Below are 144,179 nucleotides of genomic sequence, written 5' to 3'. Positions count from 1 at the left end.
TTGAGTACAAAGATTCTGACTTTGCATCATAAATCCCCAGCATGTGGCACATTAAATGTCATGTTTTTGGATAAAGAAAATGAATAACTTCTGTTCTGTCTCTGGTGGATTTTAGAAATCCATACTTGTTTTGGGGGACTGGACATTTCTCCTCAGGGATAAATAGCATGTAATGGGCCTTGAGAGCTAAAGCTGTCATGATATGCCCATGCTCTCTCATTACCCACACCTGGTGCTGTGCTCTCAGATTTTCCGGAAACCCCCTTGACTCTATTATGTAGGCTCCCCATGCTTCCCTTATCCCTCACCTTCACTCCTTTCCTGGGTACTTGGCAATAATCCCATTCAAACCTTTCCTTTGCTTTCCTGTAGAGTTTGTGCCCTCCAGGAACAGAGAAAATTCCTGCTGAAACACTTTCCATTAGGGCCTTTGAAAGCTGATCAAGTTTAGCCTGGCAGTATTTGACAGATGCCTCTTCATTCTGCAGCAAGAAACCCTCCTTTCTGTTCCTTATGATTTCCTGCAAGGGAAATGTAGAGGGATGTCACCAGAAGCAAGGAACAGAGGAGATAGATTTCCAAGGAATCTGGTAGAAAGATTGGTCCAACTGTGGTCCTCATGAGAAAAGCATTCTAGTGGAGAAACACAAGCAATGTAGCCAGAATACAGAGATTTACTCCCAACCCTGAAATCTCTGCAAGACTATGGAAAACTTTCTTAACGTCCCTGGGCCTCAGGTTCTTCATGCATGAAATGCTGAGGTTGAATTATCTATTCTCTATCGTTCTTAGTAACTGTAGCATCCTGTGGCTCTATCTTCATTAAAACAATAAGACAACTAAAGAAGAAAGTAAATATAAAGAAGGATCTTGATTCTTCCAATCCAAGAACATGGTATATCTCTCCATCTATTTGTATCATCTTTAATTTCTTTCATCAATGTCTTATAATTTTCTGCATACAGTTCTTTTGTCTCCTTAGGGAGGTTTATTCCTAGATATTTTATTCTTTTTGTTGCAATGGTAAATGGGAGTGTTTTTCTTAATTTCACTTTCAGATTTTTCATCATTAGTATATAGGAATGCAAGAGATTTCTGTGCATTACTTTTGTATCCTGCTACTTTACCAAATTCATTGATTAGCTCTAGTAGTTTTCTGGTAGCATCTTTAGGATTCTCTATGTATAGTATCATGTCATCTGCAAATAGTGACAGCTTTACTTCTTCTTTTCCGATTTGGATTCCTTTTATTTCTTTTTCTTCTCTGATTGCTGTGGCTAACACTTCCAAAAGTATGTTGAATAATAGTGGTGAGAGTGGGCAACCTTGTCTTGTTCCTGATCTTAGTGGAAATGGTTTCAGTTTTTCACCATTGAGGATGATGTTGCCTGTGGGTTTGTCATATATGGCCTTTATTATGTTGAGGAAAGTTCCCTTTATGCCTATTTCCTGCAGGGCTTTTATCATAAATGGGTGTTGAATTTTGTCAAAAGCTTTCTCTGCATCGATTGAGATGATCATATGGTTTTTCTCCTTCAGTTTGTTAATATGGTGTATCACATTGATTGATTTGCGTATATTGAAAAATCCTTGCATTCCTGGGATAAACCCCACTTGATCATGGTGTATGATCCTTTTAATGTGCTGTTGGATTCTGTTTGCTGGTATTTTGTTGAGGATTTTTGCATCTATGTTCTTCAGTGATATTGGCCTGTAGTTTTCTTTCTTTGTGACATCTTTGTCTAGTTTTGGTATCAGGGTGATGGTGGCCTCATAGAATGAGTTTGGGAGTGTTCCTCCCACCGCAATGTTTTGGAAGAGGTTGAGAAGGATAGGTGTTAGTTCTTTTCTAAATGTTTGATAGAAATTGCCTGTGAATCCATCTGCTCCTGGGCTTTTGTTTACTGGAAGATTTTTAATCACAGTTTCAATTTCAGTGCTTGTGATTTGTCCGTTTATATTTTCTATTTCTTCCTGGTTCAGTCTTGGAAGGTTGTGCTTTTCTAAGAATTTGTCCATTTCTTCCAGATTTGCCATTTAATTGGCATAGAGTTGCTTGTAGTAATCTCTCATGATCCTTTGTATTTCTGCAGTGTCAGTTGTTACTTTTCCTTTTTCATTTCTAATTCTGTTGAGTTGAGTCTTCTCCTTTTTTTTCTTGATGAGTCTGGCTAATGGCTTATCAATTTGGTTTGTCTTCTCAAAGAGCCAGCTTTCAGTTTTATTGATCTTTGCTCTCGTTTCCTTCATTTCTTTTTCATTTATTTCTGATCTGATCTTCATGATTTGTTCCCTTCTGTTAACTTTGGGTGTTGTTTGTTCTTCTTTCTCTAATTGCTTTAGGTGTAAGGTTAGTTTGTTTATTTGAGATGTTTCTTGTTTCTTGAGGTAGGATTGTATTGCTATAAACTTCCCTCTTAGAACTGCTTTTGCTGCATCCCATAGGTTTTGGGCTGTCATGTTTTCATTGTCATTTGTTTCTAGGTATATTTTGATTTCCTCTTTGATTTCTTCAGTGATCTTTTAGTTATTTAGTAGCATACTGTTTAGCCTTCATGCGTGTATCACCTCACACCAGTTAGAATGGGCATCATTAGAAAATCTACAAACAAGAAATGCTGGAGAGGGTGCGGAGAAAAGGGAACCCTCTTGCACTGTTGGTGGGAATGTTAATTGATACAGCTACTATGGAGAGTAGTATGGCAGTTCCTTAAAAAACTAAAAATAGAACTACCATACAACTCAGCAATCCCACTACCGGGCACATACCCTGAGAAAACCATCATTCAGAAAGCGCCATGTACCACAATGTTCATTGCAGCTCTGTTTACAATAGCCAGGACATGGAAGCAACCTAAGTGTCCATCGACAAATGAATGGATAAAGAAGGTGTGGCACATATATACAGTGGAATATTACTCAGCCATAAAAAGAAATGAAATTGAGTTATTTGTAGTAAGTTGGATGGAACTAGAGACTGTCATACAGAGTGAAGTAAGTCAGAAAGAGAAAAACAAATACCGTATGCTAACACACATATATGGCATCTAAAAAAAAATAGTGGTTCTGACGAACCTAGGGGCAGGACAGGAATAAAGATGCAGACGTAGAGAATGGACTTGAGGACATGGGGAGGGGAAAGGGTAAGCTGGAATGAAGTGAGAGAGTGGCATGGACATATATTCACTGCCAAACGTAAAATAGATAGCTAGTGGGAAGAAGCCGCATAGCACAGGGAGATGAGCTCAGTGCTTTGTGTCCATCTAGAGGGGTGGGATAAGGAGGTTGGGAGGAAGACGCAAGCGTCAGGAGATATGGGGATGTATGTATATGTATAGCTGATTCACTTTGTTATACAGCAGAAACTAACACACCATTGAAAAGCAATTATACTCCAATAAAGATGTTAAAAATATATATATGTGGTATATACATAAAATGGAATATTACTCAGCCTTAAAAAGGAACGAAATTGTGTCATTTGCAGATACGTGGATGGACATAGAGACTGTCATAGAGAGTGAAGTAAGTCAGAAAGAGAAAAACATATAAATGAAATATTATAGGAGTAACAAAGAAAGAGAAAAACAAGTATCATATATTAACATATATATGTGGAATCTAGAAAAATGGTATAGATGATCTTATCTGCAAAGTAGAAATAGAAACACGGACATAGAGAAAAATCATATGGATACCAAGTGGGAAAGGGGGGTGGTGGGATGATTTGGGAGACTGGAATTGACATATATACACTACTATGGATAAAACAGATAACTAATGAGTACCTACTGTATAGCACAGGGAACTCTACTTAGTGCTCTGTGGTGACCTAAATGGGAAGGAAATCCAAAAAAGAGGGGATATATGTATATGTATAGCTGATTCACATTGCTGTACAGCAGATACTAACAGAACATTGTAAAGCACCTATAATGCAATAAAAATTAATTTGAAAAAAGCCTACAATAAAATAATACTAGCTTTTAGGCTCATTTTTTAATGAATTGATCTCTTAAATATAATTGAAAACAAGAAGTATAGTTGCAAAATGTTGTTATAGTAATACTGGCTTTTATACTTGGCCATATATTTACCTTTAATTAGGTCTTTATTTATTTCACTGGTGCTTCTGCCATGAAGAAAATGTGTATAGAAGGGCCCTGAGAAGATCTGAGTTATTCCAAGCTCTTAATACTGACTTTTTCCCTGCCCACCTTCATGTGCACAGTGCAGGGAACCTTAGGACCAGAGACATGCCTGCTGTCCAAGCCACAGACTGAGAAAATAAGGTTTTCACTAAAACAAACCTTGTTAACCATAAATACTTGACCCTTTCCCTTCTAACGTCCATCAATGCCTTGATAGCATCTGAGGTCCACCTACTCAATAGCCTACATTCTGCTCCTGGTGGAAACTCCATTCCTTAATTATACTTCAGGGAAACTGGGAGAAAAAAAACACAAAATTAGCAACCAAAAGGAAACACTGAAATACAAGAGCTCTTTCTGGTGGTCCCTAACCATCAATCCAACACTAACAGGGATAATCATCACCTTGTGCCTCTGGAAATAGGGTCTTCGTATCTAGGCTGCACTTCAGAGTCTCTGAGTTTAGTCATTCTTTCTTACTGTGTTCCTGACACAGTATGCATAGGTTAAGGCCTACAATTAAAAATTCATCTATTTTTGGTTACGTCTTTGCAATGAATATCTAAGATGGCTAAAGTGCTCCCAGTGCTGTGAGGATCTCAGATTGGATGTTATTGCTGGCATAGGGCAGCCATATCCTATGATGCAGTACAGTGGCTCTACCCAAAGCCAGGGAGGTTGTGGGTGGTGGAGGGTGACCGTCATTATATTGAGAAGCAAAGTCATCACCTTATCTAACCATCCTCTCCCCAGATCTAAGGCTTAAGCAGATGCTAAGAGAAAAATGATCAGTGAAGCCAATGCTGAGGGAAGACCTGGGACTAGGATGACCTTGGGAACACAAGACATGAAATGTTAAGACACAGATTTCATGCATCTCTTCTGTCTCTTGGTCTTAGTTGTTGAGAACAGCTATAGAACTAGTGATGAGGATACCAAGTATTCATCAAAATCTGAGTTTTTAAATTGACAATTCCAGTTTGATATATGACAAATCAATGAAATGTAATATATAGAGAACCATTTATAACATTCAAGGGACTGAAGGAGTTTGGGGTTCCAAAGGAAAACAACTTTGGATTTTTCTCCTTTTTTAGAAGTCATCAAAATCGTTTTGGCCACACAGTTTAAGAATCACCCTCTGTGCAGGGAAATTGAGTCATCATTGGGAAATTGATTTTTTTTTAAAAATAGAAATGTGCATCAACTTCAAAAAAAGGATGTATAAGTCAATAAAATGTCTATTTCAATTAAAATCAGTGAAGAATAATAAGAAGACCAATTTCTGCACTTTTCATGTAACTGTTCAAAAATATTCATGTGAAAAGACTCAGAACCAAACTCTGCCCTCAGGTGGCTTGCATAACTCCTGGACATGTCTACCACAGGACTTCATTAAGGAAGAAGAAAGAATTACTTATTTCCCAGGAAGTGCTGAGTTGGTTCTTCCCAATTTTCAGAATATACCCATAAAGAAGCTGCTCCATGGGGTGTCAGAGGCAAGCTTGGACCTGAGCAATGACTTACAGCCAGGAGACAACATGCTTGTGTCCCAAATTTTAAGGGTGAGACTGGGGGTAGAAGTAAGGCTGTCCATTTGTTTTTGAATCTCATTTTTTTTAGCCATTGAATAAATAAAGGCAGTCAGAGCTCTCTGAGCCAAGTATGGTCACTCAAAAAAAAAAAAAAAATGTGTAGGAAATCAATCCAATGTGGAGCCCTGGTTGAGAATAAGCAATGAGTATTTCCTAATGTATATACAGTGAGGAAACTTTAGGTCATGGATGAAGAAAATGCCTCCCAACCCTGCCCCCTCCAAAGAGCCAGGAGGAGACCCTAATCTCTCATCTCTCCAGGCAGAGTTCTTTCCACTCCACCTGCTGCTGTCCTGGTTATGTGACACAGTGTGAGGCTGTCACCTCGTACCTACCACTGGTCCAAATGGAAAAGCTGAGCTCTCTCAGAAATAAAGCCAGCATCTGAACCCTGCAGTATAGACTATCAGGCTACATTCTCCCTGACCTCTTCATTCCTCACATACCATTTTGAATCAGAAATTGGGAGTTTTGAGCTCAAGACTTTCTTTTGCATGCCAAAGAAAGTTGACAAATCACCATTTCTGCTCCACAGCTCTTCAGATCAGTGAGTTCCAGGAAAAGCTCCCAGTTGTTTCCCACTCATCCTTGCTCTCTGTCTTCCTCCCCATTTTTTGTTGTTATTTTATAGAAGTTGAAAGGAAACTGAGCAATATTTTTTCATTCTCACAAAGGAAAAAGAGCAAACAACTGAAACTGAAAATAATACTCATTTATGGTTTTCTTTTTTTGTTTTGTTTTGTTTTTGTAGGGACCACATATTTGGAAACAACGAAGCATAGAAGTAGGCCTTACAGTCATTTTTAAGAGTTGATTGGTAAGAGTGAGAATGAATTATTTCATATAAATACAGCTTTGCAGAAACAAAGCAAAACACTGAAACTGAAAATAACAGTAAGTTATGGGTGGTTTTTTGTTTGGTTGGTTGGGTTTTTTTTTTTGTTTGTTTGTTTGTTTGTTTGGTAGGGGCTATAATTTGGAAACAACAAAGCATAAAAATACAGGCTTAGACCTTATAATTATTTTCTGAGTTGATTAGAAAGACTGAGAATGAATTATTTCATATAAATACAGCTTTGTAGAATCTCTGTAATATTAATATGGTTAATATAAGAAAGAATTTTTTTAAATATTTAATTTGTATGTCAAGGATCATCATTTCTGTTTTTCCAGTACCCAGAGAGGCGCAATCAGGATGTGTCTGAGGAGGGAAGGAGGGGACAGAAGGGAGCAACTCCACACAGTGCCTCTGCGAGGGAACAGGGGTTTGGTCCCTAAGTCCTAGAAAGGACGTCAGCTCCCTTTCTGCGGATGACATCGGCTGCACTCCTCCTTCACCCAAGCAGGCCTCTTCGCTTCAGCCCTGCGAGGCTGCTTTAGGAGGAGCAGAGCATCACAGGGACACAACTCACGGCCGCCCCGCATCCAAACAAAGACGCTGAGCTGCGCCAGCAAAGCACCCTGCTTGCAACACACACCCTCGGTCCCACAGTCAGCAGCCTTCCCTCCTGCAGTGTGGGGTCTGGGCTGGGGGGTATATTTTTGTTATTTAACGGAAATGTGCTTGGAAGGTAAAGTTTCGAAGCAAGCTTACTTGGCGCAGGCGCTGCAGCCGGGGGACAAGTTCTCAGCCGCTCTGGCTCTACGCTGGGGTTCCTCTTGCGTCTGGTTCCTCCGGAAACAAACTCTTCTCTTTAGAAGCTGAAAAGCAAGCAAGTTATTATAGCCATCCTGTTATGGGTGAGGTTTATAAGAAACGAAATCGAAAGGACACGCGCTTCTCCTGGGTTTAATTGTTACAGGCTTTTATCTTTTTTAACCGAGGCGAGAGACCCCAGAGTGCGGGCGAAATCCAGGCCAGCCCCTCCTCCACTGCTGGCTTAGGTGTCCTTGACACCACAGTGGGGACAGAGCAGAAGGTGTGAATGTGAGCAAAGTAGCAGTGGGCTGAGATCGTTCAGCAGCCTGTCTCTCAGGGGTACTTCTGGTGGGAGGCAATCAGGATTTTTTTGGTTTCAATTTTTTGCTTTGAATCTCTTTTCATTTCTCTCTATTTTTAAAGTACTCTTGTTATTAACATAAGTACTTTTTCATTAACAATAAGTGTGTGCTTCCATGTCCTGGCTATTGTAAATAGTGCTGCAATGAACATTGTGGTACATGACTCTTTTTGAACTATGGTTTTCTCAGGGTATATGCCCAGTAGTGGGATTGCTGGGTCGTATGGTAGTTCTATTTTTAGCTTTTTAAGGAACCTCCATACTGTTCTCCATAGTGGCTGTATCAATTAACATTCCCACCAACAGTGCAAGAGGGTTCCCTTTTCTCCACGCCCTCTCCAGCATTTATTGTTTGTAGATTTTTTGATGATGGCCATTCTGGCTGGTATGAGGTGATACCTCATTGTAGTTTTGATTTGCATTTCTCTAATGATTAGTGATGTTGAGCATCTTTTCATGTGTTTGTTGGCAATCTGTATATCTTCTTTGTAGAAATGTCTATTTAGGTCTTCTGCCCATTTTTGGATTGGGTTGTTTGTTTCTTTAAGATTGAGCTGCATGAGCTGCTTGTAAGTTTTGGAGATTAATCCTTTGTCAGTTGCTTCATTTGCAAATATTTTCTCCCATTCTGAGGGTTGGCTTTTCGTCTTGTTTATGGTTTCCTTTGCTGTGCAAAAGCTTTTAAGTTTCATTAGGTCCCATTTGTTTATTTTTGTTTTTATTTCCATTTCTCGTGGGTCAAAAAGGATCTTGTGATTTATGTCATAGAGTGTTCTGCCTATGTTTTCCTCTAACAGTTTTATAGGGTGGGAGGGAGACGCAAAAGGGAGGAGATATGGGGATATATGTATATGTATAGCTGATTCACTTTGTTATAAAACAGAAACTAACACACCATCGTAAAGCAATTATACTCCAATAAAGATGTTAAAAAAAAAAGTATATATATGAAACTCCTAATTTTATGCCCAGAAATAATCACTACTATTTTGTAACATACTCTTGCATTTATATTTTTGTGGCGGATCTATGGGGGATTATGGAGGTCTGGAGGTTATATGTCTTGAGTGTTTCAAATAAAATAATATAAAGGTACAAATTCACAAGAGAATGTTTACTCAAAATGAGTAAAGAAATCATAATCATCAACAAATTTTTTTAATTTTTAAAATTTTATTTTATTTATTTTTTTATACAGCAGGTTCTTATTAGTTATTCATTTTATACATATTACTGTATATATGTCAATCCTAACCTCCCAATTCATCACACCACCAGCACCCCCCTACCACCACTTTCCCCACTTGGTGTCCATATGTTTGTTCTCTACATCTGTGTCTTTATTTCTGCCCTGCAAACTGGTTCATCTGTACCATTTTTCTAGGTTCCACATATATGAGTTAATATACGATATTTGTTTTTCTCTTTCTGACTTCACTCTGTATGACAGTCTCTAGATCCATTCACGTCTCTACAAATGACCCAATTTCGTTCCATTTTATGGCTGAGTAATATTCCATTGTATAAATGTACCACATCTTCTTTATCCATTCGTCTGTCAATGGGCATTTAGGTTGCTTCCATGACCTGGCTATTGTAAATAGTGCTGCAATGAACATTGACGTGCATGTGTCTTTTTGAATTATGGTTTTCTCTGGGTATATGCCCAGTAGTGGGATTGCTGAGTCATACAGTAATTCTATTTTTAGTTTTTTAAGGAACATCCATACTGTTCTCCATACTGGCTGTATCAATTTACATTCCCATGAACAGTGCAACAGGGTTTCCTTTTCTCCACACCCTCTCCAGCATTTGTTGTTTATAGATTTTCTGATGATGCCCATTCTTACTGGTGTGAGGTGATATCTCATTGTAGTTTTGATTTGCATTTCTCTAATAATTAGTGATGTTGAGCAGCTTTTCATGTGCTTCTTGGCCACCTGTATGTCTTCTTTGGAGAAATGTCTATTTAGGTCTTCTGCCAAATTTTTGATTTCTTTTTTTCATTTGTTTCATTTTTTTATTGTTTGTTTGTTTTAATATTGAGCTGCATGAGCTGCTTGTAAATTTTGGAGATTAATCCTTTGTCCGCTGATTCGCTTGCAAATATTTTCTCTCATTCTGAGGGTTGTCTTTTCGTCTTGTTTGTAGTTTCCTTTGCTTGAAAAAGCTTTTAAGTCTCATTAGGTCCCATTTGTTAATTTTTGTTTTTATTTCCATTACTCTAGGAGGTGGATCAAAAAATATCTTGCAGTGATTTATGTCACAGAGTGTTCTTCCTATGTTTTCCTGTAAGAGTTTTATAGTGTCCAGTCTTATATTTAGGTCTCTAATCCATTTTGAGTTTATCTTTGTGTATGGTGTTAGAGAGTGTTCTAATTTCATTCTTTTACATATAGCTGTCCAATTTTCCCAGCACCACTTATTGAAGAGACTGTCTTTTCTCCATTGTATATCCTTGCCTCCTTTGTCATAGATTAGTTGACCATAGGTGTGTGAGTTTATCTCTGGGCTTTCTATCCTGTTCCATTGATCTATATTTCTGTTTCTGTGCCAGTACCATATTGTCTTGATTACTGTAGCTTTGTAGTATTGTCTGAAGTCAGGAAGTCTCATTCCTCCAGCTCTGTATTTTTCCCTCAAGACTGCTTTGGCTATTTGAGGTGTTTTGTGTCTCCAGACAAATTTTAAGATTTGTATGTTCTAGTTCTGTAAAAAATGCCATTGGTAATTTGATAGGGATTACATTGAATCTGTAGATTGCTTTGGGTAATATAGTCATTTTCACAATATTGATTCTTCCAATCCAAGAACATGGTATATCTCTCCATCTGTTGGTATCATCTTTAATTTCTTTCATCAATGTCTTATAGTTTTCTGCATACAAGTCTTTTGTCTCCCTGGATAGGTTTGTTCCTAGGTATTTTATTCTTTTTGTTGCAATGGTAAATGGAAGTGTTTGCTTAATTTCTCTTTCAGATTTTTCATCATTAGTGTATAGGAATGCAAGAGACTTCTGTGCATTAATTTTGTATACTGCAACTTTACCAAACTCATTGATTAGCTCTTGTAGTTCTCTGGTGGCATCTTTAGGATTATCTATGTATAGTATCATGTCATCTGCAAACAGTGACAGTTTTACTTCTTCTTTTCCAATTTGTATTCCTTTTATTTCTTTTTCTTCTCTGATTGCCATGGCTAGGACTTCCAAAACGATGTCAAATAATAGTGGTGAGAGTGGACATCGTGTCTTGTTCCTGATCTTAAAGGAAATGCTTTCAGTTTTTCACCATTCAGAATGATGTTTGCTGTGGGTTTGTCATATATGGCCTTTATTATGTTGAGGTAGGTTCCCTCTATGCCCACTTTCTGGAGAGTTTTTATCATAAGTGGGTGTTGAATTTTGTCAAAAGCTTTTTCTGCATCTACTGAGATGATCATATGGTTTTTATTCTTCAATTTGTTAATATGGTGTACCACATTGATTGATTTGTGTATACTGAAGAATCCTTGCATCCCTGGGATAATTCCCACTTGATCATGGTATATGATCCTTTTAATGTGTTGTTGGATTCTGTTTGCTGGTATTTTGTTGAGGATTTTTGCATCTATTTTCTTCAATGATATTGGTCTGTAATTTTCTTTTTTTGTAGTATCTCTATCTTGTTTTGGTATCAGGGTGATGGTGGCCTCATAGAATGAGTTTGGGAGTGTTCCTTCCTCTGCAATATTTTGGAAGAGTTTGAGAAGGATGGGTGTTAGCTCTTCTCTAAATGTTTGATAGAATTCACCTGTGAAGGCATCTGATCCTGGACTTTTGTTTGTTGGAAGATTTTTAATCACAGTTTCAATTTCATTACTTGTGACTGGTCTGTTAATATTTTCTATTTCTTCCTGGTTCAATCTTGGGAGGTTATACTTTTCTAAGAATTTGTCCATTTCTTCCAGGTTGTCCATTTTATTGGCATAGAGTTGCTTGTAGTAGTCTCTTAGGATGCTTTGTATTTCTGCGGTGTCTGTTGTATCTTCTCCTTTTTCATTTCTAATTTTATTGATTTTAGTCCTCTCTCTCTTTTTCTTGATGAGTCTGGCTAATGGTTTATCAATTTTGTTTATCTATTCAAAGAACCATGTTTTCGTTTTATTGATCTTTGCTATTGTTTTCTTTGTTTCTATGTCATTTATTTCTGCTCTGATCTTAATGATTTCTTTCCTTCTGCTAATTTTGGGTTTTGTTTGTTCTTCTTTCTCTAGTTCCTTTAGGTGTAAGGTTAGATTGTTTATTTGAGATTTTTCTTGTTTCTTGAGGTAGGATTGTATTGCTATAAACTTCCTTCTTAGAACTGCTTTTGCTGCATCCCATAAGTATTGGATCATCATTTTTTCATTGTCACTAGTCTCTAGGTATTTTTTTGATTTCCTCTTTGAGTTCTTTAGTGATCTCTTGGTTATTTAGTAATGTATTGTTTAACCTCCATCTGTTTGCGATTTTTACATTTTTTTCCCCCTGTAATTTATTTCTAATCGCATAGCATTGTGGTCAGAAAAGATGCTTGATATGATTTCAATTTTCTTAAATTTACTGAGGCTTGATTTGTGACCCAAGATGTGATCTATCCTGGAGAATGTTCTGTAGGCACTTGAGAAGAAAGTGTAACCTGCTGTTTTTGGATGGAATGTGCTATAAATATCAATTAAATCTATCTGGTCTATTGTGTCATTTAAAGCTTGCATTTCCTTATTAATTTTCTGTCTGTCTGATCTGTCCATTGGTGAAAGTGGGGTGTTAAAGCCCCCCCACTATTATTGTGTTACTGTCTATTTTTTATTTTATAGATGTTAGCATTTGCCTTGTGTTTGAAATGCTCCTATGTTGGGTGCATATATATTTATAACTGTTATTATCTTATTTTTGGAATGAATCCTTAATCATTATGTAGTGTCCTTTCTTGTCTCTTTTAACAGTCTTTATTTTAAAGTCTATTTTATCTGATATGAGTATTGCTACTCCAACTTTCTTTTGATTTCCACTTGCATGGAATGTCTTTTTCTATCCCCTCACTTTCAGTCTGTATGTGTCCCTAGGTCTGAAGTGAGTCTCTTGTAGACAGCATATATATGGGTCTTGTTTTTGTATCCATTCAGTGAGCCTGTGTCTTTTGGTTGGAGCATTTAATCCATTTACATGCAAGGTGATTATCGATATGTATGTTCTTATTACCATTTTGTTAATTGTTATGGCTTTGTTTTCATAGGTCCTTTTCTTCTCTTGTGTTTCCCACTTAGAGAAGTTCCTTTAGCATTTGTTGTAGAGCTGGTTTGCTGGTGCTTAATTCTCTTAGCTTTTGCTTGTCTGTAAAGCTTTTTATTTCTCCGTTGAATCTGAATGAGATCCTTGCCGGGTAGAGTTATCTTGGTTGTAGGTTCTTCCCTTTCATCACTTTAAATATATCGTACCATTCCCTTCTGGCTTGTAGAGTTTCTCCTGAGAAATGAGCTTTTAACCTTATGGGTGTTCCCTTGTATGTTATTTGTCGTTTTTCCCTTGTTGCTTTCAATAATTTTTCTTTGTCTTTACTTTTTGTCAATTTGATTACTATGTGTCTCGGCGTGTTTCTCCTTGGTTCTATCCTGCCTGGTACTCTCTGCGCTTCCTGGATTTGGGTGTCTATTTCCTTTCCCATGTTAGGGAAGTTTTCCACTATGATCTCTTCAAATATTTTCTCGGGTCCTTTCTCTCTCTCTTCTCCTTCTGGGACCCCTATAATGCAAATGTTGTTGTGTATAATGTTGTCCCAGAGGTCTCTTAGGCTGTCTTCATTTCTTTTCATTCTTTTTTCTTTATTCTGTTCTGCAGCAGTGAATTCCACCATTCTGTCTTCCAGGACACTTATCCGTTCTTCTGCCTCAGTTATTCTGCTATTGATTCCTTCCAGTGTATTTTTCATTTCAGTTATTGCATTGTTCATCCCTGTTTGTTTGTTTTTTAATTCTTTTAGGTCTTTGTTAAACATTTCTTACATCTTCTCAATCTTCGCCTCCATTCTTTTTCCGAGGTCCTGGATCATCTTCACTATCATTATTCTGAATTCTTTTTCTGGAAGGTTTCCTATCTCCACTTCCTTTAGCTGTTTTTCTGGGGTTTTATCTTGTTCCTTCATCTGGTACATAGCCTTCTGCCTTTTCATCTTGTCTATTTTTCTGTGAATGTGATTTTTGTTCCACAGGCTGCAGGATTGTAGTTCTTCTTGCTTCTGATGTCTGCCGTCTGGTGGATGAGGCCATCTAAGAGGCTTGTGCAAGTTTCCTGATGGGAGGGACTGGTGGTGGTTAGAGCTGGCTGTTGCTCTGGTGGGCAGAGCTCAGTAAAACTTTAATCCATTTGTCTGGTGATGGGTTGGGCTGGGTTCCCTCCCTGGTGGTTGTTTGGTCTGAGGTGACCCAACACTTGAGCCTACCCAGCTGTTTGGTGGGGCTAATGGCGGACTCTGGGAGGGCTCACACCAAGGAGTACTTCCCAGAAATTCTGCTGCCAGTGTCCTTGTCCTCACAGTGAGCCACCCCCTGCACCCACCTGTGCAGGAGACCCTCCAACACCAACAGGTAGGTCTTGTTCAGTCTCCTACAGGGTCACCACTCCTTCCCCTGGGTCCCGATGCACACATTACTTTGTGTGTGCCCTCCAAGAGTGGAGTCTCTGTTCCCCCCAGTCCTGTTGAAGTACTGCAGTCACATCCCCCTAGCCTTCAAAGTCTGATTCTCTAGGAATTCCTCCTCCCCTTGCCAGACCCCAGGTTGGGAAGCCTGACATGGGGCTCAGAACCTTCACTCCAGTGGGTGGACTTCTGTGGTATAAGTGTTCTCCAGTTTGTGAGTCACCCACCCAGCAGTTATGGGATTTGATTTTATTGTGATTGCACCCCTCCTACCATCTCATTGCAGCTTCACCTTTGTCTTTGGATGTGGGATATCTTTTGTGGTGAGTTCCAGTGTCTTCCCTTCAATGATTGTTCAGCAGTTCAACACATTTTTTAATGCTGGCAAATGCTATACATAATTTCTCTCAGTTTTCTGGTTTTATTGTCTATTAAGTTTCTTCCCCTCATATTTGAATTTTATTATGAAAAATTTTTATTAATTTTCTTTACTTGGTATTTTTTAATACTTGCTATTTCTTCCTCCAATACTTGGTGGTACACTTTACTGCTACATGTAATACAAGTGTGAGGCTCACCCCTATTGCATATTTAAAGATGAACAGAATAAGTTTCTAACCTACATCCAATCTTAACCTTGCAGGAGGCAAATATAAAATAAAGCAAGAAGTGATTGGATGTTAAAACTAATGTTATAAGGGCTTCCTTGGTGGCAGAGTGGTTGAGAGTCTGCCTGCCAATGCAGGGGACACAGGTTCGAGCCCTGGTCTGGGAAGATCCCACATGCCACGGAGCAACTGGGCCTGTGAGCCACAATTACTGAGTCTGCGCGTCTGGAGCCTGTGCTCCGCAACAAGAGAGGCCGCGATAGTGAGAGGCCCGCGCACCACGATGAAGAGTGGCCCCCTCTTGCCACAACTGGAGAAAGCCCTCACACAGAAACGAGGACCCAACACAGCCATAAATAAATAAAATAAATTTAAAACTAATGTTATAAGTACAATGCTTATTTTCTAAGCATTTTAAAAGCAACAGTTTTTAAAAGCAACAGTTAATTATATTTGGACAGTTACACATAGCTTCACCAAGGAGGTATCATGTTTGTTGGAACTTAAACAGTGATTCAGGCTTGAAAAAGGTAATTGGAGGAAATATATTTTAAAGCAAAGGAAGGGAATGAGCAAATTATAGAAGTAGGGGCTAGATGGTGGGAATCAGCCAGGTCCATGTAGCCAGTGTAATAGGCTCACTGAGAATAAATTTGGAAAACTGGCTCATGGACTATATTCCACAGGCAGGTAGAGACTTTGAAGGTTACTAGGCATGCTCTGAGTCATGTTTGAGCTCCCTCTTTCTGATGGAAGGAAGACAGAATAAAGTGAGAACACTGGAGATAGAGATGGCTCAGGAGGTTGGTACTACAGCTTAGAGGACATATTACTATACAGTCCCACTACTCTAGGTTCCACAGAGTCATTCAGAGATTCAGCTTAGTTCCATTTGTTGTTCAGTACCTGCTAAGACATTGTACACATCTGCAAGTTCAAAGGTTAACTACTGCCACATCATCTGGTATCCAGACAGTAAGTTGAACAAGAGTCACTGGTGGAGAACAGGCTCAAAATTCTCTGGCCCAGACCAACAAGTAATGGACATATACTTCTGCTCATCCTCCGTGTGCACATGGTCACACCTAGATGCAAGAGCAGCTAGAAAACTATAATCTTTACCTGGGTAATCCTGAGCTCATCTCATAAAACAGAATCATATTTACAGCTTAAAATTCGGTCATATCTCAAAAGTATATGCTAGAATATCACAGACAGCATTTTTAAAATGCCTTAAATTAAACTTGGTAGTTTCTAGAGTTGAAACTTAATTGGGATAAGGATAGTGACCCTATACTTACTGAGACACAGCAACTGATGTTGTGGGCATGAGAGATGGGCACTGGTCCAAGCCCAAAGAAAGAGTCCTTCCTCACCAACTGAATCAAGGAATCCTGCCTGCCCTCTCTTTCTCTCTCGTTATTTTTTTTATTTTAATTTTTATTTTATAATAACGTATAGTTGATTTATAATGTTGTGTTAGTTTCAGGTATACAGTAAAGTGATTCAGTTATACACAATCCACTCTTTTTCAGATTCTTCTCCCATATAAGTTATTACAGAATATTGAGTAGAGTTCCTTATGCTATACAGTAGGTCCTTGTTGGTTATATACTTTTTTAATTTTTAATTTTATATTGGAGTATAATTGATTAACAATATTGTGTTAGTTTCAGGCGTACGAGTGCTCTCTGAAGGGTCCAGGGTTCCAGGTTGTAGTCGGTTCCGGTTGTCAGATGGGCTGCTTCTGTGTAACTTCAGGTGCTCCACCTTGGAGTTAGGTCACAGTGGCAGAGCTACCGAGGAAATATCCTTCCCAAAGTGTAGGAGAAATGATCAAACCTCAAGAAAGTCATCAAGTCCTTGTAACTGAGGAGAGCTGTAGCCAATTTTTGATAAGATTATATATCCAGTATATTTCTTTCACCAAAGTTTGACAGAATCAGCATACTTGATGCCGTTTTTTCCTGTCTCTTTTCCTTCTTCTGTCTTGTCCTTTTCCTCTTCTCTCTTTTCCATCCATTTTATTCCTCCTGCTTCTTGGGATATTATACACAACCTGGTTAATCAGATTTCTATTTAGAATAAGGTTCATGCCACACATTATTTTTCTAATTGGCATGGCTACATCACATCCGAATGAATATAAACTATATTTGTTACCTGCCACTATAAAGAGGTAGAATCATTAAATATACACAAATTGTTTCAGACTAGTAGTGCTTCTGAAAGGCTATTTTTCTTTTAGGAACCATTGTATGTTTGTTTCAAGATGACTTAAAGTACACTCACGAAAACCATTTGGAATCCTCTTAAGTTAAACTTAAGTGCTCTATGACCTGGCCATTTCACTCGTAAGTACACATCTAGTAAAAATGTGGATACATGTGCATAAAAAATAGAGAGAGAGAATGATCATAGCAGCAATTCGTATAAAAGCTCTGAAGTGAATGTAACACAAATGTCCATCCCAGTAAAATAGCTAATTTGGTGTACAAGTATGGATTGTACACCGATTGATCGGTGTACAATCCATACTTGTACAATGGAATGTCTTATAATAATGAAAATAATGAAAGTATAGTTAAACCCAACAACATGGATTAGCCTCACAGTTATAACGCTGAGGAAAACAAACTGGACACAGTAGAATACATATTGTTTGATTCTGTTTACATAAAGTTCACAAACAGGCAAACATAGCTTCTGATAAGAAAAGTAAGGAGAGTGGGTACCTTTGAGCAGAATGGAGGGGTTATTAAGTGAAAGGAGCATAAGAAAATTTCTGGGTTCTGGAACTCTCCCTTTTATTAGCCTAGGTAACAACACAGGAATGGGTTAATTTTGTGTGTTTCACCTACTGTACACTTTAGAGCTGAGCACTTGTCTGTTTCTATGTTATGCTTTCATTTAAAGCTTTAAAAATTACAGCAGAAGTTCTTATACTAATAAAAAGGCCACTTAGGACATTTAGGTATAAATGCTGTACCACAAAAACAAAGCTAAAACAAAACAAAAAACAGAAAAGAAAAACTGTTGCTTCTTTTATATCACAGTTGGCAAATAGAATTTGGACCCTTTTGTGGAAAATCTGGACAATTTAAAACTTGATCTAAAATTCAGATTCTTATCCAAGCTATCAAGAATATAAGCTCAGATGAGAAAATGACCAGTACGTCAATAGATTTGTGGCTAAATGCAGTGCTCATCTGCAAGAAATTGGGGAAGAACTCTATTTACCTATCTCTCCTCTTGCCCTCTCCAACTTTCTTCTGTCTAATTAATATTTTACAAATCATAAGATCTAAAGTTTTTCCTCACCTTCTTGTGGATGTGAAATTTCTGAGTCAACTTCAGGACAAAATTTGTTACTCAATTTTCTATTAATATAACTGAGAATGAAAGTGTAAGTGGAGCAGGGCTACTTTGAAATCGGTCTAGTGCTCAGAAATCAGATGCTCTTTCTTCTGCCCAATAAAGTCTTTGTGACAGAGAACCAAAAATCATTTCAGAGATGACTGAAAGTTTATGTGAATTTTGTGAACTGAATTTCCTGCCTACCCATCTAACCCCTTCCCAGATAACCCAAAGTGATTTATTGCATGCAGATAAACTTGGAAATGTTGATAAAAATCATTTAATTTGTGGTATGTACAGTATAGATCTAATTAAAAGAAACATAAATCAATAAGGCGAGGATAAAATCCTAGAAGAATAAGCACACTAAAGTCAACAACCTTGGTAATTGCAAGGATTGAAGGGTATTTTTATATTTTTGTGTGTTTTGAAAATTTATTTTCAATGAATATAAATTATTGTTAATTATAAAAGTACACATATATGATGATATTTTCCAATTTGAGAAAGAAAGCTATTTCAAGTAATATTTTCTGAGTATTTTCTATGTAGCAGGTATTGCAATTCAATTGGTCATTTATTTGCTAAAGTATTTAAAATGCACTAACTACATCCAAAACTCTATCAGACATTAGGGCCCAACTGGCCATATTTATGTTGTTTATACTAAGAGAGGTCATAGGAAAGGCTGCTTGGACTGAAAGATTGTCCTGGCCCCCACGGTTTGGACAGAACCTGGGCATTTGATGTAGTTGCATAGACCAAAAAAGGTATTTTATCCTGGTGAGCAAATAAGGAGGCAAAGCTTCATGACGACAACAGATTGGGAGTGGAACAAATTATTACTTCATCCATCTGATGATTTAAATTACGCAGTTTCTGCATCTTTTTTTTTCACTTTATATTAAATCCTAGAGATTTTCTCATATTAGTTAAAATAATATTTCCCTCTTTATTTTAGTGCCTGTAGAGTATTACTTTATGCATATGTCCCATGACTCACATTACAAGTACCTGACTGATGGACTTTGGAGTTGTTTTAATCTTTTGCCATCACAACCATGCTGCAACAAATAGCCTAGGATGTAAGTCATTCTCCACGAGGGCAAATATATTTATAAGACAGATTCCTAATGTAGAGTTGCTGAGTCAAAAGTTTTCATGCATTTAAAATTTTGATAAATAATTGTACCAATTTGCACTGTAACTAACAAATATGAGAGATTCCTGTTTCCCCAAAGCCTTGCCAGCCCAGTGTCTCGACAAATGTGTTATTTCTTGATGATCTGAGAAGTGAAACATGTAACTCATAGTTTTGATTTGCACATCTCCTTGTTATCAGTAAATGTAAACATCCGTTTTTCCTTCTACTATTTTTTGCTCATTATTTTTGTGAAGCCATTGTTCTTTTTCTCACTGATATATGCAGGGCTCCTTATAACAAAGAAATTATCTCCTTGTCTAAGTTGCAAATATTTTTTTCATCTTGCCATTTGTCTAAGTTCTTTGTTCAATTTTTCCCTTTTTCAACTTGATTCATATGGAAACCACTGTAGTAAAAGGTATAAGGGAGTCTCCAATTTTATATTTTTTTCATATGGCTACCTATAATCCAAATACTATTTACTGAATATTCTGTATTCTTTCATTAATGTAAAACACAAATTCCATCAAATACTAAATTTCAGTATGAATTTGAGCCTATTTCTAAACTTTTTGTCTGTTTGATCGCTGCTTGAATATTCCGGTGTCAGTACCAGTGTGCCAATTGTTGGAATGTTTTATCATGTGATTACAGAGAGATCCTCCTCATGTATAATCATTGTTTCAGAATTGCACTGGATAGTCTTGCTATTAGATTTTACATGTCTAATTTAAAATAAGTTTTTCTTCTTTCAAAGAATCTTTTTGCCATATTTATTTGAATCATATTAACTTATAAGCATTAACATTTTCATTTCCATCCATTTTTTAAATTTATTTTTATTTATTTATTATTTATGGCTGTGTTGGGTCTTCGTTTCTGTGCGCGGGCTTTCTCTAATTGTGGCAAGTGGGGGCCACTCTTCATCGTGGTCCGCGGGCCTCTCACTATCGTGGTCTCTCTTATTGCGGAGCACAGGCTCCAGACGCGCAGGCTCAGTAATTGTGGCTCACGGGCCCAGTTGCTCCGCGGCATGTGGGATCTTCCCAGACCAGGGCTCGAACCCGTGTCCCCTGCATTGGCAAGCAGATTCTCAACCACTGCGCTACCAGGGAAGCCCTTCCATCCATTTTTACAGATTTTTGTTTCCTTCAGTAACATTTTAACATTTCTTCAAATGAATATCACATACTTCTTGATAATGTTACTCTAAAGTTTTCAATTTGTTTTGACAATATTATAAATTTAGTCTTTCTTCCATTATATCTTCTAACTTATTTCCCTTTCCTTTAAATTAATTATTTCAATCAACATGCAATATGTTTTCTGTATAACAGGTACTAATATTCTATGGAAATTAGTTTTTTTTTTAATTTTTATAAATGAAAAAAAGCATGACACGTGTACTTCAAAAATGAGCCACAGTATTACAATATTAAAACAAAAGAAGCTTCATTTTATAATTACTTTAACAGGAATTCTAAAATCTATTTCATTTATGGGCTCAGAATTTTTTCCCTACACAAACTAGCATAGCAACAGCAATAATCCGATAATGAACCCATTGCCAGCTTCATCAAGAAACTGTGAAAATCCTGAAATTCCATTGTTTTTAGTTATTTCAATCTCTTTTTTTCAGTTGATTTGTCTCTTAATTTACTCCTCAGATTTCTTTTTAACTCTTTCATTAAGCAGTTCTTCCTGAACTTGTGAAAGAGTCCATTTTTTGAAAATTACAATTATCAGGAGTTGGGATTTTGCATTTAACAAATTCAGCAGTGAAGCATACATGTCTACATCTTTACCACCTTAGGATACACTTTGATGAGGTCATCCAATATTTTCATACTTTTGCACGTAGATATTGAGAGTATCCATGGTTTGGATCTTTCTAATATTCCCTCAGTACAATCTCACTGGGAATGAGGAAACATTGATGATAGGTCAGGCCTGAGATGTGTTCTGGTCCAAATGAGCACTTTGAGAGGAAATGTAGGTTTGATGCTAATGAATTCTCAATTCCAATTGAGGCAACATGGCCACCCATATCTAAAAAATAATGAAATGCTGACCCTGTGCGAAAAATTGATTTTCAAGCTCCATGTTGGGTCAAAGAAAGAATTTTCTTCTGGGCTTGATAGGGTGACACAGGCAGACCTAGAAACAAATGAAACAAATTTTATATCTTTCAGCATCCCATATTTAGTATAAGGTCAAATATGATACTTTCAAATTGTAAGGCTCTATTTCAGATGTCCTTCATGGCTGTAGCAAGAATCCTGTTAAATGGCTATTTAAAGATTATGGATCAAGAAGACTAAGACCCTATTCATTTGGAGCAGTAAGCCATCCTCATCACCACTCCTTCTTCCTTTCCCCAAACCATGCTTTTGCCTTGTTTCAGTGAGTCAGAGTCATTCTAGAAAATCCCATTTTGAGGGCCAACTGGACTCAGGAGTCTCCAAGACCACCCTCTGGTTCAATGATTCAGTAGAAACATACAAAAAACTCAGAAAAATATTATGCTCAAAGTTACAGTTTGTTAGAATGATATAAGTTAAAACCAGAAAAAGCAAAAGGTGCGTAGAATGGATTCCAGGAGAGACCAGGCACAGACTTCTAATTTTCCTCTCCCAGTGGAGTTGTACAGGCAACGTCTAATTCTCCCAGAAACAATGTGTGACAAGATGTATGGGATATTGCCAACCAGGGCAGCTGGCCCAAGCCTTGGCATCCAGTATTATAATTGGAGGTAGTCAAGTGGGCATGGAGTCCTCTTATTTTCTCAGACTCATCTTAGTTACTCAGACTCCAGTCCCTTTAGACGTCAAACTGATGCAGTGAAGCACAAGACACCCATCACACATTACATTGTCAGCATAAACTACCTGGTATGGCCCAACACCTCCACATATATATACAAAACATTTTTATTAGGCAGGATATCTCAAGGACTTAGAGGAGCCAGTCAAGGGCCAGACCTTTCTTTGGAATTTGAAGAAGCCCCAAACCTACTGAGTTGGCATTTACTGGACAGGCTGTAAGAAGGAAGACGTGATGTCATGAGAAAGGTAAAATGAAGGGTTTGGTCATCTGACTGGAGGGTATGTCAGTGTTTTATTCTTGACTTTTTAAAGTATAAATATCATTCCTCCGAAATATGTAACTACCCAGGCAGTAGGAAAATATGCTGTGTGATATATGCTTTTAATTTTAAGTCCTTTTCTTTCATTTTGATTTTTTGCTTAGCAACTTCCAATCTGATTAGCTTCTTTTCTTCTTTTCTGTTAATAGAACTAACAGAGCACTTTTTAAGGAAGACAAGCGTGTGAGCCTTGGGAAGTTATAGCACTGATGGTAACCTGTCCTTTTTTCATGATACAAATTGGTCTAAGATTATATGGTCCAATATTGAGGTTAAATTTCCTTAGTGTGCTTAAACTCTAATCGCTGAAACTCCTCAGGAAATAATAACCCATTAAAAAGTATTCCTAGTCATTTTTCAACAATCAATAATCATCATTAGCCTGGGTCTCCATTCAGTCTCAAATGAAAGTTGACATCAATGCTGAATCCCACATCCTACTGAAAATTCTACCACCCAGGCTATGCTCTGCTACCTGGAATCTTTTTCAAGACATCCACAAGCTATTAATCTTTGGCGATGGGGTGTTTATTTATCTTCAGTTTTATTATGAAATCCCACACAGTCTAAACAAAGCCTAGAGAGAAACTCAAAAACTCAGTGAAATCATCTACTTTGGGGGGTATAGGAAAGGATTTTGCCCTGATTAGCTCTGGTAGTTCAGCCATAGAGACAGGATATTATCTAAGGAAAGAGAAGCACTCTACAAGACAGTTTCCATGTCTCACCCAGAAAAAAATTTTATGAACATTCCCTTTGGCTTTCTATCCCCTTATCTCCAATCTTGATTTTGAGTCACAGGAAAGAGAAACAGTCTTAGTTATCATTTCCTTTAACTAAATAAAACTCGGTGGTTTAGTTCCTGGAAGGATACTGTAGCTGCTTCAGAGGCTGATGGCTGATGGTACTCATGGAGTGGGCAACAGTGCTGCTCAGAAGTACAGTCAAGGCAAAGATCCATGCTCCATTCTTACAGTCAGCCTAGAAAGCATATTGCAGAGAGGGATTTAGGCATCCACTCTTCATTCGATAGCTCATTCACTATTTCTGCTATACTATATATAGCTAAATAGTAGGGCAAAAAAACATAACATTTGAAGACAATCTTAAGTTTAAACCTCAGCTTTGGTGTTTACAGTAAGATCTCTCAGGGCTTTCTTTAGCTATTAAAAGAAGTGAATGATGCTGAGGACTTTTGCATCTATATTCATCAGAGATATTGACCTGTAGTTTTCTCTCTCTCTTTTTTTTTTTTTTTTTTGTACTGTTTTTGTCTGGTTTGGGTACCAAGGTAATAGTGGCTTCATAGAATGAGTTTTGTAGTGTTCCTTCTTTTACACTTTTTTTTGAGTAATTTGAGAATTAGGTTATTAACTCTTCTTTATATGTTTGGTAGAATTCCCCTGTGAAGCCATCTGGTCCTGGAATTTTTTTTGCTGGAAGTTTGTTTTTTTTTTTTAATTACAAATTCAATTTCACTATAAGTGATCAGTCTGTTCAGATTGTCTATTTCTTCCTGACTCAGTCTTGGAAGGTTGTATATCTCTAGAAATTTGTGCACTTCTTCTAGATTGTCCAATTTGTTGCCATCTAACTGTTCATAGTATCCTCTTATGATTGTTTGTATCTCTGTGATATAAGTTGTTATTTCTCCTTTTTTGTTTCTTATTTTACTTGCTTGGGTCCTCTCTTTTTTTCTTGATAAGCCTGGCTAAAAGTTTATAAATTTTGTTTATCTTTTCAAAAAATCAGATCAAAGTTTCATTGATTTTATCTATTTTTTTAACCTCTATTTTATTTACTTCCAATCTGATCTTTATTTTTCTTTCTTTCTACTGACTTTGGACTTTGTTTTTCTTTTTCTAATTCTCTCAGGTAGTAGGTTAGGTTATTTGAGATTTTTCTTGTTTCTTGAGGAAGGCACGTATAGCTATAAACTTCCCTCTTACAATATAAAATGGAGAATAGATAACCTCTTCAATAGTGGTGCTGGAATGAAGCAACTGACAAAGGATTAATCTCCAAAATTTACAAGCAGCTCATGTGGCTCAATATCAAAAAACAAACAACCCAATCCAAAAATGGGCAGAAGACCTAAATAGACATTTCTACAAAGAAGATATACAGATTGCCAACAAACACATGAAAGAATGCTCAACATCATGAATCATTAGAGAAATGCAAATCAAAACTACAATGAGATATCATCTCACACTAGTCAGAATAGCCAGCATCAAAAAACCTACAAAAAATAAATGCTGGAGAGGGTGTGGAGAAAAGGGAACCCTCTTGCACTGCTAGTGGGAATGTAAATTGATACAGCCATTATGGAAAACAGTATGGAGGTTCCTTAAAAAACTAAAACTAGAACTACCATACGACTCAGCAATCCCACTACTGGGCATATACCCTGAGAAAACCATAATTCAAAAAGAGTCATGTACCACAATGTTCATTGCAGCTCTATTTACAATAGCCAGGACATAGAAGCAACCTAAGTGCCCATCAACAGATGAATGGATAAAGAAGATGTGGCACATATATACAATGGAATATTACTCAGCCATAAAAATAAACGAAGTTGAGTTATTTGTAGGGAGATGGATGGACCTAGAGTCTGTCATACAGAGTGAAGTAAGTCAGAAAGAGAAAAACAAATACTGTATGCTAACACATATATATGGAATCTAAAAAAAATGGTCATAAAGAACTTAGGGGCAAGACAGGAATAAAGACGCAGACTTACTAGAGAATGGACTTGAGGACATGGGGAGGGGGAAGGGTAAGCTGGAACAAAGTGAGAGAGTGGCATGGACATATATACACTACCAAATGTAAAATAGATAGCTAGTGGGAAGCAGCCGCATAGCACAGGGATATCAGCTCGGTGCTTTGTGACCACCTAGAGGGGTGGGATAGGGAGGGTGGGAGGGAGGGAGACGCAAGAAGGAAAAAAAAAAATAGTGGTGCTGGGAAAATTGGACAGCTCCATGTAAAAAAATGAGATTAGAACATTCTGTAACACTGTGTACAAAAAATAAAAAAAACTCAAAATGGAATAGACCTAAATGTAAGATTGGAAACTGTAAAACTCCTAGAAGAAGATATGTATGGGGGTACTCTTTTACATAGAGCATAGCAATAGTTTTTTTTGGATCTGTCTCCTAAAGCAACGGAAATAAAAGCAAAGATAAACAAATGATATGACCCATAAGGAGTTAATATCCAAAATACATAAACAGCTCATATAACTCAACATCAAAAAAATAAACAACCTGATTGAAAAATGGGCAGAAGACCTGAATAGACATTTTTCCAAAGAAGATATACAGATGGCCAACAGGTACATGAAAAGATGCTCAGCACCACTAATCATCAGAAAAATGCAACTTAAAACCACAATGAGATATCACCTCGCACCTGTCAAATGGCTATCATTAAAAAGTCTACAAAAAACGTTGGCCAGGGTATGGAGAAAAGGAGATCCTGGTATACTTTTGGTGAAAATGTAAATTGGTGCAGCCACTATGGAAGACAGTATGACAGTTTCTCAAGAAAACAAAAATAGAACTACCATATGATCCAGCTATCCCACTACTAGGTATATATCCAAGAAAATGAAAATATGGATTAGTAAATATACATGCACCCCAGTGTTCATAGCAGCATTATTTACAAAAGCCAAGATATGGAACAACCCAAGTATCCATCAACAGATGAATGGATAAAGAAGATGTGATAGATGATAGATAGATAGATAGATGATAGATAGATAGATAGATAGATAGATAGATAGATAGATAGATAGATAGATAGATAGATACACACACAATGGAATACTACTCAGCCATAGAAAAGAATGAAATTTTGCCATTTGCAACAATGTGGAAGGACCTGAAGGGTATTATGCTTAGTGAAATAACTCAGAGAAAGACAAATAATCTATGTTATCACTTACATGTGGAATCTAAAAAATAAAACAAATGAATGAATATAACAAAACTGAAGCAGCCTCACAGATATAGATAACATACTAGTGAGTACCAGTGGGGAGAGGGAAGGGGGGAAGGAGCAATACAGGGCTAGGTGTTAAGAAATACAAACTACTGTGTATAAAATAAATAAGTTATAGTTCCTCCTGAAGGGGTATAGATAACAGTTGGATATATAGCTCTGAGTTCTTCTACAGAAACTAAGACCCCCCCCACCCAGGTGGAGGATGGTGATTATGTGCTGACCACAAGTTTGTAGACCCCAGACTGGTTGAAACCAGAAGGTTGAGATTCCAGAGATATCACCCTGTTACCTCACTACCAACATATCAGAAGGATGTCACATACCCTGCAAATTTCACATTTAAAAACTCTTCCAGGAAAAGCATCAGAGAGTCCAAGCCTTTTGAGCAGGAGCCACCTGTTCTCCTTGCTTGGCCCTTGCAATAAACTTTCTCTGCTCTAAACTCCAGTGTTTGGTTTGTTTGGCCTGACTGTGTCAGGCACAGTAACTTGAACAACGCTGACACTTACATCCTTGTTTTCTCCCCCTCTGCTCCAGAAGGCATTCAATGAATTTTTACAAACATGCGCATTTCCCCCTCTATCAAGAATTGGGGGTCATATGTTAAAATAATAAACCTTTGTTTTATCTTTTGATAATGTTATCCCAATACATATTTTGCTAGAAGAGGAAAGAGGCTGTGTGGAAAACTCTTAAGAGTTCATATAGTGCCCAGATACTTTAGCTTTGGAAACCCTGTGGCAAAATGTACCACAAGATGACAGAGACATGCAGCTTAAATTGAATTACACATTTTGAATTACACCACTCTGTAATTAGTGAAGTTCCCAGCCAAGCAGCAGTTGCACATTCCTTGGAATTTTTCTGGCCAGTGAAAGACAATGTACCTCAGAGGAAGAGTGTGGTGTCTAAAGAGAATCTGCAGAAGCATTTTGGGAAAGTGATTTAATTATTGCTTGACCACTTTTCAAATTCTGCTATGGATTTAGATTTTCAAAATCAGGCTATTGCTTTGCTCATACAGAAAGACTTCTGATTTCCTAGGAATGAGCTTGTTGTAAAAGGAGCTCTTCCTTGCTTTCAGTTTCAATCTGAATTATGTTTATAGGAAATATCATTTCAAGTGGCCTTGAGTGACATAAGATATTATTTTTCTAGCTGGAAAACTTGTTATGCTAGAACATTTAAAAACTTAATGACTGTTCACCGTAAACTTGCCCAATATTATATGTCAACTATATCTCACTAAAGCTGGGGGGGAAAAGCTATGACTGGAAGCGTGTGCAGTTTGGAGGGAGCAAGGGGAAGAACATTATATCTCAGAGTTCCAGCACCTCTCATTATCACTTTTCAAGAGCAAGTCTATGGCACTTAGCATTCTAACTCTCTTACAAACAGACTGTTAATTTTAGAAAACCCCAGATTGGTCTATCTGTAGGGCTGATGGCATTGCCTGGTATCATTTTTAGCAGTCTCCAATTCATTTTCACCCAGAAGTCATGGCGAGGTTTTTAAAACACAAAGTAAGTCAGGGCACTTTTCTGCACAAAATTCTTAGAAGCATGCATTCTCCATATGGAGGTTACAGGATCCTACATCATCCGGCTCCTGCCTGCCCCTCTCCTCCTCACATGTTGTCTCAGCTTCAGCATATGGACCTTCCTTCAGGTACCAGACACACCCAACTCTTCTCCAATCAGGAATTTTGTACACAAACTCTCCTTCTGTCTAGAATTTACTTCTCTCATTTCTTTCCTAATTGTGTTCTTACTAAAAATTCATCTGAACCCTCATTGTATCAGGGAAGGATTGCTGACTGACTAACCTAAACTGGGTCTCCTTTCGATACTTACTAATGGCACCCTTTGCACTGCTTATCAGAAAGTCAGATATTATATTTGTTTGTATAACTTGTTTTAATGTCTTCTTTATGAACTAAAAAAGTGCATGAGCAGGGACCACAGTTGTTATACTAACCACAGAATGCTCAATGCCGTCCCAATACCTCCCACCGTGCCCAGCACATAGTCAGTGGTCAATACATATTTACTGAGTGACTGAATGCAGTCACATTTAAAAGTGCCCACTTCGATGTCAGTCAGGACTATGTATGACTTTTGCTCTCTGCAGTGTAACCTTGTTAAAAAATATGGAAAATCCATCAGTAATATGCAAAACATAAATTGATGAAGGTGAGTCTTGCAAGTATTTGTTGCTCTTGTCATATCATCATTATCATCGTCCCCATCACTATCTGCATAAGGTTTGCCTTTGATGGTTCTGCGACTCAAAAGAAACCACTTTCTCTAAGAGATAAATGTATTTCTCAAAGCAAGGAACTTTAGGGATTTTACTTAGACTTGTTTTCTACTAATAGTGAGAGTTTCAGATTTTATTCTAGGCCCAGTTATTTACTTAATATCATTCTTAATTTTTAAAAAAAGGACAAGATATTGAAAAAATTTAATAAAATAGGGCACACTTCCTTACCCATTAATAAAGCAACAAAAAACAGAGACCTGAGGAAGTACGGGTTTAGTGAATGGATTGAATCATGTTAGTTTTACATGCTACACAGAGAGTCAGGCAATTTAAACATATTTTAAGGCAAAGAAGACATCTTCTGTAGACATTTTTAAGTGGCCCCTTCCTCCATTCTTTTATTCAGCGTTTATGACCATTCAAACTCTGGAGCACCTATTATGAGATTGGGATGTGTTTGCATGAAGATACTTTTAATTATTCCAGCTCAGTATCTCCCAAAGGTGCTGATTTTGCCCCTGTGTGACATTTGGCAATGTCTGGAGACATATTTGCTTCTCATAACTGGTTAGTCTTCTTCTCAGGAAATTTCCCTTGACTGAACAGGAACTACTTTGCCCAAATTGGATGGCCCACAGACAATGCCTGACATGGGGTGCAGATGCCCAGCCCTTTCCTTCAAGGAGAGATCAACTCTGGTGCTCTTTGTGTTACAGAGATCCCATGGGACCAACTTGAAGCCAGTTTCCACCTGAGACTGCAGCCTTTTTCATTCTTACTTTCTTGCCCTCTCCTGCTTCCCTCAGACCCCTTCTACTGAAAGCACTCCCGCAATAAGTCACTTGCATAAAACTACGTCTCTCAGTCTCTGCTTCTAGGCAATCTGACCTAAGGTTTACAAATCCTGCTTTGTGGTTTAGTATATGTAAACTTCATGAAAAGTTCCAAGTGTGTTTTCAAAGAATGAGTGTTCTACAGTTGTTGGGTGCAGGTGCTACATTAACACATTAAGTCAAGTTTGTTCATCATGTTTTTAAAGCATTTTTAAAATTTACTGACATTTTTGGTGTTTCATTTTTTGAATTACTGAGATCTGTTAAAATCATTTTTATACTCATGATATGGAAATTAAAAGCTTTCTCTGTTCTTTAATTACAAGTGAAAATATTCATACTTAAATTATCAAACTCAAAGTTATTCACTTTTACCCTCCTCCAAAATAATTCAAAGACTTTAGAACACTCGAACTGTATCTGCACCCTTTCTGAATGTTTTAATCTTAATTCTATCTTCTTATTTTTTAATCCCAGCATACAGTATGATGTTTAGTGTAGTCAATATTTATTGATTGTTTCACATATCAACTGCTGTCTTGCATCTTCATTTGCTTTTATACTTCAGGCTTCCTATTTTGGATCTCTATACTTTTGCCAAAAGTAAAATATTACAACTTCCGTTAGAGTTGATCTGCTCCCACCGAAATATATGACAGTTCTAGTTGTTCCACAAACTCACCAATATTGAGCAGTCTTCTCAGTTTTAGCCATTCTGATGGGTATGTAGTGCTGGCTAATTGTGATTTAATTTGAATAAATATGTTGAATGTTTGATCTTGTTCTTATTGGCCATTTATATATCTTCTTTTGTGAAGTGTCTGTTCAAGACTTTTGCCCATGTCTTAAATTAATAGATTTTATTTTTTAGAGCTATTTTAGGTTTTCAGGAAAGTTGAGTAGGAATACAGAGAGTTCCCACATAGCCCCTCCCCCAATGACAAAGAGGCCCTCCTTCAACAAACATTAGTGATGCTCCCTCTGAGTTCTCCTCTCTTCTCAACTAGGACTTGATCTTTGTCCCTGTTCTTGGCTTGCCTAGCCCAACTTTAATAAGAATCCCGCTAGGTTAGTTTATCAAGATTTCCCCACTCCTGATATCTGATCAAACTCCTCATCACCCACTCTTGATGCTATGGACTGAATGCTTGTGTTCCCCCAAGACAGAATTTGGTATCAAGAAGTGAGGTGCTAAAGTTTAGCAAATACCTACAAATGTGGAAGCAGCTTTGGAGCTAGGTAAGGGATAGAGGCTGGAAGAGTTTTGAAGTAGATGCAAGAAAAAGCCAATATTGCCATGAAGAGAACTAGAAAGGTGATTCTGGTGAGAACTCAGACAGAAATGAGGAACATGCTATTCAAATCTGGAGGAAAGATAATCTTTTTTATAAAGTGACAAAGAACCTCCCAAATGTGTTCATTTTCTAATATGTGGTAGAAGGTAGATGAAACAGGATATTTAGCTGAGGGAATTTCTAAGAAAATTCTTGAGAGAGAGGCTTGGTTCCTTCTAACTGCTCATAGTAAAATGTGAGAAGAGAGAAAGTAATGAAGATGCAATTGTTAAGGAAGAGGAACCAGAATGCAAAGATTTGGAAAATTCTCAGGCTGACCATATTACAAAAAATAAGAAAATGTGTTCAGTAGATAATAGTAAGGATGTGGTGGCAGACAGACCATTTGATAAGAAAATCACTGTGTGTGAACCATGAATTTAATTAGCCATCTCAACAAAAGGCAAAGATAGAGATGAGACAATACCCACAGAAAGGCTGCCAGCTGGAACTACAGGAAAAAGAGAAAACGGGATGAAAGGAAGAAAGACTGTTGGACTTCTTAGACTCAAGAGAACTGGACCATAGAGCCATTCTTCTGCTAATATGTGCTATTCTTTAAGACAAGGGAAGAAGAACCCCAAATACAATTCAGAGATCATCAGGGCTGCCACTTCTACCACAAGCACAGAGTGCATGGACATGTTGGGTAGGGGTACGGGGCTGCCTTTATTTTGATTTCAAAGGGTGGGGGAAATGCCCAGCAGAGAAATTTATAGCAACATGACTTCCAACCCACAGAGCCACAGGCACCTGACCCCTACCAGGCAGACCCTCAACCACACAACCCTCACCAGGCAGAATTGTGGAGGTTGGTTAATGCCCCAGTGAGTCCTGGGGCAGGACTCTGCCCCAATAAATATAGAAGGCAGAACATTGAGAAAAAGAGGATTATTCTTGTGCCTTAAGATCTAGTAGAGCTTGCCTTGCTAGGATTTAGGTTTGCTTGGGACATTCTCACCTTCCTTCTTTCTTTCCTATTTTTCCCTTTTGGGATGGAATGTGTATCCGTATGCTATTTGTCCATGCCCCACCATTGTATTTGGGAAATATATAACTTATCTGGTTTAACGGGTTCACAGTTAGAGAATTTTGCCTCAGGATGATTTTTACCTCAAATTCCTACACATATCTGATTTAGATGATACTTTGATAAGACTTTGCACTTTAGATTTTAGAGTTGATGATGGAATGTGTTAAGACTTTTGAGACTGTTGGGATAGAATGAATATACTTTGCCTGTGTAAAGGACATGAATTTGGAGGGGTCAGGGATGGAACGCTCTGGACTTCATGTTTGTGTCCCTCCAGAATTCACATGTTAAAGCCTAAATTCCCAGTGTAATAGTATTTGGAGGTGGGGTTTTTTGGAAGTAATTAGATCATAGGGTGGAATCTTCATGAATGGAATTATGCCCTAATAAAAAGAATGAAACGTGGGATCTCTCTCTACTTTCTGCCACGTAGGGATACAATGAGAAAACAGGTATTTACAAACTACGAATTAGGCTTCCACCAGACACAGGATCTGTCAGCACCTTGATCCTGGACTTCCCAGCCTCCAGACTGTGAGAAAGTAATTTCTGTTGTTTAAGCCACCCAGTCTATAGTATTTTTGTTATAGCACCCCAAACTGACTAAGTTTCTTAGTGTTTAAGTCCTTGGCCTGTCCTAACAAGAATCCTATTAAGCCAGTTTAGCAAGAATTTCCCTACCTTTGTCTTTTAGTAATTTTCCATCTACTGACTCCCTAACTCAGCTTCTCAGCTATATATGCCCAGCTGGCTTTGCTGTATTTGGAACTGAGCTCAATCTTTTTTCTCTATTGCAACAACCTTGACTCCTATTGCAATAATCTTGAATAAAGTCTTTCTTACCATTTTAACAAGTGTTGGTGTAATATTTCTATTACAGTCTTGTGCTGCATCTCATATAAGATCAGATTCATCATTGTACACCCAAAACTATCACCTTGTGCTCCAGGTATAAACCTGTTAATACTATGTCTTCATTCCTGACTGATTGATAGGGGATCCATTAGTGAGTTTGACTCCTGATCCAGTGCTCCAGATGTTAGCACAGTAAGAACAGATTTTTGATTCTTAACCGTCTGTGTATGGTCTTCAAAGTGCATTAGAATCCCAGACTTCTATGATCTAGGACATGAGAGCTTCTCAGTTGACTGAAAACCCCCCTTCTTGAATCCCTGCTGACTACTTATATCTTAGAGAAAGCCTGGAGCAAAAAGGTTCCAAGATCAGTCCTTCAGACCCTGAGACCCTTCTTGGACTTCCCAAAACACAATCCCCTACACCCCATCCTCCAGTGCCTCCATACTCCCCTCTCCACTCTCCATTTTCCTTCCCTTCCCAAAATGCTCTCCTGCTTTTCAGTATACCTCAACAATAAATGTATTGGATTTTCACCTTCTGTAGATGACGCTCAAGTCACTCCCAATCAGGACCAAACTGAGAAGTAACATTTAAACTTTGAGCTTTGATCAGATTCCATGACTAAAGATTTCCCCAAGTCCCAAAATGCAAGAGAGAAATTTACTGAACAATTCATGGGGTGTTGGGTGCTTACTCTCTGAGACTCCCTTAACATATTAAATTATCCACTTATTTGTGGATATGCCTTTCTCTGGTTTATGAAAGCTAAATGGACAATGATCTTGGAAGACCTTAAGGGACTTCAAACCACTGCTGAGTCCAGTCAGAGAGTAAGGGAATTAAAAAAAATTTTAGAAGCCATTCCAAGTTTTATGCTCTTAAAATTGATTGGACATGTATTCAAAATTGTAAACAACTAAAGGATGAAACTGTGCTAAATTATCACCAGCAATTAGACACTACTTGGAAAGAGCAGTGAAAGCTTGAACTTACCATATAGCCTTCGCTTTAGCCACAATTTTCTAAATGTTCCAAGACTTAAGCTTCATGACACTACCAAAAAAAGTCTATGTTTAAAATGCTGAGATGTATGAACTTCAGACAGTATCTCAGCACTGTGAGAGTTATATTTCTAAAAAATAAATAAATAAATAAGAAAAATTTAAACAAAGACAGGACCCCCAAAACCAGCCTCCATTGACCAGGATACTTGCTAGTATTACAAAGAAAAAGTCCATCGGGTTTGGGAATGTCCATTCCTCAGAAAGAAAGAAAAGACCCAAGTAACCTCTTCACAGGAGGAATACTAACTCAGGTCTGAGGAAGCAGACATCCCATACCCTGAATTCCCAATAAACTCACAAGATACTATTACCCTGTGAGTTAAAGGGCGTCCTACCATATTTCTTATCAATATTTCTGTGATACATTTCACCCTGAACACTCCTTCATCCCCCAGCCACTTCAAATTCATCAAACATTGCCAATGGTGGGCTCTGACAATTTGCCTCCCAGTCCCTCATTATCTTTATAGGATCCCTTCAGGCACAACACAATGTTCTTTTTAGACAAACTACCCCAATAATTTCATGAACTGGGGTGTTAAACTTAATTATGACCCTGAAGGGCTTCTTTCACAAGTCCCCTATTCATTTCCCTCACACCTATTTCCTCTAATGGCTTTGCCTGACTTCCCAAAGTTTTTCTGTCCTCTTCAACCTAATACCTATCTTACTGAGGATTTAAGTAAATTAGTGGAAGTATTTCTCCTGTTTGTAGACAAGGAATTCCACTAATATCTGGCATTTATGGGGTGCAGAACCCCATAATAAAGTGCTATAACATGTAGAGGTAGATCTCTACATGCCCCTCCTTAAGATTCCCCAACATAATTTAACATCAGAGGGACCTGAGGGGCTCTGCCCAATAATTCAGGGACTACTAGATAAGGCACTTCTTTTTCCTACTTCTAGCCCATGCAACACTTCCATTCTGGCTGTTAAGAAGCCAAATGGAAAGGGGTACTGGCTATTCCAAGACCTGAGAAGTAACATTTAAACTTTGATAGTATTTCGAGGTGGGGTTTTTTGGAAGTAATTAGATCATAGGGTGGAATCTTCATGAATGGAATTATGCCCTAATACAAAGAATGAAACGTGGGATCTCTCTCTATCTATCTATTAATAGATTCCCCTTCAAATTGTTTCCCTTCCTACATACTTCAACCTTCAATCCACCGTTGTCAGACTTTCCCCTTCCCACTCTAGCCCTTAAACTCTCTACTGTCACTTGACCTTTAGGATTTTTTCCTCCAGCTGGGGCTCTTGAGAAATGCAGGAACCCCAAAAGCAACTAAAAGAGGCTGAAAAGACTAATTGAAATAGAATGGATATTTAAACACCCAGACAGCTTCTTGGTGTCTTCTTAGTCCCTCTTCCAAAATTTAGTTTATGGTCTCCATAAGATTACATATCACAGCAAAAGAAAAAACTTACAAGTGTCCTTCAACAACTTTCACTGCATTTCACAAATTTTGGTAAGTTGGATTTTCATTTCATTTAACACATTTTAAATTTTCTCTTGACACTTGTTTGACCTATGTATAATGTCGAAGTGTGTTGTTTAATATCCAGATATCTTTTCAGATATCTTTCTGTTATTGGATTCTAGTTTAATTCCACTGTGGTTTGAGACATACATTGTAACATTTCTTTTCTTTTAAATTTGTTAAAGCCCATAATGCGGTCTATCTTGGTGAATGTTGCATGTGAGCTTGAGAAGAATGTGTCTTCCAGTGTTTTTTGGTATTCTATAAATGTCAATTACATCCTGTGGGTTCAAAAGATAAAAATCAATCAATGTAATATACCACATTAATAGAATAAAGAAAAAAGTGATCATCCAATTGGTGCACAAAAATCTTTGACAAAATTTATGAACATTTCTAGAAGAAAAAACAACCTAGGAATAGAAGAAAACTTCCTCAATATAATAAAAATTATGTATGAAAAATCCACAGCTACATAAAACTCAGTGGTGAAAGAATGAAACATTTTCCCCTAAGATAAGGAACAAGAAAAGAATGCCCACTTTTGCAAACTCTATTTAACATAGTTTTGAGAGTACTAGCCAGTGCAATAAAACAAGAAGAAAATGGATTCAAAATTGAAAAAAAAAGAAGTAAAATTCATCTGTTAAGAGATGACATAATCTTACTGTAGAAAATCGTTAAGATTTTACCAAAAAAGCATTAGAAAAAATATACAAATTCAGAAAAGTTTGAGGATACAAAATGAACACTCAAAAATTAGTTGCACTTTTACACACTAACATGAAATTCAAAAAAATTAAGAAAGCAATCTCATTTAAAATAGAATCAAAAAGAACAAAGTACTTAAAAATAAATTGAACCAAGAAGGTAAAAAACTTTTCACTGAGAACTACGAACATTGCTCAAAGACATTAAATAAGACATAAATAAATGAAAAGACAGCCATGTTCATCAGCTGGAAGTTTAAATATTGTTAAGAGGTCAGTACTACCCAGCACCATCTACAGATTCCATGCAATCCCTATCAAAATCACAATGATTATGTTTGCAGAAAAAAAAAAAAAAAACTCATCCTAAAATTCATAGGGAATTTTGATTGTCCAAAATAGACAAAGAAAAAAAATCTTGAAAAAGAAGAACAAAATTGAAGAGATCACACTTCCTGATTTAAAATCTTACTACAAAGCCACTGTAATCAAAACAGTTATAGCAACAAGGGAAAAGCAAAAAATAATATACAAAGAAATTCCCATAAGGTTGTCAGCTGATTTTTCAAGGGAAAAACTTCAGACCAGAAGGGAGTAGCACAATATACTTAATGTGATGAAAGGGGAAAACCTACAACAAAGAATACACCACCCAGCAAGGCTCTCATTCAAATTTGATGAAGAAATCAAAAGTTTTACACACAAGCAAAGGGTAAGAGAATTCAGAACCACCAAATCAGCTTTACAACAAATCCTAAAGGAACTTCTCTAGGCAGAAAAGAAAAGGCCACAACTAGAATCAAGAAAATTATGAATGGGAAAGCTCACCAGTAAAGACAAACATAAAGTAAAGGTAGGACTCTCACCACTATTATTCAACATAGTTTTGCAAGTTTTAGCCACAGAAATCAGAGAAGAAAAAGAAATAAAAGATATCCAATTCAGAAAAGAAGAAGTAAAACTGTCACTGTTTGCAGATGACATGATACTACACATAGAGAATCCTAAAGATGCCACCAGAAAACTACTAGAGCTAATCAATGAATTTGGTAAAGTTGCAGGATACAAAATTAATGCACAAAAATCTCTTGCATTTCTATACACTAACAACAAAAGATCAGAAAGAAAAATTAAGGAAACACTCCCATTTACCACTGCAACAAAAAGAATAAAATACCTAGGAATAAACCTACCTAAGGAGATAGAAGACCTGTATGCAGAAAGCTATAAGACACTGATGAAAGACATTAAAGACGATACAAACAGATGGAGAGATATACCGTGTCCTTGGATTGGAAGAATCAATATTGTCAAAATGAATATACTTTCCAAGGCAATCTATAGATTCAGTACAATCCCCATCAAATTACCAATTGCATTTTCACAGAACTAGAACAAAAAAATTTTTGATTTGTATGGAGATACAAAAGACCCCAAATAGCCAGAGCAATCTTGAGAAAGAAGAACAGAGCTGGAAGAATTGGGCTCCCTGACTTCAGACTATACTACGAAGCTACAATAATCAAAACAGTATGGTACTGGTGCAAAAACAGAAATATAGACCAATGGAACAGGATAGAAAGCCCAGAAATAAACTCACACACCGGGGCTTCCCTGGTGGCGCAGTGGTTGAGAATCTGCCTGCCAATGCAGGGGACACGGGTTCAAGCCCTGGTCTGGGAAGATCCCACATGCCGTGGAGCAATTAGGCCCATGAGCCACAATTACTGAGCCTGCGCGTCTGGAGCCTGTGCTCTGCAACAAGAGAGGCCCGATAATGAGAGGCCCGCGCACCGCGATGAAGAGTGGCCCCCACTTGCCGCAACTAGAGAAAGCCCTCACACAGAAGTGAAGACCCAACACAGCCATAAATAAATAAATAAATAAATAAACCCAAAAGTTTAAAAAAACAAAACAAAACAAAAAAAACCAAAAAAACTTAAGCATACAAGCCAGTACTTGTTTAATGTTTTTTAAAAAAAACTCACACACCTATGGTTAATTAATCTATGACAAGAGAGGACAGAACATACAATAGAGAAAAGACAGTCTCTTCAATAAGTGGTGCTGGGAAAACTGAACAGCTATGTGTAAAAGAATGAAATTAGAACATTCTCTAACACCATACACAAAAATAAACTCAAAATGTATCAAAGACCTAAATGTAAAGCTGGGCACTATAAAGCTCTTAGAGGAAAACATAGGCAGAACACTGTTTGACATAAATCACAGCAATATCTTTTTGGATCCGCCTCCTAGAGTAATAAAAATAAAAACAAAAATAAACAAATGAGACCTAATTAAACTTAAAAGCTTTTACACAGCAAAGAAAACCATAAACAAAATGAAAAGACAACCCATAGAATGTGAGAAAATATTTGCAAATGAAGTGACCCATAAGGAATTAATTTCCAAAATATTCTGAGATTAATTTCCAAAATAGCTCATGCAGCTCTATGTCAAAAAAACAAACAACCCAATCAAAAAAAAAAAGGGCAGGAGATCTAAACAGACAGTTCTCCAAAGAAGACATACAAGTGGCCAAAAATCACATGAAAAAGATGCTCAACATCACTAATTATTAGAGAAATGTAAATTAAAACTACAATGAGGTATCACCTCACACCAGTCAGAATGGCCATCATCAAAAACAAACAGTAAATGCTGGAGAGGGTGTGGAGAAAAGGGAACCCTCCTACACTGTTGGTGGGAATGTAAATTTGTACAACCATTGTGGAGAACAGTATGGAGGTTCTTTAACAAACTAAAAATAGAACTACCACATGATCCAGCAATTCCACTTCTGGACATATATCCGCAGAAAACCATAATTCAAAAAGATACATGCACCCCAATGTTCATTACAGCACTGTTTACAATAGCCAAGACATGGAAGCAACCTAAATGTCCATGTACAGAGGAATGGATAAAGATGTGTTACATGCATACAATCAAATATTACTCAGCCATAACAAAGATCGAAATAATGTCATTTGCCGCAGCATGGGTGGATCTTGAGATTATCACACTAAGTGAAGTAAATCAGGCAGAGAAAGACAAATATCACTCATACGGGGAATCTAACTTTTAAAAATGATACAAATGAACTTAGTTACAAAACAGAAACAGACTTACAGATATCGAAAAACAAACTTATGTTTACCAAAGGGGAAACGTGGGGGAGAGGGATAAATCAGGAGCTTGTGATTAACATACACACACTACAATACCTAAGGTAGATAACCAACAAGGACCTACTGTATTGTACAGGGAACTCTACTCAATATTCTATGATAACCTATATGAGAAAAGAATCTGAAAAAAAAATGAATATATGTATATGTATAACTGAATCATTTTGCTGTACACCTGAAACTAACACAGCATTGTAAATCAACTGTACTCCAGTAAAATTTAAAAAACAAATGGATATATGCGGGGCCGAATCAAGACAATGGAACAGAAGGACAAGAGCTTACCTCCTCCCACAAATATTTACATCATAAATATATCTACACGCAGAACAATTCTCACAGAAAACCTGCTGAATGCTGGCAGAATATCTCATAAAACCAAAATTGCAAAACAGATCACCATGTAACCAGGTGGGACAAAAAGGAAAAAAGGAATGGGGACAGGACATGTACCCCTGAGAGGGAGCTGTGAAAGAAGAAAGATTCCCTCACCCTTGGAAGCCTCCTCACCAGCACGGAGATCAACTGGGACAGAAAGGGAGTTTCAGAGGCTCAGAAGAGAGTGCAGCAGCCAATTTGTGGCAGGCAGAATAGATAGAGACCAGCACAGAGGGTCCATGCCACCTCACTGCATTCCCCAGCCCAGATGTGCATCTGTGGGTGTTTGCTGGAGCTGGGTGCTGAAACTTGAGCTTCAGAGGACAAACCCAAGAGAGGACTGCAGTTGACTTTTCAGAGACAGCCTAAAGGGGCCGGAGTGTGTTCCAGGGGGCAACGTGAGGAGCCTGGGTCCACCACTGAAACCCCACTGTTAACATGTGTGCTTGAAGGGAGGGTGTTTCCTGCCACAGCAGCTACCTCATTCTCACCATACTTAGGAAGCAGGGCTAAAATCTGAGCACTCTCCCCAGGGCTGTGCAATCCATGAATTTGTGTATCACCTGCAGCTTTGTAAATTAAGTGCCTTTGGGACATCCAAGTGGTTGCTGGTACTTCCCTGGCTGCAGCGGTTCTGGCTGAAGGCTCTGAGGATGTGTGCACATGGAGGCTGGGCCAGGGCCTGGGCTGACTCACGGCAGGTCCAGGTGCAAGACTACAGCAGTCCCATGCCTGACCTCAGCAGTTCTGCACCAACAGATCTGCTCTAGTGGCTTTGTGAGCACAGCACCTGATGAACACCCAGGCCGATTGTTTGAATATCCACAGTTGAGGTGCAGCCAAGGGTGGTGGCCAAAACAGTGTGCTTTGTGAATCCGAGCAATGGGTGACAGGCAACACCACACAGGGCACTTCTCGCTGGGCAGTTCCTGCAGTATAATACTCAGTGGCTCCTCTCCCAGCAGGAGCACTCCAGTCCCACCTACCTCACACCACAGTTCAGAAATGGATCTGGAGGCATCTATTCCAACAACTGTGGAGCTGACCCTGCTCCCAACAGGGCTGTGACCACCACAGAGCAAAGAGGAGTCACCACTCAACAACCAGTGCAGGCTCTGGTCATCACAACAACAACAGCCCCTATCAAGGGGAGAACAGTCAGCACACATGGAGGAAAGATGTGGCAGGCATCCATACAAAAAAATAGCCCCCGCACCTAAAATATTAGACTCACACAGGCTACACAGGGACACTCCCACATAAAAACAGCACTTCAAGACCACAGTAGGTAACCATTTCTCCTCAACTCATAGAGTCAGAGAAATATAAGTAAAATGAAGAAGGAGAGTCTCATTCCGTCTACCAGATCACAAGCTCAAAAAGGAGGTAATGAAAATACTGAAGGAATGAAGAAAGGCTTTACATAGAAATGCAGTTTACTGTAAAATGGAACTAGGAACTATAAAGAGGAGCCAACAGAAATTAGAAGACTCACTTGCAGAGACAAAACCTGAGCTAAAGACAATAAATAGCAACCTGCGTAATGCGGAAGAATGAATAAGTGATCTGGAAGACAGAATAATGGAAATTACCCAGATTAGAACAGCAGACAGAAAGACAAATGAGGAAAAATGAAAGCAATTATAAGATAATATAAAGGGTTCCAATCTACACATAATAGGGATCTCAGAGGAGAAGAGAGAAGGGGATCAAAAATGTATGTGAAGAAATTACAGCTGAAAACTTCCCAAACCTAAAGAAGGAAACAGATATCCAGGTACAGGAACCACAGAGGGTCCCAAACAAGATGAACCCAAACAGACCTACACAAAGACATATTATAATTAAAATGGCCAAAAGTTAAAGAGAGGACTCTAAAGGCAGCAAGAGAAAAACAAAGAGTTAATTGCAAGGGAACTCCAGTAAGTCTATTAGCTGATTTCTCTACAGAAACCTTGCAGACCAGAAGGGAGTTGAAAGATATATTCAAAGTCCTGAAGGGGAAAAACCTGCAACCTAGGATACTCTACCCAGCAAGATTATCATTTAGAACAGAAGGAAAGATAATTTCTCAGACAAGTGAAAACTAAAAGAATACAGAAATACTAAACCTATCCTAAAAGAAATTGAAAGGTCTTCTCTAAATAGAAAAGAAGTATCTATAGGAAAAAGAACATCACAATTGGAAAGTAAATATCTTAAATAAGTCAGTACACAGATTTTTAAAAAATCAAGAAATTTCTGTGAAAGAAGTGATAACCACAATGAATAGCAAAATGATAAATATGAAGATGTAAAAGAGGACATCAAAGTCATAAAATGTGTGTCTGAGTTTTATGTCACTTAAAAATAAATTTGATGTTCCAAGTTTATTTTATAATTCTCTGACATTCACTGTTTTTATCAAGATTTTTTAATGTTTAAGTCTAAAATCAAGCTGGAATTTTCTTTGTGCAGGATTTGTAAGTGATCTAGTCACCCTCTTATTCTATATGACTGTCCAGTTGGCTGACAACACTTTATATACAGTTTATATTTTCCAACTGATCTGAAATAACACTGTTCACATACAGTTGATTAGGTGTATTTTTGGTTCTATTTTTAGACTATGTAGCATGTCCTTATTCTTTGTTTTCATATTTCTGCCTCAATGATACATTGTTCTATTTATTGCAGTTCTATAAACTTCATTGTACCCCTTCTGAATTGTCATGGCTTTTTAATTTGTTTGATCAGCTCCATTTAAAATTTACAATCAGCCTTTGTGAAATTTTAACTCAAAACACATAAAATTTACAGGTGAAGTAAAAGATAATTGTTTTATATAAGAAATTAGTCCTTTCCTCTCAAGAAATCAGTATACATATTCATTTGTATAATTATTTATATGTGACCTTCAGAAGCATTATTTAATAAGTATATTCTAATGTTGCTTTTTTTTCAAGATATTACAAATTTGACCTTCTTTTTGTCTTCTACTCAATTGTTTCCATTTCCATTTAAATTAACTATCCAGCAACATTAATTCTATACTTTGTGTGCCAGGCATTGATGTCCTATAGTAGATAATTTTGCTATTTTTATATTAAAATTTTGATGAAAAAAGAAAAAGTGCATACATAAATAAAAATAATCCAGATCACAAAGCTGTTATAAAAACTTTTAATATTACCAGAATTTAAACAAGAAAAAAACTGGGTAATTAGTGACCACACATGTTTTATCTTCTCCCAAATCTGAGACCAAAACAAAAGGCCGTGAAGTATTTTCTTTGTCACTGTCTTCCTGTGTCTATGAAGTGCAGTCGTTTTCAGTATTTTGCTCATAACCCTTGTCATTATCATTGCTCCCTGTGACCTAAAAATGTATGATGTGTTAGTACACTGAAAACTTTTCAAAGTTTCAATATTTCAAAAACAAGGTTTTCCATTAACAATTTATAAAATCATCTGTGATTTCTTTTAAAAAGTTCTTTCTGAATAGATCATGAGAAGATATTATTTTCATCAAGAATATCTCCTGGTTTAGGCTCGGAAGGTGAGAGGAAGCATAGCAAAACCTTACTCATACTCACTCATCACTAGGGGTTTCCTAGAGTGCTAACCAGGCATAAGGACAACTGTTATAAGATATTCCAGCCAAATTTATGCTCTTTGGGTGGGAGCCCTCCCTGTGAATGGTACGAATTCTCACCCACATATTAAAAATACCCAGAACTCCTAAGCTAAGTTCCAGGTGGAAGAAGAGAGAACTGCCCCTCTACTGAAGGCTGTTCTGAAGGTCATCCTCACCTGCAGACAACTGCAGCCAGATTAGGAGCTGTCAGTTGCCAATATTTCTAAGTCTGTGCATATTTGACAGTTTTAGGTCAGCAAGGATCTGTCATAGGGTCTTTGGGGGTAGTAGGATTCCTGAAAATTGGCAGGAAGCTTGGTAAACTGAACCAATTCCTGCTTCTATTGATATTAGATACAGTTGGTTAGAAATCCACTTGAAAACCCTGGGAACCCCATTTAATACTGGCCCCATGAGACCATGCAGGAATACCTCAAAACAGCAGCACAAGCCCTGGGAAAGTTATTTATATTCTGTAAATGCTTGGAGGTACCAAGACCCTTCAGAGAAACTCACTGTGAAGAGAACTCAAGTGCCTGGATACAAGCCATTAAAATCTCAGGTCTTCTAGTGAATCTAAAGCAGTGAAAGACCGTGGTGCTTCTCTCTATGACTGCTTTAATTTTCACTCATCCCTTCCTGAGGTTCCAAGGCTTTGTTCCACAGTCACTGCCCAGACCCAGACCAGGTTACCTCCAGCATCTGAATCCTCTCATTCATCTTTCTCAGAAGACTGTCTCTTTCTTTCATCTCCTCTGTCATTTTGACTCTAAATGCCTCAAAGGCTCTTCCTTGGTCCTCAAACTTTTGCTGCAATTCATTAAACTTTTGCTCAGAAAGCTCCTTTCCCCTCTCAGTGGCCTTTCTTTTGGCTTGTTCTGCTCCAGGAAGATTATACACAGGGAAGAAAACAATAGTCAGCCCTGAGAGCTACAACCCTCATCGCCCACCCCTCCACTTTCTCAGTGACCAAACTGTCTTGAAAAAAGCAAATGGACATGTCTGAATTCACCTGTGATCACATATCAAGGGCAGGTGTGAGAGTGTGCTAGGAAAGGCGCTGACTAGCTGGATAGATGTACAACCATAACTGGGCTTGTTTTCACATGTAGCAGAGTGTGTTCAGGGAAGGAGAAGAAGGTCTCTGCTTCTGGAAGTTCCTCCTGTCATAGTTCTCAGAGGACACTGCAGGAAACTTCCTACCCCACTGTGAGCTGAGCCCTCCCAGTACCTGCTGAGGTCTTTTCACTTTCTCTTATCTCCTCTGTCATTTTGGCTCTTAATCCCTCGAAGGCTCTTTCTTGGTCTTCCAAATTTTTCTGCAGCTCTTTAACGTTTTGTTCAAGAGACTCCTTTTCCCTCTCAGCTGCCTCTCTTTTGGCTTGTTCTGCTCCAGGAACATTATACACAGGGAAGAAAACAATAGTCAGCCCTGAGAGCTACAACTCTCATCCCCCACCCCTCCACTTTCTCAGTGACCAAACTGTCTTGAAAAAAGCAAATGGACATGTCTGAATTCACCTGTGATCACATATCAAGGGCAGGTGTGAGAGTGTGCTAGGAAAGGCGCTGACTAGCTGGATAGATAGATGTACAACCATAACTGGGCTTGTTTTCACATGTAGCAGAGTGTGTTCAGGGAAGGAGAAGAAGGTCTCTGCTTCTGGAAGTTCCTCCTGTCATAGTTCTCAGAGTCCATTGCAGGAAACTTCCTACCCCACTGTGAGCTGAGCCCTCCCGGTACCTGCTGAGGTCTTTTCACTTTCTCTTATCTTCTCTGTCATTTTGCCTCTTAATCCCTCGAAGGCTCTTTTTTGGTCTTCCAAATTTTTCTGCAGCTCTTTAACCTTTTGTTCAAGAGACTCTTTTTCCCTCTCAGCTGCCTCTCTTTTGGCCTGCTCTTCTGCTCCAGGGCGATGTTTGAAAGGGAAGGAACCAACAGTCAGATCTGAGAGCTACAACCCCCCCAATTCCCAACCCTCCACGTTCTCCGTGACCAAACTGTCGTGAAGAAGCAGTTGGACATGTCTAAATTCACCTGTGACCACATAACAAGGGCAGGTTTGGAAATGTGCTAGGAAAGGCCCTGACTGGCTAGATGGAGCTACAACCACAACTTTCCTTCTTATTTTCAGATGAAGCAGAGTGAGTTCACAGGAGGAGAGGAGCTTCTGGAAGCTCCTCCTGTCAGAGTTCTCAGAGGGCATTGCAGGAACCTACCCACCCCACTGTGAGCTGAGCCCTCCCGTGTACCTGCTAAGGCCTTTTTCCTTTCATTCAACTCCTCTGTCATTTTGACTCTTACTATCTCGAAGATTCTTTCTTGGTTCTCCAACTTTTGCTGCAATTTTTCAACCTTTTGTCCAAGAGGCTCCTTTTCCCTCTCAGCTGCCTCTCTTTTGGCCTGCTCTTCTGCTTCTGGAAGATTTTAGATAGGGAAGAAAACAACAGTTAGCCCTGAGAGGTGGAGCTCACCATACCCCCAAACTTCCACTCTGTCAGTGACCAAACTGTTGTGAAAAAGGAGATGGACATGTCTAAATACACCTGTGACCACACACAAGGGCAGGTTTGGGAACCTTCTAGGAAAGGCCCTGACTGACTGGCTGGACCTACAACAGCAATTAGCCTTGTTTTTGCAGATGTAGCAGAGTGTGTTCACAGAAGGAGAAGGTCCCTGCTTCTGGAAATTCCTTCTGTCAGAGTCTCAGAGGGCATTGCAGGAACCTACCCACCCCACTGTGAGCTGAGTTCTCCCCTGTACATGCTACATTCATTTCTGCATCACAAGGGAGCTCACCTTTCTTCGTGTAGTGTTCCTCTGGTTTTTCTGGTATCCTAAGTAAGCACTGGAGACCAGAAAGAGGCAAAGACATGTCAGGTAGGTCTGACCTGAACTTCAACTGAAATGTTCTGAGAAATGAACTGTTCTGAATAATGTTCCCTGGTTGCTTCCCACTCTTCAAGTAAATTTACCAGATCCTGCCTGCCTCTCTACCCCTCTAGCCTCCTTGCCAGTTTTGCTTCTACCATCCATGCTAAGTTCCACCAGTCAGAAGAATGTGCAGTTTTACAAATAGGTAACCTTGGGTGCTTTCATATTTTTTTTCATATGCTGTATTTTACTGCTTGTGACTCTTCTGGTAACATCCCACCTTGGATAATATGTAAAAATTTTCAAAATTTACATCACACTCTACACCACATCAACTAATTGAAGAATAAAAATCATATGAGCATCTCAATAGATGCAGAAAAAGCTTTTGACAAAATTCAACACCCACTTATGATAAAAACTCTCCAGAAAGTGGGCATAGAGGGAATCTACCTCAACATAATAAAGGCCATATATGACAAACATACAGCTAGCATCATACTCAACATTGAAAAGCTGAAAGCATTCCCTCTAAGATCAGGAACAAGACAAGGATGCCCACTCTCACCACTTTTATTCAACATAGATTTGGAAGTCCTAGCTACGGCAATCAGAGAAGAAAAAGGAATCTAAATTGGAAATGAAGAAGTTAAACTGTCACTGTTTACAGATGACATGATGCTATACATAGAAAATCCTAAAGACACTGCCAGAAAACTACTAGCGTTCATCAATGAATTTGGTAAAGTTGCAGGTTGCAAAATTAATACACAGAAATCTCTTGCATTTCTATACATTAACAATGCAAGATCAGAAAGAGAAATTCAAGAAACAATCCCATTTACCATTGCATCAAAAAGAATAAAATACCTAGGAATAAACTTACCTAAGGAGACAAAAGACCTATACTCCGAAAACTATAAGACACTGATGAAAAAATCGAAGACACAAACAGATGGAAAGATATACCATGTTCTTGGATTGGAAGAATAAATATTGTCAAAATGACTGTACTACCCAAGGCAATTTATAGATTCAATGCAATTCCTATCAAATTACCAATGGCATTTTTCACAGAACTAGAACAAAAAATCTTAAAATTTGTAGGGAGACACAAAAGACTCCAAATAGCCAAAGCAATCTTGAGATAGAAAAAAAGAGCTAGAGGAATCAGGCTCCCTGACTTCAGACTATACTGAAAAGCTATAGTCATCAAACCAGTATGGTACTGGCACAAAAATAGAACTATAGATCAATGGAACAGGATAGAAAGCCCAGGAATAATCCCACACAACTATGGTCAATTAATCTAGGACAAAGAAGGCAAGACTGTACAATGGTAGAAAGACAGTCTCTTCAACAAATGGTGCTGGGAAAACTGGATAGCTACATGTAAAAAAATGAAATTAGATCATTCTTTAACACCATACACAAAAATAAGCTCCAAATGGATTAAAGACCTAAATGTGAGACCAGACACTATAAAACTCCTAGAAGAAAACATAGTCAGAACACTCTCTGACACAAATTGCAGCAATATCTTTTCCAATCTGGCTCACAGAGTAATGGAAATAAAAACAAAAATAAACAAATGGGAGCTAATTAAACTCAAAAGCTTTTGCACAGCAAAGGAAACCATAACAAAATGAAAAGACAACCCACAGATTTGGAGAAAATATTTGCAAATGATGCGACCAACAACAGATTAGTCTCCAAAATCTACAAACAGCCCATGTGGCTTAATATCATCAAAACAAACAACCCAATAAAGAAATGGGCAGAAGACCTAAATAGACATTTTTCCAAGGAAGACATACAGATGGCCAAGAGGCACATGAAAAGATGTTCAACATCACTAATGATTAGAGAAATGCAAATCAAAACTACAATGAGATACCACCTCACACCAGTCAAAATGGCTATCATCAAAAAATCCAGAAACAGGGCTTCCTTGGTGGCGCAGTGGTTGAGAATCTGCCTGCCAACGCAGGGGACACAGGTTCGAGCCCTGGTCTGGGAAGATCCCACATGCCAAGGAGCAACTGGGCTCGTGAGCCACAATTGCTGAGCCTGCGCGTCTGGAGCCTGTGCTCCACCACAAGAAAGGCTGCGATAGTGAGAGGCCCGTGCACCGCGATGAAGAGCGGCCCCCACTTGCCACAACTGGAGAAAGCCCTCGTACAGAAACGAAGACCCAACGCAGCCATAAATAAATAAAAATTTAAAAAAAAATCCAGAAACAATAAATGCTGGAGAGGGTGTGGTAAGAAGGGAACCCTCCTACACTGTTGGCGGGAATGTAAATTGGTATAGCCACTATCTAGAACAGCATGGAGGTTCCTTAAAATCTAAAAATAGAGCTACCATATGACCCTGCAAGCCCACTCCTGGGCATATATCCAGAGAAAAATATGGTCTTAAAGGATACATGCACCCCAGTGTTCATTGCAGCATTGTTTACAATAGCCAAGACATGGAAGCAACCTAAATGTCCATTGACAGAGGAATGGATAAAGAAGATGTGGTACATATATACAATGGAATATTACTCAGCCATAAAAAAGAATGAAATAATGCCATTTGCAGCAACATGGATGGACCTAGAGATTGTCATAGTGAGTGAAGTAAGTCAGACAGAGAAAGAGAAATATCGTATGATACTGCTTATATGGGGAATCTCAAAAGAAATGATACAAATGAATGTATTTACAAAACAGAAATGGACTCACAGACTTAGAGAATGAACTTATGGTTACCAGGTGGGGAAGGGTGGAGGGAAGGATAGTTAAGGAGTTTGGGACTGACATGTACACACTGCTATATTTAAAAAGAATAACCAACAAGGACCTACTGTATAGCACAGGGAACTCTGCTCAGTCTTATGTGGCAGCCTGGATGGGAGGGGAGTCTGGGGGAGAATGGATACCTGTATATGTAGGCTGAGTCGCTTTGCTGTGCACCTGAAACTATCACAACATTGTTAATTGGCTAAACTCCAATATAAAATAAAAAGTTAAAAAAAAAAGAAACTCTGGATCAGAGAGATACTTAAGACAAGAGTCAAAATTTCAAATGTTCTATTCCATTATGGTTTATCCCCGGATATTGAATATAGTTCCCTGCACTATACAGTAGGACCTTGTAAAAAAAAGAAAAATTTTACACGACACTCCTCTTCCAGGAAGATTCCCTAAAGCACCTTCTCCAAGTGAAATCATTGTACATACTTTGGTCAATTTGTATCAATTATACATTTTAAATGCATGAAATTTGTGGTTTGTGAATTATAACTCAAAAAACTGTTAAAAGAATCTTGAATCACTCCATTTCAGAAAAAATAATGAAATACTCTATTATGGCTGCTAGTAAGTGGCTTAAGTCCCTGAGCTTTCCTTGTGAAATGTTGGGTTTACATTATATAATCTTTATGCTTCCTCACAGCTCTAGCATCCTGAGTTTCTATCTACAGGGTATGATTAACAGTAATACAACTAAAAGCAAAGTAAATATAAAGAAAGACCTGGTAAGAAAATCTTCCCAGAGGAACTTGGGTTGCTATGAATGAGAGAGAGTGCACAGATAAACAACAAGCTCAAAATAACTTAAGTGTGTTCCAAGGACATATGGGAACTTTTCAAGTGTTCAGTCAAGGAGGACATCTGAGTGCCTGTACTATACTGACTTTGCTTCAGAGGTCAGACAGATTTCCAGAAGAAGTGCCTGAGTTTGGAAAAGAAGGAGGTAAAATAGAGTAATATCATCTATTAGAACTCTCTTACTCAGAGGAATCAGGATCTTTCTACTATGAATGGAAATAAATTTGTGGCCAATAAGGTGGCCTTGAGGTAGAGGGGGTAACATGAAGAATCAACTATTAAGACAAATTACATGTAGTGCTTCAGTAACTTCTCCTGCTTATATTAGATACACTCCTTTAGAATATCCACCTGATAACCCTGGGAACCCCATTTAATATTGGCTCCATGAGATCATTCAAGGATCCCTCAAAACAGCAGCAAATAAACCATTAGCCAGACTCATCAAGAAAAAAAGGGAGAAGACTCAAATCAATAGAATTAGAAATGAAAAAGAAGTAACAACTGACACTACAGAAATACAAAGGATCATGAGAGATTACTACAGGCAACTCTATGTCAATAAAATGGACAACCTGGAAGAAATGGACAAATTCTTAGAAATGCACAACCTTCCGAGACTGAACCAGGAAGAAATAGAAAACATGAACAGACAAATCACAAGCACTGAAATTGAAACTGTGATTAAAAATCTCCCAACAAACAAAAGCCCAGGACCAGATAGATTCACAGGCGAATTCTATCAAACATTTAGAGAAGAGCTAACACCTATCCATCTCAAACTCTTCCAAAATATAGCAGAGGGAGGAACACTCCCAAACTCATTCTACGAGGCCACCATCACCCTGATACCAAAACCAGACAAAGATGTCACAAAGAAAGAAAACTACAGGCCAATATCACTGAAGAACATAGATGCAAAAATCCTCAACAAAATACCAGCAAACAGAATCCAACAGCACATTAAAAGGATCATACACCATGATCAAGTGGGGTTTATCCCAGGAATGCAAGGATTCTTCAATATATGCAAATCAATCAATGTGATACACCATATTAACAAATTGAAGGAGAAAAACCATATGATCATCTCAATCGATGCAGAGAAAGCTTTCAACAAAAATCAACACCCATTTATGATAAAAACCCTGCAGAGAGTAGGCATAAAGGGAACTTTCCTCAACATAATAAAGGCCATATATGACAAACCCACAGCCAACATCATCCTCAATGGTGAAAAACTGAAACCATTTCCACTAAGATCAGGAACAAGACAAGGTTGCCCACTCTCACCACTCTTATTCAACATAGTTTTGGAAGTATTAGCCACAGCAATCAGAGAATAAAAAGAAATAAAAGGAATCCAAATCAGAAAAGAAGAAGTAAAGCTGTCACTGTTTGCAGATGACATGATACTACACATAGAGAATCCTAAAGATGCTACTAGAAAACTACTAGAGCTAATCAATGAATTTGGTAAAGTAGCAGGATACAAAATTAATGCACAGAAATCTCTAGCATTCCTATACACTAATGATGAAAAATCTGAAAGTGAAACTAAGGAAACACTCCCATTTACCATTGCAACAAAAAGAATAAAATATCTAGGAATAAACCTACCTAAGGAGGCAAAAGACCTGTATGCAGAAAATTATAAGACACAGATGAAAGAAATTAAAGATGATACAAACAGATGGAGAGATATACCATGTTCTTGGATTGGAAGAATCAATATTGTGAAAATGACTCTACTACTCAAAGCAATCTACAGATTCAGTGCAATCCCTATCAAACTACCAATGGCATTTTTCACAGAACTAGAACAAAAATTTCACAATTTGTATGGAAATGCAAAATACCCTGAATAGCCAAAGCAATCTTGAGAAAGAAAAACAGAGCTGGAGGAATCAGGCTCTCTGGCTTCAGAATATACTGCAAAGCTACAGTAAGCAAGACAGTATGGTACTGGCACAAAAACAGAAATATAGATCAATGGAACAGGATAGAAAGCCCAGAGATAAACCCACGCACATACAGTCACCTTATCTTTGATAAAGGAGGCAAGAATACACAGTGGAGAAAAGACAGCCTCTTCAGTAAGTGGTGCTGGGAAAACTGAACAGCTACATGTAAAAGAATGAAATTAGAACACTCCCTAACACCATACACAAAAACAAACTCAAAATGGATTAAAGACCTAAATGTAAGGCCAGACACTATCAAACTCTTAGAGGAAAACATAGGCAGAACACTCTATGACATAAATCACAGCAAGATCCTTTTTGACCCAGCTCCTAGAGAAATGGAAATAAAAACACAAATAAACAAATGGGACCTAATGAAACTTAAAAGCTTTTGCACAGCAAAGGAAACCATAAACAAGACCAAAAGACAACCCTCAGAATGGGAGAAAATATTTGCAAATGAAGCAACTGACAAAGGATTAATCTCCAAGATTTACAAGCAGCTCATGCAGCTCAATATCAAAAAACAAACAACCCAATCCAAAATGGGCAGAAGACCTAAATAGACATATCTCCAAAGAAGATATACAGATTGCCAACAAACACATGAAAGAATGCTCAACATCATTAATCATTAGAGAAATGCAAATCAAAACTACAATGAGATATCATCTCACACCAGTCAGAATGGCCAGCATCAAAAAATCTAGAAACAATAAATGCTGGAGAGGGTGTGGAGAAAAGGGAACCCTCTTGCACTGTTGGTGGGAATGTAAATTGATACAGCCACTATGGAGAACAGTATGGAGGTTCCTTAAAAAACTAAAAATAGAACTAGCATACGACCCAGCAATCCCACTACTGGGCATATACCCTGAGAAAACCATCATTCAAAAAGAGTCATGTACCACAATGTTCATTGCAGCTCTATTTACAATAGCCAGGACATGGAAGCAACCTAAGTGTCCATCAACAGATGAATGGATAAAGAAGATGTGGCACATATATACAATGGAATATTACTCAGCCATAAAAAGAAATGAAATTGAGTTATTTGTAGTGAGGTGGATGGACCTAGAGTCTGTCATACAGAGTGAAGTAAGTCAGAAAGAGAAAAACAAATACTGTATGCTAACACATATATATGGAATCTAAGAAGAAAAAAAAAAAAGGTCATGAGGAACCTAGAGGCAAGATGGGAATAAAGACACAGACCTACCAGAGAATGGACTTGAAGATATGGGGAGGGGGACGGGTAAGCTGTGACAAAGTGAGAGAGTGGCATGGACATATATACACTACCAAACGTAAAATAGATAGCTAGTGGGAAGCAGCCGCATAGCACAGGGAGATCAGCTCGGTGCTTTGTGATCACCTAGAGGGGTGGGATAGGGAGGGTGGGAGGAAGGGAGATGCAAGAGGGAAGAGATATGGGAACATACGTATATGTATAACTGATTCACTTTGTTATAAAGCCGAAACTAACACACCATTGTAAAGCAATTACACTCCAATAAAGATGTTAAAAAAACAACAACAACAAAAAAAACAGCATCACAAGCCCTGGGAAAGTTATTTATATTCTGTAAATGCTTGGAGATACCAAGGTCCTTACGGACTCTTCAGAAACTCACTGTTTACCAAACTAAAGTGCCTGGATATAAGCCACTAAAAACTCAGGGCTTCTAGTGAATCAAAAGCAGTAAGGGACAATAGTGCTTCTCTCTATGACTTTGATTTAATTTTCACCCATCCCTTCCTGAGGTTCCAGGCTTTGTGTCACAGTCACTGCCCTGACCCAGACCAGACATACTTCCAGCGTCTGAATTCTCTCATTCGTCTCTCTCAAAAGGTTGTCTCTTTCTCTCATCTCATCTGTGATTTTGACTCTAAATCTCTCGAAGGCTCTTTCTTGGTCCTCCAACTTTTGCTGCAATTCTTTAACCTTTTGCTCGAGAAGCTCCTTTTCCCACTTGGCGACCTCTCTTTTGGCCAGATCTTCTGCTCCCAGAAGATTTTAGAGAGAAAAGAAAACAACAGTCAGCACTGAGAGCTACAACTCCCCAACCAACAACCCTTGCTCTCTGAGTCACCTAACCGTCTGGGAAAAGCAGATGGACATGTCTAAATTCACCTGTGACCACACAGAGGGACAGGCGTGAGAATGTGCCAAGAAAGGGTATGACCGGCTACCTGGAGGTACAACCACAACTCTCCTTGTTATTTTCAGATGTAGCAGAGTGTGTTCACAGAGCAAGAAGAAGGTCCCCGTTTCAGGAAGTTCCTCCTGTCAGAGTCTCAGAGGGCATTGCAGGAACCTACATACCGCACTGTGAGCTGAGCCCTCACCTGTACCTGCTGAGGTCTTTTCTCTTTCTCTTATCTCCTCTGTCATTTTGACTCTTAATTCTTCAGAGACTCTTTCTTGGTCCTCCAACTTTTCCTGCAGCTCTTTAACCTTTTGCTCGAGAAGCTCATTTGCCCTCTCAGCTGCCTCCCTCTTGGCACGCTCTTCTGTTCCAGGAAGATGTTAGAGAGGGAAGGAAACAATAGTCAGATCTGAGGGCTGTAACCCTTCACCGCTCCCCATCCTCTAATTTCTTTGTGACCATACTGTCGTGAAAAAGCAGATGGAAATGTCTGAATTCACCAGTGTCCACACACCAAGGGCAGGGTGGAGAATCTCCTAGGAAGATCCCTGATTGGCAGGCTGGACCTACAACCACACCTCACATTGTTCTTTCCCAATGTAATAGAATGTGTTCACAGATGAGAGGAAGCTCCCTGCTTCTGGAAGTTTCTCCCATCAGACTTCTCAAAGGGCATTGCAGGAAACTACCCAGCGCATTGTGTGCTGAGCCCATCCATGTACCTGCCGAGGTCTTTTCTCCTTTTCTTATTTTCTCTGTCATTTTGCCTATGAATCCTTCGAAGCCTTTTTCTTGGTCCTCCAACTTCTGCCACATCTCTTTATACTTTTGCTTTAGAAGCTCCTTTTCCCCCTCTGATGGCTCTCTTTCAGTCCATTCTGCTTGTCCAAGAAGATTTTAGAGAGGGAAGAAAACAACAGTCAGCCCTGAGAGGTACAACCTCCTCCATCCACTAAACCTCTACTTTCTCAGTGACCAAATTGCCGTGAGAAAGGAGATGGCCGAGGCTGTATTCACCTGTGACTACATATCAAGGGCAGGTTTGGGAATGTGCTAGGAAAGACACTGACTGGCTGGCTGGACCTAAAACCACACCTGGCTTTGTTATTTTCAGATGAAGCAGAGTGTGTTCACAGAAGGAGAAGAAGTCCTTGCTTCTGGAAGTTCCTCCTGTCAGAGTTCTCAGAGGGCATTGCAGGAACCTACCCACCCCACTGTGAGCTGAGGCCTCCCCTGTACCTGCTAAGGTCTTTGCTGCATCACGAAGGAGCCCGTCTGTCTTCATGCAGCATCCCTCTAGCTCCTTCTTTATCATCCCTATGCTCTGGAGACACAAAGTGGCAAAGACATGTCAGGCAGGTCAAATCTGAACTTCCATTGATATATTCTGAGAAAAGAACTATTCTGAATAACACTCCCTGGTTGTGTCCAACTGCCTACAAGTAAAGTTTCCAAGATCCTGCCTACATTGTTACCCTTCCAGCCTCCTCTTCCAGTGTTGCTTCCACCATCCATGGAGGTTCCACCAGTCAGAATAATGTGCAGTTTTACAAATACTTAACCTTGGGCAATTTCATATTTTTCATACGCTGTTTTTTCTGCTTCTGGCTCTTCAGGTAACATCCTACCATGGATAATAGGTACTAAATTTTCAAAATTTACATCACACCTCTTCCAGGAAGATTCGCTAAACCACCTTCCCCATGTGAAATCACTGTACATTTACATTCATAAATTTGTATCAATTGTACACTTAAATGTGTGAAATTTATGGCTTGTGAATTACATCTCAATAAAACTGTTTAAATAAACTTGAATGACTGCATCTCAGAGAAAAGTGCTGAAATACTCTCTTTAAGACTACTAGTAAGTGTCTTTATTCCCTGAGCCTTCCAGGTGAAATGTAGGGTTTGCTTTATATAATGTCTATAGTTCCTCACAGCTGTAGATTCCTCAGATTCTATCTAAAGTGTATGATTAACAGTAATACAACTGAAAGAGTAATAAAGATAATGCAAGATCTGGTAAGAGAAGCTCCACAGAGGAACTTGAGTTGCTATGAATGGGAGAGAGTGCACAGGAAAAATAACAATCTCAAAATAACTTGAAGTCTTTTCCAAGCACATAAGGAAATTTTGCAAGTGTTCAGTCAAGGAGGACATCTGAGTGCCTGTACTGACGTTGCTTCAGAGGTCAGACATGTATCCAGAAAAGTGCTTCAGTTTGGAATTGAGTAATATAGTCTATTAGAACTCTCTTACTCAGAGAAATCAGGATCCTTCTACTATGAATAGCAGTAAACCTGTGGCCAATAAGATGGATTTTAGGTAGTGAGGGAAACATGAAGAATCAACTATTAAGACAAATTACCATGTACTGCTTCAGTAACTTCTCCTGCTTATATTAAATATACTCAGAATGTCTACTTGTTAAACCTGGGAACCCCATTTAATATTGATTCCATGAGACCATTCATGAATCTCTCAAAACAGCAGCACAAGCCCTGGGAAAGTTATTTATGTTCTATAAATGCTTAGAGGTCCAAGGTCCTCCTGGGCTCTTCAAAAACTGTGAACTGAATTCAAGTTCTTGGATATAAGCCATTAAAATCTCAGGGCTTCTAGTGAATCAAAAGCAATAAAAGACAATGGTTTTTCTCTCTATGACTTTGCTTTAATTTTCACCCACCCCTTCCTGAGGTTCTAGGGCTTTGTTCCACAGTCACTGCCCTGACCAGACCAGGTTACCTCCAGCATCTGAATCCTTTCGTTCATCTTCCTCAGAAGGTTGTCTCTTTCTCTCATCTCCTCTGTCATTTTGACTCTAAATCCCTTGAAGGCTCTTTCTTGGTCCTCCATCTTTGGCTGCAATTCTTTAACCTTTTGTTTAAGAGGCTCCTTTTCCCTCTCAGCTGCCTCTCCTCTGGCCCACTCTTCAGCTCCAGGAAGAATTTAAAGTAGGAAAAAAACAACAGTCAGATCTGAGAGCTACACCCTCCTGTATCCAACCCTCCACTTTCTCAGTGACCAAACTGTAGGTAAAGCAGGTGGACACATCTAAATTCACCTGTGGCCACACATCAAGGGCAGTTTTGGAAATGTGCTAGGAACGGTCCTGGCTGCCGGGCTGGACCTACACCAGCTTGCCTTGTTGTTTTCACATGTAGTAGAGTGTGTTCAGGGAAGGAGAAGGAGGTCCCTGTCTCAGGAAGTTCCTCCTGTCCCAGTCTCACAGGGCACTGCAGGCAGCTACCCACCCCACTGTGGGCAGAACCCTCCCCTGTACCTGCTGAGGTCTTCTCTCTTTCTCTTATCTCCTCTGTCATTTTGGCTCTTAACCCCTCCAAGAGTCTCCTTTGGTCCTCCAACTTTTGCCACAGCTCTTTAACCTTTTGCTCAGAAGGGTCTTTTTCCCTCTCAGCTGCCTCTCTTTTGGCACACTCTTCTGTTCCAGGAAGATTTAGAGAGGGAAGGAAACAACAGTCAATCCTGAGAGCTGCAACCCCTCATCCCCCAAACCTCGACGTTCTCAGTGACAAAACTGACTGGAAAAAGCAAATGGACAGGTGTGAATTCACCTGTGACCACATATCAGGACACATGTGGGAATGTGCTAGGGAAGGCCACTACTGGCTGCCTGGACCTATAACCACAACTCTCCTTGTTATTTTCAGATGAAGCAGAGTGAGTCCACAAGAGGAGAGGAAGTTCCCTGCTTCTGGGAGTTCCTCATGTGAGAGTCTGAGAGGGCATTGCAGGAACCTACCCACCCCACTGTGAGCTGAGCCCTCCCTTGTACCTGCTGAGGTCTGTTCTGAAACATGAAGGAGCTCACCTTTCTTCATGTAGTGTTCCTCTTGTTCTTCTGTCATTTTTCTTAAGATCTGGAGACACAAATGGGCAAAGACATGTCAGGCAGGTCAAACCTGAACTTCCACTGAAATATTCTGAGAAATCAACTGTTTCAAGTAACATTCCCTGGTTGCTTCCCACTGCCTACAAGCAAAGTTTCCAGGTCTTGCCTATCTCTCTACCCCTGCAGCCTCCTTGCCAGTGTGGCTTCCCCCCAAATGCTAGCTTCCACCAGTCAGAAGGATGTGCAGTTTTACAAATAGGTAATTTGGGGGGTTTTTATATTTTTCATATGCTGTTTTTTCTGCTTGTGGTTCTTCTGATACATCCCACCTTGAATAAGACGTACAAATTTTTCAAAACTTACTTTACATGCCCCTTCCAGGAAGATTTCAGAAAACACCTTCCCCATGTGAAATCATTGTACATTTACATTGGTACATTTGCATCAATTGTATATTTTTAATAAACAAAATTTATATTGATAGTTTTTAAATTATATCTCAATAAAACTGCTTAAAGAAAACTGAATCACTCCATCTCAGAAAAAATATTGCAATACTCTCTTTACGGCTACTAGTAAGTGTCAACTCCCTGAGCCATGCTTATGAGATGTTGGATTTACATTATATAATCTCTATGGTTCACCGCAGCTGTAGCATCCTGAGATTCCATCTACAGGGTATGATTAACAGTAATACAACTAAAAGTAAAATAAAGATAAAGAATGATCTGGTAAGAGAATCTTCTCAGAGGAACTTAGCTTACTGTGAATGGAAAGAAGTACAGAAAAAGCAACAAGCTCAAAATAACCTAAGTGTGTTCCAAGCACATAAGGAAACTTTGGACATGTTCTGTCAAGGAGGACATCTGAGTGCTTTTGCTTTGCTTCAGAGGTTAGACAGATTTCCAGAAAAAGTGCCTGTGTTTGGAAGAGGAGGAGATCACTTGGAGTAATATAGTGATTTAGACTCTTACCCACAGGACTCAGGATCCTACTACTATGAATAGTAGTTAATCTGTGGCCAATAAGGTGGCCTCGAGGTAGATGGGGTAACATGAAAAATCAACTATTAAGACAAATTACATGTACTGCTTCAGTAACTTCTCCTGCTGATATTAGATACTCTCAGACTGACTACTTGATAATCCTGAGAACCCATATAATATTGACTCCGTGAGGTCATCCAGGAATCCCTCAAAAGAGCAGCACAAGCCCTGGAAAAGTTATTTATATTCTATAAATGCTTGGAGGTACAAAGATCCTCCTGAAATCTTCAGAAAACTTGCTGTGATCAGAACTCAAATGCCTGGATATAAGCCATTAAAATCTCAGAGCTTCTAATGAATCAAAAGCAGTGAAGGGCAATGGTGCTTCTCCCTAGGACTTTGTTTTAATTTTCACCCACCCCTTCCTGAGGTTCGAGGACTATTTCCACAGTCACTGCCCAGATCCAGACCAGGTTACCTCCAGCATCTGAATCCTCTCATTCATCTTTCTCAGAAGGTTGTCTCTTTCTCTCATCTCGTCTGTGATTTTGACTCTAAATCCCTTGAAGGCTCTTTCTTGGTCCTCTAACATTTGCAGCAGCTCTTTAAACTTTTGCTCAAGAGGATCCTTTTCCTTCTCAGCTGACTCTCTTTTGGTCTGCTCTGTTGCTCCAGGAAGATGTTAGAGAGGGAAGAAAACAAAAGTCAGCCCTGAGAGCTACAACCCCCATCCCCCAAACCTCCACTTTCTCAGTGACCAAACTGTCTTAAACAAGCAAATGGACATGTCTGAATTCACCTGTGACCATGCATCAAGGGCAGTTTTGGGAATGGACATGTCTGAATTCACCTGTGACCACACATCAAGGGCAGTTCCTTTGCTAGGAAAGGCCCTGACTGGCTGCCTGGACCTATAACCACAACTGTCCTTGTTATTTTGAGATGAAACAGAGTGTGTTCATAGAAGGAGGTCCCTGCTTCTGGAAGTTCCTCCTGTCAGAGTCTCAGAGGGCATTGCAGGAACCTACCCACCCCTGTGTGAGCTGAGTTCTCCCCTGTACCTGCTAAGGTCTTTTCTGTGTCCTGAAGGAGCTCACCTTTATTCATGAAGCATTCCTCTAGTTCCTCTTTTGTCTTCCCTGAGCTCTGGAGACAGAAAGGGGCAAAAACACGTCAGGCAGGTCAAACCTGGAATTCCATTGAAATATTCTGAGAAATCAACTGTTTCAAATAACATTCGCTGGTTGCTTCCCACTGCCTACAAGTAAAGTTTCCAAGATTCTGCCTACCTCGCTCCCACTGCAGCCTCCTTGCCAGTGCTGCCTCCTGCACCCTGCCCCCCACCCCTCCCACCCCATCCCTGCCACATGCTAGCTTCTACCAGTCAGAAGAATGTGCAGTTTTACACATAGGTAACCTTGAACACTTTCATATTTTTCATAATTTTTTTCCCACTTACAGTTCTTCTGGAGACATCCCACCCTGGATAATACGTAAAAATATTTCACAATTTACATACCACACCTCTTCCAGGAAGATTTCCAAATACACCTTCCCCACGTGAAATCATTGGACATTGACCTTGGTACATGTGTATCAACTGTACATTTTAAATGCATTAAATTTGTGGTGTTTGTTTTATAGCTCAATAAAACTAGTTAAAGAAACTTGAATTACTCCCATCTCAGAAAAAAAAAAAAAAAACCTGAAATACTCTCTTTAAGACTACTATACTCTCTTTAAGACTACTAGGAAGTTTCTAAGTTCCCTGAGCCTTCCGTGTGAAATGTTGGGCTTGTACTACATAACTCTATGGTTCCTTGCAGCTGTAGCATCCTGTAGCATTCTATTAACAGGGCATGATTAACAGTAAGACAACTAAAAGCAAAGGTAAAGAAAGATCTGATAAGAGAATCTTCCCAGAGGAACTTGACTTACTATGAATGGGAGAGAGTACACAGTAAAAGCAACAAGCTCAAAATAACTTGTGTGTTTTCAAGTATTCAGTCAAGGAGGACATCTGAGTCTCTTTACTGACTTTGTTTCAGAGGTCAGACAGATTTCCAGAAAAAGTGCCTGAGCTTGGGAGAGGAGGAGATAAATTGGAGTAATATAGTCTATTAGAACTCTCTTACTCAAAAGAATCAGGATCCTTCTACTACGAATGGTAATAAACCTGTGGACAGTAAGGTGGCCTCAAGGTAGCGGAAGTAACATGAAGAATCAACTATTGAGACAAATTACCATGTACTGTTTTAGCGACTCCGATTTGTCATATTTGATGGAGTACTCCATTGCGTCTTGTTTATAGGCCGCCGTTGACAGTACCGGGACAGTTTTGGTGGGAACCTCCTTCTGTATAGCCACTTAATTTCCACACTGGGACAGAAGTTCTCCAAACAAGGAACCTCCCATTGTTGAAGGCATCCAGAAGATCACCACGAGAATCCACAGTCCTGAATAAGGTAGGAAATTTAGGGAAGCAATGATTAATGATCAATAAATCTGAAACTACAAATCTAAAATGATTTTTTAATCCTATGTAGTATGAAAATCTTCATAAACCACATCTCCTCCTACTAAATTAGTGGTTTTTTCTATTAATCTTTACGGTTCTCCAGGTTACTGCACAATCATACAACTCTATAACCAAACAAAATTAAAAAAATAATTCAATTATAAAATGGCCATAGGAATGAAAAAAACGTTTCATATTAGACATCCCAATGGCTCACAGGTATACAAAAAGATGCTCAACATCACTAATCATCAGGGAAATGCAAATCAAAGCCACAATGAATGATCACTTCACACCTGCTAGAATGGTTATTATCAGGAAGACAAGAGACAAGTATTGGTGAGGATGTGAAGGTAAAGGAACGTTTGTGCCCTGCTGGGAGGAATAGAAATTGGTTTAGCCACTATGGGAAACAGTATGAATATTCCTCAAATAATTAAAAGTAGGATTACTATATGATCCAGTACTTCTACTTCTGGGTATATACCCACAGGAAATGGAAACAAGATATTGAAAAGATGTATACACTCCCATGTTTACTGTGGTGTTAGTGACAATAGCCAAGATATGGAAACAACCTAAGTGTCCATCAATGGATGAATGGATTAAAAGTTGTGGTACATCTATATAAGGAAATATAATTTCTCCCTGAGAAAGAAGGAAATGCTGTTATTTATGACAACATGTGTGGAACTTGAGGGCATCATACTAAGTAAGTCAAACAGAGAAAGAAAAATACTGTATGATATCACTTATGTGTGGAGTCTTAAATAGCTGAACTTGTAAAAAACAGAGTAGAATGGTGGCTACAAGAGGATGGGGGTAGGGTGGAGGAGTTGGGGGTATATGGTGTAAGGGTACAAAATTTCAACTAGTAGATAAATAAGTCCCGGAGATCTAATGCACAGCATAGAGATTATAGACAACAATACTGCATTATAAATCTCAAAGTTGCTAAGAGACTAGATCTTAATCCTTCCCACTACAAACAAATACGTTAATAATTAGGTAATGTGAGAGAGATGTTAGTTACAGCTACAGTGATAATCATACTTCAATATATAAATGTATCAAATCAACACCTTGTACACCTTAAACTTATACCATGTTATATATCAATTTTATCTCAGTAACAATAATTTTTTAAAAAATTAAATAGATAAGAGGTAAACAATTAGGGCAGTTATATGAGATTACATTTGTCCCTATTGAAATTCCACCTAACCTTAAGGAACCAATTGTTTGAAATTTAGATTTCTCTGGATTAAAAAATATATATGTTGTTTGTGTTCTCTCTGAGATTAGCACTTATTACATAAGATGTCTCCTTGGAGGCTATGGTAACTTGAAAACCCAAGAGAGTCTCACAGTGCAATATAATCACAGAGTTATTCTCTTGCTTCAGAGTCATCCAAAGCATGTGTATGTCAGCACTTCTGTACTTTTCTATGGCACAAGATGTCGGCTAGTGCTAGACCTACACAGAGTGCTGCCTCATTATTTCCCAAGTCTCTGCTGAAGCCAACGATGAAATACAGGGTATTGTCTCTAGTGTTTTGCTTCTGTAAAATAATAATATTTAAGCATTTATTGACAGTCTAATATTTGCTTACATTCCCCATACATGCCTTACTTACATCCCTTACTATACCCACTTTGCAAATGAGATTAGTGGGGCTCAGAAAATCTAAGGTATTTGCCCAAAGCACATAGTGAATTAGTGGTAGAACCAGGATTTGAAACCTGGATGGTCTGTTTGCATATTCCGCGCTTTGCACCCAAATATCTGACAAAATAACCCTCCTCAAAAACATTGGTTCCTCCACACTCCTTGATCAGTAACTTCCTGGGGCTTTCTGTAGACTCTCCTGTACCAAAAAGATTCTCACTAGTGTCTTCTTGTGACCTGATGGGCTCCTCTTACTTCTGCAGAGTCAGCCCTCACACCACACACCACTCCACAGTTTCCAGACCTGGCTCTTTCCTGGCACAGGTAGTGCTCACCAGGGGCTCTAGTTCACCTCAGGTTTATGAAAGACATTTTTTCATGTTTTTATTCCTTGATATTAGATGAAAATTAACCTGCAAAAACTACAGTGACAAATTAGTCCATTAATGTATTTTAATGCAGTCTATGAACTGTAAATTCCAGAGATATGAGTTGTGAGAATAAATTATTCATTAGAACAAAACAATAATCTGCTGAAAACACACAGTTTCTGTTCACCCTTCCTTTATTAGATTCTTCAGGCTCTGAGGAATAAGTCATATGAAGGTAAAATGTAACCCCTAATCACCGCATTATAATCACTAGATTTGGATTCCCCTTTTCAGGGACAAGATTAAGGGAACCTGCAAAAAATGTGGATTTTACTGCAAAGTCTTTTGTATAAAACTAATCTGTGTTGTCTCAGCTATGAAAGAATCACAAATTTTAGCTTCACATTAACAAAGTAGTGTTGTTCACTCCTGCTCAGAAGATAGGCTACAAGGATGTATTGTACAACATGGGGAATATAGTCAATATTTTGTAATAACTGTAAATGGAGTGTAACATTTAAAAATTACATTAAAAGTAAAAGATTCAAATAAATAAATAAAAATAAATTTTAAAAAAAGAAGTAGTTTTCAAATTTGATGTACACAAGAATCACCCGGAGTGGTTGTAAAACCCAGATTCCCAAGCCCGAGTCTACACGTGTAACAAAAGCCACCACTGAAGTTTCTAAGGGAAACGTCTACAAAAAAACTCAGTTTTGACTAGTTATTTTTATCTGATAAAGTTCTGTTATGTAGGACTAAATTCATTCCTACCTGATGATTTTCAAAGCTCTTACAGCAGTGCTCTATAAATGTGAAACAATCTCTTCCAATGATAATTGTTTGTAGCCTCCTGGATGAAGACTGTATTTGTTCTCTGGATCTACAAACCACCATTTCTGTAAGGGGATGGTATTTGATCAAGGAGGTCCATAAAGAGAATTGAACCTCCCCTTTTGAAAATCGGTTGGAAAATTGTTATAGGAGTGCTTTTTTTTTTCCCATTTCTTTAATTGTGGTAAAATATACATAATGTAATATTTACCATCTTAACCATTTTTAAGTATATAGCCCTGTGGTATTAAGTACATTCATACTGTGTGCAATCACCACCACCATCCACCTCCAGAGCAGTTTTCATCTTATAAAACCGAAACTCTATATTCATTAAACAATAACTCCCCAATCCCCATTTTCCCAGCCCCTGGTAACCACCATTCTATTTTCTGTATCTATGATTTTTACTACTCAAAGTACCTCATGTAACTGGAATAACATGGCATCTGTCTTTCTGTGACTGGCTTATTTCACTCAGCATAATGTCCTCTAGAGTCATTCATGTTGTGCTATATGTCAGAATTTCCTTCATTTCTAAGTAAGGCTAAAAATATTCCATCATATGCATATATCACATTTTGCTTTTCCATTCATCCGCTGATGGACATTTGGGTGACTTCCACATTTTACATATTGTGTATAATGATGCTATGAAAATGCATATACAAATATCTTTTTGAGATGTTGCTTTCAATGCTTTTGAATATATATTCATAAGTAGAATTGCTAGATCATATGGAAATTCAATTTTGCATTTTTGAGGGGAACCATCATACTGTTTCCCACAATGGCTGTATCATTTCACATTCCGATCAACAGCACACAAAGATTGCAATTTCTCCACATCCTCTCTGACACTAGTTATTTTCTATTTTTTGATAGTAGTCATTTTAATGGGTGTGAGGTAGTTTCTCATTTTAGTGTCTATTTGTATTTCCCTAATGATTAGTGTTGTAAAGCATCTTTTCATGTGCTTACTGGTCATCTGTATATCGTCTTTGGGGAAATGTCTATTCAAGTCCTTCGCCCATCTTTGGATACGGTTGTCTCTTTCTGCATTCTTGAGTTTTAGGGGTTCTCTATATATCGTGGATATTAATCCCTAATTAGATATATGACTTACAAACATTTTCTCCCACTATCTGAGTTGCATTTTTATTCTGTTGATAGCATTGTTGAAGAAGTTCAGTTGGTCTGGTAGAATTCACCAGTGAAGCTCTCAGATCTCGGTGGGGGGTGGTTCCAGGAAATTTTTGATTACTGATACAATCTCCTTACTAATTATAGGTCCATAACGATTTTCTTCATGACTTAATCGTGGTAGGTTTTGTCTCTAGGAATTTGTCCATTTCACCTAGGTTATCTAATTTGTTGGTGTACAATTGTTCATAGTTCTCTCTTACAACCATTTCTCTTTCTAAAATATTGGTAGTAATGTTCCCGTTTTCATTTCTAATTTTAGTATTTGTGTCATCTCTTTTTGTTCCTTAGGTAATCTAGATAAAGGTTTGCCAATTTGGTTGATCATTTCAAAGAACAAACTTTTGGTTTTATTGATTTTCTCTATTGTTTCTCTATTCTCTACAGTAGCCCCCTTTATCCACAATTTTGCTTTCCATGGTTTCAGTTACCTGCAGCCAACCTCAGTCTAAAAATATTAAATAGAAAAGTTCAGAAATAAACAATTCATAAACTATAAATTGTGCACCATTCTGAGAAACATAATGAAATATCACACCATCCTGCTCTGTCTCTCCTAGGATATGAATCATGCCTTTGTCCAGCGTATCCACCCTGTATATGTTACCTGATTGTTAATATAGGAAAAACATAGTATATGTAGGGTTTGGCCCTATCTGAGGAGACTACTATATTTCATTTATCTTTACTCTGATCTTTATTATTTACTTGCTTCTGCTAGCTTTGGATTTAGTTCGTTCTTCTTTTGCTAGTTTTTTCAAGTAGTAAAGTTCTATTTTTGATTTGAGGTCTTTCTTCTTTTTTAATATAAGCATTTATACCTATAAATTTCCCTTTTGACACTGCTTTAACTGTTTACCATAAGTTTTGGTATGTTGTGTTATTGTTATCACTCATCTCTAAGTATTTCCAGTTTCTCTTGTGATTTCTTCCTTGATCTACTGATTGTTTAAGAGTGCATTGTTTAATTTCCACAAGTTAGTTAACTTTCCAGTTTTACTTTGGCTATGGATTTCTAACTTCATCCATTGTGGTCATAGAAGATACTTTATATGATATCTACCTTTTAAAATCTATTGAGACTTTATTTGTGGCCTAACATATATTTGGTCTATCCTGGAAAATATTCCAACATGCCCTTGAGGAGAATGTGTATTCAGATGTTGTTTGTAGAGCATTCTGTATATGTCTGTTAGATCTAATCGGTTTACTTTATTTATCAAGTCCTCTTTTTCCTTAATTTTCTTTTGTCTGGTTATTCTATCCATTATTGAGAGTTGGATATTGAAGTCTCCAAATATTATCATAGAACTCTTTATTTTCATTTCAATTCTGTCAATTTTTGCTGTGTATATTTTGAAGGTTCTGTTATTAGGTATACAAATGCTTATGATTCTTAGACCTTCTTTCTATATTGAAATTTTTATTGATGTATAATGTCCTTCTTTGTGTCTTGTAACAGATTTTTTATTTTAAAGTCTATTTTTTTCTGATATCCATATAGCTACCTATGCTCTCCTTTGGTTACTGTTTTCATGAATATCTTCTTCCATCCTTTCACTATCAACCTATTTGTGTCTTTGGCTCCAATGTAAGTCTCCTGCAGACAGTATATAGTTGGATCATTTTTTAAAAATCAATTCTGCCAATCTCAGTCCTTCGATTGCACAGTTTAATCTATTTATATTTAGAGTAATTCCTGTTAAAGAGCGATTATTTCTATCATTTAGCTATTTGTTTTCTATACACCTTATGATTCTTTTGTCCCTCATTTCCTGCATCATTATCTTCTTTTATGTTTAGCTGACTTTTTGTACTAAAATATTTTAATTCCCCAATTATTTCCTTTTGTGTATATTTTATAGCTAATTTCTCTGTGGTTATCATGGGGATTACATTTAATATCCTAAAGCTGTAACACTGTACTTTAAGTTTACCAGCTTAACTTGAATAATATACAAAAACTCTGCTCCTTTACAGTTCTGTTCCCATCTTTTTCAGTTGTTGATGTCACAAATGACACTTTTATATTGTGTGTCCAAAAACATGAACTAATCAGTGTTTTCATTAAAGCGTTAGTCTCTTAAATTATGTAGAAAAAAATGTGCATTTACAAATCAAAGATAAAATGATACTAGATTTTAGGCTAATTTTCTTTAAGAGATTGATCTCTTAAATATAGTTGAGAACAAAAAATAGAGTTACAAAATGTTGTTATAGTAATACTAGCTTTTATACTTGGTCACATATTTACCTTTAATGAGATCTTTATTTATTTCACTGGTGCTTCTGCCATGAAGAAAATGTGCATAGAAGGGCCCTGAAAAAAATCTCAGTCATTCCAAGCTCTTAATACTGACTTCTTCCCTGACCACATTCATGTGCACAGGGCAGGGAACCATAGGACCAAAGATAAGCTTGCTGTCCAAGCCACAGGCTGATAAAATAAGGGAGTCTTCATTAAAACAAGTTTGGTAACTGTAAATGCTTGGCCCTTTCCCTTCAAATATCCATCAATGCCCTGATGGTTTCTGAGGCCAGCCTACATTCTGGTCCTAGTGGAAACTCTATTCCTTAATTATATTTCAGGGAAACTTGGAGGAAAGAGACACAAAATGAGTAACCAAAAGGAAAAGCTGAAAAACAACAACTCTTTCTGGGGTTCCCAAACCACCATTCCAACACCAACAGGGATAATCACCACCTGTGCCTCTCTGGGAAGAAGGTCTTCATATCTAGGCTGCACTTCAGCAGTCTCTGAGTTTAGTCATTCTTTCTTCCTGCATGCCTGACACAGTATGCATAGGCTAAGGCCTACAATTAAAAACTCATCTATTTTTCCGGGCTTCCCTGGTGGCACAGTGGTTAAGAATCCGCCTGCCAATGCAGAGGACATGGGTTTGAGCCCTGATTCAGGAGGATTCCACATGCTGCAGAGCAACTAAGCCCGTGTGCCACAATTACTGAGCCTGAGCTCTAGAACCCATGAGCCACAACTACTGAGCCCATGCGCCACAGCTACTGAAGCCCGTGTGCCTAGAGCCTGTGCTCCGCAACAAGAGAAGCCACCGCAATGAGAAGCCCGCACACCACAGTGAAGAGTAGCCCCCATTCGCCGCAACTAGAGCAAGCCCGCACGCAGCAACGAAGACTCAGCACAGCCATAAATAAATAAATAAATAAATAAATAAATAAATTCATCTATCTTTAATTCTGCCCTTATAATGACTCCACAAGGGTGAAAGTGCTCTTAATACTGTGAGGATCTCAGGTTGGATGTTATTGCTGGCACAGGGCAGTCACATCCTATGATGCAGTACAGTGGCTCTACCCAAAGCCAAGGAGATGGGACGGGGGAGGGGGTGGAGGGCAACCATCATTACTGAGAAGCCGTCATCGCCTCACCTGACCGTCCTCTCCCCAAACCTAAGGCTTAAGCAGATGCTAAGAGAAAACTGATCAGTGAAGACAATGCTGAGGGAAGACCTGGGACTACGATGACCTTGGGAACACAAGCCATGAAATGTTAAAACATGGTTTTCATGCATCTCTTCTGTCCCTTGATCTTAGTTGTTGAGAACAGCTGTAGAACTAGTGATGAGGATAGCAAGTATTCATCAGAATCTGAGCTTTTAAATTGACAATTCCAGTTTGACATATGACAGATCAATGAAACGCAATATCTATAGAACTATTTATACTATTCAAGGGACTGAAGGAGTTTGGGATTCCAAAAGGGAAACAGCTTTTGTTTCTTCTTTTTTAGAAGTCATCAAAATCCTTTTGGCCACACAGTTTAAGAATCATCCTCTGTGCAGGGAAATTGAGTCATTGGGAAATTGATTTTGTTTTTCGAAATACAAATGTGCATCAACATCAAGAAAAAGATGTATGTAATAAGCCAACAAAAAGTGTATCTTAATTAAAAAGTCAATGAAGAATAACAAGAGACCGATTTCTGCACCCTACACGTAACTGTTCAAAAATATCCATGTGAAAAGACTCAGAACCAAACTCTGCCCTCAGGTGGGTCTGCATAACTCCTGGATATGTCTACCACAGGACTTCATTAAGGAAGAAGAAAGAATTACTTATTTCCCAGGAGTGCTGAGTTGGTCCTTCCCAATTTTCAAACTGTACCCAGAAAGAAGCTGCCCTGGGAGGTGTCAAGAGGCAAGCTTGGGCCTGAGCAATGACTTACAGCCAAGACCAGGAGACAACATGCTTGTTTCCCAACTTTTAAGGATGCAACTGGGGGTGAGAGTGAGGCTGCAGTCCTTAGGTAGTCCATTTGTTTTGGGGGGGGTCTCATTTTTTTCCTTATTCAATACATAAAGGCAGGCAGAACTGTCTGAGCCAAGTAGGGTCTTCATTCAAAAAAAAAAAAAAAAAGTGTAGGAGGTGAATGTAGTGTGGAGCCCTGGTTGAGAACCAGCGATAAGTCTCTCTTAATGCATATACACTGAGGAAGCTTGAGGTCATGGATGGAAAAAATGCTTCCCTCCCCTGCTCCCCCCTCCAAAGAGCCAGGAGGAGACCCTAATCTCTCATCTCTCCAGGCAGGGTTCTTTCCACTCCACCTGCTGCTGTCCTGGTTATGTGACACAGTGTGAGGCTGTCACCTCGTACCTACCACTGGTCCAAATGGAAAAGCTGAGCTCTCTCAGAAATAAAGCCAGCATCTGAACCCTGCAGTATAGACTATCAGGCTACATTCCCCGGACCTCTTCATTCCTCACATACCATTTTGAATCAGAAATTGAGAGTTTTGAGCTCAAGACTAATTTGCATGCAAAAGAAAGTTGACAAATCAGCATTTCTGCTCCACAGCTCTTCAGATCAGTGAGTTCCAGAAAAAGCTCCTGGTTGTTTCCCACTCATCCTTCCTCTCTGTCCTCCTTCCACTTTGCTGCTGCTATCTTAAGGAAGTTGATAGCAAACTGAGGAATTTTTTTCATTCTCACAAAGGAAACAGCAAAAAATTGAAACTGAAAATAACAGTAATTTATGGATTGTTTTTGTTTGTTTGTTTGGTAGGGACTACACATTTGGAAGCAACGAAGCATCAGAAAACAGGCTTAGACCTTATAGTTATTTTTAAGGGTTGCTTAGAAAGTGTGAGAATGAATTATTTCATATAAATACAGCTTTGCAGAATCTTTGGAATATTACATATGGTCAATACAAGAATTTTTTTGAAATGTTTAAATTGTATGTCGAGGACCTTCTTTTTTGTTTTTACACTGCCCAGCGGAGTGCAGCCAGGAAGTGTCTGAGGATGGAAGGAGGGGGCAGGAGGGAGCTCCCCACCCGGCTCCCCTACTAGGAGGCGGGATTTGGTCCCTCAGTCCTTAAAAGGAAGTCAGCTCCCTTTCCTCAGATGAGGTAGGATGCACTCCTCCTCCCAAGCAGGTCTCTTTGCTGCAGCCCTGGACTGAGGCCCCAGGGAGAGCAGCGCCATCTGGGGACATGCTTCGCAGCCGCCCCAGATCCAAACGAAGACGCTGAGCTACCCCAGCAAAGCACCCCGCTGGCCTCACACAGTCCCGCCCCGGCCGCTGGCACCCTTCCCTCCTGCAGTGTGGTGTCTGGGCTGGGGGATTTATTTTTGTTATTTAACGGAAATGTGCTTGGAAGGTAAAGTTTCGAAGCAAGCTTACTTGGCGCAGGCGCTGCAGCCGGTGGACAAGTTCTCAGCCGCTCTGGCTCTACGCTGGGGTTCCCCTTGCGTCTGGTTCCTCCGGAAACAAACTCTTCTCTTTAGAAGCTGAAAAGCAAGCAAGCTATTATAGCCATCCTGTTATGGGTGAGGTTTATAAGAAACGAAATCGAAAGGACACGCGCTTCTCCTGGGTTTAATTGTTACAGGCTTTTATCTTTTTTAACCGAGGCGAGAGACCCCAGAGTGCGGGCGAAATCCAGGCCAGCCCCTCCTCCACGGCTGGCTTAGGTGTCCTTGACACCACAGTGGGGACAGAGCAGAAGGTGTGAATGTGAACAAAGTAGCAGTGGGCTGAGATCGTTCAGCAGCCTGTCTCTCAGGGATACTTCTGGTGGGAGGCAAGCAGGATTTTTTTGGTTTCAATTTTTTTGCTTTGAATCTCTTCGTTTCTCTCGCTCTCCCTCTTTTTAAAGTACTCTTGTTATTAACATAAGTACTTTTTCATTAACAATAAGTGAGTTTATGAAACTCCTAATTTTACAGTCCAGAAATAATCACTATTATTTTGTAGCATACTTTTCCTTTTTTTTTTGTAGTGGATCTATGGGAATGGCGGTCTGGAGGTTATATGTTTTGAGTGTTTATTTCAAATAAAATAATATAAAGGTACAAATTCAAAAGTGTTTATTTACTCAAAATGAGTAAAGAAATCATAATCATCAACAAAGTTTTTAAAGCTGGCAAATGCTTCAAATATTTTCTCTCAGTTTTCTGGTTTTATTGTCTATTAAGGTTCTTCCCCTCATATTTGAATTTTAGTATGAACAATTTTTTAAATTAATTTATTTATTATTGGCTGCATTGGGTCTTCGTTGCTGCGCTAGGGCTTTCTCTAGTTGCGGCGAGAGGGGGCTACTCTTCCTTGTGATGTGTGTGCTTCTCATTGCGGTGGCTTCTCTTGTTACAGAGCACCAGCTCTAGGCACTCAGGCTTCAGTAGTTGCGGTGCATGGGCTCAGTAGTTGTGGCTTGAGGGCTCTAGAGCGCAGGCTCAGTAGTTGTGGTGCACAGGCTTAGTTGCTCCGCTGCATGTGGGATCTTCCCAGACCAGGGATCTAACCCATGTCCCCTGCATTGGCAGCCAGATTCTTAACCACTGTGCCACCAGGGAAGTCCCTGAGCAATTTTTAATAATTGTCTTACTTGGTATTTTTTAATACTTGATTTTTTTCCTGCAACACTTGGTGGTACAACTTACTGGTACATGTAATACAATTGTGAAGCCCATCGCTATTGCATATTTAAAGATGAACAGAGCAAGGTTCTCACCTACATCCAACCTATACCTTGAAGGAGGCAAATATTATAAAATAAAGCAAGACGTGATTGGGTGTAAAATATGATGTCATAAATAAAGTGCTTATTTTCTGCAAAAGCAACAGTTAATTATGTTTGGAAGGTTATAGATAGCTTCACTGAGGAGGTATCATTTCTGTTGGATCTTAAAGGGTGATTCAGATTTCAGAAAGGGTAATTGGAGGAAACATATTTTAAAGCAAAGGAAGGCAATGACCAAATATACACATGTAAGGGCTAGGTGCTGGGAAACAGCCAGGTCCATGTAGCCAGTGTAATAGGCTCACTGAGAATAAAGTTGAAAGACCTGGCTCATGGACTATAATCCACAGGCAGATAGACACTTTGAAGGTTACTAGGCATGCTCAGAGTCACGTTTGAGCTTCCTCTCTCTAATGGCAGGAAGAGAGAATAAGGTGAGAACACTAGAGATAGAGATGGCTCAGGAGGTTGGTACTACAGCTTAGAGGACATATTACTATACGGTCCCACTACTCTAGGTTCCACAGAGTCATTCAGAGATTCAGGTTCCTTCTATTTGTTGTTCGGTACCCCCTAAGACATGGTACACATCTGCAAGTTCAAAGGTTAACTACTGCCACATCATCTGGTATCCAGACAGTAAGTTGAACAGGAGTGACTGGTGGAGAACAGGCTCAAAATTCTCTGGCCCAGACCCACAAGTAAGGAACATATACTTCTGCTCATCCTCCGTGTGCACATGGTCACACCTAGATACAAGAGCAGCTAGAAAACTACAATCTTTACCTGGGTTATCCTGAGCTCATCTCATAAAACAGAATCATATTTACAGCTTAAAATTTGGTCCTATCTCTAAAAGTATATGCAACAATATCAGAGACAGCTTTTTTAAAATGCCTTAAATTAAACTTGGCAATTTCTAGAGTTGAAACTTAACTGGGATAAAGGATAGTGACCCTGTACTTACTGAGACACAGCAAATGACAATGAGGGGATGATGGTTGGGCACTGATCCAAGCCCAAAGAAAGAGTCCTTCCTGACCAACTGAGTCAAGGAATGCTGCCTGTCCTCCCTCTTTCTCTCTCTCATTATTGTTTTTTTTTTATCTAATTTTTATTTTATACTGACATATAGTTGATTTATAATGTGTTAGTTTCAGGTGTACAGCAAAGTGATTCAGTTACACATATACATATATCCATTCTTTTTCAGATTCTTTTTCTATATAGGTTATTACAGAATATTGCATAGAGTTCCCTGTGTAATACAGCAGGTCCTTGTTGGTTATCTATTATTTTTTAATTTTTTATTTTATATTGGAGTATAGTTGATTAACAATGTATTAGTTTCAGGTGTATGAGTGCTCTCTGAAGGGTCCAGGGCCCCAGGTCGTAGTGGGTTCCGGTTGTCAGATGGGCTACTTCTGTGTATCTTGAGGTGCTCCACCCCAAACCTGACCACCAGAGTTAGGTCACAGTGGCAGAGCTACCCAGCAAATATTCTTCCCAAAGTGTAGGAGAAATGATCAAACCTGAAGAAAGAGATCAAGTCCTTATAACTGAGGAAAGCTGTGGCTAACTTTTGCTAAGATTGTATGCCCAGTATATTTCACCAAAGTTTGACAGAATCAGCATCCTTGATGCCTTTTTTCCTTTCTCTTTTCCTTCTTCTGTCTTGTCCTCTTCCTCTTCTCTCCTTTTCATCCATTTTGCTCCTCCCACTTCTGGGATATTATACACAGCCTGTTGAGTCAGAGATATCTACTTACAGCAAAGTTCATTCCACACATTATTTTGTTAGCTGCCATGGATACACCGTATCCAAATAAATATAAACTGTCTGCCACTATGAAGACATAGAATCATTAAATATACACACATTATTTCAGACTAGTAATGCTTCTGAAAGGTTATTTCTCTTTTAGGAAACATATGTTTATCTCAAGATGACTCAACGTACACTCAGAAAAACTGTTTGGAATCATCTACTTAAGTTGAACTTAAGTTCCCTATGACCTGGCCATTTCACTCCTAAGTACACATCCAACAGAAATGTGGTTACATGTGCATAAAAAAATAGGGGCAGAATGATCTTAGCAGCAGTATATATAAAAGCTCTGAAGTGAATGTAACCCAAATGTCCACCCACAGTAAAATAGCTAAATAATCTGTGATGTATTTGTACAATGGAATGTCTTATAGTAAAGAAAATAGTGAAACTATAGTTAAACCCAACAACATGGATTAACCTCACAGTTATAATGTTGAGTAATATTTCAGTTGGTTATCTAGGACTAAAATTAGTTCATCCTATTGTATACATTTGTTCCTTTAATGGTAGATATTATCCAACAATTTTCCAATATGGATATCCCAATTTATACTCTCACCAAAAATGTATAAAATTTCCAGTGCTTCATATTGTCACCATCATGTGGAAATGCCAGACTTCAAAACTGTAGTCATTTTTGTGAGTGTCTAGTTTAAGTTGCAGATAAGTTTGATTCTCTTAGATAATTATTATTGATAAATAGGAAGGTGCAGCAACTTTTCACATCTATTGCTTACTTGGATATCTTATTTTGGTCTTACCTGTTTAATGTCTTGCTTATTAGTCTTAGGTGTTTTCTGTCTTTTATTCTTCACTCGATGATCCCTTTATATATTCTGAGGTTGAGTTTCTTTCTGTGTGTGTGTATGCATACATATATACATACATAATACATGTCTACAAACAAAGCTGTCTATATATATATATTTATTTATATATATATATTTATATATATATTTATATATATATATTTATATATATATATAAAATCCTTGATTTGCTTCTCATTCTTTTATGGTGTCTTTGGATGTACTGGGAATCTTAATTTTAAATGGTTAAATTTTTCAATTCTTTACTTGTGGTCAGTACTTTAGTGTCCTTTTTCTAAGCCTGGAGGACATGAAAATAATCTCTTTAACATTTTCTTAAAACTTTATTATTTTGCCTTTTACCTTTGGATTTACAATCCCTGTGCAACTGACTTTGTGAATGTTGTGATGAAAAAATCAGGCTTTGGGGTTTGTTTCTCCATAGATATAACATTGACCCAGCACCATTTATTCAAAAAAATATGGTTTTCCTATAGTTGCCCTGAATCACCTCTCCATAAATGTGTCAGTCTGTTTCTGAGCTCTCTAGCTGGTTGCATCTATCCATTTCTTTACGTGTGCACCAATATCATGATATCTTAATTATTCTAGCTTTATAATAAGATTTGACATCTGACAGAATAAGTTCTTTCATTTTGTTCTTCTTCACAATTGCCTTGGCTGTTCTTGGGTTTCTGCATTTTCATGTAAGCTTTAGAATAACCTTATCTTTTTTTTTTTTTTAATTTTATTTATTTATTTATTTATTTGTGGCTGTGCTGGGTCTTCGTTTCTGTGCGAGGGCTTTCTCTAGTTGCGGCAAGTGGGGGCCACTCTTCATCGCGGTGCGCGGGCCTCTCACCATCACGGCCTCTCTTGTTGCGGAGCACAGGCTCCAGACGTGCAGGCTCAGTAGTTGTGGCTCACGGGCCTAGTTGCTCCGCGGCATGTGGGATCCTCCCAGACCAGGGCTCGAACCCGTGTCCCCTGCGCTGGCAGGCAGACTCTCAACCACTGCGCCACCAGGGAAGCCCTAACCTTATCTTTATGTTCACAAATATATACCCTTTGGAATTTTGTTCGGAATTGCATTGAATCCATAGATAAATTTGGGAATAAATGACTTTTTAAAAAAATGAATCTTGCATTCTTTGATCTTTATATGTTCCACCATTTATTAAGCCTTTTAAAATCTCTCAGTAATAGTCTGTACTTTTCCATGTATAGCCTTTGTATATATTTGTTAGATTTATTCCCACATATGTTTTACACAAACTTCTTAGGGCATAAATATACATACAGAACAGTGCACATTTCATAAGTGTAGAACTCTATGTATTTTCAAACACGACACATCCACATTGTCACACCTAAATACAAAAATTAGATCATAACTGGACCCCCCAAAGTTTTCCTCATGCTCACATTTTGGTTCTACCAACTCCCATCTCTCCCCATCAAGCATAACCACTATCCTGCTTTAGCATTTTATATGAATTTAATAATAAAATGTGCACTTCTAGTATATTTTTTCAATATTATGCTTGTAAGGTTAGTCTATATTTTATATGTAGATGTAGATCATTTATTCTCATTGCTATATAGTATTCCATTCTAAATGTACACCACATTTTATTTATCCACATGAGTGTTGATGGACATTTAAGCATTGTCCAGTTTTTTGGATTATTATGACAAAATTGTTATCAAAATACTTGTACATATCTTTCAGTTCAAATATGCACATATGTGCACATTCTTCTTTTATATATACATAGAAAATGAGCTGTAAAAGCATATGTTCAACATTAGCAGACACTGTCAAACAATCTTATAGTCGTACTAATTTGTATTTGCATTAGCAGTGTGGAGATTTCCACGGGATCCACAACCTCATCAATCCTAAATACTGGCAGATGTGTAGGGTAACATATTGTAATTTTAATGACTCATATAGTGAGCATCTTTTCACATCTCTATTGGCCATTTGACATCTGCTTTTGTGACTTTGTTATACAAATGATATCACTTATGTATTGTCCACTGAAAGAACTGCACAACCTAAAAGTTGAGAATCATGTTTTATTCAGCAGATTTTCTGAGGACTTAAGCCTGGAAGGCAGCCTCTCAGATAGCTCTGAGAGACTGCTCAGAAGAGGAAAGGGAGGAGCAGTATATATGTTTTTGCAACAAAAACCAGGCAGTCAGAACAGCAAAAGATTACTGTTAATTAAAGAAAACCAGATGTCTCAAGTTAATGAATTTAGCACTTTTCCAAGTGTGGGAAGTTGCAAGTGTCTGGATTCACTGAAATCATTCCTTTGATATGCAATGTAACTATCTAAGGCCAGTATACTGTTCTTTTCCACCCTGAATCACCTGATGGGGGCAGCTGCAGTGGGTGGTGGCTTGGTGGTTGACAGCCTGTTTATCTCCATGTTACCAAATGCAGGTTCAGCTGATCACCAGTTGAAAGCCAATACTCTAGAGGCAAGTGTTGGTTGGAAAGAAAAGGTTGCTTTATTCAGGAGGCCGGCAACCTGGGAAGAAGGCAACTTGTGTCCAGAAGCCAACTACAAAGATCCTGCTGGACCATGATACTTTTTACAGGGAGAAACATTTGGGGAGGACAGCAGAATCTTCCTTATCTTCCACTGTGTGGAGACTTTCTTCTGATTGGTTGGTGATGTGGTAACAGGGCGGTGTTCCAGGAATCTTGTGCTCAGCCTCAAGTTACCATCCTTCACCTGGGTGGGGGGGGGGGGGCCTTAGTTCCTACAGAAGAACTCAAAGATATTGTTATGCATATCCCTTGAGGAGGAACAGAACCCTGACCTATTGCTGCACTATTGTTTCTTGACTGCTCCTCCTTTGTGTCCTCATTTCCTCCCTTCCCGGAAAAGCCACTGTTTGAATACCCGCTTTGGAACTCAGGGAAGGTCAAGGACGCTAAATAAGGCCTGTTTCCTACAAACAAGAAAGGAGGAACACAGAAAGTATTTGTACCTGGGAGGGCCCCACCTGGTCCTGTGCCATTTCATCCATCCTAGTTCCCTCAGGGCTCACCTTTGGGGGCAACTGTGGTGGCTGATGGCTTGATAGCCACAACATCCTCTGTTTACTGACATGGCAGGTGGCATTCTTTGTCCACAGTATGTAGCTGTTTTTAACATTTCTTTATTCACATGATCTTTTTTCTGGTTTTGTTCTGATATCTGTGTGTGGATGTATGTATTCTTGTAGAGCTGTTTATACAGATATGGATATAACATTTGGGTTTACCCACTGAAACACATTTAGGCTGCTTTCATTTTTCAATACTTCTAAGACCATCCCTAGTTTTTGGCAGCACATGAGTCTGTAGCTCATCCTTCAGTACTTACCTCAGAGCCAACCTCATGCAGAGAACCCAGTCACCAAGGCACTCTGTCTTGACACATGAGACATAGTAAAGAGTTTAGAACAGTCCAATATTATGTGTCATGGACTTCTATTCCTTTCCCTAGGAATTCACGTTCAGAGCTCTTTTTTTTATTGTTGTTGATTAGTACATGACAGCCTTCTTCACTCTGCTAAGAAAATTTTTGGGAATAAAAACTCATTTATCTAATTCAAGCAGTCTGTCTAAATTACACAGCCTCCCGAAGGGGAAAACAGATCAAGGAGTGCTTTTATTTTTTCCTGTGGCATCTGGGCAATTTCTAGGGCTGGATGACATCATGCTTTCTCAATGTCTGGTCACTTGCAGCATGACTTTTGCAGTCCTGGGGAAAGAGACCTCTCACTTTTTAGATGGTAATTCAATAAGAGTCAGAGCTGCAGATAGCACCTCCTATAAACCCACTGAAAAATGCAAGACCATCCAAAAAGATCATGTAAGTGTTATAGATTTTACTGAAGATGGGGGAAAACAACTTTATTCCTAAGATTTATTTGCCCAACTCAACTTTGAAGGGAACCGTGAGCTCTTCATTCCATCAAAGTCCAGCCCTTTCTCCCTTGCTGGATCCTTTCTCCTCTCCCTATTTCATTATTTCCATTACTCACTCCCTTCTTTGGGGAGCAATTGAAATTTCTCTAACAAAGCAATTTAGCAACATCTTTATTGCTTAGATTTCTGCTGATGAAACCTAGCAGGACCCTGAGGGGCCCTCCCAGGTACAAAAACCCATCTGTGTCTCCTGTTCTTTGTTTGAAGAACAAAAAAAAGGCTTCAGTCTCCTAAGCCTTCCCTGAGTTCCAAAGAGCAGGCTCAAGCAGTTAATAGGACAATAGAGTCACAGGACTCCTAGTTCCTCCGGAAGGGATAGAGATAATACAAGGATACATATCTCTGAGTTCTTAGACAGAAACTAAGATGCCCAGGCAGGTGGAGGATGGTGACTATATGTTGACCATAAGCTCATAGACCTCAGACTGCTTGGAACCAGAGGTGGAGATTCCAGAGATATCACCCTGTTACCTCACAACAAACATATCCAAAGGAAGACACACATCCTGCAAATTTTACATTTAAAAACACTTCCAGGAAAACCATCAGAGAGTTTAGGCCTTTTGAGAAGGAGCCTCTTGTTCTTCTTGCTTGGCCTTTGCAATAAACTTTCTCTGCTCCAAACTCTGACGTTTTGGTTTGTTTGGCCTCACTGTGTGTCAGGCACAGTAACTTGGACAACACTGACACATCCTTGTTTTCTCCCTCTCTGCTCCAGAAGGCCTGCCAAAACATTTTACTAACATGTGCATTTTCCTCTCTATCAAGTTTTGGGGGGGGAGTCAGATGTTAAAATAATGAACCTTTGTTTTATCTTTTGATAATGTTATCCCAATATCTATTCTGCTATATTCTAAGAGCTCAAATAGTGGCCAGATAACTTTGCTTTGGAAATCTTTGGCAAAATGTACCATAGGAGGACAGAGGCATGCAGCTTAAATTGAATTACACATTTTGAATTATACCACTCTGGGAGTTGGTGAAGTTCCTGATGCTGAAAACTCAACCTCTGTGCACCGGGTACCAAATTGAAACTTGGAGACAGAGTTTTGCGTGAAGTAGAAAAGAATAGCTTTGTTGCTTTGCCAGGCAAAGGGGGACACAGCAGGCTCTTGCCCTCAAAAACTGTGTGTCCCAAACTGGAGGGATTAGCTGGGAAGTTTTATAGCAATGGTTCAATGTTGGGGTTGCTAATAAGGATCTTGGTGTGTGCAGGGCCTACATTCTTTTAATCTGGCCTCAGGCCATGTCCTGATGAGCTGTGGTTCTCAAGGTTATCAAACTATCACCTTCTCTCTGGAATGAAGAATGCTTCATCAAGTACTTCATCTTCCATTTGTTGCGGGGTTTGCTTCTGCAGAAGAACTCAAAGATATTCTTATGTGTGCCCCTTGAAGTGGAACCAGGACCCTGCCCCAAGGTTGCACTATTGTTTCTTGACTGCCCCTCCCTTGTCTCTGCATCCCCTCCCTTCCCTGGTTGGCAACTGTTTGAAAGATTTCCATGCCCAGGAGCCCCACAGGGTCCTGCTTTGTTTCATTCCCAACTAAGCAGAAGTTGAACATTCCATGGGATTTTTCTGGCCAGTGAAATACAGTGTATCCCAGAGGAAGAGTGTGGTGTCTAAAGAGAATCTGCAGAAACACTTTAGGGACACTGACTTAATTGTCTGAACACTTTTCACATCCTGTTACGGATTTAGATATTCAAAATCAGGCTCTCCTTTTGCTCATACAGAAAACATGCTGATTTCCCAGAAATGAGCCTGTTATAAAAGGAGCTCTTCCATGCTTTCAGTTTCAGTCTGAATTATGTTTACAAGAAATGCCATTTCAAGTCGCCTTGAGTGATTTAAGAGATTGGCTGGACAACCGTTATTCTAGATCATTTTGAAACCTAATTACTCTTCACCTTAAACATAAACTATGTTATATATCTATTATATCTCACTAAAGCTAGAAGAAATAAAAAAGAAGTCATGACTGGGAGCATGTGCAATTTGGAGGGAGCAAGGGGAGAAACATTACGTGAAATAAAGTTTATATTTTATGGCAAGAGAAGAAAAATTTAAGCATAAAAATTTTCTCTGACCTTTGGTTGCCTGTCTCCCTCCTTCTGTGCATTGCGTAACTGCATTATGCATCAACCAGACTTCCAGCCTTGGCAGAAATACCTGCTCAACCATAAAGGACAACGTTCTCCTAGCACCAAGACAACTCTTTAAGAGGTAACATTCCTTCCTGATCTTGTTAAGGGCCACAATGACGCTTAGCTCTTGATTGTGTGAACTACCAATAATACGTCATTTTATGTACAGCCCTCTGTCTCAAAAATCTTTTAAAACTGTGCCTTGTATAAAATAGATAACTAATGAGAACCTGTTGTATAACACAGGGAACTCTACTTCACTTTGTAGTACAGTAGAAACTAACATGACATTGTAAAACAAATATACCCCAATTAAAAAAAAATAAACAAACTGTGCTTTGACTTCTAATGGGTGAAACGAGTTCTCAGAGCTTTCTGCGATGCTCTTCCCAGGTTACAGTCCTCAAATTTGGCTTGAATAAAATTTTCCATTTCTTTCATAGATCAACTGATTAGTTTTTCATCAACAATTACATCTAAGAGTTACAGCACCTCTCATTGTTATTTTTCAAGAGCAAGTATATGGCACTTAACATTTAAATCTTTTATAAACAGGCTAGTAATTTTAGGAAGCCCCAGACTGGCTTGTTTGTAGGGCTGATGGCATGGCCAGGTATCATAATTTTTATCAGTGCCCAATTCGTTTTCACCTAGTAGTCGCAGTGAGGTTTTTTTTTTTTAATTTTATTTATTTATTTATTTATTTATTTATTTATGGCTGTGTTGGGTCTTCGTTTCTGTGCGTAGGGCTTTCTCTAGTTGTGGCAAGCGGGGGCCACTCTTCATCGCGGTGCACGGGCCTCTCTTGTTGCGGAGCACAGGCTCCAGACGCGCAGGCTCAGTAGTTGTGGCTCACGGGCCTAGTTGCTCCGCGGCATGTGGGATCTTCCCAGACCAGGGCTCGAACCCGTGTCCCCTGCACTGGCAGGCAGACTCTCAACCACTGCATCACGAGGGAAGCCCCTTAGAATACAAAGTAAGTCATGTCACCTTTCTACATAAAAGTCTTAAGAGCACGCATTCTCCATATGGAGGTTACAGGATCCTACATCATCTGGCTCTTGCCTGCCCCTCCCCTCCTCACGTGTTATCTCAGCTTCAGCATATGGCCCTGCTTTCAGGTACCAAACACACCCAACTCTTCTCCAATCAGGAATTTTGTACACAAACTCTCCTTCTGTCTAGAATTCACTTCTCTCATTTTGTTCCTAATTGTGCTCTTACTAAAATTCATCTGAACTCTCATTCTGTCAGGGAAGGCTTGCTGACTGACTAATCTAAACTGGGTCTCCTTTCCATACTTACTCATAGCACCCTGTGCTGTATTCCTTTACATTGCTTACTAGAAATTCAAATATTATACTTGTTTGTATAACTTGATTTAATGTCTTATTTATGAATTAAAAAAAATGCATGAGCAGGGACCACGGTTGTTATACTAACCACAGAATGCTCGATGCCTTCCCAATACCTCCCACAGTGCCCAGCACATGGTCAGTGGTCAATACATATTTTCTGAGTGACTAAATGCAGTTATATTTAAAAGAATCCACTTTGATGTCATTCAGAACTGTGTATGACTTTTACTCTCTGCAGTGTAACTTTGTTTTTAAAAAATATAGAAAATCCATCATTAATAATCAAAGCATGAATTGATGAAGGTGAATCTTGCTAGTATTGTATTTGTTGCTCTTGTCATCATCATTATCATCATCACCATCGTCATTTACATTGGGTTTGCCTTTGATGGTTCTGTGTCTCAAAAGAAAGCACTCTCTCTAAAAGATAAATGTATTATACAAAGCAGGGAAATTTAGGGATTTTACTTAACCTTATTTTGAATTAATACTGAGAGTTTTGGATTTTATTCTGAGTTGAGTTGTTTACATAATATCATTCTGAATAAAAAATGAAACAAAAAGTTATTGAAAAAATTTAGTAAAATAGGGCACCCTTCCTTCCCCATTAATAAAGCAACAAAAAACAGAGACCTGAGGAAGTACAGCCTGAGTCAGTGGATTGAACCCTGTTACTTTTATCTTCTACACAGAGAGTTAGGCAATTTAAACATATTTTAAGGCAAACAAGACATCTTCTGTAGACATTGTTAAGTGGCCCCTTCCTCAATGCTTTTCTTCAGTCCTTGAGACTGTTCAAACCCTGGAGCACCAATTATGAGATCAGAATGTGTTTGCGTACAGATGGTTTTAATTATTCCAGCTCAGTACCTCCCAATGGTGCTGATTTTGCCTCCAGGTCACATTTGACAATGTCTGAAGACATATTTGGTTGTCATAATAGGCTTGGTGAGCCCTCTTCTCTGGAGAATTTCCCTTGAATAAATGGGAACTGCTCTGCCCAAAGGGGATGACCCACGGGCAATGCTTGATGTGGGCTATAGATATCCAACCCTTTGCTTCAAGGAGGGACCAACTCTGGTGCTGGTTGTGCTACAGAGATCCCATGGAACGAACCTGAAGCCAGTTTCTACCTGAGACTATAACCTTTTTTAATTTTTACTTTCTTGCCCTCTCCTGCTTCCCTCAGACCCCTTCTGTTGAAAGCCCTCCCTCAATAAGTCACTTGCACAAAACTACATCTCTCAGTCTCTGCTTCTAGGAAAACTGACCTAAGATATTACAAATCCTGCCTTGTGGTTTAATATAAGTAAACTTCATGTGAAGGTTCCAAGTCTGTTTTAAAAGAATGAGTATTCTGTTTGGGGGTGCAGGTTCTACAATTGAACATTAGGCCAAGTTTGTTCATCATGTTTTTAAAATATTTTCTAACTTCTCTGATGTTTTGGTCTTTTATTTTCTGAATTACTGAGATGTGTTAAAATCATTTTTATACCTCACAGTATGGAAATTGAAAGCCTTCTCTGTTCTTTACCTGATTACAATATAAGTGAAAAAATTCATGCTTAAATCGTCAAACTCAAAATTATTTACCTTTACTCTCCTCCAGAATAATTCAAAGACCTTAGAACACTTGATCTATACCTCACTCTTTCTGAATTATTTTATGTTAATTCTGTCTTCTCATTTTTCAATCCCAGTATATATTATTATGATTGTTTCATGCACTTATTGATTATTTCACATATGTACTGCTGTCTTGGATCTTCATTTGCTTTTGCATTTCAGACTTCCTCCCTCTTGGATCTTTTTACTTCTGCTTAAAGTAAAATATTTAGAACTTCCATTAGAGTTGGTCTGCTCATGGTAAACTCTCCTCCAGATATGAATTTTATACCCATTTTTGAAAGGTTTTTTTTTCCTGCATACATCTAGGTTGACAACTATCTTTTTCTTTACCTTGAACTTTTTCTCTTGCACTATCATTCCACTTCCACTGATGCTACTGAGAAATCAGCTTTCTTTTGTCTTGCTGTAAATGAAATGTTTTTCCTCTGTAAATATTTTTCAGACATTCTCATTTGTATGCTATAATTTTGCTCTGATTTCCCAGGTGTAGATTTACAATTTTTTTCTACTTGGACTTAATCTTCCATTTGCACATGGTTGATTTTTAAAGTTCTGGGAAATTCTCTGACACTGTATCTTCAAATATGACCTCTGTCCCTTTTCTCTTTCCTCTGCTACTACTTCTGATTACATATAGGTTAGACAACTTGCTCTATTCCCTCCATTACTACCCTATTTTTCAACATGAATCACTTTTTCTGATGTTCCTCTACCTCAATCAGTTTCTCTTCATTTGGGTCTAATCTGCTTCTTAAACATATAGCCCCTCTTCCAGTGACAAAGATGTTCTCTTTCACCAAATATTAGTTAGGTTTCCTCTGAGCACTCTTCTCAGCTAGGACTTGACCTTGACCCCTGTCCTTAACTTGTCTAGCCCAACTTTAATAAGAATCCTGCTAAGTTAGTTTATTGAATTTCCCCACCTTTGATATCAGATCAAAACTCTCAACACCTACTCTTGATGCCGTGGACTGAATGCTTGTTCCCTCCAAGACAGAATTTGGTATCAAGAAGTGAGGTGCTAAAGTTTAACAAATACCTAAAAATGTGGAAGCAGCTTTGGAATTAGGTAATGGAGAGAAAGTGGAAGAGTTTTGAAGTAGATGCAAAAAAAAAAAAAAGCCAATATTGCAGTGAAGAGAACTAAAAAGATGATACTGGTGAGAACTCAGACAGAAATGAGGAACATCTTTTTTGAAACTGAAAGTAAGATGATTCTTTTTATAAAGTGACAAAGAACCTGCCCAAATTTGTTCATGTTCTACTATTTGGTAGAAGATAGATGAAACTGGATATTTAGCTGAAGAGATTCTAAGAAAAGTGTTGAGAGAGAGGCTTGATTCCTTCTAACTGCTTAGAGTAAAATATGAGAAGAGAGAAAATAATGAAGATGTAATTGTTAAGGAAAGAGGAACCAGAAGGTAAAGATTTGGAAAATTCTCAGGCTGACCATATTACAAAAAATAAGAAAATGTATTCAGAAGAGCACAGTAAGGTTGTGGAGGCAGGACCATTTGATAAGGAAATCAGTGTGGTGTGAAGCATGGATTTAATTAACCATCTCAACAAAAAGCAAGAATAGAGATGAGACTGTAATTGCAAAAACACTGCCAGCTGGAACTACAGGCAACAGAGAAAATAGGATAAAATGAAGAAAGACTGTTGGACTTCTTAGACCCAAGAGAACTGGACCATAGGACTATGTCTGCTAATATGTGCTATTCTTTAAGATAAGGGAAGAAGAACACCCAAATATAATTCAGAGATCACCAGGGCTGCCACTTCCACCACAAGCACAAAGTGCATGGACTTGGGGGGTAGGGGTACAGGTCTGCCTTTATTTTGATTTCAAAGGGCGGGAAAAATGCCCAGCAGAGAATCTGTAGCAGCATGACCTCCACCCAACAGAGCCACAGAGCACATGACCCCTGCCAGGAAGAGATTCAACCACACAACCTCCACCAGGCAAAATTGTGGAGGCAGGGCTGATGCCCCAGTGGGTCCTGGGGCAGGATTCTGCCCCAATAAATATAGAAGGCAGAGCACTGAGAAAAAGTGGATTATTCTTGTGCCTTCAGATCTAGTAGAGCTTACCTTGCTAGGATTTAGACCTGCTTGGGACACGCACACCTTCCTTCTTTGTTTCCTATTTTTCCCTTTTGGGATAGAATGTCTATCCTTATGCTATTTATCCATGTCCCACCATTGTATTTTGGAAGCATATAACTTGTCTGTGTTCACGAGTTCACAACTGGAGAATTTTGTCGCAGGATGATTCTTACCGCAAGCCTCACCATATCTGATTTAGATTATACTTACCTGAGACTTTGGACTTTAGATTTTAGAGCTGATGTTGGAATGTGTTAAGAATTGTAATTTGGAGTCTGTTGGGATAAAGTGAATGTATTTTGCATGTGAAAAGGACATGAATTTGGTGGGGCCAGTGATGGAATGCTATGGACATCATGTTTGTGTTCCCCCAAAATTCATCTGTTAAAGCCTAAATTCCCAATGTGATAGTATTGGAAGTGGGGGTTTTTGAAAGTAATTAGATCATAAGGTAGAACCTTCATGAATGGAATCATGCCCTAATAAAAAGAGAGTTAAACATAGTATCTCTTTCTGCTCTCTGCCACATGACCATACAATGAGTAAACAGGTAACTACAAACCACCAGACACAGGATCTGCCAGCAACTTGATCCTGTACTTCCCAGCCTCCAGAACTATTAAAAAGTTAATTTCTGATGTTTAAGTCACCCAGTCTATAGTATTTTTGTTACAGCACCTGAACTAAGACTCAATATTTAAGCCCTTGGTCTGTCTTCAGCAAGAGTCCTATTAAACCAGTTTAGCAAGAATTTCCCTATCCTTACCTTTCAGTAAGTTTTCATCCACTGACCCTAGCTCTGCTTGTCAGCTATATATTCCCAACTGACTTTGCTATATTTGTAACAGAGCTCAATATTTCTTCTCTATTGAAACAGCATTGACCCTTATTGCAATAATCTTGAATAAAGTCTTCCTTGCCATTTTAAGAAGTGTTAGTATAATGTTTCTATTACAGTCTGTTGTTGCATCAGATTCACCATTGTGCCCACAGAACCTTCACCTTGAACTTCAGTTGTGCACCTGTTGAGACTTTTTCTTCATTCCTGACTAATTGATGGGGGATCAATTAGTGAGTTCAACTCCTGATCCAGTGCTCCAGATGACAGCACAGTAAGGACAGATTTTTGATTCTTAAGAGTCTGTGTATAATCTTGGAACTGGGTTAGAATTCCAGACGTCTATGACCTAAAACATGAGAACTCCTCAGTTGACTGAACACCCCCTTCTTGAATCCCTGCTGACTACCTTTATCTTAGAGAAAGTCTGGAACAAAAAAGATTCCAAGATCACTCATTCAGAACCTGAGATCCTTCTTGCCTTTCCCCAAACACAGTCCCCTACACCCCATCCTCCAGTGTCTCCATACTCCCCTCTCTACTGTCCCTTTTCCTTCCCCTCTCAAAATACTCTCTTGCCTTTCAGTTAACCTCAAAGATAAATGTGTTGAAACTCCACGTTCTGTAGACGATGCTCAAGCCACGCCCACTACCTACTTTCAACCAGGAACAAACTGAGAAAGTAACATTTAAACCCTGGTCTTCAATCACATTCCATGACTAAAGATTTCCCCCAAGTCCCAAAAGGAAAGAAAGAAATTTTTTTAGCAATTCAGGAGGTGTTGGGTACTTATTCTCTGAGATCCGCCAACTTATATCAACTTATCCACTTATTTGTAGAGATGCCTTTCTTTAGTTTCAGAAACTAAATGGACTACTATCTTGGAAGACCTTAAGAGATCTCAAACCACTGCAGAGTCCAGTCAGAGAGTAAAAGTATTAAAGAAAAATTATTAGAAGCCATTCTGAGTTTTATCCTGTTAAAATTGATTGGTCATGTACTCAAAATTGAAAACAACTAAAGGATGAAACTATGGCAAATTATCACCAGCAACTAGACATTACTTGGAAAGAGCATTCAGGGCTTGAACTCAATTACCAAGCAGGCTTTACTCTAGCCACAACTTTCTGAATGGTCTAAGACTCGAGCTTCATGAAACTACCAAAAAAAAAAATGTCTACTGTTAAAATGCTGAGGTGTCCGAACCTCAGACATTAGCCCAGCACTGTGAGGGTAACATTTCTTAAAAAAAGAGAAAATACATAACCAAATCATATGACTTTACAATTAAAGCAATTAGAAAAACCTAAACAAAGACAGGACCCCAAATTATGGGCCTCCATTGACCAGGATGCTTGCTGGTATTGCAAAGAAAAAGTCTATTGGTTTTAGGAATGTCCTGTTCTCAAATGGAAAGAAAAGAACCCAAAACCCTTTTCACAGGAGTAATATTAACTTAGCTTGGAGAAAGCAGACATTCCATGTCCTTAATTCCCACTAAATTCACAAGGTGATATTAGTTACCTTTGTGAATTACCCTACCACATTTCTCATAGATATAGGAGTGACACATTTCACCCTTAACACTGCTTCTTTTTCTGGCCCCTTCAAAATCACCAAACTGCCAGTGGTGGGTTTTGACAATTTGCTTCACAGTTTGCCTGCCAGTCCCTCAATATCTTTATGAGATCCCTTCAATATCGACAAGTTTGCTTCTTAGATCAACTATCTCAAAAACTTCATGAATTGGAGTATTAAACTTCATTGTACACTGAAGGACTTCTTTCACAAGTCCCCTACTCATTTCCTTCACACCTGTTTTCTCTAATGGCTTTGCATGACTTCCCTAAGTTTCTCTGTCCTCTTCAACCTAGTACCCATTTTACTGAGGATTTAAGCCAATTAGTGGACAGGATTTCTCCTCATTGTAGACAAGGAATTTTCCCTGATATTGGGCAGAACCCCATAATTGAATGCTATGTTAGGTAGAGGTAGCTCTCTCCATGCTCCTCCCTAGGATTCCCCCATATAACTTAACACCAGAGGGACTTGAGGAACTCTGCCCAATAATTCAAGGATTATTAGATAAGGGACTTCTGGTTACTACTTCTAGCCCATGCAGCACCTCCATTCTGTCTGTTAAAAATCCAAATGGAAATGGTACTGGCTCTTCCAAGACCTGAGATATTAATATGTTCCCCTACAAATCTAGGAGATCCCTATCCTGAGCTCTATCAATATGTCCCCCTTTCTACATACTTCAACCCTCAATCCACCCTTGTAAGAATTTCCCCTTCCCACTCTAGCCCTTAAACTCTCTACAGTCACTCAAGCTTTAGGCTTCCTTCTCCTCTGGAGCTCTTGAGAAATGTAGGGACCCCAAATGCAACTACCAGAGGCTGAAAAGACTAATTGGAACAGAGTGGATATTTTATCCACTCAGATGAGTTTTTAAAACACCCAGACAGCTGCTTGGTGTCTTCTTAGTCTCTCTCCTAAAATTTCATTTACAGTCTCCATAAGATTATATATCATGGCAAAGAAAAACTTACAAGTCTCTTTCAACTTTCACTGCATTTCACAAATTTTGAGAAGTTGTATTTTCATTTTCATTTCATTTCATACATTTTAAAATTTCTCTTGAGACTTGTTTGACCTATGTATAATGTAGAGGTGTGTTGTTTAATATCCAGGTATTTTAGGACTTTCCAGATATCTTTATGTTATTGGTCTCTAGTTTAATTCCACCATGATCTGAAACATAAATTGTAAACTTTCTATTCCTTTAAATTGTTAAGGTGTGTTTTATGGTCCATAATGTGGTCTACCTTGGCTAATGTTACACGTCAGCTTGAGAAGAAATCATATTCTGCTGGTTTTGGTATTCTATAAATGTCAATTACATCCTGTTGGTTCAAAATACAAAAATCAATTAACATAATATACCACATTAAAAGAATACAGAAGAAATGACCATCCAATTGATTCACAAAAATCCTTTGACAATATTTAATAATTTTTCTACAAATAAAAAAGGTCAACAAACTAGGAATAGAAGAAAACTTCCTCAACAAAATGAAAACCATGTATGAAAAATCCACTGCTACATCATACTCAATGGTGAAAGACTGAAATCTTTTCCCCCAAGATAAGAAAGAAGACAAGAATGCCCACTTTTGCCCCCTCTTTTTAACATAGTATTAAAAGTACTAGCCAGGGGGCTTCCCTGGTGGTGCAGTGGTTGAGAATCTGCCTGCCAATGCAGGGGACACGGGTTTGAGCCCTGGTCTGGGAAGATCCCACATGCCGCGGAGCAGCTGGGCCCGTGAGCCACAATTACTGAGCCTGAGCATCTGGAGCCTGTGCTCCGCAACAAGAGAGGCCGCGATAGTGAGAGGCCCACGCACCGCGATGAAGAGTGGCCCCCACTTGCCGCAACTAGAGAAAGCCCTCACACAGAAACGAAGACCCAACACAGCCATAAATAAATAAATAAATAAATAAATAAATAAATAAATAAAGTACTAGCCAGTGTAATAAAACAAGGAAAAGAAATAAAGGTATTTAAAATTGGAAAAGAAGTAAAATTCTCTCTTAACAGATGACATGATCTTATATGCAGAAACACCTCAGATTTCACACAAAATTATTAGAAATAAATAAATTCAGCAAATTTGAAGGATACATAATCAACACTCAAAATCTGTTGAATTTCTATATACTAACACAATTCAAAAATATTGAGAAAATAATTCCATGTAAATTAGAATCAAAGAGAATAAAATACTTAAAAATAAATGTAACCAAGAAGGTGAAGTACTTTACACTGAAAAGTACAAACATTAATGAAAGACTTAAATAAGACATAAATAAATGTAAAGACATCAATGTTCATAGGTTGGAGGTTTTAACACTGTTAAGATGTCAATACTTCCCAATACAATCTACAGATTCAATGCATTCTTTATCAAAATCCCAACAATATTTTTTGTAGAAAAGAAAAACTTATCCTAAAATTCATAGGGAGATTTCTAGTAATCCCAAATAGAGAAAGAAGAAAATTCTTGAAAAAGAAGAACAAAGTTGGAGACATCACACTTCCTGAATTCAAAACTTACTATAAAACTACCATAATCAAAACAGACATATAGTCCAATACAATAGAATAGAGAGTCCATAAATAAACCCTCCTATATGTGGTCAAATGATTTTTGGCAAGGGTCCCAAGACAACTCAATGAGAAAAAGCACAGACTTTTCAACAAATCATACTGGGAAATCTTGATATTCATATGCAAAAGAATGAATTTGTACCCTTACCTTCCACCATATTCAAAAATTTACTAAAAATGTATCAAAGATCTAAATGTAGGAGCTAAACCCCTAAAAACTCTTAAAAGAAAACATAGGGAGAAATCCTCATTCTATTGGATTTGGTGATAATTTCTCAGACATACACAAAAGATATGAGCAACAAATTAAAAAAATAGATAAATTGGATTTCATCAAAATTAAACATTTTTGTACATACCAAAGGACACTATCAAAAGAATAAAAGGCAACTCGCAGAATTGAAGAAAATATCTGCAAATCATATATTCGATAAGACATTGATATTCAGACTATATAAAGAACTACAACTCAAGAACAACAACAAAAACTCAATTCAAAAATAGGCAAGGGGGCTTCCCTGGCGGCGCAGTGGTTGAGAATCCACCTGCCAATGCAGGGGAAATGGGTTCGGGCCCTGGTCTGGGAAGATCCCACATGCCGTGGAGCGACTGGGCCCGTGAGCCACAATTGCTGAGCCTGCGCGTCTGGAGCCTGTGCTCTGCAACGGGAGAGGCCACGACGGTGAGAGGCCCACGCACCGCGATGAAGAGTGGCCCCCGCTCGCCGCAACTAGAGAAAGCCCTCGCACAGAAACGAAGACCCAACACAGCCATAAATAAATAAATAAATAAATAAAATTAAGGGAAAAAAAAAAAATAGGCAAGGACTTGAATAGACTTTCTCCAAATAAGATACACAAGTGGCCAATAAGTACCTGAAGATGTGCTCAACATCATTAGTCATTAGAAAAATGCAAATCAAAGCCATAATAAGATAAATTTCGCACACATTAAGATGTCTACTATTTTTTTAGAATACAAGAAACTTGTTTTTCAGAAAACAAGTTTTGGTAAGGCTGTAGAGAAACTGGAATTCTTGTACATTGCTGGTAGGAATGTAAAATGAAACAGCTGCTGCGGAAAACATTATGGCAGTTCCTCAGAAAGTTAAACATAAAATTACCATTTGATTCAGTAATTCCACTTCTAGTTATATATCTCAAAAGAACTGAAAGCAGGAACTCAAACATGTATTTGTACACCAATGTTCATAACAACATTATTCACAATAACCAAAAAATGGAAACAACACAGTTATCTATCAACCTATGAATGGGTAAATAAAATGGAGTATATTATCACGTCACACTGGTCAGAATGGCTATCATCAAAAAGGACACAAGTAACAAATGTTGGAGATGACGTGGAGAAAAGGGAACCCTCTGTACACTCTTGGTGGGAATGTAAATCCGTGCAACCACAGGGAAAACAGTATGGAGGTTTCTCAAAAATCTAAAAATAGAACTACCATATGACCCAGCAATTTCACTCTTGGGAATGCATCTGAAAAAAAAGAAAAAAACCCACACTATTTCAAAAATATACATGCACCCCAATGTTCATAGCAGTGTTATTTATAATTGCCAAGGTATGGAAGCAACCTAAGTATTCATCAACAGATGAATGGATAAAGAAGATGTGATATATATACACCATGGAATACTATTCAGCCATAAAAAAGAATGAAATCTGGTCATTTATATCAATATGGATGGACTTCGATGGCATTATGCTAAGTGAAATAAGTCACACAGAGAAAGACAAATACTGCATGATATCACTTATATGTGGAATTTTAAAAAATACAACAAGCTAGTGAATATAACAAAAAAGAAGCAGACTCACAGATATAGAGAACAAACTAGTGGTTACCAATGGGAGGCGGGAGGGGCAATAGAAGAGTGGGGGCAGAGGAGGTACAAACTATTGCGTGTAAGATAAGCTACAGAGATGTACTGTACAACACAGGTAATAACTGTAACTGAAGTGTAACATTAAAAGTTGTATAAAATAAAGTTTTTAAAAAAAAATAAAAATAAAATTCAGTATACATTTTCCATGGAATAATATTCAGCCTTAAAGAGGAAGGAAATTCTGACACATATTACAACATAAATAAACCTGAGGACATTATGCTACGTGAAGTAAACCCACTACAAAAAGACAAATACTGTATGATACCATTTATATGAGGTATCCAGAGTAGTTAAATTCATCGAAATAGAAAGTTTACTAATGATTACTGGGAAATTAGTGAGAGGGAAAGGGGGACTTATTGTTTATTAGATACGGAGTTTCAGTTTAGGATGATGAAAAGGGCTGGAGACAGATAGTGGTGATGATTGTAACAACTATGTGAATATATTTAATTCCACTGAATTGTACGCTTAAAATAGATAAAAGAGTAAATGTTATGTTGTGTATATTTTACCACAATGAAAAAAAATTAATATTTTAGGTGGAAGGAAAATAGAACTTGATAGTCTCTGCATTTTATATATTAATGTACAGTCAACAGGGACAGAGAGAGATTGGGACCTCTCCTACTCCAAATATATCAGGGGAGGAATTCATTAATTCATGTTTGATCTGGGCCTGTTCCCTAGACCAATCAACTGGGCCAAGAGTGGGCACCATATTCAGTGCAACCTTGGACAAGTGAGAACAAAAACAGTGGTCAGGGAATAAGTTCATATTGATGAAGTAAAAAGATTCCATTCAAATAACAATATTGAGTAGGGAAGCCACACTTCCAAGGAAAGGGGTACTAGGACAAATGGTCCAGCGTTGATATATCAGTCACAGTACAGTCACAGAAACAGAAACCACTTTAGTTTGTTTACACATAATACATTTGTACAGGTGACAGAGGAATAGAGATCAAAGACAGGGGCCCGTGAAGTAAACCCAGGGCTAAGTAACTGCAGGAAGAAGCAACAATCTAAGGCTGGAGAGACAAGGGACAAGGTGCCTATACTGAAGCACAGAGACCTGGGCCTCACAGCAGAAAGTGATGTGTCACAGGGCCTCTGCTGGGGCAGTTGGAGCCGCAGAGGAGATGTATCTCCTCCCAGATACTACCTGAGGAACACAGGAAGCAGAGATCCCAAATCGTCCCTTCCTCCCCACTCACAGTTTTCATCCAAGGCCTCATATCTTGGCTGAACCCAGCAGGCAGGCAAGGGAAAGGAGGAATGTGTGTGGTGCTGAGATGCAATTTCCACAGCAATGGAGAGCAGCAGGAAAGGAGCAGAACAGATCCCGGAGCAAACAGGCAAAGACCAGCAATGATAAGCACTCTAGAAACTACTATTAGAGAGACAAAGGGATCTTTCTATTTTAAAAAGGGCTGGAAAAAACTCATGAGCTCATTTTAGCTAGTTAAAATGTTCCATCACTCAGACCTGAGATGGAAAATCACATTGAGTGTTTACCTAAGGTCAGAAACCTTTTGTCCTAGCCTCACTCTGGGACCCTGGAGTTCAGGTTCAGAGCTATAAAGCTCAAACTCTGCTCTGTGAGAGAGTTTGCTCATTTTTCAGCTTCCTCCTATCCAGCTATCAAGATGCTTGCATCAATCCAAGGGTCTTAGATTTGAGATCTTGTCTGTATTTTGTTTCCATCAGATGGAAAAACACAATATTCTCAGCAAACACCTTTACTATTTTGACTATGGGTAATGGTAGGGATATTTATTACCCCTTGAAATGATAAAGAAATATTACACTCACTAATTCATCCAAACATTCATCTACTTATTCATTCTTTCAATCACCATGCATCTGGGTTTTACTATGCTTTAACATTATCATATTTGGTCCTTAGGATTCAATAATGCACAATTATATCCCCAGGCAAGATGGACTAGATTGAAACCAAACTTAAAGAAGGACTATTTGGTTTCTACTCTGAGTCTTAATCACTATCCAGGTAATATATATATATTTGCAACATTTATTACTGCCTAAATATTGCCATAATATTATGTAAGTTCCCTATAGGGGGTAACCTGCATGAGAACAAGATCTTTACTTTGCTCTCTTCACATAATCCAGAACAATGGCAGGTAGGGCATAAGAATTTAGTAAACAGTGTAAATAACTGGAACTAAGTATTCCTTAATGAGTATTAGATGTGTGAATAAATTGTTAACTACTTTTGAAAGCCTTTTTCTTTTTTTAAGCGATCAATACAAGTTGGTTTTATTATTTTTTATTGAAAGGAAATAAAAACAGTATTTCAAAGAGATATCTGTACTCTCATGTTTATTGCACTGTTATTCGCAATAGCCAAGACATGAAAACAACCTAAACACTAATCAACAGATGAATGGATAAAAAAGAAGTGATACATATACACAATGGAATATTATTCAGCCACAGGGAAGGAGGATGTTCTGCCATTTGCAACAACATGGATGGACCTTGAGCCCATTATGCTAAGTGAGATAAGTCAGACAGAGAAAGACAAGAACTTTACGATGTCCTTTATATGTCAAATCTAAAAAAGTCAAGACTTCTTTTTGTTCTTCAATTTGGGGTGTCTCTAGTCTAAGGGATTAGAACATCTGCTTAATTCACGCTCTCAATGAGAACAGATATACAATATTTCTATAGAATAGTTTGCTTTTTCATTAAAGCCTACCATTTATTGGCCACATATTCACTACTATATGGTTTCTTCCATAAAAGTCAAAGCCATTCTTCCTTCTGAACACTTGAAGCCACAACTGGATAGAGTCATTTAAAATCTCCAGTGAAGACATGTTAACATCCTTGCAGAGGCACAGAGACTGTGATACACGAAGTCACAGAGGAGGAGACCACACCAGAAAAGTTTATTTTGATCTGCTAGCCTTTAAGACCTTAAAGGCTTAAAGGGTCACCTTAGAGACCTTAATCTAGTGTGTAAAATCCAAACTATCTATTACCAAAGACCCTTAGAATGTTCACAGAAATCTGGCAATTGATAAGTCACACATGTGTCAGTCTTTTGTTTTTCCAGCAGATTCTTATGTAGTACACTCTGTGCCTAAACATACTCTATGAAGATGTACAGAAAAATATGTAATGGTTTCTGTCCTCAGGTGAACTTTACTTTTATTTGAAAACAAATACTAGACCAAATTAGCTGCATTGCACCTGGGCCAAGACTGCATTTATTACCAGGATCCTGTGTGCCTCTACTTTAACAGGGAGACTGTGAAGTCTTTTCAGGATCTAAGTATCACTGCAAACTTGGATCCTGATTCCAAGAGTCATCGAAACGTTTGGGCATTCCCATTTCTCAGCACACAGGTACCAAGTGAATTTCCAGAGGTCCCCTAGGAGGGGGACTGGGGAAATCATTATCATTTAACCTTGTTCTAGAGTTACAGAGTCCTTTCTCTTGGGATCCTGCCCTCTCCTCCAGGTGATAGGTTCATGATCTGAAATTGGTTTAGATCAAGGCTATGGACTGTGTCTTTTTTATCGAGGCTACCTCTCAGCCTCCTGGTAAACATCCTTGATTCCATTTGATTGTTTCCTCCCCTCCCTTTTGACTCTACAGACACCCTGTTCTATTTGCCATATTCAGAATTTTCTCTGCTCAGGTCCGGCTGGCTGCCACTCCAACCACGTTATAGACTGAATGCTTGTGTTCTCCAAAATTCATTTGAGGAAACCCTATCTTCCAATGTTCCCATATACTTGGAAGTGGGCCTTTGGGGAGGAAATTAGGTAATGAGTATGGGGATTTCATGAATCTGATTAGTGCCCTTATAACAAAGAATCATGAGGTTCTCTCTCCGCCTCCTCCCTTTCCCAAAAATATGAGGACACAGTAAGAAAGTTGCCATCTGTAAAGCTGCCAGAGGACCCTTACCAACAACCCAACAGTGCTGGCACAGGCTTTCAGACTTACAGCTTCCAGAAATGGGGAAAAATAAACGCTCTTGTCTTAGCCAACCAGTCTATGGTAATTTTGTTATAGCAGCCTCAGCTAAGACAAACTATGATGCTCATCACTATGGTATGTACTTGGGCTTCTGATGTTTAAATGCCAACAGGTGGCCTCCATGCGTCAGGATCTATAATCCCCAGTACTATCAGGACATCCAGTTCTTCAATGATACATCACGTCTTTGGCCCTTGCCTGCAGCAGAGAGTCCACCAATGAACATTCAAGGACGATGGGATTCCTCTCACCAGTGCATATTCTTAATGTTTAGTAATTTTCTTCCAATACCTTAGAAGTGTAACTCAAAGAGAGGAAGTGAAGGCTCCTCTAGCTGAGATTTCAAGGGGTAACAGGAAAGTTTATACCTTCTTTTTGAAGCAAATATAAGGGATTAAAAACAAAGCCAAAGTGAAAACAAGATTAAGATGCAGATTTTATGCTTTCTAGTATTCTGGTCCAACTCATTGAACAGACGGATGTCATTTCTAGAAGCAATGAGCAATTTCATCATCTAATAGTCAATTTCACATTCCATTTATTATCATTTTTAGTATTATACTTTATGTTTTCTTTGTTATTTGAGAAATGATAATACAAGCTTTCTTTACAAAATTGAAAAGATAGAGGATATAATGAAAAGTATGTGTCCCTTCCATCCCTAATGCCAAGCTGTTCTCCCCAGAAGGAACCAATGATACCACTTTCTAATGAATCTTCCAGAGGTGTTCTATGTGTACATATATATGAGTGCACATAATAATTGCATTTTTTATGGTGAACAGATTATACAAACTGTTTTGTACCTCATTTTTTTCACTCTACTCTATATCTTCAAGGTTGTTCTATATTTATACATATAAACCTCCACTGTCAATTTATTTACTGGCTACACAGTATTCCAGTATATGTACATGGAAAATGTATATTACCAATTTATATAGATGGACATTTAAGTAGTTTCCAATCTTTTGCCATTAAAAGGGTTGCCTCAACGGTCCTCTTGTATGTATGTATGTATGTATATATACATATATATGATTTTGCACACATATATTTCCTAAAAGTGAACATACTATATCAAACTGTCCATGCATTTATTCTATCTCATGTGGGCCAGGCATTGATATTTTCTAGTTACCACTTTTTATATTTAAAGATTTGCTGAATGAAAGTGAAAAGCATTCACACCAAACATAGGCCAGAGCATGTACATATATTATGCATCTATAATTTCTTTAAAAGGAGAGCTATTTCTTTTTAAATAGGGAGCTCACACCGCTCACAATATGACCAAGAAGTTTGCCTGGAGTGCACAATAGTGAAGAGATCTCTCTGCCAAATTTGTCCAAGGCTAATGCCAGCCAGGGAGTATCATCATCTTTAGTATTATCAATCATATTTTTCAAATGATTTATCTCTGCATTCACCTCCTCAGATTTCTTTCTAAATCCTTCTTTAAGCAGAGCTTCCTGGACCTAAACAAAAAAAAAAGTGAGAAGGGAAGTAAAACTTTTTAAATCCCCATTTTTTTTCAAGGATTACATTTTGTCAAACTTTAAAACTTTGTCAAACTATCTTTGTTTCACTCCTAAAATTGTTCTTTCTTACTCAGTCATGAAAGGAGAATTTTGTAACACAGAATATCTACTGGTTTGGATCTGAACACTAAGAGAAAGTATAGTTTACAGCCTTACTAATATTCACATACCATTGGGTTTTGCCAAAAAGCTAAGCCTGACATGAGGACAAATATATGTTCCAGCCAAAAAATGAGAGGTGAGAGGTAACCTTGGTCTGATTGCACTAATTCTCAGTCCCACTCAGGATGGTGCAGTCACCGAAATCATAGAAATCTGTTATAAACACATCCAGATGGACAGTGAGAGAATTCCCTCTATGCCACATGATAGCTTGGGTATCTATCCACACCTGGAGACAATGCAGCAAGTTTAGAAGCCGTTGCCTCTCTATGTTTTTAAGTCTGGACATTTCTGATAGTTTTATGACAGCATAGATCTACCTCAGGGTCTTTGGGTGGTAGCAAGGTTCCTGGTAATTGGCAGTGATCCTGGTAAAGCAAACCAGTTGCTGCTCATATTAAATATATGTGGTTGGGATATCTGTTTCATGAAGCCTCATGAGATCATTTACAAATTCTCAAAATGGATATCCAAACACTATTTATATTCTCCAAGGGATTGGAGGGGCCATAATCATGCTGAACTCTCCAGAGTCTACTTATAGAGTAGGATTCAAAGGCTTTGGAAGGATTCAAAGGCTTCAGGGTATTAATAAATCACAAGCAGTAAATGGCAGTGGTGCTTCCCCCCATAGTCTTGCTGTAACCTGCGCCCATCCCTTCCTGCTGTACAAGGGTAATGACCGTCAAGCACTACTAAGGCCACAGCCTGCCCTACCTTCAGCTTGTGCTCCAACATCATATTCTGCTCTCTCAGCAGGTTTTCTCTTTCCCTCGCCAGCTTCTCTGTCAGCTGGGCTATGTTCTCCTGGAGGCTCCTCTGTTGTGCTTCCATCTGCTGCTTCTGCTCTTGCAGTGTCTGTTTCAGCAGCTCCTGTTCCCTCTCAGCTGTCTCCCTCCTGGCCCGCTCCTCTGCCCCAAGAAAGTTTTAGAGAGGGATGAAAATAAGGTAAGGACTGATCTCTACCCTCCTGACCTCAGAGACCAAATAAAATTGGAAAGGGAGGTAGGAAATCTCTGAAATCCAACCCCCGACCGTGTCCACACCACCAAGAGCACATTTCAGAATGTGATGGGAGAGGCTCTGTCTGGCTGACGTCTAACCATGTCCAACCACAACTCCCCTTGCTGTTTTCGGATGTAGCAGAGTTGTTCCACAGATGGAGAAGAGGCTCCTGGTTATCAGGAAGGTTTTGCTCTCACACCTGTCAGAGGGAACTGCAGGACCGCCAGAGCCCTACGCCGTACCTACTACAGCCTTCTCCCCATCAGTGAGGGCTTTATCTGCCTGCAGGATGGATTTCTCTATTGCCACCTGTGACAGCAGAAAGCTCTGGAGGACTTCGTTTGCCTGAGGAACCAAGAAGGAGCACAGAACTTACAATTCCATTGAGGAGATTAGTGCTGCAAAAACAAGTATGTCCATGTAATTTTTGCTTCATGTTTAAAATTCTACAGTGGTTCACTACAACAAGCCTAAGCTCCTTAGAGTGACCTGTCTTCCTCCAGTATCTAGCCCCGTGCTACTTCCTTCTACCGACTCCAGATTCCAGCCAGTCAGAACTATGTTCAGTTCTACAAACCCAGGATCTCTGGTGCTTTTATATATTTCTCTTCCCAATGTGAAATACTGCCTCTAAAATGTGCTGCTGTTTTCCTCTGCTACTTGCTGTCTGTAACTTTAGGCAAGTTAGTTTAACCTGCTAAGCCTCTCTGTTCAGATGTTTAAAATGTTGACAGTAAGTGTAGATGCTTCTTAATGTTATTTGAAGGATTAAAGAGTCTAGCGAAAGAGCTTTATTGCCTATGGCTATAGGCAATAACAGTTCAAAATATGTCAGCTGAATTCTTATTATCATTATTACTTTTTTATTATTACATTTGTTACTATCACCTATGTAGCCCATTTTCACAGGTTCACAAGTGTTATAACTTTGTATGCAATTGTCTGTGTATTGGATTTCCTCTCTTGTGATCAGCCTTGAGTACAAAGACTCTGATTTGTAAATCGTCTGCACTTGGCACATCAAAAAGCATGTTGTTGGATGAAGAAATGAACAATTTCTGTTCTGTCTCATGAGTTTTAGAAATCCATAGTCATCTTCTGGGAATGGACATTTCTCCTCAGGAATAAAGAACATTGTACGGACCTCAAGAGCTAAAGCTGTCATGATATGCCCATGCTCTCTCATTACCCACACCTGGTGCTGTGGTCTCAGATTTTCAGAAGACCCCCTTGACTCTATTCTGTAGACTCCCCATGCTCCCCTTATTCCTCACCTTCACTCCTTTCCTGGGCACTTGGCAATAGTCCCTTTTAAGCATTTCCTTTGCTTTCCTGTAGAGTTCATGACCTCCAGGAACAGAAAAAGTGCCTGCTGAAATACTTTCCATTAGGGCCTTGGAAAGCTCATGAAGTTTATCCTGGCAGTATTTGACAGATGCCTGTTCATTCTGCAGCAAGAAACCCTCCTTCTTATCCTTTATGATTTCCTGCAAGGGAAATGTAGAGGGATGTCACCAGAAGCAAGGAACAGAGGAGATAAATTTCCAAGGAATCTGATAGAAGGATTGGTCTGACTGTGGTCCTCATGAGAAAAGCATTCTGTTGGAGTACAGGGAATAAAATAGCAATCACAAGATTTGATCTATTCACAATCTTGAAAACTCTCTGTAAGACCACAGGAAAGTTTCTTAGCCTCCCTTCAGGTTCTTCATCTGAAATGTTGGAGTTACATTATCTAATCTCTGTGGTTCCTTGCAGCTGTGACATTCAGTGATTCTATATTCAATGATACAAGGAGCAACCTAAGTGGAAAATGGCCTGGAATGAGGGGCTGATAAGAGAAATTTTGGTTGCTGGTCATGGGAGTGTGTTCACAGGAAAAGAAACCAGCTTAAGAATGACTTTTGGGTGCTCTGGACAGTCTTGGAATCCACAGAAGTATTTACTTTATGAAGATATCTATACTGATTTTACATCAGAAATGAGAGACATTTCCAGATAAATTGCCTGAGGTTTGGCAGAAAAAAGAAGGAAATGTAGTCCTTTGAAGTCCTATCCCTGATGGGGACACAGACTACTTTATCCTTGAGAGACGGATGAGCCATGGGTTCAGTAAAGGCTCTGCTAGGCTTCTGACAGATGCCTCTTCATTCTGTCATATTCTCCCCTTCTTCAAGAGGAGGGGACAAACAGTAAATACTAAGAGAAATTACCACAAGATTCTTCTGGAATTCCTGATTTTCATCCTTGAAGGAGTGCTCCATGAAGATTGCAATGGCTTCCCTCTCACAGGCTGCGTGCACCTCCAGAAGCTCCTGGAGCGTGTCCGTGGGGAGCCTCAGTCGCTGGGTCATCTGCTCGCTGTAGTGGTCGGCTGCCTTCTGCACAGCCGCTGAGTTCTCCAGCTGGGCCAGAGTTGTCACTGCGTTCTCCAAACAAGGTACGGCTCCGGTATTGATGGTATCCACGTAGGTCACAACCAGAGTCCTCAGACCTGAATAAGCCAGGACATTTAAGGGATAAATATTAAGTTATCAGTCAGTAGGCACCAGGATTCTGAGGCTACATTTCTAAGGTCACACACACACACACACACACCACTTCCCCCTTCTACTATCCCTACCTTCATTTTCCTACTGACTCTTCATTTTTATGGTTTTCCAGCCCAGAGGGCGGAAAAAAATTAAAAATTTACCTGTATGTAAAATACTAGGGGATATCTGAAATATTGAAAGCAAGATAGATTACAGAGGTATTGAGATGAGACAGGGTATATCAGATTATATCAGATTATATTTATTCCCAATTCTGAGGCTTTGAATGGAATTTTCAGTGATTTATGGGCTAATATTTATTTTTGGACCACTGTAAACTCCAAAAATATTTTTTGTATTCTCTTTGTGAAGAACACTTACTATACAAGACTTCCCCTGAGAAAATGGAATTTTGTTTTTATACCCAGATAGTGAATTTTTTTCTTAGTGTAGGTATTTTTCAGATAAGTGGAAGCCACAGATTTCAGTGACAAAACTTGCAGTTTGGGGGAGAGATTTTTAAATCTCCGAAAGTAAGATAAGTATAAAATATACACATTTCTTCATGGAGTATGAATGTCTGTAAAACCTAAATTCCATACAGAATCAAACAAAACTACTGAAAAACACATATATAAAATATTCAACGGGCCCATGGAAATGGGAAAAAGAGTCTCACGGTTCCCAGTGACTGTGATTCCCTCTCTGAGGGTCTTGGTTTTTGCATTGGTGAAGATGTAAGAACAGAAATTGTTCGTTTGTTCCAGGAATTTAGGATCCAGTTGGTCTTCAGACACGTTCTCAATATCAGCTAGAAGTTCTTTGTCATTTGTTGGCCGGTCAAAGACAAAACATTTCCGTGTTGGAAAGAAATGCCTGATACACTCTCTGGGTAGATTTGATGTTTGGGCTTTGGGATTCTTGCCTGAGGGACAGAAAAACAGAGATTAGACTGGGAAGAGTCTTGGGACAAGGGAGCTAATGGTTTTTATGACAGGGATTTGTGTATCTTTGCTGTCTTCTATGTTTATAACTCCTTTAACATAGACATTCAGTACTTCTATGCACATCAAACTTATACCAATGATGTAACTCTGGAGAGAAATTTGGGGAGACTTCTGATCCAGTAAAAGAAACCTATGGCTGGTATCCCCAGACCTGCACATGGTAGAGTAGTTGTCTATTAGATGTTTACTGAACTAATGGCTAAAAGAATGAAAGGTCAAGTGTAACTTTTTGCTCCACTTAATCTCATGTAGGAATTGAGCTGTGGGACTAAAAAGAAGAGCCACAAAAAAGGGATAGTGAACAATATCAGGAATATTAGGAATGACACCAGATTATTTAGGGAAAATGATTTTGATGCTAAAAAATAATTGGTACAGAGTTAGCTAATTTTTAGGTAAAAATACTGAAGGGTAAATGTACCTAAAACGTAATTTTAAGATGTCACCACTAATCAATAACTTCTTTGACATAAAGGATTATATTTGATCTGACAGTTGTCTTCTCCCACCTAGCCAATTTCTCAACAAATATTTTGAGAAAGCATAAATAGAAAAATGAAAACAAAAAGGAATATATCAGAATTGATATATCTTTCAAGATTTCATCAGATATACCCACTGTAAATGTAACCCATTAAAATAATTTATTAATTTGTAATTCAAGCATGGGTAAATATATGGGAATTAGGAGAAAGCTGTGACATGGAATGTAAAATGAATGTTCTAAAAATTATTGGAAATATTGAAAAGGCATAGATTGAAAAGACACACACTTCTTCAGGATTACTTAGAACATAAAGTCATTTTGTACATGATATACTATACAGGATTAGAAAGTTCCCTCTTTGAGAAAAATAATACCTAACTATGTGAAACGCACTTTTTTTTCATTAGATTGACTTTTCATTTTAATTTCATGTCTAACAAGTATCTTGTCAGTTGTTTTCCTCAACAACAAAAGCAGAAGCCAAAATAGGGAACTCAAGTGTCTGGTCTTTAGAAGATTTAGCACCCATTGTAATCTGAATGCTAAGTTATAAATGGTATGAAAAACAAATTGGTTTTGAATAATTTCACTTTACCTTACACTTTACTTTTCTTAAGAGAACTTAGACTCCAGTCGCTAGAGCTTTGCAATCCGCTTTCCAGCCACAATTTCTACAGACTTTGATCTAGTCTCAAATACAAATGCAGCCCCAGAGATGGTGGACGGTGTGTAGTAGATCCCACCCTCTATTGGACCATCCACTGTCCAGGCCATGCTCTGATACCTGGAATCAGCTTCAAGGCATTCTCCAGGTACTCATCTTCTGTGATAGGGTGACCGTTTAACATCAGCTCCAGGGTGAAATCCCGTACAGTCCAGATAAAGTCTGGAAAGAAACTCACAAACTCTGTGGAATCTTCTACTTCATCAGGTCTTGAAGAGGACTTGGCCCTGATGAGTTCTGTGAGCTCTGTCACATAACTAGGAACTTGGTTAAGCAAAAGAAAACCCCTACACACAATTCCCACATTTCCCTAATTAAAAAGTATTATAATCACTCTCTTTTGCCTTGAGTCCCCTCCACTCCACTAAAGGCAACTAAATAACAGGGAAGGAGAAACTGACTCTGTCTCCATTCCCAAAAACTCAGTGAAACTTGGTGGCTCAGTTCCTGGAAGGATACTGCAGTTGCTCCAAGGCTTGGTGGTTGATGGTGCTCATGCTGTTGTAAACAAAGCTGCTACATAGAAGCACAGCCAGGGCAAAGATCCACGAGTCATTCTTAGGGTCACCCTAGAAAGCACATTTGAACACGAGATTTAGGAGTTTACTCCTAAATTAGAAATTCATTCATACCTTATTCTATCATATTTTCATTTATTATTTCAGCTGACATACTCACCATGCAAAGAAATTGTTTGAAGAGAAACATAAATACAGATAACAGCTTTGACAATTACAAAGACATTTTTATGTTTCCAATTTTTTCATATATAAAATTGTTCTTATTTTCGTAGTGCTTTTTTTCCCCTCAATTGGATGAAGTAAAATAACATATACATAAAATCTAGTACAGTACTTGGTGTGTAATTATGTATTCAATGATGAGTGTTAGCACTTATTCATTCTACAAATATTTATTAATCATAGCCCATATAAAATATACCACAGTTGGCATAACTGGGTATTTAAATTATATCCAATCAATAAATATCTGCAGGAAGTTACTGAATGCTCCCCACTGTTTCTTAGATTTCAAAAAGCCATGTTAAAAATGACAATTATTCCTTTCAAGATGCCTATTTCAAAGCAGTGACAAACATCCATAACAATAAATGCAACAAAGATGACAGTACCTATAAAAAGCTTATATCTTAGTAATGTATATAAGCAGTTGAACTTATAGCTATAATATTAAATTAAAATTTATGTTTGTCAAGGAAGAATAGAGCTATGAAAGTTGGAGAAAGAATCTATGATATGAAAGCTTCCTCAAAGTCTTGAACTGAGTATTAAAGAATTGGTGGAATGTGGAATTGAAGAAATGAAGGTGGTCCCATAGATAAAAACACTCACAGAAGCAAAATTAGACATGGGAGAATACAGGGGTCTTATAATGAAAACAGAGTTATTTCATTTGACTGGAGCAGAGGGTGAGTAGAGCTCACATTTGAGCTCTAGTGCAGCCTGATGAAGGGCCTTAAAGGCCAGGCTAATGTGTTTGTATAAATCATAGCACTGTCTAAGTAATAGCATAAATCCAGAGATCATTTCTACTATAACGGTTGTGAAGCTATTCCCTAGAACAAATGCAAAAACTGTGATTCATGTCAAGAAGAGTCTATATGGGAGTTTGGGGGGGGGGGATAGTCTATTCATCACTTTATTTCCCCAAAACCCAATTTTTTAAAATAATCAATTAGGATAAGAAGAAGTGGTATTTATGACAAACAATAAATTATCAACAAGACTATATCATTGCTTGATATATGATTTTAAAATAAATACAGAATTTCTAATTCTCCTTTGGGAAGAAATAGAAAGCTATAGAAATTTAGATACTATTTCCAAATAAGTCTCAAAGTAAGTGGAAAAAAATAATTTATTTCATCCATTAGTAGAAAGCTAAAATACCAAAAATCCATCTTAAAATATTTCTTGTAGGACAAACACATGCCTTTATAGAAACAGCACATTCAGAGGTATCTTACAGCATTCTACAATGCTCTGTGAGCAGTTGATGAACTTCATCATAGAAAATATAAACCCATCTCTTAACTCCAACCCTCAAATACATTCTCCATCTGGTAGCTAAGAAGGTGAATCAGAAAACTTTCTCACTCCCAGGTTGATGTTTCTCCACTTTCTTACCAAGGCATCCTTACACTTAACTGTAAATTATGGAAATTGTGAGGTGCTGCCTGGATCACCTTTCAAGACTGAAGGACTTAGTCCCCCAGCTGTTGGGAGTGCTGGTGAAAGACAGTCCTCAGGTGCCAGGCCTCTTAATTAGAAAGGCTTCCAGAGCAGGCTTTCAATAATTTATCAGCACCGTTGTCCCAACTCAGGATAACTCAAAAGGACCATTCAACCTAGAGCTCACATGGAATTGACAGAAGTTGGAGATTGTGACACAGCACTTCTTCCTCTCTCCAACCTGCTTTTTTACCAATCATACTTTATTAAACCTGACTGCATATGTGTGGTCTTGTCAACTGGACTAAAGATTCTTTGAGGACAGGACCTTTATTTTGGTCACTGATATCTACAGTACTAAGTCCAAAGGTCTAGAATTCAGTTGTTCAACAATTATTTATTAAATGCAATCAAGTCATCCACACAGTGCCAAGAAATAAAAGATTTTATCTAACATACCATGATACCTTACCTAGAAGTGAGATTCAAACAAACCATAGTCTGCCTCATTTACTATAGGTGATTTCTAGACTTTACAAATAGACTACAGCAGTTAAATGTCTATGATTGTCAAGCAATAAGGAGAAAATCCAGAATAAAAAGGATTTATCTGTGATTTTCTGCCTTACCTTTTCCACATCGCCCAGGCCCTCTGTGTCCAGAAGGACCAGGGTATGGTCTGACTTGGAAGGGTGAGGCACACACCACATCCAGATGCCCTTTGTTTCAGACTGCACTGTAGAGCCCAGAGGGAAACCTGCAAGGGGAGGGGAAAAAGCAACATTCAGTTACAGCAGATAATCTAAGCAGCCCAGGGGCTACAAAGTCAGACTTACTGGAGTGTAAGTACCCCAGCATACAACATGGTGCTTTCTCTATTTCCTCAAGAATGTCCTACTTTGTCTGTCACCTATTTCAAGGAGGAGGGGATATTAATTGTGAGAATGATGCCAAGCAAGGGATGAAAAAGGAGACAAAGAGGTATCCATGAATCAGACAAAACAGAGGTCTCAGATAACCATAAGAAGAGTATTTTGAAAGAATGGTGAGGTTCAGAGGCAAAGAGAAGTGGATAGCAGTAAGATATGGGCAGGTAAAAAAGTGGAAAAAAGAAATTGAGATTATATTTTTTGCCAGACAAAATAATTTTTGAAAAGGGGGAGAGGTATCAGCCACAATAGGATATGAAGTCCAGGAAGGATTTTTAAGATGATAGATAATGAAACATCTTTATATGTTGATGAGAATATTCCATAAAAAACCAAAATGTGTTTTGAGAGAGAGAAGACACAATTGCAAGAGCCCAGTACTTAAGCAGGTAGAAGAAGGTGCGATTTTTTGCATACATATGAGAAATTTTGCTTTATAGGGATAAAACAAAAAATATGACAACAGATCACAATAAGGTAGTGATTTAGTGGTGAGAATTAGAAGTGAAACGTTGGCTTATTGAGAGGAATTTGGTTCTCCCTTCACATGACCAGGGAAGAAAATTAAGAGGCTGAGATATCAGCTGGAGTCAAACAAATGGATCCTGACCAAGTACAACACTCACCATGGTTCTGTCCTGTAAGACGGTTCATCAAGTAGGATTTGCCTGTACGATACAGTCCTACAATGGCCACCACCACCAATGGCTGAGAAATCTTCTCAAGAATCTGTAGAGCTTTCTGGTTCACTGACAGCAGCTCATTGTCATTTTCCACCAGACAAATGGGGTCCATCATGTTGGGTCCAGATGCCATGGCAACCTGCTAACCTAGAAGTGCTTCCTTGTAGAAATAAGATTATAAAGTCATTCCCTAACTCAGAGTCATACAAGCATTTGTCAACGTTGGACTTGGTTAGATTTCTGTACTTTCCATGAGACGAAAGCTAACCTAGAATTAGCAGACTACAGAGGTTTTCCTCCATCATTCCCTCAAATCTCTGATGATGTTTGTAGTGAAACACAGGCTATTATCACTCTCTATAGTTTTACTTCAATAATAATAATAAAATTCAAGTTATTGTTACTACTCACTGAAGGTCTACGATATACCAAGCTCTATGATACATAAAGTACATACCCACCTAAACTCATACTTAAAAGAACCAACCATGTTATTAGAGACATGAAACATTCAGCTTCATCACCCAACCTCTGGGGATCAGAGAAGAGCTGAAAGTTGCGTAATCATCAGTGATTAATTGTTTAATCAACCATCCCTATTTAATGAAGACTTCATTTAAAAAACTGAAAAACCCTAATTAAAAGGGTTCAGAGAGATTCTGACTTGATGAACATGGAGGTGGTCAAAGGATGGCATGTCTAGAGGGGACATGGAAGCTCCACACCCCTTTCTTACCTTTCTCTATGCATTTCTTCTATCTTGCTGTTCCTGGGTTGTATCTTTTTTTAATAAACCAGTAATCTAGCAAGTAAACTATTTTTCCTGATTTCTGTAAACCATCCTAGCAAATTATTGAACCTGAAGCGGAGATGGTGGGAACCTCCAATGTATAGTCAGTTAGAAGTCCAGTTGACAACCTAGACTTGTAATTGGCATTTGAACTGGGGGGCAGTCTTGTGCAACTGAGCCCTTAACCTGTCGGGTATGGACTAACTCTTGGAAATTAGTGTCAGAAGTGCTTAGTGTGAAAAAAATGCCCAGATATGTGGTGACCATAAGTGAAGTATGGAGAATAGAAAGTTGAGAGGAGAAATTGAAGTTTTCCTTTTCAGAGTGGAGACAAACAATAGATGATCAAAAGACCCAAGGAGAGACACTTTGGGAAATTAAGATATTTAAAAGCAGCACATACAGGGGAAAACTGAAAAGGCACACACAGGCTCAGGGAAGATGCATGCTGCGAAAAGCCTAAAAAGACTTTATGGTTTCTCCTTAGCTTAATCCCAAGCCTCAAAACCAAGGGCTAGCTTAGTGAAAGAATTCCTTGGCACAAAGCCAGTATGCAAAGAATGGGAAAGTTAGCTGCTTTTATAAATGCCCAATTTTCAACAAAAGCAACAACAAAACAAAAATCACAAGGCATACAAAGAAATGTATGCCCATTCAAGGCACACAAAGAAAATGTGGCCCATTTAAAGGAAAAAAATAAAGTAGTATGAAACACCCCTGAAGAAATACATGCACTAAGTGTTCTAGGCAAAGACTTTGAAATAACTTTCTTAAATATGCTCAGAAAGCTAAATGAAAACACAAAGAACTAAAGAATACCAGAAGAACAACATGTGGGGACTTCCCTGGTGGTCCAGTGGTTAAGAATATGCCTTCTAGTGTAGGGGACACAGGTTCGATCCCTGGTCGGGGAACTAAGATCTCACATGCTGCAGGGCAACTAAGCCCATGTGCCTCAACTACTGAGCCTGCACAGCACAACTAAAGAGCCCGCATGCCTCAACTACAGAGCCCACGCGCTCTGGATCCTGCACACCACAACTAGAGAGACTGCACGGCACAACTACTGAGCCCATGTGCCATGGAGCCCACGCACTGTAACTAGAGAGAAGCCCGCGTGCCACAACGAAAGATCCCATGTGCTGCAACTAAGACCTGAGACAGCCAAAAATTAAATAAATAAATAAATAAATAAATAAGCTGTAACTCCATCCCATCCACACATTTCTTAAAAAAGAAAGAAAAAGAAAGAAAAGAAAAACAATATGTGAACAAAATTTTTAAATCAACAAAGTGATAAAAATAATAAAAAGGAACCCAGTAGAAATTCTGAAACTGGAAAATACAATAACTGAATTTAGAAATTTTCTAGATGGGATCAGATTTATGCAGTCAAAAGAAAGAATCAGCAAACTTAAAGCTAAGATATCTGAAGTTATCAAGTCTCAGGAGCAGAAGGAAGAAAGAATTTTTTTAAAGTAATATAGCCTAATAGATTTATGGGATATTGTCAAGTAGACAGATATATGCATTATGGAAGTCACTAAAGCATAAGGGGAGAGGCAGGGCAGAGATATTCTTTGAGGAAATAATCACTAAAAAATTCCCAATGTGACGAAAGACATGAATCTACAAATTCAAGAAGTTCAACAACTCAAATAGGATAAATAATTAGAGTCCCATGCTGAAACGTATTATAATCAAACTGTCAAAAGACAAAGAGAGAATCTTGAAAGCAACAAGAAAGAAGCAACTCATCACAACCCACCACCTAAAAGAATTAGAAAGAGAAGAACAAACAAAGCCCAAAGTCAGCAGAGGGAAGGAAATAATAAAGATCAGAGAGGAAATAAATAAAATAGAGATCAAAAAACAATAGAAAAGATCAATAAAACCAAGAGCTGGCTTTTTGAAAGGACAAACAAAATTGACAAACCTCTAGCCAGGCTCACCAAGAAAAAAAGAGAGAGGACCCAAATAAACAAAAAAAGAAATGAAAGAGGAAAAATAACAACTGCAACCTAAGAAATACAAAATAACATAAATGGATACTATGAATAGTTATATGCCAACAAATTGAACAACCTGGAAGAAACTGACAAATTTCTAGAGACATAGAGACTGCCAAGTCTGAGTCAAGAAAAAACAGACAATTTGAACAGACCGGTCACTAGAAGTGAAATAGAATCTGTAAAAACAAGCAAACAAACAAAAAAACTACCATAAAACAAAACCCAGGACTGGATGGCATCACTGGGGAATGCTACCAAACATATAAAGAACTTATACCTATCCTTCTCTAACAATTCCAAAAATTGAAGAGGAGGGAACACTCACAAATTCATTCTATGAGGCCACCATTTCCCTGATACCAAAACCAGACAAAGGCACCACAAAAAAAGAAAATTACAGGCCAATATCTTTGATGAATATAGATACAAAAATCCTCAACAAAATATTAACAAACTGAAATCAACAGTACATAAAAAGAATCATACACCATGATCAAGTTGGATTCATTCCAGTGTCACAAGTATGGTTCAATACAGGCAAATCAATGTGTTATGCCACATTAACAAAAGGAAAGACAAAAATCACATGATCATTTCACTAGATGCAGAAAAAGCATTTGACAAAATTCAATATCCATTCATGATAAAAACTCTTGTCAAAGTGGGTATAGAGGAAGCATATCTCAACATAATAAAGTCCATTTACGAGAAACCCATAGCCAACATAATACTTAATGGTGAAAACTTGAGAGAGCCTTCCCACTAAATTCAGAAACAAGACAAGGATGCCCACTCTCATCACTTCTCTTCAACATAGTATTGGAAGTCCTAGCCACAGCATTCAGACAAGAAAAAGAAATAGAATGTATCCAAATTGGAAAGGAAGAGGTAAAATTGTCACTATTTGCAGATGACATGATACTCTCTGTATAGAGAACCTTAGAGTCTCCACCCAAAAACTATTAGAACTAATAAATGAATTCAGCAAGGTTGCAGGATACAAGATTAATATACAGAAATCTCTTGCATTTCTATACACTAATAAAGAAATATTAGAAAGAGAAAATAAAGAAATCTCATTTAAAATCACATCAAAAATAAAATAAACTATCTAGGAATAAACTTAACAAAGGAATTGAAGACTATACTCCAAAAACTATAAAATATTGATGTAGGAAATTGAAGATGATTCAAAGAAATGGAAAGACATCCAGTGCTCTTGGATTGGAAGAATTAATGTTATTAAAATGGCCATACTACCCAAAGCAATCTACAAATTTAATGCAATCTCTATCAAAGCATTTTTCACAGAACTAGAGCAGACAATATGAAAATTTATATGGAACCACGAAAGATCCTGAATTGCCAAAGCAATCCTGAGTAAAAAGAGCAGAGTTGAAGGTATAACCCTCCCAGCCATCAGACTACATGACAAACCTACAGTAATCAAAACGGCATGGTATTGGCACAAAAAAACAACACGTAGCTCAGTGGAACAGCATAGAGACCCCAGAAATAAGCCCACACTCATATGGTCAATTAATCTGTGACAAAGGAGGAAAGAATATACAATGCAGAAAAGACAGTCGTTTCAACAAGTGGTGCGGTGAAAACTGGACAGCCACATGTAAAATAATGAAATTAAAACATTCCCTCACACCACATACACAAATAAATTCAGAATGGTTTAAAGACCTAAATGTAAGACCTGAAACCTTGAAACTCCTAGAAGAGAACATAGGTGGAACACTCTGACATCAATTGTAGCAATATTTACTTAGATCAGTCTCCTAAGGCAAAAGAAATCAAAGCAAAAATAAACAAATGAGATATAATTAAATTTAAAAGCTTTTGCATAGCAAAGGAAACCATCAATAAAACGAAAAGACAACCTACAGAATGGGAGAAAATATTTGCAAATGATGTGACCAACAAGGGGTTAATATCCAAAATATACAAACAACTCATACAACTCAATCTCAAAAAGCAAACAATTCAATCAAAAAGTGCACAGAGGGGCTTCCCTGGTGGCGCAGTTGTTAGGAATCCACCTGCCAATGCAGGGGACATGGGTTCGAGCCCTGGTCTGGGAAGATCCCACATGCCACGGAGCAACTAGGCCCGTGAGCCACAACTACTGAGCCTGCGCGTCTGGAGCCTGTGCTCCGCAACAAGAGAGGCCGCGACAGTGAGAGGCCCGCGCACCGCGATGAAGAGTGGCCCCCGCTCGCCGCAACTGGAGAAAGCTCGTGCACAGAAACGAAGACCCAACACAGCCAAAAATAAATAAATAAATAAATAAATTTATTAAAAAAAAAAAAAAGTGCATAGAAGACTTGAGTAGACGTTTTTCCAAAGAAGATATACATGGCTATTAGGGACATGAAGAAATGCCCAACATCACTAATTACTAGAGAATTGCAAATCAGAACCACAATGAGCTACCACCTTACACCAGTCAGAATGGCTATCATCAAGAAGATCACAAATGACAAATATTGGAGAGGATGTGGAGAAAAGGGAACACTCATACACTGTTGGTAGGAATGTAAATTGATGCAGCCATTAAGGAAAACAGCATAGAGATTCCTTAAGAAACAAAAAATAGAACTACCATATGATCCAGCAATCCCATGCCTGGGTATATATCCAGAAAAAATGAAAACTCTAATTCAAAAAACATACATACACTCCAATGTTTTTAGCAGCACTATTTACAATAGTTAAGGCATGGAAGCAACCCAAGTTCCATCAACAGATGACTGGATTAAGAAGTTGTAGTATACAGACAATGGAATAATATTTGGCAGTAAAAAGAATGAAATACTGCCATTTGCAGCAACATGGATGGACCTAGAGAATATTGTGTTTAGTGAAATAAGTGAAACAGAGAAAGACAAATAATATCACTTATGTGTGGAAACTAAAAAAGAATACAAATGAATGTATATTCAGAAACAAATATAGAAACAAAGTCACAGATGTAGAAAACAATCTTGTGGTTACCAAAGGGGAGAGAAAAGAGGGGAGGGACAAATTAGGGGTATAGGATTAACAGATAAAAAGTACTATATATAAAATAGATAAGCAACAAGGATAAAGATAAGCAGCAAGGATATAGCACAGGGAATCACACCCATTATCTTATAATAACCTTTAATAAAATATAATGTACAAAAATACTGAATCATTATGCTGTATGCCTGAAACTAACACAATATTGTAAATTAACTATACTTCAATTTTTTTTTTTTAATTTTTAAAGAAAAAAGAACTCTTTCCATAAAAACTGCTCTCAAAAATGAGGTAGAGCTTAAGACATTTCCAGATAAAGAAAAGCTGAGATATCCGTTACTACTAGACCTGTCCTGGTAGAAATGCTAAAGGGTTGAAATAAAGGACACTAGACAGTAACCAGAAAACCATAAGAATATAGAAAGATCTCTGGGAAAGGGAATTTATCGGTAAATATAAAAACCTGTATTATTGTAATTTGGGGTTTAATTACACTGTTTATTTTCTACAGTGTATAAGAAACAAATACATAAAAATTATAAATCTATGTTAATGGATAGACAATATATAAAGATGTAATTTTGTCATTAATAACATACAGTGAAGGGAGGAAGGAAGAACAATGAACAAGTAGAGTTTTTGTATGCATTTGAACTTAAGTTGGTATCTATTCAAAATAGATATTATAAGAGTGTTAATGTAATCACCCCAGCCATCACAAAGAAAATATCTATAGAATATACACAAAAGGAAATGCAAAGGGAATCAAAATATGTCACTACAAAAAAATCAACTAAACATAAAAGAAGCAGAAATGAAGAAAACGAGAAACAAAAAGCAATAAGACATAAAGAAAATAAATAACAAAATGGCAAAAATAAGTTCTTCCTTATCAGTACTTACTTTAAATGCAGATAGATAAAACTTCCCCTAGTCATACGTAAATGGATTAACTCTCCAATGAAAAGGCATAGATTGGCAGAATGGATTTTTTTAAAAAGTGCTCCAGCTATATGTTGTCTAACTCACTTTAGATCTAACGATGCACACAGGTTAAAAGTGAAAGAATGGAAGAAGATATTCTATGCAAATCGCAACGAAAAGAGAGGTGGGGTGGTTATACCTATACGAGACAAGAGAGAATTAATGTACTTCAAACATTATTAAAAGAGACAAAGAAGGACATTATGAATAGGTAAAAGAGTCAAGTCACTAGAATATAAAACAATTCTAAATATATATGCCTCAAACATCAGAGCTCCAAAATACATGAACCAAGCGTTGACAGAATTGAGCAACAGAGCACTCAAGAATAATAGGAGACTTTAAAACCCTACTTTCAATAATGGGTAGAAAAACCAGACAGGAGGTCAGTAACAAAATAGAGGACTTGAACAACACTACAGATTAGTTGGACCTAACAGACATATATGGCACACTCCCATCCAACAACAGGAGAATACACATTTTCCCAGGTGTGCATGGAATACTTCCAAGGATAGACAATATTTTGGGCCACAAAACAAATCTTAAATTTTGAAAAGTCTGAAATCATGCAAAGTATCTTTTCTGATCACAGTGGAATAAAACTAGAAATTAATAGCCAGAGTAAAACTGGAAACTTCACAAGTATATGGAAAATAAACAACACACTCTTAACCAATGGGTCAAAGAAGAAATTCCAAGAAATTTCTCAGTTGTGCGCCAGCAGCAGCACAAATTCCTCAGCAATTCCACTTCAGGGTATATACACAAAATTATTAATAGCAGGGACTTGAACAGATATTTGTACACCAATGTTCACAGCAGCAGTATCTAAAATAGCCAAAAGGTGAAACAACGCAAATGTCCATCAAGGGATGAATGGATAAACAAAATGTGGCAAGTCATACAATGGAATATTATTCAGCTATAAAAAGAATGAAATTCTATTATGTTACATTGATGAACCTTGGAGACATTATTCTAATTGAAATAAGCCAGACACAAAAGGAAAAATATAATATGATTCCTCTTATATGAGCTACCTAAAATAGTCAAATGCATAGACAGTAAGTAGAATAGTGTCTAGCACGGGCTGCAGGGAGAGGGAATGTGGAGTTATTGTTTATTTAAAGGGTACTGAGTTCCCATTTGGGATGGTGAAAATATCTGGAGATGGATAGTGGTGATAGTTGCACAACAATGTGAATGTACTTAGTACCACTGAACTGTACCCTTAAAACGGTTAAAATGGTAAATTTTAAGTTAAATATATTTTTTCATAATAAAAAAGTTAAAAGAAAAAAAGCAATCTATTTCTCTGTGCCATGCTACGGCAACCAATTAATTGGCAGAATAATCTTCTTCAAAGACATTGGTTATCCTATAAGTTCCTTTATCAATAACCAGTGGTAGCTTTCAAGTGACCATCATACACCAAAATGTGCTAACACTTTAGTGTGATCCTACGTGCTCATCTTTTACCTGCAGGTATAGAAGAGTGTTAAGTAGAAGCAGCAGCAGCTGTGTGGGAATGAGGTCAATAAAAAGGATGCAGCCTCCCTTTCAAAAAGAGAAGGCAGGAGACAGGAGAATGTCTTGTATCTTAAGGGATTCAGGCTGAAGCACTTAGCTGAGAAGGGTCAGGTTTTTTTGCAACTTAGTCCCAGAAATGAGAATAAGAATAAGAATAAAAATGCAAATATCATTTTACATTACATTGAGAGACATATACATATATTTAGAGAGAGAAAGCAAATCTAGCAAAAGATCACCACCGGGTAAATCTAGGTGAAAAGGATATGAGATTTCCTTGTCATTGTTTTCCAAGGCAAAGTTTGATTTGAAAAATTAAGTATTAAAAGCACAATTATACCATGGGTCTCCTGGCATATTTTTGATTGCTATTATATTAGAAGTTTCCTATAATATCTATGCATGTTTCATTATCAGAATATATAAACATGATATTATATTCAAATATCTCAAATATTCAGTTTTATATTTATAGGTCAAATATTCAAGATGCATCTAATACTATCAAAAAAATACCAAAAAAAAAAAAAAAAGAAAACCGAAAGAACAGCTCTATCAGTTACTACTCATGTGGCCTTAAACAAGGAGTCTCACCTAGTTAAACCTAAGTTTTTAAAGATTGGGGGTGGTGGTGGTGGTGGGATGAACTGGGAGATTGGGACTGACATATATACACTAATATGTATAAAATAGATAACTAATAAGAACCTGCTGTATAAAAATAAATAAATAAAATTAAATTGAAAAAAAAGATAATTATAGGGGTAATGTGAGAAAAATTATAGGTCCAGCCTGGAGAATGTTTTGATAATAAAATTAAATACTATAAGCTTATATCCGAGCATAGCATGCAACACAAAATAGGATTTCAGTACATGTTTGTTGAATTAGATGAAGATTTATCCACAATAATTGCACTGAACCAGTTGGTCCATTTGGTGCATTTGAACACAGTCTGTGAACTCTAGGTTACTAAGAAACAAGGTCTACAAATTAAAATTTTTTATCAGAGCAAAGCAGCAAGCAAATTCAAAAACTGCTCCTGCACCATCTCCTTTTGTCTAATTCTTCAGTGTGGGGAGTAAAGAATACAAAGGAAAACATGGGCCTCTAGCAGCTACATTATAATTTCTGCAATTGTCCAGTCCCCTCTTTAGAGTGAAGACTAAAGGAAGCTGTAGGAAGATGTGAGAGGAACAACTGCAAACAACTTTATATATGGAATCTTAAAAAAAAAAAAAAAAGGTCATGAAGAACCTAGGGGCAAGATGGGAATAAAGACGCAGGCCTACTAGAGAATGGACTTGAGGACACAGGGAGGGGGAAGGGTAAGCTGGGACAAAGTGAGAGAGTGAGTGGTAGTGTATATATGGACATATATACACTACCAAATGTGAAATAGATAGCTAGTGGGAAGCAGCCGCATAGCACAGGAAGATCAGCTCGGTGCTTTGTGACCAGCTAGAAAGGTGGGATAGGGAGGGTGGGAGGGAGGGAGATGCAAGAGGGAAGAGATATGGGGATATATGTGTATGTATAACTGATTCACTTTGTTATAAAGCAGAAACTAACACACCATTGTAAAGCAATTATACTCCAATAAAAACGTTAAAAAAAAAAAAAGACCCCACCCATTCAAAGGGCTAAAAATAAGATAAAAGGGGGAATCAAAAAACCCTGCAGGGGTGCCCCACACTCTCCTCTGAGTGTTTCCTTTTGCCTTTGCCTCAATAAACTGCTTCTTTGTTCTCTTTGCTCCAAAAAAACCAAAACCAAAACCAAAACCAAAAACAAACAAACAAAAACAGATCTGCAGATCTGTGATTTCTTAGCTGTGAATAGGCTACAGAATTTTTAACTTCAATTAACAAAGTACAACTGTTCAGTCCTGCTCAGGATTGGTTTTCAAAATTTGATCTACAGAAGAATCATCCAGAGGGGTTGTTAAACCCAGATTGTACAGATTTTTTAAATGCTACAAAAGACTCCAATGTCACTATGAAAAACAAACCTACAAACACAAGGGCATGGGGGAGAAGAGAGAGGGAAGAGAGAGGAGGGGGAGCCAGAGAGAGAGAAGGAAAAAGAGAGAGAGTTTTGAAGAGATTTTTAATTTTTAACTAATAAAAGATCAGCTATGTGGGGACTACATTTATCTCTACATAGATATTTTCAGAGCTCTCGCTATGAAGCTTTCTTAAGTATGACTGATAGAAAGATTCAAAGAAACGATCTCTTTAGATGATAATTGCCTATAACCTCCTTGGCAGAGACTGTCTTATTCTCTTAATTCTAATGCCAACCACAGAGCTTGATAAAGCAAGACAGGCAAGCTCCCATGAGGACGCTTTCGAGGAGCAGCACATCCAGGGAGACAGAGTGTGCCCCTCACTTTGCAGACCTTACTGGTCCAGAGAAGCTGAGCGTCCTCCAAACTAAAGCCAGCCATAGACCTCTGCACCCCAGACAATAAGCAACCTGCCCTTTCTCAATTGTCACTTTGAATCAGAAATCAATTTTGGGTTGCACATAAAAGAGATAGACATACCTGCTCCACACACACCAATGGCAATGATTTGGCAAAGATTTCTTGACTGTTACACCACCTTGCCTCTCACCCCTTGCTCACTTGCTCCTTGCACCTTTCTGTCCCTCCTTTATCAAAGCTAAAACAGACTGAGCAAGCCAGTCTTCCCTTCCTGTAGAGTAACGGGATAAAACTGAAATTGAAAGTGAAAGTAATTCCCGCTGTTTCTGGGAGAGCAGAGTCGTGCCAGATCTGGTGACTACAGCACGAATATGGCTGTGTGGTGCAGGGTGAGAGGAAGTTAGAAAAAGCCAGTCACCCAACAGTCACATCCTAACACATTCCCCCAGCTTTCTTTGGGCCTCCCCACATTGAAGGCTTTCCTGGCCTCTCTTCTTGGTACATCTCTCCCGGGTGTAAGGTTGCTTATGGTGGCTTAAGTCTCCTTGGCAAACAAGAAAATTAGAAAATCCATGGCACAAGTGTAAGCAAAGCAGTATAAACCAAGTATATTTCAAGTATTTTTCTCTTAGCGAGGATTCCTGAGTGCTTTGTTAGTGAAGAGCTCTTAACATTTTAGCCTGTTCCCTAATATATATATATTTAATGAAACGAGTATCTTTTATAATAATTAGAAAATAAAGATAAGTAAAGATGAAAATGAATAACCCTTCATGGTATTATCCGAGGGTGCTCGCTAATGGCTTGGCATTCTTGTACTTCCCCCAAACATGGACCCTCTCCTAACATAGGTACAACCCCTTTTCTACAGAAGTTTAGCCAGTTGGACCAGTTTCAAAGGGATTTATTCAGTCAGATAGGAAAGTGATTGGGTGTGCCTGTTTGTTAGTGAGGAAGGAAATGGAGCAGCTTGTAAGAGAAAAATGGAGGTGCAGTAGGAAGACGTCCAAGGAAGTCAGGCTGTGAGAACAAAGGAGCCCTCCTCCTTCCTCCTCTTCTCCACCTTCCCCACCATTCTCCTTGTCTGTGGAAACTTTTCCATAAGAGGCCAGAGAGTAAACACTTTAGGATTTGCAGGCCACAGATCTCTGTCACAACTATTCAGCAAAAGTATCCATAGGCAATGGGTAAACAAATGGGTGTGGCTATGTTCCAGTAAGACTTTATTTACAAAAGTAAGCCATAGGGCGGATTTGGCCTATGGGCTATAGTTTGTCCACCCTTGGTTTAGGTAAGTGTGATGCTACTACATGCTAGGGGTTGTCACCTTCTCATGTATCATTGCTTTACAGGCCAAGTGAACTTTGGTCTAAGTCCAAAGTCTCAGGCTGAGTATCTGCTTCTACGGCCATTTGGGTCAAACAATATCTAACTATCCGTATTGTTTTGGAGCAGAGAGATGGAAAAGGAGTGTGTTTACTGTCCATATGTCTGAGCATCATCCAAGTGAGTTCCTGCCTGGGTGCCTGAGCCATGCATCCACATGTCTACATAACTAATTGTCCAACTCCCAACAACATAGCCCTGAAAGTAGCTCCTAAACAGGCCAAAGAGAAACAAGTGGTGATAGAATATGGTCAGTGGTAATGAGGAAGAGGCTGGTTTGGTTGTGGGACACCTGGCCAGGTCTACAGGCCTCTGTGAATGAGTGAGGAAGCCTAACATCTGGGTACATGTCAAGGTGACTTCAGCTAGCCTGAGTGGGCTGTGCATTGGTGAAGGTTATACAGACTTTTCTGCCTGCATTTGCTAGACTGTTCATTCCAAGAACAGATTAAAGAACAGAGTTCCCGAGGATGCAGCACAAGGCCAAACCTAAGATATAAAGGCTTGCAGACACTGCCATCATGTGGTAACTCAAAATCATAATCTATCCAGTAACATATGAATGTTCCTGTGAAAAGTACTTCACTGAATTCAATATAAATTCAATATAGAATCTATAGAAATTCAATTATAATAAAGTAGAAATCCATATATACAAATGTATCACATGCATACAATAATAATTTTGCCTTTATATGTTTCCTAACGTAAACATTGGCTATAATGTAAGTTCTCTAAAGGTTAATTGAAATGAAGAGAGAAGTAGTACGGTCTTAAGCTCCTTTGTAGAAAATGTTTCTACGTGGGTTTTCCTTCTCAGAAAAGAGACTTGGATGCACATAGTTATTTGAGAAGTGATGACAAGAAGCCAGAGGAAGGGAGAGGGGGGAAAGGGAGAGTAAAAGAGGGAAATAGAAAAGTCAAAAAGGTGAATTATTGAGCTGGTTACCCTTGTGGGAAACTGGAAATCAATCCCAACATGGATATTCTGAAGAACTACATGGAATGCATTTCAGAGGTGTCCCTTTGGGGCTTCCCTGGTGGCGCAGTGGTTGAGAGTCTGCCTGCCGATGCAGGGGACACGGGTTCGAGCCCTGGTCTGGGAAGATCCCACATGCCGTGGAGCAACTAAGCCCGTGCACCACAACTACTGAGGCTGCGTGTCTGGATCCTGTGCTCCGCAACGAGAGGCCACGACAGTGAGAGGCCCGTGCACCGCAATGAAGAGTGGCCCCCGCTCGCCACAACTGGAGAAAGCCCTCGCACAGAAACGAAGAACCAACACAGCCAAAAATAAATAAATTAATTAATTAATTAAAAAAAAAAAAAAAAGAAGTGTCCCTTTGAAGGGCAATGTGAGGATTTTTCCAACAACTCATGTTTCCCATTGATTAAGAGTTACCATAGAGGTCTTTAACCCCTCTAAACTTACGCCAAGGAACTGGGAAATACAGTGACCTAATCTGAATAATGTTTTCAGACAAAGTCTTGTACTGGAAACAATTTACAATTCTGGATTTTTAAAAGTATCTTTTTAAAAACAATAAAATTTTTTGGCAAACTAGTAATGAATGACATCATTAGGTCAAATTTCATGGGAAAGTGGGAACTCAAAGAGTTGGCTGGAGCATTGAAGCTGCTTTTTCCTGATAGCATTTGCCAAACAAGGGAATGTACCATCAGTTTTGAAGGCATTATGAGATTAGGGGCCAGAGTTCAAAAGCCAAAGCTTGCCCAAAGAGTATATGAGGATGTAATATACTACAGTTGACATGGTGACTATAGTTAATAACACTGTATTGTATGTTTGAAAGTTGGTAAGAGAGTAGATCTTAAAAGTTCTCATCAAGTGAATGGAATCTGTAATTTTAAAAAACTCCCAGCAAAAAAAAAACCAGAACCAGATGGCTTTACTGGGAAATTCTACCAAACATACAAAGAACTTATACCTATCCTTCTCAAGCTCTTCCTAAAGATTGAAGAGGAAGGAACACTCCCAAAGTCATTCTATGAAGCCACCATCACCCTGATACTAAAACCAGACAAAAAGACACTAAAAAAAAAAAAAAGTACAGGCCCAAACTTCCACAGACACTCTATAGCAGCCAATATGTGTGTAGTTGTAATTGTAAAAAAAAAGCCAATACTGTTAGGGTGGGCATATACATGGGTTTGAAGCTTACTTCTTTTATTTATCTCTTGGGGGTTATCACATTAATGATCCAATATTTCTGTAATGTTATAACACTGATGAAATATTATAGATATTTTTTTCTATCTCTCCCCTCTCCTAGACTATTTCCTCAAAGACTGAAGTCACTGTTGTTTATCATGATACATAATATATATTTAATAAATGTTGAATTCTTTATCATCCAAAAAGAGAGTTCTCACCATAAGAAAAAATATTATAGCATTTGTGGCAATGGATGTTAGCTAGACTTATTGTGATTATCAATTCACAAATATATACATATATCAGATTATTATTTTGTACACCTGAAAGTAATATAATATTATATGTCATTTGTATCTCAATTTTAAAAATAACATAAAAATGCACCAAAATAACAAAATATTATAACTCAGAATCAAAAACTGCTAGTCTATGGCTAACAATTAGAAGAATAAAAGGTAAAGAACTCATGTTTTATAACATGATATTGAATCAAATATGATAAGTAAAGGGCAATATAATGGGATGGATGATTCTATACTCTTGCCTCTCAAGAACATTGAAGATTAATGAGATGATAACACAGTGCCATTCGACACAAAAGGTGATGAAGCTTCAACGAAAACGTGTCTTTATTAATGAGGAAACATTTTTTGTTTGGACATTAAAAATTCTAAGATTGGAATTCCCATACTAGAGCCCTAGCAAAGTATTCTTGCTGTGTCCTTAGATGTTTACACTTCTGCTTCAAAACATAATCTCAGATAAGGCTGCTCCTTAATCTATATGAGGCAAATGAATAACTGTCTTCTTTTTAGCTTTACAGAGAATAGATACTGCCTCATCCTTCTGAACATTATCCATTATTTCACATCTCTTAGAGTCACTAACTAGAAACCCAGCCTCATTTAATAATAAAATTAGAATGGGTTTTATAATGTATAATACTATATATTATATTACATAGAAAACATAATAATAGTATAGTATATATTAATCACTCACCGTGTTCCAGGCACTGTGCTAAACTTGTTCAATGTTAACATATTAAGCATGGTCACTATATACCTCATGTGATTCTCAGTGTGATTGTGTTTTTTATCAACTCATTGCTTCCCAACTCCAAGTCTACCCTTCATTCTGCATTCTGAAAAAAATAGAGCTGACCCCTTTAAACATTTTTCCTTTGCAAAATGGCACAAAGTTAAGTTTTGTCAGTAGAGGATGTTAGGAGGACAAAAAAGAGTCTTGTAGAAGACCTCTTTTAGATGTTAAAAGGCTAAATCAGTAATGCTTAACAGTTGTTGCACATAAACATCAATGGGATGCTCTCTTAAAAATGCTCGTATTTCACTTCTGGACTATCACCAGTCTCTGATATAAGAGGTCTGGATTTTGAGCTGAGCGTGAGTGTTTTTTTAAGGCCTCTTCCCCAGGTGATTCTAATCGCAGTCAAGGATGCAAACAACTGGAGTAAACCTGCAAAGAAAGTGTGAACTAGAAGTAAATCTGCCGTCCCTCACTCCCAATGCCTTATGTCCAAGGTTGATTTGCTACATATGGAAAAGAGAAAAAAGAAAAGAAAAAAAGATCACTGGCTATCACATATATTTGCAGCCTGGGGTTTGTTTTTAAAAGTAGGTTTTATTATTCAAATATGGTAAGGCCAACACATCCAGAGATGATTGCCATTGAAAAGACAGTTTGTTACTCATAGTTCCCATGTTGAGAGAATATGCCATGCCATGCATGGCCACACATGAGGGTCAGTTAGGAGCATAGGGAGCAAGGTGAAACATGGGCAAGAGCTTTATTGTGATTTCTGCAAGAAGGAATAGGTATGGCAAGCAGGGTTAGGATTGGCTATTTGGAATAATATCAGTGGGCTCTAGGGTATGGGAGTATCTATAGTTGTCTGATATCTGACCCTCAGGTGATTAGGACTGTTATATAGTGGCCAGAGTGCAAGGGCTGATAGAGGAGATGGTTGGAATATGGGCTATGGATTGGTTCATTTGTATGTCAAAGGCATACTTGCAGAGGAGTCAGTCCCTTTCTATCTCTAAGAATTGGTTAGCTCTGGGATGGTCAATCTCTCCAGGGACAGCAAATTCTCAAGATGCCAAAGCATTAAATACAGAAGCTAGAAAATGTAGTTATTACAGGGTTGCATCTCTTTGATGGTCCAGAAACTCAAGCCAATTTGAGGCAATTCTGGACTAGTAATAGTCACAGGTCCCTAAAAATTAAGTTTAAATCCTCCACAAAGGAAGATAACTTTATCCTATTCATCATCAATCCCGACAAGGAATTTTAAAAGAAATTAAACAGAAATAGAGAGAAAAATAATCAAAAAGAAACAATGAGCAAACACTCCCCCCCCAAAAAAACCCACAAAGTGTAAAAAGAGACTAGCAAATTTTAAATATTGGAAATATTGAATACAGATTACAAACTCATAGGGTTTCCCCATTTATACAAATAAAAGACAAACTTTAAGATATTTACAAGTTATAGGAAACTAGATAAAGTGACATAGAAGATTTCAAAAGGAATGGAAGTTTATTTAAATGAACAATGGAATAGCTGAAATTTAAAACCCAAAATATATTATTCAAAGCAGATTAGAGACATGTGAAGAAAGAACTGGTGTACTGGAAGACAGGTCAGAATAAAATATCCTGAGGGCAGCACCAAGAAGAAGGAAGAGGAAGCAGAGGAAGAGGAAGGGGAGGGAAGAGACAGAAGAAGGAGGAGGAGGAGGAGGAGATGGAGGAGGGGGAAAAGGAGAAGGAGAAGGAGAGGAAGAGGAAGAGAAAGAAGAAGAAGAAGAGGAAGAAGAAGAAGGAGGAGAAGAAAAAGGAGAAGAAGAAGGAGAAGAAGAAGAGGAAGGGGAAGAGGGGGAAGGGAAAGGAGAAGGAGAAAGAATTTAGAAGAGAAGAGTAGAAGTGAGGAGTCTTGGAGGATAAGGCAAGAAAACCTAAACTACATTAAATGGGTGTTCCAGAACAAAAGCAAGGTAATGCAGAGGCAATATTAAACAAATATTAACAAACAGAAAACAATTAACAAGTGGCTATAATTACATACCTATCAATAATTTCTTTAAATGTAAATGGACTAAATGCTCCAAACAGAAGACATAGGGTGACTGAATGTATAAAAACAAGACCAATATGTGTTGCCTACAAAAGACTCACTTTGGATCAAGACACACACAGACTGAAAGTGAACGGACAGGAAAAGATATTCCATGCAAATGGAAACAAAAAAAATCTGGGTGACAATACTTATATCAGACAAAATAGATTTAAAACAAAGACTGTAAAAAGAGACAAAAAAGGACACTTCATATTTATAAAGGGATCAATTCAATGAGAGGATTTAACATTTACAAATATCTATGCACCCAACATAGGAGCACATAAATACATAAAGCAAATATTAACATATATAAAGGGAGAAATTGACAGTAATACAATAATAGTCAAGTACTTTAACATCTCACTGACATTAATGGATAGATCATCCAAACAGAATATCAATAAGGAAACATTGGCCTTAAACAACACTTTAGACTAAATGAACACTTTAGACCAAATGTATATAGAACATTCCACCCCAAAACAGCAGAATATATATTCTTTTCAAGAGCATATGGAGCATTCTCCAGGATAGGTCACATGTTAGACCACAGAACAAATCTCAATAAATTTAAGAAGGTTGAAATTATATCAAGCTTCTTTTAGGATCACAATGGTATGAAACTAGAAATCAAATACAAAAAGAAAAATGGAAAAAAACACAAACATGTGGAGACTAAACAGCATGCTTCTAAAAACTCAATGGCTTGGGACTTCCCTGTTGGCTCAATGGTTAAGAATCTGCCTGCCAATGCAGGGGACACAGGTTTGAGCCCTGGTCCAGGAAGATCTCACATGCCGCAGAGCAACTAAGCTCATGTGCCACAACTACTGAGCCCATGTGCCACAACTACTGAAGCCCATGCTCCTAGAGCCCATGCTCTGCCACAAGGGAAGCCACCACAATGAGAAACCTGTGCACTGCAACAAAGCGTAGCCCTCACTCACCGCAACTAGAGAAAGCCCATGCGCAGCAGCGAAGATCCAATGCAACCATAAATAAATAAACAAATAAATAAATTTAAAAGTGTGTTATGAAAAAAAACCTCAATGGCTCAACAAAGAAATCAAAGAGGAAATTAAAATGTACCTTGAGACAAATGAAAATAGAAGCACAACATTCCAAAATCTATAGGGTTTGGCAAAAGCAGTTCTAAAAGAAAAGTTCATGGTGATACAGGTCTACCTCAGAAAACAAGAAAAATCTCAAATAAACAATCTAACCTTATGCCTAAAGGAACTTTAAAAAGTAGAGAACAACAAAGCCCAAAGTTAGTAAAAAGGAGGAAATAATATTACATGATGCTATATATAGAAAATTCTAAAGACTCCACAAAAAATTATTAGAATTGATAAATAAACTCAGTAAAGTTGCAGGATGCAAACTCAATATACAGAAATCTCTTGTGTTTCTATACACTAATAATAAACTAACAGAAAGAGAAATTAAGAAACACAACCCCATTTACAGCTGCATCAAAAGAATAATATATCTAGGAATAAATCTAACTACGGAGGTAAAAGATCTGTTCTCTGCAAACCATAAGATATTGATGAAAGAAATTGAAGACAATATAAATAAATGTAAAGATATACCACAGTCATGGATTGGAAGAATTAATATTGTTGAAATATCCATACTACCCAAAGCAATCTACAAATTCAATACAGTCCTTATCAAAGTGCCTATAGTATTTTTTATAGATCTGGAACAAATAATCCTAAAATTTGTATGGAACCACAAAAGACCTCAGTAGCCAAAGCAATCTTAAGAAAAAACAAAACTGAGGTATCACACATCCTGTTATCAAAACTACACTACTGACACAGGGGGGAGAGGAGAGAAGATGGCGGAAGAGTAAGACACGGAGATCACCTTCCTTCCCACAGATACAGTAGAAATACATCTACACGTGGAACTGCTCCTACAAAACACCCACTGAACGCTGGCAGAAAACGTCAGACCTCCCAAAAGGCAAGAAACTCCCCCCGTATTTGGGTAGGGCAAAAGAAAAAAGAAATAACAGAGACAAAAGAATAGGGATGGCACCTGCACCAGTGGGAGGGAGCTGTGAAGGAGGAAAGATTTCCACGCACTAGGAGCCCCTTCGCGAGCAGAGACTGCGGGTGGCAGAGGCGGGAAGCTTCGGAGCCACGGAGGAGAGCGCAGCCACAGAGGTGCGGAGGGCAAAGCGGAGAGATTCCCGCACTTCCCGCACGGAGGCTCGGCGCTGACCAGCACTCACCAGCCCGAGAGGCTTGTCTGCTCAGCCACCGGGGCGGGCGGGGCTGGGAGCTGAGGCTCGGGCTTCGGTCGGATCGCAGGGAGAGGACTGGGGTTGGCGGCGTGAACACAGCCTGAAGGGGTTAGTGCGCCACAGCTAGCCGGGAGGGAGTCCGGGAAAAAGTCTGCAGCTGCCGGAGAGGCAAGAGACTTTTTCTTCCCTGTTTCCTGGTGCGCGAGGAGAGGGGATTCAGAGCGCCGCCTAAACGAACTTCAGAGACGGGCGCGAGCCGCGGCTAACAGTGCGGATCCCACAGCAACAGGGGCGCAGAGGGAAAAACGGAGAGATTCCCGCACAGAGGCTCGGCGCCGAACAGCGCTCACCAGCCCGAGAGGCTTGTCTGCTCACCCGCCGGGGCGGGCGGGGCTGGGAGCGGAGGCTCGGGCTTCGGTCGGATCGCAGGGAGAGGACTGGAGTTGGTGGCGTGAACACAGCCTGAAGGGGTTAGCGCACCACAGCTGGCTGGGAGGGAGACCGGGAAAAAGTCTGCAGCTGCCGAAGAGGCAAGAGACTTTTTCTTGCCTCTTTGTTTCGCGGCGCGCAAGGAGAGGGGATTCAGAGCGCCGCCTAAACGAACTCCAGAGAAGGGCAAGAGCCGCGGCTATCAGGGCGGACCCCAGAGACGGGCGTGAGACGCTGGGGCTGCTGCTGCCGCCTCCAAAAAGCCTGTGTGCGAGCACAGGTCACTCTCCACACCGCCCCTCGCGGGAGCCTGTGCAGCCCGCCACTGCCAGCGTCCCGTGATCCAGGGACAACTTCCCCGGGAGAACACACTGCGCGCCTCAGGCTGCTGCAACGTCACGCCGGCCTCTGCCGCCGCAGGCTTGCCCCGCCTCCTCCGTACCCCTCCCTCCCCGCGGCTTGGGTGAGCCAGAGCCCCCAAAGCAGCTGCTCCTTTAACCCCGTCCTGTCTGGGCGGGGAACAGACGCCCTCAGGCGACCTACACGCAGAGGCGGGTCCAAATCCAAAGCTGATCCCCAGGAGCTGTGCGAACAGAGACGAGGAGGGGAAATCTCTCCCAGCAGCCTCAGAAGCAGCGGATTAAAACTCCACAAACAACTTGATGTGCCTGCATCTGTTGAATACCTGAATAGACAACGAATCATCCCAAATTCAGGAGGTGGACTTTGGGAGCAGGATATATTAATTTTTCCCCTTTTCCTTTTTTTTTGTGAGTGTATATGTATATGCTTCTGGGGGAGATTTTGTCTGTATAGCTTTGCTTTATAATAGCTTTATTTTACTTCACTATATTATAGCCTCTTTCTTTCTTTCTTTCTTTCTTTCTTTCTTTCTTTCTTTCTATTTTTTCTCCCTTTTACTCTGAGCCGTGTGGACGAAAGGCTCTTGGTGCTTCAGCCAGGCATCAGGGCCGTACCTCGGAGGTGGGAGAGCCAACTTCAGGACACTGGTCCACAAGAGACCTCCCAGCTCCACGTAATACCAAACGGCAAAAATCTCTCAGAGATCTCCATCTCAACATCAAGACCCAGCATCACTCAATGACCAGCAAGCTACAGTGCTGAACACCCTATGCCAAACAACTAGCAAGACAGGAACACAGCCCCATCCATTAGCAGAGAGGCTGCCTAAAATCATAATAAGGCCACAGACACCCCCAAATACACCACCAGACGTGGACGTGCCCACCAGAAAGACAAGATCCAGCCTCATCCACCAGAGCTCAGGCACTAGTTCCCTCCACCAGGAAGCCTACACAACCCACTGAACCAACCTTAGCCACTGGGAACAGATACCAAAAACAACGGGAACTACGAACCTGCAGCCTGTGAAAAGGAGACCCCAAACACAGTAAGATAAGCAAAATGAGATGACAGAAAAACACACAGCAGATGAAGGAGCAGGGTCAAAACACACTAGACTTAACAAATGAAGAGGAAATAGGTAGTCTACCTGAAAAAGAATTCAGAATAATGATACTAAGGATGATCCAAAATCTTGGAAATAGAATAGACAAAATGCAAGAAACATTTAACAAGGACGTAGAAGAACTAAAGAGGAACCAAGCAATGATGAAAAACACAATAAATGAAATTAAAAATACTCTAGATGGGATCAATAGCAGAATAACTGAGGCAGAAGAAAGGATAAGTGACCTGGAAGATAAAATGGTGGAAATAACTACTGCAGAGCAGGATAAAGAAAAAAGAATGAAAAGAACTGAGGACAGTCTCAGAGACCTCTGGGACAACATTAAACGCACCAACATTCGAATTATAGGGGTCCCAGAAGAAGAAGAGAAAAAGAAAGGGACTGAGAAAATATTTGAAGAGATTCTAGTTGAAAACTTCCCTAATATGGGAAAGGAATTAGTTAATCAAGTCCTGGAAGCACAGAGAGTCCCATACAGGATAAACCCAAGGAGAAACACGCCAAGACACATATTAATCAAACTTTCAAAAATTAAATATAAGGAAAACATATTAAAGGCAGCAAGGGAAAAAAAACAAATAACACACAAGGGAATCCCCATAAGGTTAACAGCTGATCTTTCAGCAGAAACTCTGCAAGCCAGAAGGGAGTGGCAGGATATACTTAAAGTGATGAAGGAGAAAAACCTACAACCAAGATTACTCTACCCAGCAAGGATCTCATTCAGATGTGATGGAGAAATTAAAACCTTTACAGACAAGCAAAAGCTGAGAGAGTTCAGCACCACCAAACCAGCTTTACAACAAATGCTAAAGGAACTTCTCTAGGCAAGAAACACGAGAGAAGGAAAACACCTACACTAACAAACCCAAAACATTTAAGAAAATGGGAATAAGAACATACATATCAATAATTACCTTGAATGTAAATGGATTAAATGCTCCCACCAAAAGACACAGGCTGGCTGAATGGATACAAAAACAAGACCCATATATATGCTGTCTACAAGAGACCCACTTCAGACCTAGAGACACATACAGACTGAAAGTGAGGGGATGGAAAAAGATATTCCATGCAAATGGAAATCAAAAGAAAGCTGGAGTAGCAATTCTCATATCAGACAAAATAGACTTTAAAATAAAGACTATTACAAGAGACAAAGAAGGACACTATATAATGATCAAGGGATCGATCCAAGAGGAAGGTATAACAATTGTAAATATTTATGCACCCAACATAGGAGCACCTCAATACATAAGGCAAATACTAACAGCCATAAAAGGGGAAATCGACAGCAACACAATCATAGTAGGGGACTTTAACACCCCACTTTCACCAATGGACAGATCATCCAAAATGAAAATAAATAAGGAAACACAAGCTTTAAATGATACATTAAACAAGATGGACTTAATTGATATTTATAGGACATTCCACCCAAAAACAACAGAATACACATTTTTCTCAAGTGCTCATGGAACATTCTCCAGGATAGATCATATCTTGGGTCACAAATCAAGCCTTGGTAAACTTAAGAAAATTGAAATCGTATCAAGTATCTTTTCCGACCACAACGCTATGAGACTAGATATCAATTACAGGAAAAGATCTGTAAAAAATACAAACACATGGAGGCTACACAATACACTACTTAATAACGAAGTGATTATTGAAGAAATCAAAGGGGAAATCAAAAAATACCTAGAAACAAATGACAATGGAGACACGATGACCCAAAACCTATGGGAGACAGCAAAAGCAGTTCTAAGAGGGAAGTTTATCGCAATACAAGCCTACATCAAGAAACAGGAAACATCTCGAATAAACAACCTAACCTTGCACCTAAAGCAATTAGAGAAAGAAGAACAAAAAAACCCCAAAGCTAGCAGAAGGAAAGAAATTATAAAGATCAGGTCAGAAATAAATGAAAAAGAAATGAAGGAAACAATAGCAAAAATCAATGAAACTAAAAGCTGGTTCTTTGAGAAGATAAACAAAATTGATAAACCATTAGCCAGACTCATCAAGAGAAAAGGGGAGAAGACTCAAATCAATAGAATTAGAAATGAAAAAGGAGAAGTAACCACTGACACTGCAGAACTACAAACGATCATGAGAGATTACTACAAGCAACTCTATGCCAATGAAATGGACAACCTGGAAGAAATGGACAGATTCTTAGAAATGCACAAACTGCCGAGACTGAACCAGGAAGAAATAGAAAATATGAACAGACCAATTACAAGCACTGAAATTGAAACTGTGATTAAAAACCTTCCAACAAACAAAAGCCCAGGACCAGATGGCTTCACAGGTGAATTCTATCAAACATTTAGAGAAGAGCTAACACCTATCCTTCTCAAACTCTTCCAAAATATTGCAGAGGGAGGAACACTCCCCAACTCATTCTATGAGGCCACCATCACCCTGATACCAAAACCAGACAAAGATGTCACAAAGAAAGAAAATTACAGGCCAATATCACTGATGAACATAGATGCAAAAATCCTCAACAAAATACTAGCAAACAGAATCCAACAGCACATTAAAAGGATCATACACCATGATCAAGTGGGGTTTATCCCAGGAATGCAAGGATTCTTCAATATATGCAAATCAATCAATGTGATACACCATATTAACAAATTGAAGGAGAAAAACCATATGATCATCTCAATAGATGCAGAGAAAGCTTTCGACAAAATTCAACACCCATTTATGATAAAAGCCCTGCAGAAAGTAGGCATAGAGGGAACTTTCCTCAACACAATAAAGGCCATATATGACAAACCCACAGCCAACATTGTCCTCAATGGTGAAAAACTGAAACCATTTCCACTAAGATCAGGAACAAGACAAGGTTGCCCACTCTCATCACTATTATTCAACATAGTTTTGGAAGTGTTATCCACAGCAATCAGAGAAGACAAAGAAATAAAAGGAATCCAAATCGGAAAACAAGAAGTAAAGCTGTCACTCTTTGCAGATGACATGATACTATACATAGAGAATCCTAGAGATGCTACCAGAAAACTCCTAGAGCTAATCAATGAATTTGGTAAAGTAGCAGGATACAAAATTAATGCACAGAAATCTCTTGCATTTCTATACACTAATGACGAAAAATCTGAAAGTGAAATTAAGAAAACACTCCTGTTTACCATTGCAACAAAAAGAATAAAATATCTAGGAATAAACCTACCTAAGGAGACAAAAGACCTGTATGCAGAAAATTATAAGACACTGATGAAAGAAATTAAAGATGATACAAATAGATGGAGAGATATACCATGTTCCTGGATTGGAAGAATCAACATTGTGAAAATGACTCTACTACCCAAAGCAATCTACAGATTCAATGCAATCCCTATCAAACTACCACTGGCATTTTTCACAGAACTAGAACAAAAAATTTCACAATTTGTATGGAAACACAAAAGACCCCGAATAGCCAAAGCAATCTTGAGAACGAAAAATGGAGCTGGGGGAATCAGGCTCCCTGACTTCAGACTATATTACAAAGCTTCAGTAATCAAGACAGTTTGGTACTGGCACAAAAACAGAAATATAGATCAATGGAACAGGATAGAAAGCCCAGAGATAAACCCACACACATATGGTCACCTTATCTTTGATAAAGGAGGCATGTATATACAGTGGAGAAAAGACAGCCTCTTCAATAAGTGGTGCTGGGAAAATTGGACAGGTACATGTAAAAGTATGAAATTAGAACACTCCCTGACACCATGCACAAAAATATACTCAAAATGGATTAAAGACCTAAGTGTAAGGCCAGACACTATCAAACTCTTAGAGGAAAACATAGGCAGAACACTCTATGACATACATCACAGCAAGATTCTTTTTGACCCAGCTCCCAGAGAAATGGAAATAAGAACACAAATAAACAAATGGGACCTAATGAAACTTAAAAGCTTTTGCACAGCAAAGGAAACCATAAACAAGACCAAAAGACAACCATCAGAATGGGAGAAAATATTTGCAAATGAAGCAACTGACAAAGGATTAATCTCCAAGATTTACAAGCAGCTCATGCAGCTCAATAACAAAAAAACGAACAACCCAATCCAAAAATGGGCAGAAGACCTAAATAGACATTTCTCCAAAGAAGATATACAGATGGCCTACAGACACATGAAAGAATGCCCAACATCATTAATCATTAGAGAAATGCAAATCAAAACTACAATGAGATATCATCTCACACCAGTCAGAATGGCCATCATCAAAAAATCTAGAAACAGTAAATGCTGGAGAGGGTGTGGAGAAAAGGGAACACTCTTGCACTGTTGGTGGGAATGTAAATTGATACAGCCACTATGGAGAACAGTATGGAGGTTCCTTAAAAAACTACAAATAGAACTACCATACGACCCAGCAATACCACTACTGGGCATATACCCTGAGAAAACCATAGGTCAAAAAGAGTCATGTACCAAAATGTTCATTGCAGCTCTATTTACAATAGCCAGGACATGGAAGCAACCTAAATGTCCATCGACAGATGAATGGATAAAGAAGATGTGGCACATATATACAATGGAATATTACTCAGCCATAAAAAGAAATGAAATGGAGGTATTTGTAATGAGGTGGATGGAGTTAGAGTCTGTCATACAGAGTGAAGTAAGTCAGAAAGAGAAAAACAAATACAGTATGCTAACACATATATACGGAATCTAAGGAAAAAAAAAAAGGCCATGAAGAACATAGTGGCAAGACGGGAATAAAGACACAGACCTACTAGAGAATGGACTTGAGGATATGGGGAGGGGGTGGGGTGAGATGTGACAGGGTAAGAGAGTGTCATGGACATATATACACTACCAAATGTAAAATAGATAGCTAGTGGGAAGCAGCCGCATAGCACAGGGAGATCAGCTCGGTGCTTTGTGACCACCTAGAGGGGTGGGATGGGGAGGGTGGGAGGGAGGGAGATTCAAGAGGGAAGAGAAATGGGAACATATTGTATATGTATAACTGATTCACTTTGTTATAAAGCAGAAGCTAACACACCATTGTAAGGCAATTATACTTCAATAAAGATGTTTAAAAAAAAAAAAAAAACTACACTACCAAGATGTAGTTGTTTTGTCATTGTTTTGTGGCCTAACATGTGATCTATCCTGGAGAATGCTCCATGTGCACTTGGAAAGAATATGTATTCTGCTGTTTTGGGGTGGAATGTTCTATGTACATCTGGTCTAAAGTGTTCATCTAGTCTAATCAAAACTATATGGTATTGGCACAAAAACACACATATAGATCAATGGAACAGAATAGAGAGCCCAGAAATAAACCCACACTTATATGGTTAATTGATTTGCAACCAAGGAGCCAAGAATATACAGTAGGGAAAAGACAGTCTCTTCAATAAATGTTGCTGGGAAAACTGAACAACTACATGAAAAAGAATCAAACTGGACCACTTTCTTTTATAATATATATAAATAAACTCAAAATGGATTAAATACTTAAATGTAAAACCTGAAAGCATAAAACTCCTAGAAGAAAACATCAGGATTATGCTCTCTGACATTGGTCTTAGAGATATTTTGGGGGGGGGGGGGGAGTGTCTGTCTTCTCAGGCAAGGGAAACAAAAGCAAAAAAAAAAAAAAAATGGGACTACATCAAACTAAAAAGCTTTTGCACAGCAAAGGAAACCATCAACAAAAGCAAAAAGCAATCTACTGAATGGGAGAAGGTATTTGTAAATTATATATTCAATAAGTGGTTAATATCAAATATATATAAAGAACTCATACAACTCAATACCAAAAAAATAAACAATCCAACTGAAAAATGGCAGAGGACCAAATATACATTTTTCATAGGAAGACATAGAGATGGCTAACAGACACATCAGAAGATGCTCAACATCACTAATCATCAGGGAAATGCAAATCAAAACCAAAATGAGATATAACCTCACAACTGTCAGAGTGGCTATTCATGGCTATTATCAAAAAGACAACAAACAACAAGTGTTGGTGAGGATGTGGAGAAAAGGGAACATTCATGGACTGTCGGTGGGAATGTAAATTGGTGCAGCCACTGTGGAAAACAGAAAGGAGTTTTCTCAAAAAAATTAAAAGTAAAACTACCATACAATCTAGAAATTCCACTTCTGGATATCTATCCAAATAAGACAAAAACACTAATTTGAAAAGATATGTGCTCCCCTATGTTCATTGCAGCATTATGTATAGTAGCTAAGATATGGAAGCAACATAAGTGTCCATCAACAGATGAATGAACAAAGAAGATATGGTATACATATACAATGGAATATTTCCCAACCATTAAAAAAGAATGAAATGTTGCCATTTGAGACAACGTGGATGGACCTAGAGGCTATTATGCTCAGTGAAATAAGTCAGGTGGAGAAAGACAAATACCATATGATTTCACTTATATGTGGAATCTAAAACACAAAACAAATGAACACACAAAACAAAACTGAAACAGACTCATAGATACAGAGAACAAACTGGTAATCGCTAGAAGCGAAGGGAGTGTGGGTTGGGCCAAATAGGTGAAGGGGATTAACAAGTACAAACTTCCAGTTACAAAATAAATAAGTGAGGGGGATGTAACATACAGCATAGTGAATATAGCCAATAATATTGTAATCACTTTGTATGGTGACAAATAGACTTATCATAGGGATTAACCTGTAATGTATATAAATGTTGAATCACTATGTTGTACACTTGAAACTAATATAATATTTTATGTAAACTATACTTCAGTTTTTTAAAATTTAAAAAGAGAAGTATTGGTGGATATTTTCCAGAAATATTGAAAGGAAACCAAACCATAGATTCAAGACCAATTACTCAAAGAAAAAAGTTTCCAAAAATATACATATAGACACAACATGGTGAAACTGCAGAACCACAAGGACAAAAGTAAATCTTTAAATTAGGTGGTAGAACAAGTAAACATAAAATCAACAAGGATATAAAGGACTCGGCCTCACTATCAAATCTACCAAACATCTGTAGAGCACTCTTCCCAACAGCAGCAAAACATACACTCCTCAAAAACACACCTGAAACATTCTTCAAGACAGACCATATACAAGGCTATAAAACAAACCTCATACGTTTTGAAGGATTGAAATCATGTAAACTATATTCCCCAAACACAATGGAATTAAATTAGAAATCAATAACAGAAGGAAATTTGGGGATTTACAAATATGTGGAAATTAAACAAATACTCCTAAATAATGAATTTGTCAAAAAAGAAATCACAAGAGAAATTAGAAAATACTTTGAAATGAATAAAAACATAAACACAACACAACATGTCAAAATGTACAAATGTGGCAAAAACAGAGCTTAGAGGGAAATTTATAGCTGTAACACCTCTATCAATGACTAACTAGCATAGAGAAATTTTTAAAGGCTCCCTTATTTCAAATGAGAAATAAATATGAAGGCAGCAAAAAAGGGGAGTTGCTCTCAGCCATTGGCTTGGCTCTGCAAGATTGGGAGATGACACACAATTCTGAGACTTCTACTTCAGGAGGGAGGGAGAGAAGGGGAGCTTGCACTCAGTGACCAGGCTTTTCAATGCACTGCCCTAGGAAAAGGGACATGTGGTATATGGAAGTCACACAGCTCTGTGAGTTTGGGAGAAGGAGCACAATCTTGAGACTTCTCCCTCAGATGGGAGGGAGAGGAATGAGGCATGAATCCAACATCCTGGCCTTTCATTACACGGCCTTAGGTAAAAAGGATGGCAGCTCACAGTGGGCAGCACAGCTCTGCAAGATTGGAGGAAGGCACACAACCCTGAAACTTCTCTCCCAGGAGGAAGATGAGCAGTGGATTGTGCACATCCATAGAAAATGTTTGAGAGTCTCCCAGAACTTCTAGCCAGGCCAACTGCTGAAAGTCTTTTCCTGCCACAGCCAGTCTGTAAAGACTGGAAGAGGTAGTTACTTCTTTGAATCACAGACACCAATGCAAAGCTGCAGGGAACACAAGTATCAGGGAAATATGACACAAAGTAAATCTCCAGTAACTTATCCTAAAGAATTTGAAATGAGTGGATTGCCTGACAAAGAATTCAAAATAATCATCTTAAAGAAGCACAGTGAGCTACGAGAGAACAGATAGAATACTTTTAAAAAATCAGGAAAATGATACATGAACAAAAGGAAATAGAAACCATAACAAAGAACAAAACAGAAACTCTGAAACTGAAGAATAAAATACTGAACTGAAAAATTCAGTAGAGAGCTTCAACAACAAACTTGGCCAAGAAGAAAAAAGAATCAGTGAACTCAAAGACAGTCATTTGAAATACTCCCACCAGAGGAGCAAAAAGAAAAAAGAACAAAAAAGAGTCAAGAAAGCCTATGAGATTTATGGGAGAGCATTCAAGAAAACCAATGTACACAGTATAAGAGGAGGAGAAGGGAGAGAGAAAGAGACAGAAAGGTTATTTAAAATATAATGGTTGAAAATTTCCCAAATCTGGGGAGGGAAATAAACATCCAGATTCACTGAGCCTAAAGAACCAAAGAGGATGAACTTAAAGATGTCTACACTGAGACACATTATAATCAAATTGTCACGTCAAAGACAGAGAGAGTTTTGAATGCAGCATGAAAAAACTAACATACAAGGGAACCCATAAGACCATGAGTGAATTTCTCAGCAGAAATTTTACAGACTAAAAGGGAGTAGTATGATATACTCAAAGTGCTGATGGAAGAAAAACTGTAAACTAAGAATACTATACCCAACAAAGCTGTTCTTCAAAAATGAAAGAGAGATAAAGACTTTCTCAGACAAACAAAAGCTGAAGGAGTTCATCACTAGTAGACCCACCTTACAAGAAACACTAAAGGGAGTTTTTCAAGATGAAATGAAGACACTAAACTGCAACAGGAAAGTATATCAAAGTATAAAACTCGCTGATAAACGTAAATATATATACAAATACAGAATACTGTGACACTGTGACAGCGGTATATAAATCACTGTTAATTATGGTATAGGAGTTAAAAGAAAAAGTTTTAAGAATAAAAACTACAAAAATTTATTAATGGATTCACAATATAAAAAAATATAGAAGGTGACATCAAACATAAAGTGGGGAGGGAGTTTTTGTATGTGATTGAAGTTAAGTTATTGTCAGCTTAAAAAGAGACATAACTATAAGATATCATATTTTATGTAAGCCTCATGGTAACCACAAAGAAAATGCCAACAGAGGATACAAAAAGAAAAAGAGAAAACAGGGAGTTCCCTGGTGGCCTAGTGGTTGGGATTCCAGGCTTCCACTGCCATGGCCCAGGTTCAGTCCCTGGCTGGGAAACTGAGATCCCACAAGCCACATGGCAAAGCCAAAAGAAAAGAAAAAAACTTAAAAAAAAGAGAGACAAAGAGAAAACAATCAAAGAATATTGAAACTGTGTACAAGCCCTTGTGTCCTTGTCTTTGGAAGTAAAAGGCTGACTCAAGATTTGATGATTGGGAAATGTGAAGATGTAGAAACAAAGAATAGCTGTTGGGCTGGGGAACGGGTAACAGTTTAGGCTATAAATCTGCCACATGGCAGAATCACCGAACTCACAGTTCCCTGAAAGATATAAAGGCCTGACATACGTTCCTAAGTTGTTTTTAGAGGAAGCAGATCCCCACCAGATGAAAACTGCTGACCATAAGAACATAAACCCTACACTGGTTGAAACCAGAAGGTTGATGTTGCTTGAAATTTCACCTTGATGCCAACCAATCCAAGAATTGTCCATGAGTTGATCACACCCTGCTCCTTGAACACAATAAAACTCCTCACTACCCCCTCTAGGGTGGGTCACACAGTCTTGAGGGCATTAGCCTGCTGTGGCCCTCTCTGCCTGGCAAAGCAATAAAAGCTACTCTTTTCTACTTTACCCAAAACTCTGTCTCCACGTTTCTATTCAGCACCAGTGAACAGAGGGCAAGTTTCACAACAATATCTCAACAACTACAAAAATCAGCAAAACAAAAAAGGAAGACAGTAAGAGAGGAAAAGAGAAACAAAAGAACTACAAGGCAGGCAAAGCCAACGACAGTAATGTCCGATGACCAATGAATAGACTAAGAAAATGTGGTATATTCATGCAATGGAATATTACTCAGTCCTAAAAAGGAAGGAAATCCTACTATTTGTGACAACATGAATGAACTTGGAAGTCATTATGTAAGTGAAGTAAGCCAGTCATAGAAGCACAAATATTGCATGATTCCACTTATATGAAGTACCTAAAATAGTCAAACTCATAGAAGCCGTGAATCAAGTGGTGGCTGTGGAGGGGCCACAGGGAGGAGGCAATGGAGACTGGCTGTTTAATGGGTTTAAAATGTCAGTTATGCAAGATGAATAAATTCTGCCATACAACATAGAACTGATCGTGAACAACACTGCATGATGCATTTAAAATTTTGTTAAGAGGGTAAATCTCTTAAGTGTTCTCACCAAAAAAAAAAAGAGGCACAGGAAACTTTTGGAGGTGATGAATATGTCTATGGTCTTGACTGTGGTGATGGTTTCATGGTTGTATGCATATGTCCAAACTCATCACTTGTAGACACTACATAGGTACAGTTTTTGTATATCAACTCTACCTCAATAAAGTTGTTTTTAAAAATATAACCCTGATGGCTGCTAGGTTAAAGGGGGGAACTGGTAACTGAAACAAAAAACACAACTTATATAACTGTACTATAGCTCACAAAATATATAAAATACACCAAACCATAACATGCAAGACAAATTATCTAAGCTCAAACACCAGCTCATTCAGCCCATAATCCTTTTTCAGAAGAGACCACATTCTTAACAATAACTCATAGGGAACTCGGCGTTCTAAAGATAAAACTACAAACGATAGCAGCAACTCATAGACTTTACAAATTCTAAATAATTCCAGCCGAGACTATCGTATGTTTAACTCCCAACCCCTGTACTCTTCTTAATTTCCCAATTTTGAGATGACCTCTGGTTCCCTATGGTGTGCATTTTCCTTTGCTGCCACAAGCTAAATAAATCTTTTTCTTTGGTGAGCTTTGGTTGGTGAGTGTTTAAAATAAAAATATAAAAGAAGTTAAGAAAAATCTTTATAACATAAATTTGAATGGAAAAAATAAAAAGTATATATATATAACAGTTTGGTCCATTAAAATGTTCTTGAAACAACAGAACTCTAATAATAATGAGCAAATGCAGCACCCAGATTTTTGTTTTTTAAATAATTTTTGTTCATTTTTTAAAAAACAACAGCAAACAGTGCTCCTTGGAGAAATCACAGATTGCAGGTGTAGGGGAAAAACACAAAGTGTGGCTATGATATATTTCTATGCCAGAAAGCAAAAGCACACTCAAAGATTAATGAGGTCATATCAAGGACAGAGAGGCTGGCCAAATGGACATCTCATGGACAAATTTGGGACAATTTTAACATCAAAAAGACTCACGACTATGAGTGACTATAATCATATAATCCCAGCCAGTATCCAGATCTACCTTCAGTGATAGTAAACATGGGGGAAAGAAAAACAAGGTAAATGACACCGTGAGAAAACAAACAGGCAGAATATCTGGGATATTCTATAAGAAAATTAATCTATTTCTTTAAAAATTCAATGTCATTTAAAAAAATGAATAATAAATTAAAATTTTATTTATCACTTCTAGGTTGATCTAAACAGATATAACATATAAATAAATACAGGGAGTGAAACTCCGTTTATCCAGATTCAAAAATATAAATAAATGAAACAGCTATAAAAGTATTTTTAGACACAGTTGGGGAGATTTGAATATAGGATGACTATCAGGTTATATTAGAGAATTATTAATTATTATTGGGAATCACTAAGATGGCAGAGGAGTAGGAGGACATGGAGTTCATCTCTCTCCGCAAATGCATCAAGACTACATTGACAGATGGAACAATTCTCACAGAACACGAGCTGAACACTAGCAGAAGACCTTGGACACCGGAAAGGACAAGAAAGATCTCTGCAAAACCAGGTAGGATGAAAGAAAGAAGGGAAAAAGAAGAGGAGAGGAAGCAGGACAGGCTCTGCACCCCTGAAGGGGAGCTGAAGCAGAGGAGAGGTTCCCACATCAGGGGAAGCCCCCTCACTGATGGGGAAATCAGTTGGGACAGAAGGGGAGCCCTGAGGCTGTTGGAGGAGGGTGAAATGGCCAGTCTGTGGCAGACAGGACAGAGTGAGACCTACACAGGTGGTCCATGCCACAGCACTGTGCACCACAGACTGGGATGTGTGTCCACATGTGCACATGGGGACTGAGAGCTGGAACGTAGGGATTGGAGAGCAAACTGCTGTTAGCTGCAAGGAGACAGCACGAGGGGACGGGAGGAAGGAAATCCGCAACCAGGAATTCTTGTGGAGGAAACCCAGACTGCCATAGAAGCAAGGCACCACTCTTGAGTGATGCACAGTGGGTGGATTTGCCATTGCAGCCTCTCTCTCCAAAAACCAGCCCCCTGCCACTCCAGGTGCTAAGGAAAGCCCCCACCAGGGCTGACCTTCTCACACCAGCCATCAGGAGCTAGGGCCAGATCTCTAGCAACTGTGGCCACTGGCTTTCCCATGCACCTGTCACTGCCAGGGCCCCCATGACCTAGGTAGTCATGCCACATATGCACCCTGTCCTCACAGGGGCAGACCCAAGTGCTCCAGGACAGCCTCAGGAGCAGACTCCTGTGGGTGGCCCACATGCTGGTGTGGGGCTAAAACCACAGCTGAGCCCCAGGGGCAGGACGACTAAGGAAGAGGAACAAAAATCTTTCTGGGCACAAGCCACAAACCCCTGCAATCAGCTTGGTAACCCTTACATCTATGGAATATCTGAATGGACAGCGAGTATTCCCACAAATGAAGGTGGTCTAGCTCTAGCAGCTGTGGACTTTGGGGACTAGTACATACAGGAGTTGGGCCAGGTCAGAGTCTGAGCTGCTCCCACAAGGCCCACAGAGGGACCAGAGACCTACCTAGAAGTTTTGGAGGGCCTCCTGGGGTAGCGGAGGTTGGCTGTGACTCATGGTGGGGGCAAGGACACTGACAGCTGAGACCCCAGGAAAATATAATTATTACTTTTTTTTATGTATTGTTTTATTCTGTAGGGTTTTCTATTATTTGTTTTAATTTTTATTTTTCTTTAGTTTTTTAATATTTTTTATCTTTTTATATTTTTATTTCTACTTTACTTTTTTGTTGTTCTGTGGTTTTTCCCTTTTCTTGCCTTTATTCTATTTTGTTTTTCTCTTTTTTCCTTTGTTCTATTTGTGCTTATCTTTTCTATCTTTTATATCATTTTTGTGTATTTGGTTTGTTTTCTTTGTTTTTTCCTTCAGTTTGCATTTGTTTTGTTTTGTTTTTGATTTGTTAGTTTTGCTTTTAATTGTTCCATTTCATTTAGGGGTTCATCTCTTTGGCTGGTTGTTCTCTTGGTTTTTGTTGTTTCTGTTTTTGTTTTTGCTTCTTTTTTTGTATGTGTGTGCGTGTCTCTTTGTTCTTTTTTGTTTTTGTTTCTTTGGTTTTGCTTTTACCATTTGTCTGGGGCTTTGGTTGTCTGCTCGCTTGTTTGTTTTTAATAGTTGTTGTTGTTTGCTTGTTTCTGTCTTTGCTATTTGTTGTGGGCTTTTTGGCTGTTTGTTTTCATTTGTTTTCTTCCCACCCTTTATTTTCATAGTTTGTTTTTTTTCTTCTTCTTCTTTTTCTTTTTTCTATTCTCTTCTTTTTTTTCTTTTTTTTCTTTTGATGACCTGTGTGGTTTGCAGAATATTGGTTCCCAGGCCAGGGGTTGGGCCTGAGCCTCAGGGTGGCAGCTCTGAGTCCAAGATGCTGAATTGCAAGAAAATTCAAGGCCCCAGGTAATATTAAATGGCGAGAGATCTCCCGGAGGTCTCCATCTCAACTCCAAGACCTAGCTCC

General features: G+C 38.5%; 3 protein-coding genes across 8 annotated transcripts in view; all 3 read right to left on the bottom strand.

Moving 5' to 3' along the window:
• LOC309626177 (guanylate-binding protein 6-like) overlaps positions 1–11,553 on the bottom strand; it is a 23,244-nt gene extending 11,691 nt beyond the window's left edge. Inside the window, exons 1-2 of one of the 3 annotated variants that reach the window (XR_014242984.1) lie at positions 7,341–11,553; positions 1–521 (exon numbers count right to left, since the gene is read on the bottom strand). The exon at positions 1–521 is cut by the window's left edge and continues 834 nt beyond it. Coding sequence is in view for 1 of the 3 variants with exons in the window: in XM_082386718.1 (XP_082242844.1) it covers positions 309–422 (114 nt within the window). In the remaining 2 variants the exon portion in view is untranslated. Of the gene's footprint in view, positions 1,381–7,340 lie in introns of those variants that run through there. The other 2 variants (XR_014242985.1, XM_082386718.1) reach the window with 2 other exon arrangements.
• A 14,904-nt stretch (positions 11,554–26,457) lies between these two features.
• LOC309625177 (uncharacterized protein) lies at positions 26,458–75,224 on the bottom strand. 3 transcript variants are annotated; one of them, XM_082384323.1, is made up of 17 exons: positions 71,120–75,224; positions 61,109–67,779; positions 59,962–60,010; positions 59,343–59,527; positions 57,858–57,906; positions 57,309–57,467; positions 56,771–56,961; positions 55,263–55,347; positions 54,746–54,901; positions 54,223–54,387; positions 53,687–53,874; positions 46,239–46,287; positions 45,692–45,856; positions 45,183–45,341; positions 44,670–44,825; positions 44,132–44,316; positions 26,458–43,180 (listed from the first exon to the last, which is right to left on the bottom strand). In XM_082384323.1, exons 2-17 carry the CDS (start codon positions 61,157–61,159, stop codon positions 43,115–43,117), a joined length of 2,058 nt encoding a protein of 685 aa, XP_082240449.1. In that variant the 5' UTR covers positions 61,160–67,779; positions 71,120–75,224; the 3' UTR covers positions 26,458–43,114. The 3 variants fall into 3 exon arrangements, with proteins under 3 accessions (XP_082240449.1, XP_082240450.1, XP_082240451.1); XM_082384324.1 differs by having other exon boundaries at positions 61,109–61,320; XM_082384325.1 differs by having other exon boundaries at positions 54,229–54,387; positions 61,109–75,224.
• A 22,577-nt stretch (positions 75,225–97,801) lies between these two features.
• GBP6 (guanylate binding protein family member 6) lies at positions 97,802–119,808 on the bottom strand. Of its 2 annotated transcripts, none has more exons than XM_082384557.1 (11): positions 119,427–119,808; positions 108,488–108,700; positions 107,562–107,689; positions 105,200–105,309; positions 104,801–104,997; positions 103,202–103,447; positions 102,202–102,482; positions 101,263–101,475; positions 100,231–100,333; positions 99,701–99,894; positions 97,802–98,758 (listed from the first exon to the last, which is right to left on the bottom strand). In XM_082384557.1, exons 2-11 carry the CDS (start codon positions 108,675–108,677, stop codon positions 98,531–98,533), a joined length of 1,890 nt encoding a protein of 629 aa, XP_082240683.1. In that variant the 5' UTR covers positions 108,678–108,700; positions 119,427–119,808; the 3' UTR covers positions 97,802–98,530. The 2 variants fall into 2 exon arrangements, with proteins under 2 accessions (XP_082240683.1, XP_082240682.1); XM_082384556.1 differs by having other exon boundaries at positions 108,488–108,704; positions 119,427–119,806.
• Between the last annotated feature and the right edge of the window lie 24,371 nt (positions 119,809–144,179).

This window comes from Balaenoptera borealis (assembly GCF_965194805.1).
Source record: "Balaenoptera borealis genome assembly, chromosome: 1".
In the NCBI taxonomy this organism is placed as follows: domain Eukaryota; kingdom Metazoa; phylum Chordata; class Mammalia; order Artiodactyla; family Balaenopteridae; genus Balaenoptera; species Balaenoptera borealis.
Note: the sequence above shows the minus strand (reverse complement) of the source record. Positions and strands in the feature narration are given on the sequence as shown.

Coding starts and splice junctions, on each gene's coding strand:
- LOC309625177 (XM_082384323.1), bottom strand. CDS start 61,159: ATGGAGTACTCCATCAAATATGACAAATCGGAGTCGCTAAAACAGTAC. Junction 59,528..59,961: donor GGAATGCTTCATGAATAAAG/GTGAGCTCCTTC, acceptor CTGGAGCAACAG/AGCAGACCAAAAGAGAGTCA. Junction 57,468..57,857: donor GGAACACTACATGAAGAAAG/GTGAGCTCCTTC, acceptor TTCCTGGAACAG/AAGAGTGTGCCAAAAGAGAG.
- GBP6 (XM_082384557.1), bottom strand. CDS start 108,677: ATGGCATCTGGACCCAACATGATGGACCCCATTTGTCTGGTGGAAAAT. Junction 103,448..104,800: donor TGCCTTGAAGCTGATTCCAG/GTATCAGAGCAT, acceptor TCTGTCCCTCAG/GCAAGAATCCCAAAGCCCAA. Junction 99,895..100,230: donor TGGGGAGAAGGCTGTAGTAG/GTACGGCGTAGG, acceptor TTCTTGGGGCAG/AGGAGCGGGCCAGGAGGGAG.